General features: G+C 45.7%; 3 protein-coding genes and 1 long non-coding RNA gene across 6 annotated transcripts; 1 reads left to right on the top strand and 3 right to left on the bottom strand.

Annotated features, from left to right (window-relative positions):
• Positions 1-5018: 5018 nt before the first annotated feature.
• On the top strand, positions 5019-12703 carry LOC121003970 (serine/threonine-protein kinase 35-like). The gene is made up of 3 exons (XM_040435964.1): positions 5019-5618; positions 9727-10463; positions 12574-12703. Exons 1-2 carry the CDS (start codon positions 5168-5170, stop codon positions 10449-10451), a joined length of 1176 nt encoding a protein of 391 aa, XP_040291898.1. The 5' UTR covers positions 5019-5167; the 3' UTR covers positions 10452-10463; positions 12574-12703.
• On the bottom strand, positions 12683-14441 carry LOC121003971. The gene is made up of 2 exons (XR_005779634.1): positions 12965-14441; positions 12683-12922 (listed from the first exon to the last, which is right to left on the bottom strand). It is a non-coding gene; the product is annotated as an uncharacterized LOC121003971 (long non-coding RNA).
• A 29645-nt stretch (positions 14442-44086) lies between these two features.
• HELZ2 (helicase with zinc finger 2) lies at positions 44087-71472 on the bottom strand. The gene is made up of 20 exons (XM_040437672.1): positions 71393-71472; positions 68212-69166; positions 66547-66730; positions 66286-66393; positions 63042-63571; positions 60883-61512; positions 59049-59826; positions 58538-58613; positions 54840-58230; positions 53069-53154; positions 52795-52926; positions 51615-51788; positions 50796-50937; positions 50228-50344; positions 49708-49900; positions 49315-49449; positions 48577-48795; positions 47609-47762; positions 47361-47528; positions 44087-45219 (listed from the first exon to the last, which is right to left on the bottom strand). The coding sequence occupies exons 2-20, from the start codon at positions 69156-69158 to the stop codon at positions 45101-45103; spliced, it is 8283 nt and encodes a 2760-aa protein (XP_040293606.1). The 5' UTR covers positions 69159-69166; positions 71393-71472; the 3' UTR covers positions 44087-45100.
• Positions 71473-78019: 6547 nt separating this feature from the next.
• On the bottom strand, positions 78020-134980 carry GMEB2 (glucocorticoid modulatory element binding protein 2). Of its 3 annotated transcripts, none has more exons than XM_040437199.1 (10): positions 134809-134980; positions 125121-125260; positions 115932-116023; positions 108200-108330; positions 107335-107438; positions 94306-94463; positions 84780-84860; positions 83960-84097; positions 80639-80761; positions 78020-79829 (listed from the first exon to the last, which is right to left on the bottom strand). In XM_040437199.1, the coding sequence occupies exons 2-10, from the start codon at positions 125237-125239 to the stop codon at positions 79192-79194; spliced, it is 1584 nt and encodes a 527-aa protein (XP_040293133.1). In that variant the 5' UTR covers positions 125240-125260; positions 134809-134980; the 3' UTR covers positions 78020-79191. The 3 variants fall into 3 exon arrangements, with proteins under 3 accessions (XP_040293133.1, XP_040293134.1, XP_040293135.1); XM_040437200.1 differs by having other exon boundaries at positions 94312-94463; XM_040437201.1 differs by lacking the exon at positions 134809-134980 and having other exon boundaries at positions 108200-108325; positions 125121-125145.
• Positions 134981-144179: the final 9199 nt, after the last annotated feature.

The following is a 144179-nucleotide window of genomic DNA, read 5'->3' as shown; positions in this document are numbered from 1 at the left end:
GTTACTTTATTATTTTACAGTCTGATATGGAGGTCTAATAAGGGGTCTGGAGAAGTCCCACTGGGGGTCTGGAGAGGTCTAATGGGGGCCTGGAGTGGTCTATGGGGGGTCTTGAGGTCTGACTCGGGGGTCTGGAGAGGTCTGACTGGGGGGTCTGGAGGTCTAATGGGGGTCTGATTGGGGGTCTAGAGGTCTAATGGGGTCTGATTGGGGGTCTAGAGGTCTAATGGGGTCTGAAGGTCTAATGGGGTTCAGATATGGGGTTCTGGAGGTATAATGGGGGTCAGATATGGGGGTCTGGAGGTCTAATGGGGGTCAGATATGGGGGTCTGGAGGTCTAATGGGGGTCAGATATGGGGTTCTGGAGGTCTAGTTGGAGTCTCGAGGTCTAATGGGGGTCTAGAGGTTTTATATAGAGGTCTGGAGGTCTGATATGGGGGTCTGGAGGTCTATTATGGGGGTCTGGAGGTCTGATGGGGGTCTGGAGGTCTAATAGGGGCCTTATCTGAGGTCTGATATTGGGTCGGGGTCTTACATGGAGGTCTAATGGCGTCTGATCTGAGGTCTAAAACTGGGGTCTTATATGGGGTCTGACATAGAGGTCTAAAGGGGGTTTGGTCTGAGATGGGGGGGATCTCATTTAGGGTTGTATATGGGAGTCTGATCTAATAGGAAGGGGGGATTTTTTTGTTCTAGCGCATAATATAAAAGGGTGTTTGTGGTACCAGTATTTTCAGGGGCACTGTTTCTGCAGGAAGGTATTGGAGCACAGTGGACACAGTATTGGGGGTGGCAGGATGGGGTGTTGAGAAGGTGGGAGGAGGATGGAAAAGTAGGAAAGTAAGATGTCTGTTTGTTAAACTCTGCCGAGACGAGGCGCAGAGACGGTCTGGTCTGACCTGACAGGAGAAGAAGAGGAAAGAGAATATCTACATCAGAGAAGAGAAGTCACAGGATGTAAGAGGTACATATGTGGCGCTGTATTACCCTGTATGATCTGTTGCGCTTTATGCTATGTTTTCCAAGTATGTCTTTAAAGGGGTTGTTTTTTTGTATGAGCGCTGCCTTCTCTGCTCTGTTTACCTGCTCATCACTGCAAATGCTACGGCGAGCAGGTGAACAAAACAGAGACAACAGCTCTCATACGAGCGCTGCCCTCTCTTCAAATAGCTGATCGTCGGTGGTGCTGGAGGACCCCGGCTGATCTGATATTGATGACCTATCCTGAGGATAGGTCATTAGTAGTAAAAAGAGGACAACCCCTTTAACAGTAGGACGTCATCGGCGCAGGCGCACTGAGGGAGTGCTGAGGATACGAGCCTCCTCATCTCAGAGCGCCTGCGCCGAATGACGCGAGGCGCGCGATTTTTGAATTACTGACAGGGCCGGCCGGAGGAGGAGATCACGGCTGGCCCTGTCAATCAACACGGCGAGGGGGCGGATTTCTGCAGCAGCTACCAGCAAGTAGACGCCCTACTTGCTGGTAGAGCCCTCATTTACATATTATAAAAGTTCGTTTTATAAAGAATCGGCCGCATGAAAGTAAGTAAGAGCATTATATTCTGCTATATCGCACTATGAGCAATCTAACTATCCAAAAAAAAAAAAAAAAGAGTTTTGCAGGGTGACAGAAACCCTTTAAAATATCGCATCGCATATCGTTATCGCAATTTTGAGGGCCCTAATCGCAATCGCACAAAATTCCCATATCGTGCAGCCCTATTTTAAAGGATTGTCCACTTTTATGTAAATAAAATGTAACCCCTTAGTGACATGCACAGGGCTTGAGGGGGTATTCCAGGACATTAAAAATGGCCGGCAAATGGTAAAAAAAAAAAAACTGCTTATACTCACCGCACCAATCTCCCACTACTGCTGTTCTGAGTGCACAGACCCCCCCTGCCTCCGGTGACTGCATACTTATCAACTTTGCAGTTTTACATAAACCCATAAACACATTTTTGTCCGCATCCGTTGCTCCGTTCCGTGGCCCCGCAAAAAAAAATATAACCTGTCCTATTCTTGTCCGTTTTGCGGACAAGAATAGGCAGTTATATCAATGGCTGCCCGTGCCGTTCTGCAAATTGCGGAACGCACACGGACGCCATCCGTGTTTTGCGGATCCGCAATTTGCAAGCAAGTGCGAATGCGGTGCGATTTTCAAGCATTGTTGCTAGGAGACGATCGGGATGGGGACCCGATCATTATTATTTTCCCTTATAACATGGTTATAAGGGAAAATAATAGCAACACTGGAAAATGTCGCGCTCATCCACAGGAAGCCAGGAGCCCGGACCTCGCCCTGAACCTTAGGCGCACAGCAGATTCCAATAAAAAGAAAGACGGTCCAGCTTCACTGAAAAATACTTGAGGCTTTATTTAATCCCGTGACTAAGGATCCACATCTATAGTGATCCGAAACCGGTCGATTTTCTGCATTGCTGTATGTTGGTTTTTATCTGCACGGGATTAAATAAAGCTTCAAGTATTTTTCAGTGAAGCTGGACCGTCTTTCTTTTTATTGGAAAATAATAGCATTCTTAATGCAGAATGCTTAGTAAAATAGGGATGGAGGGGTTAAAAAAATTATAATAATTTAACTCACCTCATCCACTTGTTTGCGCAGCCGGCTTTTCTTCTGTCTTCTTCTTTGATGCCCAGGAGGAAAAGGACCTGTGGTGACGTCACTGCGCTCATCACATGATCCATCACCATGTGATGGACCATGTGATGGATCATGTGATGAGCACAGTGTCATCAAAGGTCCTTTTGCAGGTCTTGAAGAAAGAAGAGGAGATTTGCTACGCGACCAAGTGGATGAGGTGAGTTAAATTTGTTTATTATTTTTAACTCCTCAATGGACACTTTACTTAGCATTCTGTATTAAGAATGCTGTTATTTCCCTTATAACCATGTTATAAGGGAAAATAATAAAATCTACAGAACACCGATCCCAAACCCGAACTTCTGTGAAGAACTCCGGGTTCGGGTCTGGGTACCAAACATGCCGATTTTTCTCAAGCGCGTGCAAAACGCATGAAAACGTTTTGCACTCGCGGGAAAAAAAATTGCGCATTTTCTCGCAACGCACCCGCATCTTTTCCCGCACGTCACCCGCAACGCCCGTGTGAACCCAGCCTAATACAAAGCAACATTTGGGGTTAATGTGACTCATTAAACGCAACGTTTCCAGTATCCATTATTTGAGAAGATGGGGGTCACCTATTATTAATAATTATAATTAATGTGAGGCACATGGAGGTCCAAATTGATAAAACAATGTGCCTCACATTAACATAAATGTAGTTGTTATATAGTGTTCTATATTTTAATATGTATCTTGTGTTTTGTTATGCTCTTGATCCTACATGATAACTGTTCTCTGCTAAAATGAGACAACCCCTTTAAAGGGTTTCTGTCACCCCACAAAACTAATTTTTTTTTTTTTGGATAGTTAGATTCCTTATAGGGCGATATAGGAGAATATAATAGTCTTACTTACTTTCATGCGGCCGATTCTTTATAAAACGAAGTTTTATAATATGTAAATGAGGGCTCTACCAGCAAGTAGGGCGTCTACTTGCTGGTAGCCGCAGCAGCAATCCGCCCCCTCGCCGTGTTGATTGACAGGGCCAGCCGTGATCTCCTCCTCCGGCTGACCCTGTCAGTAATTCAAAAATCGCGCGCCTCTGGTCATTCGGCGCAGGCGCTCTGAGATGAGGAGGCTCGTATCCTCACCACTCCCTCAGTGCGCCTGCGCCGATGACGTCTTCTCTTTCGGTGATGTCATCGGCGCAGGCGCACTGAGGGAGTGCTGAGGAGACGAGCCTCCTCATCTCAGAGCGCCTGCGCAGAATGACCAGAGGCGCGCGATTTTTGAAATACTGACAGGGCCGGCCGGAGGAGGAGATCACGGCTGGCCCTGTCAATCAACACGGCGAGGGGGCGGATTGCTGCTGCGGCTACCAGCAAGTAGACGCCCTACTTGCTGGTAGAGCCCTCATTTACATATTATAAAACTTCGTTTTATAAAGAATCGGCCGCATGAAAGTAAGTAAGACTATTATATTCTCCTATATCGCACTATAAGTAATCTAACTATCCAAAAAAAATATATTAGTTTTGTGGGGTGACAGAAACCCTTTAACAACAAAAAAAACATGACTATTTTCCCCTTTCTGCTTATTATAAGAATTCAAAACAAAAAATACAGAAATAAAAATTACATAAAATTTTTTAAGAAAGGACCCAAAAACCAAATGGGGAAAAAAAGTTATGGTTTTCAAAGAGGCATGTGCTGGACCTGGTCAATTGCCCGGTCAGGAAGCAGTTAATTAAACTGCTGCTGCTGGAGAACCCAGTTCATTATTAAATCATGAAAAATTCTGCAAAAGGTTTTGATATGTTTTATGATTTGAACTCCACTGCTTCCTGTCAATGAATGAAAACATTCTTGTTTACGTCTGAAACCTGAAAAGCACGGCAGCACTTTGAAGCACTTGCTCGAATCTTATTAGCCGCGCATTCTGGCCACGTGACCCGGACCATCTTAAGACCTGAAGATGGGGGGACCTGAATGCCTCCCACAAGGATTTCTACCCGACCGACTAGGCTGGTTCAGTGCGTCGTCTGGATGCCACAATGCTTTTTTTTACCCATACATCACAGATGTTACAAAAACATCGCTTACCGCCACATGTGATTCTCACCCCCTTCTAGAGCTTTTGGATTGTTCCGGCAGTCGCTGTTTACCTTCTGCCAGTTTGGGCATTTACCATTTTTATAGGGGTGTGCGTTTTTTTTAAAAAACGTGATATACCTATAGAATTTGTCCTTCCATAAGCCAGTGATAAAAATGCTTGACATTACGGTATTTTTTTTAATATTGCGAAAAACTGTTTCAAGGAATTTTTTTGGTACGATCCAGAGGCGTCACTATACCCCCCCTGTGCTTCTGCTGCGTTGGTTCAGTCCTTCTCAACAGTAGGTCTACCTCTAGCAGACCAGTCTCAGTGTGTGAAGGAGCCGGCTGGGAGCTGTGACTCTGGGGAGGGAGATGAGGCCTTTCCCCGGTTGTTGCACCTCACAGTGCTCTCCAATCTCGTGCGCCCCACAATCCGTAGCGGAGGAGGGATGAAGTCTTCGGGCCTGCGGAGGAGTCGTCGTCATGGAATCCGCTAAAAGAAAGCGCCGGAGAAGCCCTGGAGTGCGGCCCCTGAGAGAACGGCTCCCCGCCCCCCTCCTCAACGTGCAGCCAGTCAACGGCACACTCAAGCCCGAGGCCTCAGTGGAGGAGGTGGTGGTGAGCAGCAGGCCCCGGCGGCCTCGGTACAGCTTACTGTCCGAGATAGGCCGCGGTAGTTACGGAGTGGTGTACGAGGCCGTGGCCCGGAAGAGTGGGGCCCGGGTGGCCGTCAAGAAGATCCGCTGTGACGCCCCGGAGAACGTCGAGCTGGCCCTGTCCGAGTTCTGGGCCCTGACCAGCCTGCGCCGCCGGCACCCGAACGTCGTGCGCTTCGAGGAGTGCGTCCTGCAGAGGAACGGCCTGGCCCAGAAGATGAGCCACGGCAACAAGAGCAGCCAGCTGTACCTGCGCCTGGTGGAGACCTCCCTCAAAGGTACCGGGGAAGGGCGGCTACTCCAGGCCGGGGTGTGAGGCCTGCTGGCCGGGGGGGTGTGTCACTGGAGCTGCCAGGCCCTGACCGATGGAAGGCCCTGAGCTGACTGCCTAGATGACAATACCCCATGGGTACTAGGAGTGGGAGCACCTGCTTCTCCAGAATGGGTCTTGGTCCCAGGTGTAGGGCCCCTACTGATTAGATGGATCATAACAATCCCATGTCTCCCATGCAGCGGTCAGAGCATGTCTGTGGTGACAGCATCCTACATCTGTACGGTTTGCACTTTTTGGCAGCGCAGCCCTTGTTCTGATTGGTGTCGGTGCCCCCCGTACAGGAGACATACCGGTCCTGGTGATCACTGGAGGCACAGTTCACCCAGCTAGCTGATAGACGGGCATGGATTTTTTTTCTTTTTTTTTTCTTTTGTGAACTTGACTTCTAACTGTTATGGAGCGGGCAGAGGCAAGTCTCTTCTGCCAGGGTCCCAGTAGGGAGGGCTGATATTTGGGCATTCATGCCATTAACACGTTTAGGGCTCATAACCATATGTGTTTTGTGATCCGCGGATCCGCAAAATCTGGATATGACTGTGCATTCTGCCAGTCCCACTGTCGATATTCCTTTTCTTGGCCGCCAGACGGACAAAAGGACATGTTCTGTTTTATTTTTTTTGCAGGACGGACATACGGATGCGGACACAACATGGCGTGCTTTCCTCATTTCTTGCAGCCCAATTGAAATGAATGGGCCCTGCATCCGATCCACAACAGCGGATCCGATGCAGAAAAAATATGGTTGTGTGCTAAGGGACGTCTTCCCCTAAAAAGGCCTCATGCACACGACCGTTGTGTGTTTTGCGGTCCTGGACAGCCATTAATATGGCTATTCTTGTCCACAAAACGGATAAGAATAGGGTAGGGTTTTTTTTTTTGCGGACCACGCAATGGATGCGGACAGCAAACTGAGTGCTGTCCGCATTTTTTGCAGCCCCATTGAAGTGAATAGGTCTGCATCCGAGCTGCAAATACTGCGGCTCGGATGCGGACCAAAACAACGTTCGTGTGCATGAGGCCTTAACCTTACGTTTGCCAGTGCCCACCCCCTGCCCCCACAGTGACCTACAGAGCGACCAAGACACTGTGATCTTCCTTGTGGTGCTTGGTATAATGAAGAGTTCTGCAACTTTTGAATCATTCCTCACTATTTTCAACCTCTGCTTGCTTTCTGGGAATGGAAGCGTTCCTGTGCCCTTCCAGAATCAAAGTCTTTGCCACCCCGATACTTTAAACAGCTGAGATGGTGTTAGTTGTATTCAGCCTAAGTGGCCAGGGCTCCTGACTGACTACAACCCCCATCTCTGCAAAGTATCCGCCCTGTGATGTTGGCAACTGAGGACATCCTGAAAGTCTGTCAGGGCATGCTGAGGGTTGTAGTTTAGCTGCAACTAGAGAGAGCATCAGTGTATAATGACTTGAAAAGACTCATTCACTTGGAAACGTGATGGCCATTGCCAGCCCTGGGCCTGGCGTTCATTGTGCCATCTGTTGGCATTGGGCTTGCTGCAAGTGGCAGGACGTATCTGGCACTGCAGGCGGGGCATTGCTTTGTCTTCAGAGCGGCTGCTGGTGCGGACTGGTTGCAGGCAGGTGTTCCCAGGAGACCGTCAGGTGTGGGAGTTTTGCCAGGAGATGGCGGGGGGGTGAATGTTTGTATTGTAGGTGCAGGGATGAGGCGGTTCTCATGTGTGTCTGCCCACGTGCCGATTTTATATGTGGATAACCTGAGTCCCGTCCAGTGTTAGGGGAGAAGTATTTGTCACTAACCCCCCCCCCCCCCCCCCCCCCTTAAATCCCACAAGTACCCGAGCTTAAGGGGTTCTCTATGGCCTTCATCCCTCACAGGGCGCAGCTCTCACTTGGCAGATGTGACCATCTCTGGGGCCGGGTAAGGCAACGCAGGAAGGAATGGATTATCCTGCTTCTTCAGGAGATACACTGCAGTCTGCTCACGGCTTGGACATGATGTCCAGATTAAGAGCTATGTCTACACTTAATCCTCCTCAGTCTGAACTCTGACCAGTGCTCGGGGTGACCCTTTATATAAGACTGGGGGCAGGGGTCTCTCAGGGGCTGCTACCTGCTGGGGGGGGAGCGCTGTCTACTGGCCGACCCCCATGTGCATTGTGTAGCCTGGCACTTCTGCTCTATGAAACAGCTGAGCCTCCTGTATAATTGGCATCTATTAGCGCTGGGTCACCGGGGATCAGATAATCCCAGCGAGCGATACAAATGGCTACGCCGGCATCCTGAGTCTCCGCACGTGGAGGTGGGGCACAGGTAGACCCCAGGGGGGACGTAGTGTATGTTTATATATGGAATACACAGCGCAGAGAGGAAGTGCTGCAATGTAGAAGACTCTACCTGCGCTGCGGAGAGTTGAATTGGGGGAGGGGGTGGTGGTGGCAGATGTTCTGCATAGAGTTGCTACTAGGACAAAGTAACCTATTGGCTTCATGGTGGTTGTGTTTGTCACCCAGCTTTCCTAGGAGCAGATGTGTGAATGTAGGTGATGACTCAAAGTAGTTTTCACTGGAATTCTTTTTGTTAAAACTTGTCCCCACCAATTCACATAAACCGTTGTATCATGGCGCTCACAACTCTGCAGCCTTCAGAGCTGAAATCTCCCACCATTCCCTGCTTGTTCAGTGTCTTTCCAGAATGAAAATTACCACAGCAACTGGCCTTTCTACACCAGGAGCTAAAATACTCACCTAAGGGCTCTTTCACACTTGCGTTCTTGTCTTCCAGCATAGAGTTCCGTCGTCGGGGCTCTATGCCGGAAGAATCCTGATCAGTTTTATCCTAATGCATTCTGAATGGAGAGAAATCCGTTCAGGATGTCTTCAGTTCCGGACCGGAACATTTTTTGGCTGGAAAAAATACCGCAGCATGCTGCGCTTTTTGCTCCGGCCAAAAATCCTGAACACTTGCCGCAAGGCCGGATCCGGAATTAATGCCCATTGAAAGGCATTAATCCAGATCCGGCCTTAAGCTAAACGTCGTTTCGGCGCATTGCCGGATCCGACGTTTAGCTCTTTCTGAATGGTTACCATGGCTGCCAAGACGCTAAAGTCCTGGCAGCCATGGTAAAGTGTAGTGGGGAGCGGGGGAGCAGTATACTTACCGTCCGTGCGGCTCCCCGGGCGCTCCAGAGTGACGTCAGGGCGCCCCACTCGCATGGATGACGTGATCGCATGGATCACGTCATCCATGCGCATGGGGCGCTCTGACGTCATTCTGGAGCGCCCCGGGAGCCGCACGGACTAAGTATACTGCTCCCCCGCTCCCCACTACTACTATGGCAGCCAGGACTTTAATAGAGTCCTGGCTGCCATAGTAACACTGAACGCATTTTGAAGACGGATCCGTCTTCAAATGCTTTCAGTTCACTTGCGTTTTTCCGGATCCGGCGTGTAATTCCGGCAAATGGAGTACACGACGGATCCGGACAACGCAAGTGTGAAAGAGGCCTTAGACTACTTTCACATCTGCGATTTTCCTTTCCGCTATTGAGATTTGTCATAGGACCTTATTAGCGGGGAAAACTCTTCCGTTCTGTCCCCATTCATTGTTCATTAGGACAAAATTGAATGGAACGGAGTGCACCAGAATGCGTTCCGTCCCCATCACAGACAGAATAACGCTACGTTGCAAGCAGCGTTTTTCTGTCCGCGATGTGGTGCGAAGCAAGACGGATCTGTCCTGACACACAATGTAAGTCAATGGGGACAGATCTGTTTTCTCAGACACAATAGAAAACGGATCTGTCCCCCATTGACTTACAATGGTTTTAGCGCCGGATGCATCTTGGCTATTTTAAAGATAATACAACTGCATGCTTTCATAACGGATGCAGACGTTTGTATTATCATGATGGACGCGTTTTTTCTTATCCATGACGGATCCAGCAAAAAACGCTGGTGTGAAAGTAGCCTAAGCAGAATGAGTACAGCTGAGTGTAATACCGGCTGTACCTCAGGATCTATAAACTGTTGCATACTCTATATATGATCTGATCACTGATACACTTCTCTCTTTCCGTGCAGGGGAGCGTATTTTGGGCTACACAGAAGAAGCTTGTTACTTGTGGTTTGTCATGGAGTTCTGCGAAGGTGGAGACCTCAACCAGTATGTCCTGTCCAGGCGTCCAGACCCAGCCACTAACAAAAGCTTCATGCTGCAACTGACAAGTGCCATTGCTTTCCTGCACAAAAACCAGATAGTTCACCGGGACCTGAAACCAGACAATATTCTGATCACAGAGCGATCCGGTACCCCGGTGCTCAAAGTGGCTGATTTTGGCCTCAGCAAAGTGTGCGCTGGACTTGCCTCCCGAGGGAAGGAGAGCAGCGAGGGAGGCTGCAACGAAAACAAGACGGTCAACGTCAACAAGTACTGGCTGTCGTCGGCCTGCGGCTCGGACTTTTACATGGCTCCGGAGGTGTGGGAAGGACACTACACGGCTAAAGCTGACATATTTGCCCTGGGCATCATCATCTGGGCCATGATCGAGCGGATCACCTTTGTGGATGCAGAGACCAAGAAGGAGCTGTTGGGAACCTACATTAGGCAGGGCAGTGAGATTGTCCCGGTAGGGGAGGCGCTGCTAGAGAACCCAAAGATGGAACTTCACATCCCACAGAAACGCAGGACTTCCATGTCTGAGGGCATTCGACAACTGCTTAAAGACATGCTGGCTGCTAATCCACAAGACCGGCCAGATGCATTTGAGCTGGAGACTCGGATGGACCAAGTCACGTGTGCTGCTTGAAGCACCCTTCTGGTAAGTGTCCCCCTGGTGTGGGGTCACATGGGTGACTTTTCACACATTGCGCTGCTTCCTACGGTTCTGGCATTACAGCCTGAGGCTGACATTAGTCTCTCAATTGTAGGGTTAAAAAGTTGACTAGTCGCCTTTTTAAGAGGCAAATGGGGTTCTAATGGGGGGTATGGTGGTAGCTGCTGCATTTGGGAATTGATACCTCCTGGTGGTGAAATGAGGCACTGCGCAGCTCATAAGCACTTTCATGGAGGCTGGTCGCTTATGAATTCTTCATTTGCAGTCATTCATGCTCTACTAATGCAGCTTATATAACTCGCCCAGAGCCTGGGGGATGAGGGCTGGATCGTGGTTGGTGTACAGCTGCGTCCTGAGAGCTGCCATCTCTGCACATTCCTGCACATCGCCCCCCCCCCCCCTCCCCACTTTGTCCCCAGCACTGCGTCCTAATCCTCACGTGCCTGTGCCAGGCTGTCTGTGCCGCGGTGCCCCCTCTACACGTGCTGAGAAACCTTTTCCTATCAGGTCACATGGACAATCTGAGAAATGGGTCAGTCATTAAGGCAGCGCTGTGCGGCTGCTTGCTCTCGTCATTGCGTGTGCTGCCCAGATGCCATTGTAATGCCTTTCTGTATACCTATTTTATGTAGGGGGCACTGCCCGCTTTCCTTTTTCTACACCTATACTTATCTGTATAATGTGCTCCACGGAAATCTGAGGGGCCATATTGAGCTGTAATGTCCTTTGACACTCTGTGCCCAATAGTTTCCTAGAGAAGTGACCTTGCTCTCTGGTGGGTTTTTATTTTTTAAACCTATATTGGGAGGGGGGTCCTTTTCTATCTCCACATGTTGCTTGTCCCTAGGAACAATCTCTGCCTGGGGCTTATCACATGGTCCTGCAGGAACGAGTCCCGGATATTGTTCCCAGGCCTGTAGTGCAGTCTCGGTCCACATGGTGTTTGGACACAAGCAGGAACGCTGTGTCCCTAGACATTGGAGATTATGATGTTGAATTCATTTCCTGAAGAAAGAATGATTTGAATCCAGCACTTATGTCACAGGATATTTCTAGGATAAAGTATTGGGGGAGGGATAGCTGTGCTGTGGGATCTGATGCAGAGCTCCAAATACACTTCTGGTATTTGGAGACCTGTATTCAGTTAGCTCCCTCTAGTGGCAACTGCAGGTACTCGGCATTTCAAGTGCTTTTCCAAGAGTTTAATATTGCCGGCCTATCCTCAGGATAGATCATCAGACCCAGAGTGAGGGTCCAGCACACCTGCCGATCAGCTGTTTGAAGAGGCTCGGGTGAACGCTGTGGCCTCTTCCTTGGTCTGTGACATGACCTATGTGCAGCTCAGTCCCGTTCAGGTGAATAGTCTGTTCTTGCCATTGCAGCGCAGGCCTATCTACAATATACAGCGCTGTGCTGCAAGGATGCCGCAGCCCTCTACCAGAGTGCCATAGCTTTATAAAACAGCTGGTTGGGGGGGTGCCGTGTGCCGAACCTCCACCGATTAGATACTGATGGACCTATACTGAGGATAGGCCTTCAATGCATCTGTCTCAAGGGGAGCGCTGGATCAGGAAAATGGAGATTCAACCACATCAAAGATAAATGCATCTGAAAGGGAATTGGTGATGGTAGGTGCACTCATACAGGTTACCTAAGCTTCCTTAGATGCCTATGGCTCTAGTGAGATTGCTGCAATGTCAGTTGACTTTAATGTCCGGTGAGAGCAGTTGCAACTTTCTTTTGGCCGTAGCAACCTGTGGAGAGTGTTCCTTGCCACCTGTTGCCTGCCGTGTCCTCTTTTAAGCCTCATGTACGTGACCCGTAGTTTTGATGTGCTAATTATAGAACATCCTATTGTCCTCATTGCAGCTAAGAGTAGGCATTTCTACAGAGTGAGAAAATAGCAGAAGGCACCCAGCCAATATCCGTATTTTGCACATCTGTGGTTTGCAGGATGACAATATGGATACGATCATGTGCATGAGGCCTTATGTCAGGAACATTGCTGGGGGGGGGGGGGGGTTCTACTTGTCACTGGCGTAGATCTTTTCCGTCCACGCTTCTGATCTAACTGCCTCTTCTGTTTTTCCCTCAGGTTTAAAGTGGGATCAAAGCTTTTGTTCTGTTTCCCCATGACCCGGAGACGCTGATGTCCTCGCCTCCCCCTCATCTGCTTGCTTGCACCTGGATTTTTCCTGAGGCTGGACCACCTGTAATATGTTCTAGAATAAATCCATGGCTCCTCAGTGATCACTGGTGCTGGTTAACAATGTGTTACCGACCACAGGACGGCTTCTACGTTATACACCTCCCCCTTCTCCATCGTCATCCCTTCCAGGTGGCTCCATTGAAATAAATGATGAACGCTTTGCTGGGGGAATGCACCAGTGGGGAATGTGGAGTCTGTTAGCTGTAGGGTAACCGTTTATGCAATGAATAGCGGCCTTCTTTGTTAATGGGCATCGGCTGTGGGGGCATGTCACTACCTTCTACATTTGCTGGTGGTTGTGGTTAAGAACCGCTTTAGCATGTGGCAGAAACCTCACTCACATGTGGTGACCTATAGCTGCATGATTTTGCAGTAAAACGGGTCTTTCCTTCAGAATCATGTGACTAATTGCTGCTTGTGGGTGGGGTATCAGCCATGTGCGCCATCCAGACAGTCGGTTCTTACCCTTGGATGTTGTAGTAAGCTGTAATTGACCACCTAAAAGGGCAACACCTCATCTGCCCCCCCTTCCCTTATATGGGGTGAGCTCTTCTGTGACTGTTCATCCACACCTTATTTAAGATTCTTGCGGTCTTCCAAGTCCCAATTTGTGGATCTTGAGACAGCGGTGGTCTTAAATGGCGTTAGCGGGGCCCATCAGTGTCTTTATTTCCCAAGATTTTCCCACCTCACCTTTCTTTCCCTTGAAACATATCACCTTTGGGTGGATGATAAAGGGGCCACCATGTCTTATGCCCAGCACTGTTCTCAATCCTGCACTTACCGTCTCAGGGAATCTGACTAGTGGGTAGACCGAGCCCCATTTTCCCTGTGCCTCCTTCCCCCTCACATCCTGCACCTTCCTGACTTCCGCATGCAGATGTGGGTAGGCTTTTTTTTTTTTTTTTTTTTTTTTTTTTTTTCTTCAGTGCCTATTACTAGATGGAGACCTGATCTATAGTCTTGAGGGGTATCGGGAGGGGGCTTGCACTTTTTGCTATCACTTGTGTTTGGAACGCTGTGCCTTATTTAATTCTTTTGCTTCTGGGACCTATCTGCCTGCTAGCACCAACCTCCTCACACCTCCCCTAGTTATTTTTTCTCCACACTGGATGGGCTGTACTGCAGACTGCTCACCTTTTTCAGAAAAATGATATGGGGAATTAGGGGTTAAACCATCTGGAGCTCATTGAATCTATGCACTGGTTACTATATGGGTTAATTAAGGGTCTCGTGGGATCTGTAAACAAGGTTGAGCTTCTATCACTACAGTAAGGGGAGGCAGAAGTTTTCTGAAGCATCTGGGACCTTGCTTACCTAGCTTTACTTACCCTGCACAAAGCTTTCCCTTTACTGCAAGAGGCTTCTCCACCGACCTGCCCCATTCTTGGCACTTCCTGTAAAAGGGGCATTGTCTGTCCCAGGTCTGCATTTTGTGCCATAAATTTTTACTAGACAACAGATTCCCCTGCTGCACCCCCCATATTTCACTGCTCAGGTAAATTGCAGGGGGTGTTAAAAATCTTCCCCAGTATATTTGCTGTTCAGCTATTTTTGGAACACCCCCTAGCGATGAATGGAGAGCACTCCAAGTATGCGCGTTGTGCTCGCCTTTACTTCGGGGTCTCGTTCTGGAGATAGATGGGACCCACACCTGCCATTGATGGCCTATCCTAGTTATATGCCATCAATGTCCTAAATAGTTCAGCCCTTTTTAAAGGGTTTTCTGAGATTTTATATACTGATGACTTCTCCTCAGGATAGGTCATCAGTATCTGATCGGTGGGTGTCAAACACCCGGGGCCCCCTGCTGATCAGCTGTTTGAGAAGACACCAGTGCTCTAGCTCACTAAGCACCGCTGTGCTTGGTATTCACTTGAATGGGACGGAGCTACTCCTAGGCCCCGTGACACACATGAACGTGTCGTCACTCGGCCGAGGAAAAGCGGAGAGAATGCCTCAACGCTCACTGGAGTGCCTGTGCCTTTTCAAACAGCTGATTGGTAGGGGTACCAGGTGTCAGACCCCACCGATCAGATACTGACGGACCTGCCCAGAGGATAGGTCATCTGTATAAAAATCTCAGAAAACCCCTTTAAGTATCGGGCTTTCCAGCTGGTGTGTGTACATTGGAGGGTTTTTGCACTTTACAATGCTGTGATTTAACACAGAATCTACTCCTGAATGACCTGATCACAGAGGGTTAATGTAACTTGATATCTCGGATTCCATAAAGGAATACTTGGTAAAGTCTCCTTTAAAGAGGACCTTTTTTATGGAATTTCTTTGGTTTAAGTACCTTTTACTTGTGGGGTACCCTCCGCTGATGCTGCCATCCATGTGCTTTTTTTTTTTCCCCCCCCCCCCCCCCTCTCTCCCCAAATACCACTTGTGTGCCCCCCCCCTGCCGTTTTCATGCCCAGTATGTTAATACTGAACATCGGTACAGGGGGAGGACACTGCCGTGTTTCTCAGGGGCGTCTCCTTCTCCCTGACTATGAGCTGTCCAATCACAGTGGACGATGTCACAGCCATTAAGGGGGGGGGGGGGGGGACGCCCACTGTGAAACAAGGCCGTCTCCTCCTCCCTGTACTGATGGTATGGATTAACATACTGAGAGAACTGCAGTGGGGCATTCAAAGGGTATGGGGGGGGGAAAGGGTGGCATCATCATGGTGGTGTCCTACAAAAAGAACATAATGGGAAAAATCTATCAAAACTGCGGCGAAAGAAAACTGGCTGAGTTGCTAGGGGCATCTAAGCCAGTTTTTCTTTGCATCAATCTTGATAAGTCTCCTGCATGTTTTACGAGGAGTGTTTCTTTAACTTCTTGGTCATCTCATAAGTCCGCTTGGTGGACAGCGCCAAGTTGTGAGTAAATCCTTTGTATCATGGGATAATTGGTGCCTAGTTCACACTAGTTTATTTAGTGGGAGACTGGTGTCAAAACTGGACACTAATAGGCCAGGCCAAGTATAAAATTGCCAAAATAGTTCACTTTGGACCCTAGGGTTAGAGTTAATGGCCCCCACTCTTATTCTACGGCATGAGCTGCATGGAAGGATCTGCTACTTGAGCAACTATATCGGAAATGCTTTGCGGCAGTCCAATTGGTCGCAACCTTTGGTAAAGTGCCACGATGGCCCTCTCACTATGACTGAGACATCTGCTTAGTATCCCCAGCTGAACTGCTGGCAGTCCAGCAGGGTGGGCAATCCTGATCTATGTTTACTGAGCTCTAATAACCCAATTATCAGGCACTTGCACAGTATTCCTGCATTATTGACCCCGCAACTTTGTAGACTGTTCACTTCAGATCTCTCCAGGACATCAAGATGCATTGGCTTCTGATTCCTCCCCCCAATGCAAAGCAAACTTGGGTGGGGTATAAATCTTACTGGCCCATGGGCCTCCTGGGATGGATGTGGTTGTTCCTTGCTGCTGTCTTGTGCTGTAATACAAAGCAATCACCCCCTCTTCTCCCACCAGTGCACCCCTGCTCTGCGGACCTTTTGTCCTCTCCCTTGTTTTGCACATACGCTGGTGACAGGACCTTTTTATTCTGTTATTTTTAAGTTGGTTGTGAGTTTACAATGTTGTATTTATGTTCCTTTTACACTGTAACTCTCCCTGATGTGTGAATGGCAGATGTGATGATGTAAGATGAGTGTGTGTGTGTATATATATATATATATATATATATAATTTTCTTTATTTTTTTTTTTCCTTTGTGAACATTAATAAAGGGAGTACAAACTGCGATGTGTGTGTGTGGTTCATTTTCTCCAATGGTTTGGCTCACTTTAATTCGACATTTGTCACAGGATAAATAATGGTAGGTATATTCTGTGGACCTTGTGTTTTATGCTCATGGGGGTACTCTGGGTCCATACTCGGTCTCCACATGGATACATGAAACCTAAAAAGTGAATGTTCAGAATTAAAATGGACTAAATGCTAAAATTCTGATTGCCTGCAGCCACCACTAGAGGGAGCCCTAAAGTGCACGTCTCATAGGTGTGGGTCTGGGACCTGCCATGAATCGAAGAGGATTTCACATGTGCTTTTTCCATTCACAGCTACAGAATTTCCTAAAATAGCCAAGCTCAGATCAGATGGCATGATCCCCTAAGCATACTGTTTGTAATGTATATTACCATGAACAGTGGTATGCAGTAAGCTCCCCTAGTGCGGCTGGAATTGTCATTTACCTCTTGTCTCTATGTGGAGGTGGAGGTGGGGGCTATGTCAAAAAAAAGTGTGCTACTAAGATCTATTAACTCTTGCCATTTTCCATTTTTGCATTTTAGTTTTTGACTCCTCGCCTTCCCAGAGCAAAAAAAAATTCCAAATGGGGTGCAAAATACACAATTCGGACAGTTTTATGTTTTGTGTGTTTTTTTTATATATTACACGCTTTGGCCAAAATGTACACCAATGTCTCATCCAGCATGGAGGCAGGGCAGAGTGCTGGATGTAGTGTGCGATCACATTTGCATTTTCCGTTTGTATATGTATTTCGCCATAGTGATATATGCACCTACATATGGGTTGTGCTGACCCAATCCCCCACATTTTTTCTTTGTAATATATATTGGAGGTGTGGTGATCTCCTTGGAGTCATGCATACCTGACCAGTCAATCTGTCCTGGAGGCTGGTTTTAAAGTCAGTATAAAACTGAGTCTGCTTATATAGAACCTACCAGTAGCCATTTGGCTCCAGGAGAAGTATATGGTGGGTTCAGCATGCATGTTGGTACTTGCATCCCTGGATCCGATGAAAGCTGTAATGGCACCGGACGGGGTTAAAAGCAGAGTGTGCTTGGCTTGCATGCTGACCTGCATTCCCTGGACTTTGTGTGGCTGTCATGGCCCATGAACAGGTAGGAACTAGTGTTAGGGACCACTCAAATGAGACGACCTTGACGCGGTGAGTGGCTTATTACGCTTTGGCCAAAATGTACACCAATGTCTCATCCAGCATGGAGGCAGGGCAGAGTGCTGGATGTAGTGTGCGATCACATTTGCATTTTCCGTATATATGTGTGTTTTTTAAATAAAGTAAAAAAGTAATCAAAGTCTCACACACTTCAAAATGAAAAGAACAGAACGCCCCACAAAAAAAATAAAAAATAAATTTATAATATAAAAATATATATATAAATATAGATAATCAACGAAAAATGGTGGCACAGGCTAATAAGCGAGTCTGGGTGCACGTCCTTAAGGGAATAGGCTTCTTACCCCAATTTAGTCCAGAAAAATGAATGGCACTCCAATAGGTCATAAGAAAATAACTCCTTTTAATCACTGCACGGGTGATTAAAGGAGTTATTTTCTTCTGACCTATTGGAGTGCCATTCATTTTTCTGGACTAAATTGGGGTAAGAAGCCTATTCCCTTAAAGGGCTTCTGTCACCCCACAAAAGTCATTTTTTTTTTTTTGGATAGTTACATTTCTTATAGCGCGATATAGGAGAATATAATCTTATCACTTACTTTCATGCGGCCGTTTCTTTAGAAAACGAAGTTTTATAATATGTAAATCCGGTCTCTACCAGCAAGTAGGGCGTCTACTTGCTGGTAGCCGCAGCAGAAAACCGCCCCCTCGCCGTGTTGATTGACAGGGCCAGCCGTGATCTCCTCCGGCCGGCCCTGTCAGTATTTCAAAAATCGCGCGCCTCTGTTCATTCGGCGCAGGCGCTCTGAGATGAGGAGGCTCGTCTCCTCAGAACTCCCTCAGTGCGCCTGCGCCGATGATGTCTTCTCTTTAGGTGATGTCATCGGCGCAGGCGCACTGAGGGAGTGCTGAGGAGACGAGCCTCCTCATCTCAGAGCGCCTGCGCCGAATGAACAGAGGCGTGCGATTTTTGAAATACTGACAGGGCCGGCCGGAGGAGGAGATCACGGCTGGCCCTGTCAATCAACACGGCGAGGGGGCGGTTTTCTGCTGCGGCTACCAGCAAGTAGACGCCCTACTTGCTGGTAGAGACCGGATTTACATATTATAAAACTTCGTTTTCTAAAGAAACGGCCGCATGAAAGTAAGTGATAAGATTATATTCTCCTATATCGTGCTATAAGGAATGTAACTATCCAAAAAAAAATATATGACTTTTGTGGGGTGACAGAAGCCCTTTAAGGACGTGCACCCAGACTCGCTTATTAGCCTGTGCCGCCATTTTTCGTTGATTATATATTTATTGTGTTTTTTAAATAAATAAAAAAGTAAAGTCTCCCACACTTCAAAAAGAACAGAACGCCCCACAAAAAAAGAGACTGTATACAGCTCTGCAGACATAACTACAAAGGAGTTATAGGGCTCAGAATATGGGGGGGGGGGAAGAGAGAGGAAACAACGAACTTTTTTTCAAATTTTTTATTTATTTTCCCCACATCTGCACTGCTTAGATGCCATGGTCACATTTGCCCATAGCATCTGAGGGGTTAAATGTATGCAATTAACCTTATTGCTGATCGCATACATCTGCCCATGGTCTCTACTGTTTTTGAAACAGCAGAAACCTGGTGGCTACGGTGCCTGCCATCTTTTAAGTCGCCAATGGGTTAAAGGGAACCGGTCATTAAATACAGTGTCTGAACTGCTGGCAGCACGTTATAGAGCAGGAGGAGCGGAGCAGATCGATGTATAGTTTTGTGGGAAAAGATTCAGTAACTTTATCTATTCATTTAAATTCTTTCTCGTTTGTGGGCTTTGACGTCGGTCCTATCAGTGCTTTGCAAGTGCTACCAAATCTATATCACAATCTGCTAAGCTCTTCCTGCTCTATAGCTCCTGCGGTAGCGTTCAGAGATCTGGCAGGGAACAGCTTGCCGGAGCGCTCTGGATCCAGCACTGCGCGAATGCCTGCTAGCCCCAAAACTATAATGGGAACTGGCGGAGATCCGGCTGCACCCTGACAAGAATTGTCCGGAATAAAGCTGCTGCCCTGCAAAAAATGGGACATGTCCTATCTTTCACCATATATTATGGATCTGTTGAAGTTAATTAGTCCACGCCACGATGCGGAGTGCACATCGGCACCACAGTGGTGTGCAGGCGGCCTTAGGTGTAACCCTCTCTCCAGGCTAGGATGTCACAAATTAGCCTGGTGCACATGTTGGGATATCCTAGCAATATGCCCTGGCTGTACAGGATGGGACTAACCCTTGGGTAATGGTGCAGATTGCATGTGAATTGTTGGAATCGTAAAGTGTCAGAAATGTGAGCTGTATTTCGGGGGAGGCCCCAGGGCTTCTGTATGCTGAAAAACCACTTTTCTATATTATATAATGCGGCTCGCATGAATTGTGACTGGGGTTTGTCTGATTGGTTCTGACACTACGGTAAGCCAAATTATTTAAGGACTACTGCTCCTAAATGAGACCTGTCCGCTTCAGCGAGCGCACGCAGTAATTTTCCCATGGTGCAGGAAGACACCTGTGCTAGAGAAGACAGTCTGTACCCATGAACTCACACCTCAGCCATAACATGAAGCACATTATTGGACTCCTGTCCAGACACAGCCCTGATGCCCTGCAATGTACTGTTACAGACCCTGAAAGATGCTGGGGCTGTCGCCCAGTTGGGGTTGTGCAGAGTCAGCAGACTCCAGTTGCTGACAGGGCAGAGGAGTTGTTTAGTGAAAAGCTTTTCATTGCATTAGTAATGGTCCATCAGCAACTGGGAGATTGTGTACATGGGTGAAAGCGCCCCCTACTGTTATTTAGGCGCAGTGGGAGTTTGCCGTTTTGGAACCGCTGGAGACCACTGGCTGCAGAACCTCTTCATGAAGAAAATTGGGGGGGGGGGCTTCTTAGTTGCTGATTGACATGAAATGTACTCTTCTCAAAGATGATTTGCATTCAGTAGTTTCTGAGTCTGTAGAAAGGGGGTGTGTTGTCAATCCCCAAGATCATCCTTATGTTTAATGAGGTTCTTCAGCAGCTGAGGTTTGTATTATAAGGTTCTGTAACTGATGATTTGAGAGTCTGCCAGGTATAATCAAGTGATGACAACTGTTAGGATTCATGATGGTGGAGGAGGAAACACAGCATTAAGCCTCATGCACTTCATAGCCGTTTTTCCGGTCCGCAAATTGTGGATTCACAAAACATGGATGCCGGCCATGTGCGTTCCGCATTTTGCAGATCGGGACAGACAAGAATAGGACATGTTCCATTTTTTTGCAGGGCCGTGGAACAGACGTGTGGATGTCTCTCTGTCTGTATCTTTTGAGGCCCCATTGAAATGAATAGGTCCTCATCTGATCCACAAAAAATGCGGACCAAAACCACGGTCATGTGCATGAGGCCTTAACTACAGGCAGATGAGGATCCGTGGTCATTATTGGTGCTGTCTGCTGGCCAAGAGAAGCCAGTTGCACTCCCCTGCATATAGCTCCCCACTAGGTCTCTGCCCCCAGTTAGGACCAAGTGGGCATATAAGTACAAATTTATCAGCTCCTGTACATCAGAAAACTGGAGTCAAAAGGTTGCAAAGTTTGGTGCATGGCATGATTGCACAAAACTTGACTTTAGAGGTTTAGAGCCCCACTCACTACTTACCTGGCCCAGCACATCTATTATAATTAGGCTTCAGCGATTCGTTCAAATACTTCGATTTTAAAGCGGTTTCTGTACAGCATTAAAATGTATTGGCTCTGTGGAGCCAAAGTTTGTTGCGCCCAAAGTTGTGCGAGACTTTGGTGAATTCCTACTGTATTCCTATCTGCGTCTTTAAAGGGTTTCTGCCATCAGAATTACTGTTATGTAGCTGACCGACATTGGCGATGCGTTAACGTCAGCACTACATAACAGTATGTTTTTTACATTTCTCCCTGCAGCCGTTTTGCAAAAATACACACTTTTACAATATGCTAATGAGCCTCTAGGTGCTATGTGGGCGTAGTTTCAGCACCTAGAGGCTCCGTCTACTCACCCTTTATCCTGCCCAGGTCCTCCGTTCTGCCCGCCCCGCTCCTCTTGATTGATGTCCAAGTTCCATGCATCGTTGAGGAAATCCCGCGCCTGCGCTGTTCACTTCTGTATTCGGCGTAGGCGCAGTGAGTGAAGGCCGCGCTCCTGGTACCGGCTTCTTCACTGTGATGTAGTCGGCGCAGGAGCAGTGAGGAAGCCGGCACCAGGAGAGCGGTCTATAAACTCCCTTTAAAATCGAAGTATTTGAACGAATAGACTTCGGATCTATGATCCGAAGGTCAATTCGCCCAAGCCTAATTATAATCTATGCCAGGAAACTAGCATAGATTATACAGAAAATCTACACCAGCTCCCTTGCTGGCATATATTCCCATTTTGGAGTATTAACCTACACAGATGCATAATAATTATTAAGAGCAGTGTGCCTCTTAATAATTGCGAAGCCTCAGACCCCAACAGGGGAAAAAGACCGGTATATAATATCCTGGTCTCAATAAATGTCTACCTATGTCCTTACCTTTAAATCTGAATCTACACCTTATACCACAAGTCCAGCATTCTGTGCTGATTAATGTCTTAATATCTTTATAGCGGTTTGAGCTCTGTTTCTGATAAAGTGGTCCAAATCCACTCTATGGATAAAAGGTTACATTAAAAAAGGTAGCCATCTGCAGTCACCACTAGGGGCAGCATACTGCATATTAGAACAGTAGACAGTAAGCTCCCTCTAGTGGTGGCTACAGGCAGCTAACATTTTATCATGTAAACCTGTGGGTAAGCAGGGGATTTAGAACTTTGTTTCAGAAAAGTGTAGCTCTCACCATTAGGGTCCATTCACACTTCCGCAAATTGTGAATCCGTAAAACACGGACACCGGTCATGTGCGTTCCGCATTTTGCAGACGGCACATGGCCGGCACTATAATAGAAATGCCTTTTCTTGTCCGTGTCTGTGGACAAGAATAGGACATGTTCTATTTTCTTGCGGGGCCGCGGACGCGGAAGTGCAGATGCGGACATGCCCTCACGTCACCACTGCTCCCAACACCTTCTAACAGCTCAGTCAGAACAGCTTAGATGGTGGGCCGATTGTCAAAATCCTGCTTCTCTCAGCCCAGTTATGCACCACCTCTCAAATTGTATCATTAAAAATGAATGGGTCCGCACCCTTTCCGCAAAATTGCAGAACGGATGCAGACGCGTGAATGGACCCTAAGAAAGCTGTATTATGAAATTCATCAGCAGGAATTAGGAACCTATTTAGAAGGGGGAAAAAAACAAACTAAATGGTGTTGAAACGGGGGCGGAGCCTAGCGGCGCATGGAGTAGGACGCACGCCGCACTAGCTCCGGCAATTATCCTGTCTTTAATACCTCAAACGGTGGCGATATACTCTTAAAACTTCTGAAGGAGCGGGGGACACAGTCAGGAAGCGGTCCGGTACAAGAGACAACAATATGCCTGCGAAAAGAGGCAAAACGCCGAGCCGGCAGGACAGAGAGGCAAGATCCCAAGATGGCGCTGAGGAGGAAGAGTGGCCTGACCTGAGAGCGGCGGTGAGTCAGGGAGCGGCAGCGCGGCTAGAGCGCTTCGCTCATAAATCACACCAGTCCCCCAGCCATGTATGGGGAGAAGAAGAGGGCACCCTGGCACAAGTGGAGGAAGGAGTAAGGGAGCAAGATGGCCCCTGTAATGATGACCAGCATTCCCCAGTCCAGCATGAGGGGGGGGCGAGTTCTAGCCTGTGCAGCACTGAAAAGTGTCTGCAAGTGATTAATGCCCCTGAGCCCACCTTGAAAGATGTGATGGCAGCTATTGCCAGCTGTAACGTCACTCTCCAGAATATGAATATCAACATTGGAAGCCTAAAAGCGGACATATCTATTATCCGGCATGACCTGCATAAGGTGGCTGAGCGCACCTCAGAAGTAGAGAGGAGGGTCTCGGATCTGGAAGATGGGGCTGTTACCCTACAGAGAGAGAGCAGGGCTGCGTCAAAGGATATAGCGGCGCTCTATGCGAAAACTGACGACCTTGAAAACCGCTCTCGCCGCAATAATGTTAGGCTGGTGGGCATTCCTGAGAAGTCTGAGGGCCCAGAGGCTACTGATTTTATTGAGAAATGGCTTGCGGAAAAATTCCGTGATAAAGGACTCTCTGCACTGTATGCTGTTGAACGAGCGCATAGGGTCCCCACCAGGCCTTTGCCGCCAGGACGTCCGCCACGTCCAATACTGGCTAAAATCCTGCATTGTCGAGACAGAGACACTATACTGAGGGCCGCAAGGTCCCATCCTGATTTAAAAATCAATGGGGTTCAGGTGTTCCTGTTCCCTGACTATTCGTCAGATGTACAGAAAAAGAGGGCTCGCTTTGTGGAGATTAAACGGAGGCTGAGAGATTTGCAAGTACAGTACTCCATGATGTTCCCGGCCAGGCTCAGGGTGGTGGCGTTTGGATCCGCTGTGTTCTTTGAAGACTCGGACTCTGCGGTCAAGTGGCTGGATCAAAATGAGCGTCGCCTTAGGATTCCATCAACAGACACCTGAGACTGATGGACATTCCTGCTCCTGATTGAAGTTCTGATGTCCACTGGACCGTCCACCCACCGTTGTGGACATTTTCTTTTGTCTTTAGCCGGATGCTGGAGACATTTTGTGGGTAGAGCATACGCCCGAGGTTGCTCCCCACCTTCTTAATGTGCCTGCGTATAGTATCTTGTTGGGTGCTGTGCTGCTTCAGGCGCTGTTGGGCCAGGTTCGCAATGTTGGCCCCGAGTTCATTACTGAATCTAATTATGCTACATATGTTTATTGTCTGGGGGGGATGGTTGGGTGGGGGAAGGGTTTAGCGGGGGTTAATACTGTCAAAGGTGCTATTGATGGCAATTCTAAAATGCTGAAACGTACAGTCCTTGTATATTTTGTCGGGGGAAATAGAGAAGAGATGGGAGTCTGCAATCTGGTGATTAACATTATTTTTCCTCGCAGCTGTTGGGAGGTGGAGAGGTATAAATCTCAAATGTACTTTTATGTATGTATGCACTCTTATGGGACCTGTTACGAGAATACTTAGCTGGAATGTGAGGGGAATGGCGGATGCTACGAAGAGATACGGTCTGTTCCGTTACCTATCTAGATATCAGCCGGCAATAATATGCTTGCAAGAAACGCATATGACCAAACAATCTATACATGTCATGCAAAAGCCGTGGTTGGGTTATTCGGTGCACTCCATCTTCTCCTCGCATTCCAGGGGGGTTAGTATCCTAGTTCATAAGAATATCATATTTGAATGCCTCAGGGTATGTGTGGATGAAGAGGGAAGGTTTATAGGAATGCATTGTGTGGTCCAAGGGATGAGAATGGTGTTGGCGACAATCTATATACCCCCACCATTTTCCTCGGTGCCTTTAAGGAAGCTCATAGAGTTTATGGCAGAATTTTCTGAACTTCCAATGTTGATAGTGGGAGATTTCAATAATGTACTTGACAGTTCGCTTGATAGATGCCAGATCACACCTAGCGGTAGCAATACGGGTGAAACCTCGTTTGCAAGAATACTGAGGGAAGTAGGTCTGATGGATGTATGGAGAGAGACCCACCCCCTGGACAGGAAGTACTCGTGTTGCTCCTCGACATATGGCTCCCTGTCGCGTATAGATCTGGGTCTGGTAAATGCTCATATGTTCCCGTTTGTACAGACCTCAGAGTATCTTTCTAGGACCCTATCTGACCATTCCTTATTTAGCATCGCCCTTGATATCTCTGTGACAGCCAGGCCGGGGGTTAGATACTGGCGACTAAATGCCTTTGGTTAAAACTGATGGGTGACCCGTCTGATATGCTTCAATCCCTTAGGGAATATTTTTGTATAAATGAAGGGACTGCGTCTCCGTTAGTCGTCTGGGAAGCGATGAAGGCCTTCCTCAGAGGATCCTTTATTAAAACAGTCAGTCGGATTAAATTTAAATCTAGAGAGCTTGATCGGCAGAAACATGATAACATGAAGCTAGCGGAGGAAGCTTTTGTGTTAAATCCTTCTATCATTACAAGCAATACCTTGAAGACTAGGCAGGAGGAGTTGAGGTGTCACCTCTTGGAGGTAGCAGAGAGGAAACGACTGTTTTATAAGCAGCAATTTTTTACTGAAGGTGAGAGTGTAGGCCATATGCTCTCTGTTATCGCAAAAGCGCAGCAAGGATCACAATGTATATCTGGCCTGTTAGATGCTGGCGGCGTCCTCAGGCGCGATACTGATAGCATTTTGAATATACTGAATAATTTTTATTCCTCTCTGTATGCTTCTAAGGTGACATGTTCGGATGAGGATATTGACGCCTTTTTAACCACATTAAATCTCCCTAAGCTCTCCAGGGAAGACAGTATGCGGTTAGAGGAGCCGATTGAGCTAGAAGAATTGAGGGCGGCACTAGCTGCTATGGCTAATGACAAGGCTCCAGGTTTGGATGGGCTTCCGGCGGAAGTATATAAGTCCTTTGCGGAAGTGTTGCTCCCGGAACTTCTGAAGGTATTCAATTATTCCAGGGAAAGGGGGGAGCTTCCTCCGTCCATGCAGGAGGCGGTAATAGTAGTCATTCCTAAGCCGGACAAGGATCACTCTCTCCCTGACTCATATAGACCGATATCGTTACTCTCCACCGATGTTAAGTTGCTTGCAAAGGTCTTGGCCATGCGTCTGTCTAAAGTGATTCTGTCTATCATACACTCTGACCAGACAGGCTTCATGCCTCAGAAATCAAAGTCAATCAATATTAGAAGAGTATTTGCCAGTATTCAACTTCCAGCTGACAATGTTGGAGATAGGGCTATCCTTTCTTTAGACGCGGCCAAGGCCTTTGACAGCATTGAGTGGCGATTCCTGTGGAGAGTTATGACGTATATGGGATTTGGAGATGAGTATATATCCTGGGTTCGGGTGCTATACTCTAAACCCAAAGCATGTGTCAGGGCGAATGGAGGGGTGTCCCCTAAGTTCTGTCTGGGCCGGGGTACTAGACAGGGGTGCCCATTGTCACCTCTGCTATTTGCAGTTGCGATTGAGCCATTAGCTGCAGCGATTCGTAAGTCAACGGACATTAAGGGGTTTCAATATGGGACAGTTAATAATAAAGTGGCGATGTATGTAGATGACACCCTGCTTTTTCTGGGGGATACTGGTCCATCCTTGGAAGCGGCTATGAAAATCATTGATTGCTTCAGGGACCTGTCGGGTCTGACTATTAACTGGAGTAAGTCGGCGATTATGCTGCTTGACGGGCAAGTGCAATCACAGACAGTGCGAGACAGAAGTATTCCATGTGTAGCGACCTTTAAGTATTTGGGTATCCATATATCCCCGAGAATCCGAGACTTTGGGCGCCTTAACTTTGACCCGCTGGTTATTAAATTTCGTAATAAAACTAAGGCATGGTGTAAACTATACCTGTCAGTGGCTGGAAGAGCTAACCTCATTAAAATGGTGTTGATGCCTCAGCTACTTTATGTTCTACATAACTCCCCGGTCTGGCTGTCAAAGTCCAAATTTGTTCCAATCAATGCTATCTTCAGGGAGCTCATATGGCGTAAGGGGCAACCGAGAATTAAGCTTGAAACGTTACAATATCCTAAAACAGAAGGGGGCCTTGCAGTGCCAAACCCCTGGGTGTACTTCCTGGCTGCACAATGCCAACATTTTAAGGGGTGGATGGAACTGGAGTCGAGTGAGATGTCGTGTCAGTTGTTTAAACATTGCTTGTCCGCTAATGACCTACTGCTGATCCTTGAGACTAGGGGGGCTGGAAAGAGTGGTCCGATGGGTGATTTGGGACACTTGATGCAGTCCGTGTGGAATAAGGTCAAGCACCTGAGGGGGGTTATCGGTAATACGGAATATACTCCACTGTGGGACAACCCCGTGCTGCCGGAATTCCTCTCCCTGTCTGAGTTTGGGGCATGGAAAAGAAAGGGTATTCTGAGGTTGGGCCACCTTTTGGAGGAAAGGAAGTTCATGTCATTTATCAGATTTCAGGAGAAGTATGAACTGCCTAGAACTCACTTTTATAAGTACCTTCAGGTGAGACACGCATACAACGCTACATTTAAAGGTATGAATGAGGTGGCAGGGAGAGATGCTGCATTGCACCAGATTTTGTCCAGGGGGGCAAGGAGAAGGATGATTTCCTGTATATACAAGCTATTGCTATTGCTAAACTTAATTACTACACATAGGCTGATATCCTTTTTGTTATTAGCCTTATGGACAGTATATTTCTATGTCATCCTTGTTTACAATGTGTTAAAACGTGTATCTACACTGTAAAATGTTTAATAAAAAAGATCTGATTCAAAAAAAAAAATGGTGTTGAAACAAAGTAGATCAAGCAAGCATAGTAATCCTATTTCCCTTCACTCCCAGAACTTTTAGCTGTACTTTTTTGTAGCTTCCCTGTAACTTTAGATGAAGCCTAATGCTGAGATTTTTCTTTTACCAATTACAGTTTTGCCATCAGGCGCTCATTACACCTGGGCTCAGAAAGGAGACGAGCGTCTTTCTTCTCGCACATAATACTAAGATTGCCTTTATTTGACTCTAAACCAGCAATTTCCCCCAGAGAATAATTGATATAATCAGTTTCTGCCATTGAAAATCTCTAATTTACATAAAATTCAGTCCTCGCTTTGGCTTTTTGCCTATGTAATTATATAATTGAGTGTACTTGTTGTTCTTACACAAGGTCGCTTATAAAATGCACCTACCTATCCAGTAGGAGCTCACAGATGACAGACTGTACGGTGACTACTCACATGGCTATGTGCAGTGATCTTCCTGCTGGTTCAGTGGATAACCCGTTACAAAGTCAGGGTATAGGTGAGAGCTTTGGGGTTCAGGTTGGAGTCCACACCTTTTTGAATGCAAAGTAACAGAGCAAGTTCTTTACATATACTAAGCTTAGAGGGAATACTAGGTGATCAGTACGAGATAAAGAATGTAATGCATGTACACTGACTCCACCAGCAGAATAACAAGTGCAGCTCTGGAGTATAATACAGGATATAACTCGGGATCAGTATAGGATAAGTAATGTAATGTATGTACACAGTGACTCCACCAGCAGAATAGTGAGTGCAGCTCTGGAGTACAATACAGGAGGTATCTCAGCATCAATACAGGATAAGTAATGTATGTACACAGTGACTCAAGCTGAATAGTGAGTGCAGCTCTGGAGTACAATACAGGATAGGTAATGTAATACATATAAACTGTCACTCCACCAGCAGAATAGTGAGTGCAGATCTAGAGCATAATACAGGATATAACTCGGGATCAGTACAGGATAAGCAATGTATGCATAGTGACTCCATCACGAGTATTGTGATTGTAGCTCTGGAGTATAATCCAGGATGTAACTCAGGATCAGTACAGGATGATGTACTTGAAAGGAGATGCACATCGACATAAAAGATTAAAAAAAAGTTCAGAAAGCTTGAAAAAATAAAAGTACACTAATTGACAAAAAAAAATGCACTAAGGAGTTGTTGGAATCGAATCTTTCTATTTGTGAATGTACAGTTGATATATGTACAGTGCTTTTAAAAAGTATTCATACCCCACATCTGTTCACGTTACACCTACAAACTTAAATGTATTTTATTGGGATTTCATGTGATAGAACAACACAAAGTAACAAGTATATGTAAAGTGAAAAGAAAATGATACATGGTTTTCAAAATTTTTGATAAATAAAAATGTTGAAAGTGTGGCGTTCATTTGTATTCAGCCCCCTGTACTCTGATACCCCTAAAAAAATCCAGTGCAACCAACTGCCTTCAGAAGTCACCTAATCAGTAAATAGAGTCCACCTGTGTATAGTTCATTATCAGTATAACTACAGCTGTTCTGTAAAGGCCTCAAAGGTTTGTTAGAGAACATTAGTGATCAAACAGCATCATGAAAACCAAGGAACACACCATACAGGTCAGGGATTAAGTTGTGGAGAAGTGTAAAGCAGAGTTAGGTTATACTTAGGATATTAACATTTTTGAAAACCATGTATTCTTTTCTTTTAACTTCCCTCCTTGCTACTTTGTGTTGGTCTGTCACATAAAATCATATACGTTTTTTGGGGAAAACTGTACAACTGAAAGGAGCCTCTAGTAGCCAGTTGGGCTGCCTGTAGCCTGTATACAAGATGAAACATGGTTGGGCATGGAGGCATACAGGTTCTGTTTCCTGTGGCACATTTGCCCACAGATGTTGCATCTGGTCCCTCTTATCACTTCTAGGGGTGACCGACTGTTGTATGCGATGGCTCCCCAGATCATTACACCAACAGCTGGGGCAGTGTGCCGCTCCGCAGTAAAGGCAGGATTGAAGTGCTCACCACAAGGCCTCCATACTCTAACTCAGGGGTCAGCAACGTCCGGCACTCCAGCTGTTGTGAAACTACAAAACCGAGCATGCTCTATTCTCTTCTTTGAGAGACCAAAGCGAGTATGAATGCTGGGAGTTGTAGTTTCACCACAGCATACCTAAGGTTGCTGATTGCTGCTCTAACTCATCCATTGTGGGATCCCAAACAAACCTGGATTCATTGCTAAAGACGATATGGTTCCAGTTTGTAGCAGCCCTGCCTGTTAATGGAACGACACGTAATGGGCACCAAATTTTCTTCTGCTAAGCACCTGGAAATGATCCAGGCAGAGACCGGAGTGTGTAATAAAGGTGCCATCTATGTATGGATGGTGGACAACGAAATTGTGGGAGCTCCTTGTGGTTGTTGGTGAATCAAACAATCCTCTATACTGGTGGTCTGTCTGGGCCTACTGGAGCCTGTATGTGTTCATGCCCTCACGTAACCACTGCTCTCAGCCCAGTTATGCACCACCTCTCAAATTGTATCAACTAGGCATGTCTTACAGTCAACAATCTCAACAAGAGGTACACTACCCTAGAGTAGCCTCTGGGAACCTTTTTATAGGGCAGTGGGGGAAGCACTTTTACACCCTTTTGCGGCAAGACCCAGTGTCTAGATATAACTGCATACTAAGTTTTGCAGCAATACATTTCTACCTGGTGCACTCTTGTTCCAATGCTTCCTAGGTTCCCACTGGTCTCTGCACTTACTAGTCCATGTCAACACAGAAATGTGACCTCACAGCAAATCACTGGCTGCGGAGGGTCACCGCTGCAGCTAGAGGATGGGCCCACAACTAGCAGATATTTATGACATGTCAATGGAAGGACACGTAATGGACACCTACAGTGGATATAAAAAGTCTACACGCCCCTGTTAAAATGTCAGGTTTCTGTAATGTAAACAAATGAGACAAAGATAAATCATTTCAGAACTTTTTCCACCTTTAATGTGACCTATAAACTGTACCACTCAATTGAAAAACAAACTGAAATCTTTTAGGTGGAGGGAAGAAAAAATATAAAAATAAAATAATATGGTTGCAGAAGTGTGCACACCCTTAAACTAATACTTTGTTGAAGCACCTTTTGATTTTATTACAGCACTCAGTCTTTTTGGGTATGAGTCTATCAGAATGGCACATTTTGACTTGGCAAGATTTGCCCACTCTTTGCAAAAAACACTCCAAATCTGTCAGATTGCGAGGGCATCTCCTGTGCACAGCCCTCTTCAGATCACCCCACAGATTTTTAATCGGATTCAGGTCTGGGCTCTGGCTGGGCCATTCCAAAACTTTCATCTTCTTCTGGTGAAGCCATTCCTTTGTTGATTTGGATGTATGCTTTGGGTCGTTGTCATGCTGAAAGATGAAGTTCCTCTTCATGTTCAAATTTCTAGCAGAAACCTGAAGGTTTTGTGCCAATATTGACTGGTATTTGGAACTGTTCATAATTCCCTCTAGCTTAACTAAGGCCCCAGTTCCAGCTGAAGAAAAACAGCCCCAAAGCATGATTCTGCCACCACCATGCTTCACTGTGGGGATGGTGTTCTTTTGGTGAAGTGCAGTGTTGTTTTTGCGCCAAACATATTGTCACGAGGGTATCAATAGCCACGTCTGACTCCGTTATACCCGGGGTCAGGAGGTCGCAGCGGGTGGCTGCGCGCTCTATATCTAAAGATCACGTTGTTTCTTAGTGATTGTTTTCTGTGTTTGCCTTGCTATCCTTTTTGTCTCAATCAGGGATCCGTAGCTTCTCCTCCTCAGCTGTTTCTTGTCTGCCACTCCCAACCTCCTTATATTCTCCCCTCACACTTCTCTAGTTGCCAGTTATAGAGCTTCCTGCCTGGACATCTATACTGACCCACTGGAGTTGTGAATCCTGGTTGTCGTTCCAGAGTGCTACCCTCCGGATCCCTGTTGGGCTTCTTGTTGTCTCCTGTTGTCGCCCACCTGGGATTATATGTTGAGTTTGTATTGTCTGTCCTTCCCTTGGTGTTTTCCTTTAGAGCTAGTGGTGCGGACTAGTGTTCCCACCGCCCTGTTCACTATCTAGGGCTCAGCTTAGGGAAAGCCAGGGCTTTAGGCACGTGATCGGCGTACGGGTGAGGAACCCGTCTAGGGACGTCAGGGCAGCCAGGTGCCAGCCGCTAGGTGAGTCAGGGGTCACCACCTTCCCTCTCACTTGGGCAGGGCCTTCCTTGTTCCCTCCCTCTGCGTCACGTATGTGATAGTCACGCCGACCGTGATATTATAACTGGCCTTTACTTTTTGAGAAAAAAAATAAATAAAAAAATAATTTTTTTTGTTGTTTTTTTTTCTCTACTTAGAATCCAATATGGATCCTATTGCTGCCTTGGCAAAACAGCTTCAAGGCCTGTCTTTGGAGGTGGCAGGATTGAAGTCGTCTGTCCTCCAACAACAGCAGCAAATGCAGCAGACCGCACCCCCTGCGGTTGCTATGGGTAACCAGGTAGTTACAGAACCCAAGGTTGTTCTTCCTGACAGATTTTCTGGGGGAAGGGACAAATTTGCGACGTTCCGTGAGGCCTGCAAATTATACTTTAAGTTGCGCCCTTACTCCTCAGGTAATGAAGAACAGCGGGTAGGGATTGTCATTTCCCTGCTTCAGGGGGACCCACAATCCTGGGCGTTCTCGTTACCCCCTGGTTCCCAGGCTCTCCGGTCAGTGGAGGGATTTTTTGGGGCTTTGGGTCTCATATATGATGATCCTGACCGAGTCGCCCTGGCTGAGTCGAAGTTACGGAGACTCCTACAGGGAGATCGGTCAGCAGAGGAATATTGCTCAGAGTTCCGTAGGTGGGCTACGGATACTCAGTGGAACGACCCGGCTCTCAGGAGTCAGTTCTGCTCTGGGTTATCTGAAAGGGTTAAGGATGCACTGGCGCTGTATGAGACCCCCCTTTCCCTTGATGCTGTTATGTCCCTCTCTATCAGAATAGATAGGCGTCTTAGGGAGAGATCGAAAATTCCTGAGCAATTGGTTACCTCTCCCAAACAACAATTAGTCTGTACTGACTTAGATGAGCCTATGCAGCTAGGCGGAACTTCTCGTCAGGTCCGTCCTCCTGAGGTTCGCCGCAGGGGGGGAGGGTCATTTCATTAATGTCTGTCCCTCCTTTCTCAAAAACAAAAGACCGTCGGAAAACTACTAACCCCAGGCTGTGCGGAGGATGTCAGTCGGGGGGTATACGTTTCCTCCATACGAACATCTCAATTTGTGTTACCAGCGGTTATTGTTTTTGGTGTTAAGACGGAGTCTATTTCTTTTTTTCTAGACAGTGGAGCAGGGGTAAATTTGATAGATGCCCATTTTGCCCGCACTATGGGTTTGTCTCTCTGCACGCTGCAGAGACCTATTCCCGTATTCGCTATAGATTCGGCTCCTCTGTCTCAGAGAAACCTCACCCACATTGTTCATAATTTACACCTTCGGGTAGGGGACCACCATAATGAGTGTCTTTCATGTTACGTTCTGGAGGGCCTTCTCTCTCCTGTGGTATTGGGTCTTCCCTGGTTGGTAGCGCACAATCCAGTGGTGGATTGGCAGGCCAGGGAGATATTGGAGTGGAGTGAGCATTGCAGAGAGAATTGCTTAAATAACAATTGCTTAATCGCCTCCATAGCTTCCCTACCTACATTTATTTCGGACTTTGAGGACGTTTTTTCTGAAAAGGGTTGTCAGAAGCTACCACCTCATCGTCCTTATGATTGCCCGGTTAACCTGATTCCCGGTGCAAAATTACCCAAGTCCAGGTTGTATAATCTTTCGGGTCCCGAGAGACAAGCCATGAAAGATTATATCTCCGAGAGTCTGGCTAAGGGACACATCAGACCCTCTTCTTCACCCGTGGCTGCAGGGTTTTTCTTTGTTAAAAAGAAAGATGGGGGCCTGCGTCCTTGCCTAGATTTCCGTGAGCTAAACCAGATAACCATCCGAGACCCATACCCTCTTCCTCTCATTCCTGACCTTTTTAATCAGATTGCGGGTGCTAGGTGGTTCTCCAAACTTGATCTTAGGGGGGCCTACAATCTGATTCGTATCAGGGAAGGGGATGAGTGGAAGACAGCTTTTAACACCCCTGAGGGGCATTATGAAAATCTAGTTATGCCTTTCGGTCTGACCAATGCCCACTCATTCCAACATTTCGTTAATGATATTTTTAGTCATCTCATCGGCAGGTTTGTAGTCATATACCTAGATGATATCTTAATTTATTCGGCTGATCTGAAAACACATGAGGTGCATGTCAGGCAAGTACTGCAGGTCCTACGGATGAATAAATTATATGCGAAAATTGAAAAATGTGTCTTCGCCGTTCAGGAAATACAGTTCCTGGGATATCTATTATCTGCTTCAGGTTTCCGTATGGATCCTGGGAAGGTCCAGGCAATTTTAGATTGGGATCTTCCTGAGAACCTTAAAGCCCTACAACGGTTTTTGGGTTTCGCAAATTTCTATAGAAAGTTCATTAAAAATTATTCAGTGATCGTTAAACCCCTTACCGACATGACTAGGAAGGGGACTGATTTTTCCAAATGGTCTGACGCCGCTAAAAATGCATTTTCCTCTCTAAAAGAGAGGTTTACCTCGGCACCTGTTCTAATTCAACCTGATGTCTCCCAGCCTTTTATTGTTGAGGTAGATGCGTCAGAGGTGGGAGTGGGGGCTGTATTGTCTCAGGGTCCGTCTCCTGGCAAATGGCGCCCTTGCGCTTTCTTTTCCAAAAAACTATCTTCTGCAGAGAAGAACTATGATGTTGGAAATAGGGAACTGTTGGCGATTAAACTGGAGCTTGAAGAGTGGCGTCACTTCTTAGAGGGAGCAATCCACCCCGTCACGGTGATTACGGATCACAAAAACCTTCTGTACCTAGAATCGGCTAAGCGTCTCACCCCTAGACAAGCTAGGTGGTCGCTATTCTTTACCAGATTTAACTTTGTAATCACCTATCGTCCTGGGGCAAAAAATACCAAGGCAGACGCGTTATCTCGTAGTTTCCCTGGAGGGGGTAATGTTAGTGATCCGGTACCTATTTTACAAAGAGGAGTGGTTGTCTCTGCTGTACACTCTGTTCTAGAGGGAAAGGTGTTAGAGGCCCAGGGGGACGCCCCGGCCTCTTGCCCCTCAGAGAAATTGTTTGTACCGTTAAACCTGCGTCTTGAATTATTAAAAGAACATCATATTTCGGCACTTGCTGGGCACCCGGGTAGTAAAGCAACCTTGGAGCTATTATCTCGTCGTTTTTGGTGGCCAAGGTTGCGTCAGGATGTAATGGATTTCGTGTCTACTTGCTCTACTTGTGCACGCGCGAAAGTCTCTCATACACGTCCAGCAGGGTCTTTATTGCCACTTTTTATCCCCAATAGGCCATGGACACATCTGTTAATGGATTTCATCACTGACTTACCGTTGTCTGCGGGTAAAACAGTTATTTTGGTAGTAGTAGACAGGTTTAGCAAAATGGTACACTTTATTGCGCTACCCGCACATCCTAATGCTAAAACTCTTGCTCAGGTGTTTATCAGTGAAATCGTGAAGCTTTGGAAAGCTTTTTGTTCCCGTTTGGGGGTACACTTGTCCTTTTCCTCAGCTTTCCATCCTCAGTCGAATGGACAGACTGAGCGTACCAACCAAAACCTAGAAACATATTTAAGGTTTTTTGTGTCTGAAAACCAAGAGTTGTGGTCATCATATTTACCGTTAGCTGAGTTTGCCATAAATAATCATTATCAGGAGTCCACTGGCAAGTCACCATTCCTTGGTGCATACGGTTTTCATCCCCAATTTTGTACTTTCAAAGAGGGGGGGGTCTTCTGGGGTTCCCGAAGAGGAAAGGTTTTCTTCATCTCTTTCATCGGTATGGCAGAAGGTTCAAGTTAACTTGAAAAAGATGAGTGGTAAATATAAATGCATGGCCGATAAGAAACGGTCGCCAGGTCCGGACCTAGGAGTGAATGACTATGTGTGGTTGTCTACTAGGAATATTAAGTTGAAGGTTCCCTCTTGGAAACTGGGCCCTAGGTTCATTGGTCCTTATAAAATAGTAGCCGTTATTAACCCTGTGGCTTTTCGCCTGGAGCTACCTCAGACTTTTAAGATCCATAACGTCTTCCATAAATCGTTACTCAAGAAGTATGTTCCACCTCTAGAACCATCACCACTGCCACCTCCTCCTGTTATTGTGGATGGTAATCTGGAGTTTCAAATAGCCAGAATTGTTGATTCTCGTCGGGTCCGCCGCTCTCTTCAGTATCTGGTGCATTGGAGGGGTTACGGTCCCGAGGAAAGAATGTGGGTTCCAGCGTCAGAGGTAAACGCCAACAGGTTAATTCAGGCTTTCCATACCTCTCATCCGGAGAGACCTGGTCCTGAGTGTCCGGAGGCCCCTCGTGAAAGGGGGGGTACTGTCACGAGGGTATCAAGAGCCACGTCTGACTCCGTTATACCCGGGGTCAGGAGGTCGCAGCGGGTGGCTGCGCGCTCTATATCTAAAGATCACGTTGTTTCTTAGTGATTGTTTTCTGTGTTTGCCTTGCTATCCTTTTTGTCTCAATCAGGGATCCGTAGCTTCTCCTCCTCAGCTGTTTCTTGTCTGCCGCTCCCAACCTCCTTATATTCTCCCCTCACACTTCTCTAGTTGCCAGTTATAGAGCTTCCTGCCTGGACATCTATACTGACCCACTGGAGTTGTGAATCCTGGTTGTCGTTCCAGAGTGCTACCCTCCGGATCCCTGTTGGGCTTCTTGTTGTCTCCTGTTGTCGCCCACCTGGGATTATATGTTGAGTTTGTATTGTCTGTCCTTCCCTTGGTGTTTTCCTTTAGAGCTAGTGGTGCGGACTAGTGTTCCCACCGCCCTGTTCACTATCTAGGGCTCAGCTTAGGGAAAGCCAGGGCTTTAGGCACGTGATCGGCGTACGGGTGAGGAACCCGTCTAGGGACGTCAGGGCAGCCAGGTGCCAGCCGCTAGGTGAGTCAGGGGTCACCACCTTCCCTCTCACTTGGGCAGGGCCTTCCTTTGTTCCCTCCCTCTGCGTCACGTATGTGATAGTCACGCCGACCGTGATACATATCTTTTGGAATTATGGGCAAAAAGTTCAACCTTGGTTTCATCAGACTATAACACCTTTTCCCACATGCTTTTGGGAGACTTCAGATGTGTTTTTGCAAAATGTAGCCTGGCTTGGATGTTTTTCTTTGTAAGGAAAGGCTTTCGTCTTGCCACTCTACCCCATAGCCCAGACATATGAAGAATACGGGAGATTGTTGTCACATGTACCACACAACCAGCACTTGCCAGATATTCCTGCAGCCCCTTTAATGTTGCTGTAGGCCTCTTGGTAGCCTCCCAGACCAGTTTTCTTCTCGTCTTTTCTTGGTAATGTCACTGTTGTGCCCTATTTTCTCCACTTGATGGTGACTGTCTTCACTGTGTTCCATGGTATATCTAATGCCTTGGAAATTCTTTTGTACCCTTCTCCTGACTGATACCTTTTAACAATGAGATCCCTCTGATGCTTTGGCAGCTCTCTGTGGACCATGGCTTTTGCTGTGGGATGCAACTAAGAAAATTTCAGGAAAGACCAACTAGAGCAACTGAACTTTATTTGTGGTTAATCAGAGGCACTGTAAGTGATGGCAGGTGTATGCTGACTCCTATGTAACATGATTTTGAATGTGATTGCTTAATTCTGAACACAGCTACATCCCCAGTTATAAGAGGGTGTGCACACTTCTGCAACCATATTATTTAAGGTTATTTTTGTTTTCTTCCCTCCACCTAAAAGATTTCAGTTTGTTTTTCAATTGAGTGGTCCAGTTTATAGGTCACATTATAGGTGGAAAAAGTTCTGAAATGATTTATCTTTGTCTCATTTTTTTACAGCACAGAAACCTGACATTTTAACAGGGGTGTGCAGACTTTTTTATATCCACTGTATATGCCATATATGTCCAAGATGAGACATATCCCTTTAACTTTTCATGCAAATGTAAGATGGTGTTCATAGGCAAAGACAAGGATTCATCTTGCCATAACTCAACTCTACCCTTGGGGACCTGGTTACTTTGTTGGTATATAACCATGAATTGCTTTAGATTTCTTGCTGTGCTTTGTGTCATTCAATTCTGGCATGAACCTTCAACGAGGACACATTAAACTGATTGGGATTTAGTGTTTAGCAGCGGGGAGGGCAGTTGGAGGGATGTTGTGATCTTTTCCTAATGGAAGCGGGATCATCCCTGGCGCCGAGTAAGGTACTGTCTGTTCTGTGCAGTCTGTGGAAGAGATAAAACCCAAATGTGCAGCCACCATGAAAGAGCTATGTAAACAGCCAAACCTGGCCTCACATGGCACACTGACCCACATACATTCCTAAATTTTCAACCCACACTGCCCTGCTGTCAACACAGCAATTGCCTCTGAGCTGGTGCATTGACCCACTTTTAGAGCTAACACTGCTAGAACTCTGCTGACCTCTGCTGGACAGACAACAGAATGCAACAAGGGCTGCTGTTTACAGAGTTTTTTTTAATTTTTTATTGCCAGTGTGTTATCACTTACTAATTGCTGGGGAATCCAACCCCGGAAACCCCAGTGATCAGTAGAATGGAGAATCTAGCAAGGCACAGCAGTCCCTGTCTTTCTCGTCACAGTACCAATTCCAGTCTGCCATTGTGCAGGTATTGTAGAGCATTTCCATTTACTTGAATGGACTAGTAACAGAAATTTCTGTGCAGCAAAAAACAGGTTTGAGCAATTTATATGGCTCTTTCTCTATGGAAATCAGTCCTTGGTGGTCTCTGACTGCAGACCTCACCTTTGTGATCTGATCATTTTCAGTGGTATTCCATTTTAAATGAGGATTACAAAAATCTAATTTTGTGTATACAGGTTAGGGATGAGCGAATCTGAAGTCGATTCGCATAAAACTTTGTTCTAATACTGTACGGAGCAGGAGCTCTGTACAGTATTAGGGTCCATTCACACGTCCAAAAGTGTTTTGCGTATCCGCAAAACACGGACACCGGCAATGTGCGTTCCGCGGATGCGGACAGCACATTCCGGCCCCATTGAAAATGAATGGGTCCGCACCTGTTCCGTAAAATTGCGGAATGGATGCGGACGTGTGTACGGACCCTTAGAATGTATTGGCTCCGATGAGCCGAAGTTATTGCTTCGCAAAGTCTCGTGAGACTTCAGGTAATAACTTCATAAATTAATTTGTACTGTAAAAAAACATTTCCCGAACTCGGGTTCGGTTTCAAGTGGTACCTTGGAACCAAACCCAAGTTCGGGAAATGTTTTTTTACAGTACAAATTAATTTATTAAGTTATTACCTGAAGTCTCACGAGACTTTGCGAAGCAATAACTTCGGCTCATCGGAGCCAATACATTCTAATACTGTACGGAGCTCCTGCTCCGTACAGTGTTGGAACAAAGTTTTATGCGAATCGACTTCAGATGTTTCATCCGAAGTCGATTCGCTCATCCCTAATACAGGTCAGACCTAGGTGTCTCTATGGTTAGACTACAGACAAACCTTGCGTAGTCTGATCCTACACTGTTACTCCACTTTATATGCTCATCTTCTCAAAGGGGTCATCCCAAGATTAATGTAAAAATTGAAAATCAGACCTGATATAGTACGTGACAACCGCTTTCTAACAAAGCTAGAACTAGCCCTGTACCTCACATGGATCCAGTGATCTTCCCATTAATCGCTCCAATTGATTGGTTAGGATTATATCAAGCTGCCAGCAGGGACGTGTCCTATCTGCTGCAGCTTAGGCGACGTGCCCTGACTACTGCAGCTCTCTCCACATCGCAGCTCTGGAGGCAACTGAAGGATGGAAATGAACATGTGAGTCCACCTCAGAGAGGTGGACAGAGAAACAAAAAATAGAACAACCTTCAGGTGGCGCTATACTGATACATTTTATTGAATAACTCAGCGGCTATACTAACTTTTTAATGACATGCAATTATAAAAGTATTCAAATCCAGGTGGTTTGAAAACTGCAGGATATTTTTGTGGGACAACCCCTTTAATTACTCTACAGACAGTATAAGGGGAGCATAAGGAGTGGGGTAACAGCAGGATCAGACTACCCTGGCTTTGTTTGCAATTTGTAACTATGAAGACATATATATAGTCGTGGCCAAAAGTTTTGAGAATGACACAAATATTAGTTTTCACAAAGTTTGCTGCTAAACTGCTTTTAGATCTTTGTTTCAGTTGTTTCTGTGATGTAGTGAAATATAATTACACGCACTTCATCCGTTTCAAAGGCTTTTATCGACAATTACATGACATTTATGCAAAGAGTATTTGCAGTGTTGGCCCTTCTTTTTCAGGACCTCTGCAATTCGACTGGGCATGCTCTCCATCAACTTCTGGGCCAATTCCTAACTGATAGCAACCCATTCTTTCATAATCACTTCTTGGAGTTTGTCAGAATTAGTGGGTTTTTGTTTGTCCACCCGCCTCTTGAGGATTGACCACAAGTTCTCAATGGGATTAAGATCTGAGGAGTTTCCAGGCCATGGACCCAAAATGTCAACAATTTGGTCCCCGAGCCACTTAGTTATCACTTTTGCCTTATGGCACGGTGCTCCATCGTGCTGGAAAATGCATTGTTCTTCACCAAACGATTGTTGGAAGAAGTTGCTGTTGGAGGGTGTTTTGGTACCATTCTTTATTCATGGCTGTGTTTTGGGGCAAAATTGTGAGTGAGCCCACTCCCTTGGATGAGAAGCAACCCCACACATGAATGGTCTCAGGATGCTTTACTGGTGGCATGACACAGGACTGATGGTAGCGCTCACCTTTTCTTCTCCGAACAAGCCTTTTTCCAGATGCCCCAAACAATCGGAAAGAGGCTTCATCGGAGAATATGACTTTGCCCCAGTCCTCAGCAGTCCATTCACCAAACTTTCTGCAGAAGATCAATCTGTCCCTGATGTTTTTTTTGGAGAGAAATGGCTTCTTTGCTGGCCTTCTTGACACCAGGCCATCTTCCAAAAGTCTTCGCCTCACTGTGCGTGCAGATGCGCTCACACCTGCTGCTGCCATTCCTGAGCAAGCTCTGCACTGGTGGCACTCCGATCCCGCAGCTGAATCCTCTTTAGGAGACGATCCTGGCGCTTGCTGGACTTTCTTGGACGCCCTGAAGCCTTCTTAACAAGAATTGAACCTCTTTCCTTGAAGTTCTTGATGATCCTATAAATTGTTGATTGAGGTGCAATCTTAGTAGCCACAATATCCTTGCCTGTGAAGCAATTTTTATGCAACACAATGATGACTGCACGCGTTTCTTTGCAGGTCACCATGGTTAACAATGGAAGAACAATGATTTCAAGCATCACCCTCCTTTTAACATGTCAAGTCTGCCATTTTAACCCAATCAGCCTGACATAATGATCTCCAGCCTTGTGCTCGTCAACATTCTCACCTGAGTTAACAAGACGATTACTGAAATGATCTCAGCAGGTCCTTTAATGACAGCAATGAAATGCAGTGGAAAGTTTTTTTTGGGATTAAGTTAATTTTCATGGCAAAGAAGGACTTTGCAATTCATCTGATCACTCTTCATAACATTCTGGAGTATATGCAAATTGCTATTATAAAAACTTAAGCAGCAACTTTTCCAATTTCCAATATTTATGTAATTCTCAAAACTTTTGGCCACGACTGTACACATGGACAAAATTGTTGGTACCGTTCCGTTGAAGAATGAAAAACCCACAATTGTCACTGAAATAACTTGAAACTGCCAAAAATAATATAAATTTACTAAAAATCAACTATTGAAAATCAGACATTGCTTTTAAATTGTGGTTCAAAAGAATAATTTATAAAACAAACTAATGAAACTGGCCTAGACAAAAATGATGGTACCCTTAACTTAATATTTTTGTGCACAACGTTTTGAGGGAATCCCTGCAATCAAGCGATTTCTGTAACTCTCAGTGAGACGTCTGCACCTGTCCACGGGTATTCTGGCCCACTGGTTGTAAGCAAACTGCTCCAGGTGTCTCAGGTTTGAAGGATGCCTTCTCCAGACTGCATGTTTCAGCTCCTTTCACAGAGGTTCAACAAGATTTAGAGCTCATAGAAGGTCACTTCATAATAGTCCAATGCTTTGCTCAGCCATTCATGGATGTTTCTAGCTTTGTGTTTTGGGCCATTATCCTGTTGGAGGATCCATAACCTGCGACTCAGACCAAGCTTTCTGACACGGGGCAACACTTGATAGTCTTGAGATTTCATTGTACTCTACACAGATTCAAGGCACCCTTTGCCAAATGCAGCAAAGCATTCCCAAAACATAACCGAGCCTCTTCCTTGTTTCACAGTAGGTACAATGTTCTTTTCTTTGTATGCTTCATTTTCGCATCTGTGAACATAGAGCTGATGTGACTTGCCAAAAGAGCTCCAGTTTTGTCTCATCTATCCAAAGGACATTCTCACTAAAGCTTTGTGGCTTGTCAATATGCATTTTGGCAAATTCCAATCTCACTTTTTTATGATTTTCTTTCAAGTATGGGGACGCCATACTTGTAATTACACCTGCTCAACACTGCAATTGCTGCGGCGAGCAGGTAAAGAGAGCAGAGAAGGCTTCGCTCATACGAGCAAAGCCTTCTCTTTAAACAGCTGATTAGCCCCCATCGATCTGATATTAATGACGTATCCTGAGGATAGGTCATCAATAGTAAAAAGCAGGCAACCCCTTTAGGTCCACTTTAGCTAAGAGAGAGACAGATGGTGCAATCTGACACTGATTTACCTTGACCTAGGAGTTCACCTCTAATATCTTTGAAAGTTGTTCTGGGCTCTATGGTTACCATACGTATTATCAGTCTCTTCAATTTGTCATCAATTTTCCTCCTGCAGCCATGTCCAGAGAGGTTGGCTACAGTCCTGTAGACCTTAAACTTTTGAATAATATGTGCAGCTATAGTAACAGGAACATCAAGCTGTTTGGAGATGGTCTTATAGCCTTTACCTTTAACATGTTTTCTTTCTAATCTCCTGAGACAACTCTCTCTTTAGCTTTCTTTGGTCCATGTTCAGAGTGGTTCACACCATGATACCAAACAGGACAGTGACTACTTTTCACTCTCTAAATAGGCAGACTGACTGATTACAAGTTTGAAGAACCCCGTGATGCTAATTACAGGACACACCTAAGTTGAACATGTCCCTATGGTCAAATAATTTTCAATCCTTTCTAGGGGTACCATTATTTTTGTTCAGGCCAGTTCAATTACCGTAGTTTTTTTTTTTTTATTATTACTCTCTTGAACCACAATTTAAAAGCAATTTCTGAGTTTTATTAGGTGATTTTCAGTAAATTTTTATTTATTATTACTTTTGTCAGTTTCAAGTTATTTCAGTGACCATTGTGGCTTTAAATTTTTTTTTTATAGAAGGGTACGCACAATTTTGTCCAGTGCACGTCTGCATAAGAGCTGTATACACAAAACAGTATTTGTATTTCTGAATTGACATGGAATGCCACTGAAAATAATAAAGAGTAAGAGGGTCATTTATTAAACAGAAATATGCCTAAATTAGCCATATTTCTGGCTCAGATTGTGGCACAAAGGTCTTTTGCGCTGCAATCTGCGACTTCTCCCCCCTCACACCAGGTCTAAAAAATTGGGCGGGGAAGAAGATGGGCTGGCATCATTTTCTATGTCTGGTTTAGGAGTAGAAAATGGTCTAAACGTAAGACAGCTAGGAAGCAGGCTTACATTTGGAAGTGGCAGGTGGATGCGCCGAAGTTAGGCCGGCATCAGTCTTAATAAATGTGCCCCCAAATGTTTACCTTTTCCATGTAGAGTATCTAATCTCTGAGACTGTGCAGCCGCACTTCAAAGTAGAACGTAGAGCTGCGCAGGATTTCAACGATTAGGCCTTTGACCCCTTTTTGCCCATGATCTACATAGTATCCTATTTGATGGCTAGTACAGATCAATACATACATAAGAAAAACAACTACAGATATTACTGAGAATGGACATTTAATGTACAACCTTTTCAAATCAAGGTAAAATACATTTTTTGGTAAAATTGATTAAAATTTATGTTAAAATTTATATTTAAATATATATATATATATTTAAAAAAAAAAGCATTTTAAAACGATATAAAAACACTGATCAATGTATTTATATCATCACAGCAGTTAAGTTGTTTGCATTGAACTGTCTGATATCTACATGGGGGGATGCACCAAAAACCAATGGCTCAGAGAGGCTTAAGAACGTTCCAAGCAGGTCTGGTACACTATTATCTGTAGTGCATGGCCTGAGATGGCGGAGCATGGCACAGGGATTCACAGAACACCAAAGACAGAATTCCTGTGTGACGTCCTGCCCCCTTGGGCCCTGCAGGAAAAATAATACAGTGTATGGGTTTTGCCTACACATATTGTTTAATTCCACTCCCCCTTCAAAATAAGCTAATAATACATTAACACCTCATTGTAGTTATAAAATTTATAAAAATGACAGTATCTGCATAAATTAATGTCCATATAATGAGGAAAGGACAATGTACCCAGGTCAGTGCTAGCAGGTTTTACCTGAGGAGCTAGCAATCTAATGCATATACACATACATATGAACAATATGCTGGTGTCCATTAAGTAACTTAAATATTTTACACATGGACAAAACTGTTTTAAAATGTATAAATAAAAAGATGGAAATAAAATGAATGTAAAACCTCCAGTTCCATGTATGACCACTGGGTGGCAACATGAAGCTTTCCAATTCATATATTGTACTTGCCCCCACTGAGAGGTACGTGTATATATTTGGGCAAGTAGTAACTCCCCCGGCTTGCCCCCATGGAAAGTTATATAGGAATGGTCCATGAATAGAATGTGAAAATGCAGGATTTATTATACCCGGCTGGTTGGCTTCTGTGGAATGCTTCATATTCAACCTGAGCTGTATTAAAATAATTCCTGAAGTCCCGCGTCTTGACTGGCGATGCCATTGTCAGCAATACACTGGAATGTCAGCGACGTGATGGCGATAAGACAGTGATCTCGGTACAGTCTGCAAATGCCCCGTTCTGCGTGTAGTGCTGCAAAAGTCGGCCCCAAAGGTGTGAACACTTTAACAGGCGGGGGTTTCCTGGGATTAAAGAAGTAATGAAGTAGTAATCAATAGACACAGAATGAGCAGATGGATTCTGCCTTGTATACTGGATGGTCAAGACATTAGTTCTGTATTGTACACTGAGATCAGAGAAAGGTCCTGCATTGTATACTGGCTAATCAGAGAAAGGGCTCTGGACTGTATACTGGGTGGTCAAAGAAGATCTCTGCATTGTAAACAGGATGATCACCAGAGAAGGGTTCTGCATTGTATAGTGTGGGTCACAGATAGATTCTGTGCTGTGTACTATGTGATGAGAGGTGGGTTCTCCACTGTATACTCGATCGTTAAAGAAGGGTTCTGCATCATATGGTGAGTGATAAGAGATTGAGTCTGCATTGTGAACCATGCGCTAAGAGGTGGATTCTGCACTGCAGATTGGGTGGGCAGAGAAGAGTCCTGCATTGTAGACTGGATGACCAGAGATGGGTTCTGCATTGGATACTGTATGATCATAGGAGAGCTCTGCATTATGTTCTGGATGATCAGAGAAGGGTTCTGCATTGTATCATGGGTGATCAGAGAGGGGTTCTGCATTATATACTGGGTTATCAGAGAGGGGTTCTGCATTATATACTGGGTGATCAGAGAGGGGTTCTGCATTGTATCATGGGTGATCAGAGAAGGGTTCTGCATTGTATCATGGGTGATCAGAGAAGGGTTCTGCATTGTATCATGGGTGATCAGAGAAGGGTTCTGCATAATATACTGGGTGATCAGAGAGGGGTTGTGCATTATATACTGGGTGATCAGAGAAGGGTTCTGCATTATATACTGGGTGATCAGAGAAGGGTTCTGCATTATATACTGGGTGATCAGAGAAGGGTTCTGCATTGTATCATAGGTGATCAGAGAAGGGTTCTGCATAATATACTGGGTGATCAGAGAAGGGTTCTGCATTATATACTGGGTGATCAGAGAAGAGTTCTGCATTATATACTGGGTGATCAGAGAAGGGTTCTACATAATATACTGGGTGATCAGAGAGGGGTTCTGCATTATATACTGGGTGATCAGAGAGGGGTTCTGCATTGTATCATGGGTGATCAGAGAAGGGTTCTGCATTATATACTGGGTGATCAGAGAGGGGTTCTGCATTATATACTGGGTGATCAGAGAGGGGTTCTGCATTGTATCATGGGTGATCAGAGAAGGGTTCTGCATTGTATCATGGGTGATCAGAGAAGGGTTCTGCATAATATACTGGGTGATCAGAGAAGGGTTCTGCATTGTATCATGGGTGATCAGAGAAGGGTTCTGCATAATATACTGGGTGATCAGAGAGGGGTTCTGCATTATATACTGGGTGATCAGGGAAGGGTTCTGCATTATATACTGGGTGATCAGAGAAGGGTTCTGCATTATATACTGGGTGATCAGAGAAGGGTTCTGCATTGTATCATGGGTGATCAGAGAAGGGTTCTGCATTGTATCATGGGTGATCAGAGAAGGGTTCTGCATAATATACTGGGTGATCAGAGAGGGGTTCTGCATTATATACTGGGTGATCAGAGAGGGGTTCTGCATTGTATCATGGGTGATCAGAGAGGGGTTCTGCATTAAATACTGGGTGATCAGAGAGGGGTTCTGCATTGTATACTGGGTGATCAGAGAGGGGTTCTGCATTATATACTGGGTGATCAGAGAGGGGTTCTGCATTGTATCATGGGTGATCAGAGAAGGGTTCTGCATTATATACTGGGTGATCAGAGAGGGGTTCTGCATTATATACTGGGTGATCAGAGAAGGGTTCTGCATTATATACTGGGTGATCAGAGAAGGGTTCAGCATTGTATACTGAGTAATCAGAGAAGGGTTCAGCATTGTATACTGGGTGATCAGAGAAGGGTTCTGCATTATATACTGGGTGATCAGAGAAGGGTTCAGCATTTTATACTGAGTAATCAGAGAAGGGTTCTGCATTGTATCATGGGTGATCAGAGAAGGGTTCTGCATTATATACTGGGTGATCAGAGAAGGGTTCTGCATTATATACTGGGTGATCAGAGAGGGGTTCTGCATTGTATCATGGGTGATCAGAGAGGGGTTCTGCATTATATATCCCTCTCCTTATTGATCATCTGCGGTAGCCTGCAAAAGCCAAATTTACTCCTTACCTAGAACACACAGTCCCTCCTTGGCCCTTGTAAGTGCAACATTAATCTGGTTTGGATCGGAAAGAAAACCAAGATTGTGCCGTAGCCAACTGTACGTAGGCCGGGAATCAAGCCCTTCATCAGAAATCGAACGTACAGTTGAGAAGATGATATATCGCCATTCACTTCCTGCAGATGGAAAACGATAATGTAAAACATTGCTATAAAAGACCGCTACTAAAATACCTACACCATGAGCTAATAGCAACCTTGGCTTTTCATGATGGTGCAGGCGGTAACCTCATTCAGTCCCTGATCTCGCAGTCTCTTGGTGACCTCTGCCACCTGGGCATTGTAGGGGGTCAGGATAGCGATATCTTTGGCTTCAATCGACCGACTAACAAGAAGTTTTGCCAAACGTACCTGGGAAGGTTTATGACAGCATTAGTGCAGGCAACAGAGTGGCTTAGAGGTTATTGAATTTGAAGTAAATTTGGTACAGAAAACCAAATCCCCTGCAACCCCTGACACAGCCAGAGCTACATGATAACATTCTGCCTGCAGCAGCCAATAGGTGGAGGTCACTGTATAAAGATTGCAGTGGACTCAATAAATGTGTATGTGGAAAGCTTCTTGGCTCCCCCCAGTGGTGGGTGCAAACAGCAGAAATTCTATCATTTAACCTTGTGACTGTGTGAGTGATTTATAATGATACAGTAAGTAATTTGATTGATCAAATGGACAGAACATTCGAAAAAAAATAAAGGAAGGACCCTAATCCTTGGACTGATGAAGCAATCAAAAATGTGTAATTTAAAGCACACAGGGTCGATCTGTCTAAAAAAATTCACTTTATTATGTTATATTAAAAAATTCCAGAACACATTGAACACATAAAACTGCTTATGCGTTTCGGATGTAAAAAGCCTTAATCTTTTTTACATGCGAAACGCGTAAGCAATTCTGTTTGCTGATAGTTTTTAGTATAAGATAGAAGGACTTTTTAGAGGGATCTACCTTGTGTGCTGGAGTTACACACTTGATTGTTAGCAAGCTCTCCAGGCCTTCATTGCACTAAGGCGAGGGTAGCTGGACACTCTTATCTTATAGGTCATACCGATGAAGAAACGGCTTGAGCAAAGTAGTAGACATGCACGAAAATGCATAAGGCAGAGGTGGCTACAGTATGGAAAATTTGGTGGCAGGTTAAAGGATGGGGGGGGTGTTATGTACATACCGCCTGCGCTGCCTCTTTATGGTTTGCTTTTGAGTTAATATTCCCTTCTTCACTGGTCACAATCAGGCTCTGCTCCTGTCCTTCCACTTTTCCAAACAGCAGGGGGCAGCATCTGTGGTGTTTGTAGGAGAAGAGGCTGGGCTGCAGCCTGAGCGAAGCTGATGTGAGCAAGCGACCATCATAGAACTCATCGGATGGAAATTTACAGATAGCAGAATGCTGGAGGGGAAGCAAAAGAGATAGAATCTGTTAATTACACTGCTACGCCATTCTCCACCCCATTATCATTTGAATGGCCATCTTACTATACCATGTTTCCCCTCTTGCTGCAGGGAAATACTTCACCAGAAAATGCTTTCTGCAGTAAAGTCAACTACTTTAAGGCCTCATGCACAACTGTATCCGTTTTCTAGTCCGCAAACTGCAGATTCGCAAAATACAGATTTTATTTGCGGACCCTTTGTCTTCAATGGTTCACATTTTGTGAACATATTCTATCTTTCTGTGGAATGGTCATAAGGATACGGAAAGCAAACAGATGATCTGTGTTCTTTCCATATCTGTATGTCTAGATAGAACATATCCTATACTTGTGCATACAGGACCCCGTTTCTCTGGATTGATAGGTGTCCCAGCAATCGGGCCCCTCACAATCACTTAGTTATACCTTATCCAGTGAATAGAGGATAATTTTATTTACCGGAATACCCCTTTAACTCACGTAAAAGTCCCACTCACCATGCGGTACTGTGTGTCCAGCAACAGTGCCCTCTCCTGGTATCTCTCAAACAGTGACTGATCCACTTTCAGAGCGCGGCATAAATCATTCTTGACCACAGGGCGCAGCTGGCGATGGTCACCAATTAGAACAATCTGTGATAAAGAAGGTCTGTGTCTAATGGCCATAGTATAAGGCAGGGATGGCCAACCTCCGGGCACTCCAGCTGTGGTAAAACTACGACTCCCAGCATGCTCCATTCATTTCTGTGTTCTGAGAACAGCCAGGCAAGTGTGCATCTTGAGAGTTGTAGTTTTACCCCAGCTGGAGTGCTGGAGGTTAGCCATCACAGGTATTAGGCATATGAAAGTAATGGGCAGCAGCTGGCACAGATCTCTGTAAGATTCACTTACCCATTGCGCATTCTTGTGGCTGACAATGGGAACCAGTGTCTCCGGCTCAGTGCACATCGCACTCTCGTCTATAATAACCTGTGACACTGGCAGACCTGTCAGGACTTTGCTGGATGAGGTGATGCAGGTGCACAAAATAATGTCATGGCGGTCAAGCTCCACTTTTCGAGCATCAGCCAGTAGCTTTTTGTAACTGAGGTGGAAAACAACGGTGAATGCAAAGGGGAGGAGTTATGGACAGGTAAGAACGGTGGGAGGAGTCATGGATAGGTGAATAGAGAGGGAGGAGACAAGGAGAAGCAAGATAATGGAGAGAAGAGAAAGGGAAGTACAGGAGGAAGGAGTTACACAGAGGAGTATAGGTGAGCGCAGAGGAGGGCGCTATACAGACTGAGGAGAACTGAGGGGTAGAGGTATAGGTTTCTATAAACGGGAGGAGACAAGGGAAGGTGAGTACAGGAAGGAGGAACTACACTCAGGTGAGAACAGAGGGAAGAGGACCACCCTCTTCCCTACTTACCTAGCCACTTCTTCCAGAGTCATCTCCTCCCTTCTCTGAATCCGTGCATCCATTTCCAGAATTTTCCCAGAATATTGGTTTGTGGGCTGCCGGATCAGGTGATGTAAGGTGATCGGTCTGATGTAAGGAGAGACCACATGAGCTTAGTAATGTATCAGACTATTTCTGCTCACTAAAAAATATAAGGCTGATTTTAGGAGAGATCATCCGCTGAAATCCTCATGTCCACTAGTGTATTTGGACACATTGTCCGCTGTTGGCCGTGCCCCTAACCCACCTTTGTCTCGCTCCTTTTGGAAAAGTGGCAAGGGCGGCATAAAAAGAAGCACTTGCAACTTGCTGCTTTTTAAAGCCACTTTTCTGGCACTTTTGTGCAGCTGAATGGAGCTAAACCATGAATGGACACCCGTCACGGCTTTAAACCACCAGTTGCACGAATGGATTCTGCCAGATTTCTGCCAGCTTTGTGATGTGGAATCCGTTGCAAAAAATCTTTCATGAAGATGCTATGTGAACAGGGGCCTAAGAGTACAATGTGCATGTACAATGAGATCTGCAGGTGGGTTACCTGAGAACTTCCAGCGGTTTACCCTCCCTGAGGTATCCAGATACTCTGAGGTTGCTTCCAGGGTATTGAAATTCAGACAGTTCCATCTGTTCACTATACACACGCAACATGCGGAGCTTGCCACGAAGGGGGAGAAGTTTTTCTAAAAAATATAAATATATATATATATATTGTAAGAAGGTACAAGGAATCATCGTGGAGTCACCGAGGTTCCTGGCCTCGGTGGAGTAAGAGCCGGTTTTTAGTGTCAGCAGCAGTTGCTGTTTGACACCTTAATACTTAGTATGGCTGTATAGCTGATCCGGGACAGCTCTTACTGGGAGTAGTCAAAGTGCTGGGTGGGTGACTACTCCACATGTTCCAGGCCGGGTTCTGCCAGGCCTAAAAAACCAGCCAGCACTGCCAGGTGAGGAGGATTACCTCAGTCTGACAGTGGAGCTCAGGAGGTGTGTGTGCTGGAATCTGAGGATTGGAGGGCTGAGTCCTGTCTGTAAGGAAAACGGGCCCCCTAAAAGTCTGCTATGGACTGCTGGAGGCCGAACTGCCAACAAGGTGATTTTTGCTATGTGGACTTTCCATTGTGTGTGAACTAACACTAAGACTGCAAAGTGACGATTTGTTTTGCTTTATGTGTGACTAAACACGGAAGTTTCATTTAAGAACTGGTAATTTGCCTCTGTACTGTGTCAGCACACCCTGTCTACCAGAGCGAATCCCCACAATATATATATATTTATTGTGAACAAATCAATCATTTCAGTCTGATAAAATATAAATCATGAAGCACTGGCCATAGGAACCAGATCAGATCAGTCTTACCGGCTATGACATCCACAGACTTATTTGAAGGGCCACAATACAGGAGGACCCGCCTGCCATTCAGTTCCTCTTCGGTTTCGTCTTCGGTTTCGTCCGCTGTCATTGACTCTAGATCTTGATTCACTTCATTGAACCAGTAAACCAGATGAGCACCGACTATAGTTTTCCCAGTACCTGAGGGAAGGTAAGAGTCCTCAGGATACCTGTATATTTCCTCAACTGCTTAGATACACAGCTCAGCAAACAGTATAACACAAGATATGCTTAGATATTTGCCTACTTTCATGGAGACGTGCACCAAAATGCACATTTTCATGCGCTTACTGTTTAGACCAGTTAAGTGAATTTGAATCTGTCTTACAAGAAAACGACCACTAGATGTCAGACTTAAATCAAAAAAGACAAACCAAAACCAGATTTAAATAAAAAAAGTAAGGATAATAAATGAGGCGCAAATTAAAGACAGACTTTGCCAATAGGTCTGGGTTTTTTTTACTCCAAAAAAAAAGGCGAGATTAGTAAATGTGCTCCAAATGATCAGATACTTCATATTCACACCCACCAGCAGACAGCATGATACATGGCAAGCTTAGATACACCAGCTCAGCAGATAGTATTAAGCCTTATTCACACGTCAGTGTTTGGTCAGTGTTTTCCATCAGTTATTTTGAGCCAAAACCAGGATTGGAGCCTCCACAGACATAAGGTGTAATGACTTGGTTTTGGCTCAAAATCACTGATGGAAATCACTGATGTGTGGATGAAGCCTTACTCTTAAGGGTCCATCCACAGGTCCGTAAGTGTTTTGCGGATCCGCAAAACACGGACACCTGCAATGTGAGATACGCAATTTGCGGATCCGCACATCACAGACACTATAATAGAAAATGCCTTTTCTGGTCCGCAATTGCGGACAAGAATAGGACATGTTCTATTTTTTCCAGGAACGAAATTGCAGATCCCGAAAAAACGGATCCCGAAAATGTGGATTTGCATCCGTTCCAGCCCCATTGAAAGTGAATGGGTCCGCAAATTGCGTAACGAATGCGGACCCAAATTACGGACGTGTGAATGGACCCTAACATGCTTAGATGGCTCTGCAGACAGTATCATATGTGACAGGCTTAGATTCAAGGACGTGGCTGACAGTATCACATATGATAGGCTTAGATACACTTACCAGGGGGTCCTTGTATCAGAGTGAAGGGCTGCATCAGGGCTTTCCTCAAAGCTCCTGTCTGACTGTCATTCAAACCGAGAGAAAGTTCACGGACGGCGAAGGATCTCTGTGCCTTGAACTTACTGTTCATATCTGCAATGCAGAAAATATCCAAGGTGTGAACACTGGTCCTGTGTGGCCATCCACTGCACACACCACATTCATCGCTGTTCTGATCTCCTGTCCTCCTCCTCCATGTCTCCGTTTTGCCTCCATTTTGCTCATGACTACGCACCTTTATCAGGAATATGCTTTCCCAGGACAATACTTTTAGTCAGTTCTGAGGCACCTTGCAGTTCATTCACGGCGACTTCTTTCCGTCTGAAGGGACAAACAACACAGACAATGCACAATGTTAATCTCAGTGCAAGAATATTCTGCAGCGTACAAATAGACTTTGTGGCTCAGTCGTTTTTCAGGACCTTTGCTTGTTTTCAGTGAATGGGAACAGTCCAGCTTACATCCAGAGACTGAAAACTTGTCCTGCCCTAATACTTCGCACAGCTGAGGGTTTGTTACAGTTGCATCCAGTCTAGATAATCCTCTGTGAGGTAAACACATGGGTTCACACCAGCGTTAGGGATTCCGTTATGGCTTTACGTTATAACATGGTTATAAAGAAAAATAACGGAACGTCCATACAGAATGCAAAACGGAAGCCTTTAAAAGGCTGGGTCCTGTCGACAGGACTCTGTTTTCCGTCTTGCATAACGGGACCCAGACAGATCCGTTTGGATTCCCATAGACTTCTATTAGGACGGAAAGCAAACGGAATGACTTTTAAAGGCTTCCATTTTGTATTCCGTCATAATGCAAGTCTATGGGCAGAAAAACTGATCCGTCCTTCCGTCTTATGGATTCTGTTATTTTCCGTTATAACCATGTTATAATGGAAAGCCATAACGGAATCCCTAATGCTAGTGTGAACCCACCCTTAGTCGCACAAATCTCTCTCCTGTCCTAACAGGTTGTTACAATGTAACAGTGCAGATAAAATTGTCTAGTCTTGAGTCTAGGCTGTTGTGGCCCACGTTGGATTGTCTAGGCTGCATACAATTCTAGCGACCTCTCTCTAGCGATATACAAGCGATATACAAGATATCTAGCGATATACAAGGAAGACACAAACTGCACATTTGCGACTTTTTAAACGGCACTACTAGCGCAAACTTTTTTTTGCGGTTTATTCATCAGCCTCGGCACTTTCCCGATAAGGGGGGCGTGACGAGGACGGGGCCGGAAGATCCCACACATTCATCATCTTCTATGCCAGTTTTGTAGCGTAGAAGAAAACGGAAATCTACATCAGCTAGGGCGACAAATCTGCTCCAAAGGCTATATTCACACAACAGTGAAGAAAAAACGTCCATTAAAAATGGGTAAACTGTCAGTTTTTCATGCCCATTTTCCATCAGTGTGTCACAGATTTCCTATCCTTTTCCCGGCAGGCTAACCGTTTTTAACAGCCACTTGTCATCCGCAAAAAAAGACTGTAAAAAAAATGATGAATTTGATTGGACTTTTTTCCCTCTAATGCTAAGAAAACACCTGCAAGATGGCCACATGATCGCCCGGGCGCCATTTTCTCTGGCAACTATGGCATAGGAAGGGATTTCCCTGTCTCTCCTCTGCGTCTTTCAGCAGCCAACAGCCGTCAGGCGGGTACCATTCCGTAGACCGGCCATTTAAAAGCAGGCCTATGGACTTCTATAGGGTCAGACAGGCAGTCAAAACTATCAAAATTAAGACTACTTTTTAATGGCCAATATTCACGGTCCATTAAAACAACAGACATGTGAATACACACACAGATTTCAACTCTTCTGAAAATGCCTGTGTGACGGCCTTTAAAAAAACAGGCATGACATGTTTTTCACTATCGTGTGGATATAGCCTAAGAAAGTAGAGTGACAGTTTCACGGGAACCCTGTATAGGTAATTATATCAACCAGCTTTACCTAAAATGCCTACAGTAGGATATTGCTAACAATATACATTTTTCTTACATGTCTGGTAGCAGCTTTTGTATGATTTCCACAGTAAATGTGGCTTCAGGTTTGAGGACTGCTTCTGGAACTTCCTTCATGGTAGCCTGGTGTATATAGAAGGCCACTCTGCCACCTTCCTCTTTGGAAACCTTATTTTTGACGTTGGTCAGACCATGTGCTATCCAAGTGTAGCTGTCATATTCAAAGGGGTCTGTGGTTCTGCATCTCTTCAGATCTTCCATTCGAATGCAAATATAGCAGTTCTGAAAGTCCATGTCAAGGTCACAATCTTTAATTATGTGGGAAGACAGTTTGAAGGATCCTTCCAACCCTACAGCTTGCTTGCTACCACGTTTTGCCTTCCATTTCACAGGGACATCTGTTAAGAGTATACTTCCACCTTCAGTCACAGCTGACTCCACTGCCTCCATGTCCAAAAGGGGAAACCACACTGACTGATATTCTTTAATGGTTTTGTATTGTTTAAGAGGCGCTCGTTTGGCTAGACAGGAGAAACAATCAATGGGTCGAGATGTATGTTCCAAGCAAAGCTCTACTCCTGGTGCTGGGGAGCAAAGCTGAGGACTAGGCATAGGGAACCCACGGTCCACAACGCTGCACAGCTGAACAGGAAGGCAATCCCCGGGGTGCAGATTGAGTTCAAATTCCATGTAGTGACCACAGGGACTTTGAGCTACAAAACTCATGGGGTCAAAAGCTTCAATACCTTCTCTTAAGGCATTTACTGCTTTATTTGAAGCACCCTGGCTTATTGCTGTGACTGCTTCATGCCAAGCTCTAGGATTAAAGGAGATTATGTCTTTCCGCATTTTGTTTTTGAGAGGTTTTTCCCGGTAAGTCTTGTAGGAATACACTCTGCGTTTCCAAGACAAACTGGAGCCATTTTCAATTGGTGTTGGTTGCTCCACTGGCTGTAAAACGCTATAATCTAGTGACAATGGATTTGATAAAGAGTCTCCATTGAGTGGGAAGGCTACTTTGACTCCTTTACTTTTAGCATCAGCACTAATGATCACTGCCAACTTTTGCTGCACTTCATTATGGAGGGATAATGCCAGCCTCAGTGCGTGCCCTCTCTTCTCATAAGCTGACTCCCTTTTTACCCTTAGATCAAAGTTGAGACAGGCTAAGTCCATGTCCTCTGGGGAAATGAGTGATGTTGAAACCATTTTTAGATGTCTTTGAAGCAATCTCTGCACCACAATGTCTATGTAACGTCGAAGAGGTGATGAAGCCCAGGTATAGGCACAAAGCTGAAGAGAGTAATGCCCATTGGCATTTGGCGAGCCTGACCGGATGAAGAATGAACGACCCAGTTGCCTTCTAAATTCTCGAACAGCATAGCAGAGCTCAGGGTGCAGGTCTTCTGTTGCTAGAAGGTCAGTGATCCTGGCATGGTCTTGCTTTACAGCTGCATCTAGCAGCTGTTTCCACACTGAGGTCAGCATGGTTACTTTATGGCCAGATGAAGGTCTCGGTAATTCAGGGACATCCAGCAAATGATGTGACAAGTAGGATGAAAAAGGTAAAAGATGCTGAAACTTTGTCCTTAGCTCCTCGATCATAGGAAGGCTTGGCCCATTCTGGCATCGTACTGGCATAACATTCATCAGTTTGTCTTTGCTGGTTAGACAGTCTGCCACCCAGCTATTGTACATAATCATCAATTCCTCAATCATGCGTTGAGCATTACGATGTCCCGGGGGACAATCTTCATCAGGCTGTTTGTAATTGGAAACGTTTTCTAGACGGAACATTCGATGGACTTCTGAAAAGTGCTTGATGATGAATAAACACCCTTCCACTGTGCTGAATGTTGGAGGATCTGCACTCTTAGCTTCCAGAATTGAATTTGCCTCTTCATAGGATAACTGACGTTTAGAGCAGATAATAGTATGACAAAGATTGCCATCCACCATTTCATCAGTGTCTTTCTTCACTTTCACAAAAAGGGACACTGCCCGACGGTCACAATTTGGTTTCAGGCTGCATAGATCTGAACACAATTTAAGAGGCAGCATATGGATCACATCATGTGTGACGGAGTAGAAGGTAACTCCTCGTCTTTTCGCTTCTTTGTCTAAGGCACCTCCTTGGGGAATCACAGCAGCCAGGTCAGTAATATGGACACCAATCTCATAGTATTCCCCTTGGTCTTGTACAGATATGGCATCGTCCAAGTCTTTTGCATGTGCTGGATCCACGGTGAAGACAAGAATGCCTCTGCAGTCTTTTCTGTCTTTGTCTGAGATGTGGTTTGGCATTTGTTGTATTTCTTCCATCACCTCTTTAGGGTAATTACTGTCATTTTCAATACGAAATTCCAGGTTTAAGATGTTAAGTCCCTGTTCTAAACTTAGCACACGAGGTATAATGCGGTTTACAATGCCCAGAGGGTAGTAGTAACGCTCCTGCCAGCAGACCACCTCCACCAGGAACAAACTGTTTCGTCTCATGTCTTCGGTCAGCTTCTCCAAACGTTCTGTAACAATCTGTCTACCTTTAAATTTACGTATTGGGATATAGTTTGGTTTGTCTTTAAAACACATACAAAAAATCTTAGTGACTGATCTGTCAATGGGAATCATGCTATTAGGATCCCTAGGGTCCATGAAACATATGAAGCGTCGATTGTTTTCTCCTGCTTCTAAGATTCCAACCACTTTTCCACTTTCGTGATTTGTTTTTGATAACAACTGGACAACCACTTTGTCGCCAGTAAATCCCAGACCACAATTGCTGCGCCCATTCACAGGTATGCGACGGGGTGGACATTCTTCGAGAGTAACAGCATAACCTCGGTCAAAGTTTTCCTTGATCAGTTGACACTTTTTGTAGGTGCTCGGTTGCAAATAGAGGTACTGCTCCAAGATATGTGTAGGGAAGTGGGTATATTTGTCTTCTTTTAGAGAATTATTGGCTTTTGGCTTAACTTCCAGCATTCCTTCCTCCGTCACAGTCACAAAAGTCCCCTTTTCGCCGTCCAGCAATTCCTGAAGAATGGCATCTTCACAGTTGATGTCTAAGTCAGATGCCCAAGAGTCTCTGTCTTCTTCAGCATCTTCTTCTGCTTGTTGTTGCCTCCAGGCTTGTAGGTCACATACAACCTGTTTTATCTCCTCCACATTAAGGTCTGCTGGCATTGAGCTCCCCGCTTCCACACACTCCCGTAGGTAGTTCCTCCAGATACGACTGCACCCACCAAAAGAACACAAAGCCACCACATCTCCAACTACTATGACCTGGGCACGAGCACGTGTCAGAATCGTGTTCAGAACTCGAGGATCGCAGAAGAAGTCTAAGCTGAAGGTGGAAGTGGATGGAGGATGAACAGGCAGACTGTCTACAGACCGAACAGTGCTGAGAATGATGACAAAGTACTCGCAACCTGCAAAGGAAAATTACAAACATAAATAGTAACTTGAAAGGCAAAAACTGAACATAGTTTATTCTAATATATTGTACATAATATATCATGAATACATCACAATAGCAATAGGGTATTAGGGTGGTTCAGTGGCTACTGCAACTGTCAATTGAAATCTCACTAATGTGTGAGCTGCATGGAGCTTATATGGTCACCACATCGGGTTATATGGTTTACAATTAAATTAGGTTTTAAGTGCCTAAGACAGAGGAACTGTAAGCTTCATGGAGACTTAATAACAAACTTTTTGATTTTAGAAAATACATACCAATGATGTTGTCATAGTTTGTGACTGTGACATCAGACAGTTTTATTTTGCGCAGTTCCTGACGTATCAGCTTTACCTAAAGAATAAATTAAAACAAATCACAGATTGAACATCTACCATAATACTCCCTCCTATGTCTAAGAATATGACTGCTATAATACTGCTCCTTATGTACAAGAATAAAACTGCTATAAAACTACTTTATAAACAAGAATATAACTACTATACAACTACCTCCTATGTACAAGAATATAACTACTATAATACTGCCTTCTACATTCATAAATATAACTACTATAATACTGCCTCCTATGTGCAAGAAAATAACTACTATAATACTACTCCCTATGTACAAGAATATAAGAATATAACTACTATAATACTACTTCCTATGTACAAGAATATAACTACTAGAATACTGTTCCTATGTAAAAGAATATAACTACTAGAATACTGCCCTATAATAAGAGATGAGTTATGGAAAAAGTAGAGATAATGCTTTCCACGGCACCTGACTTCCATGGGACACCACGCAGATTTTACTTCTGTTCACTTTTCCCCACTGCTCAGGCCACGATTTGAGAATTTCCTTGACAACCTCAACAACCTGCAACATTTCCGACTGATTTACCCATGAATTTCCTACAGAAGAAGATGGACCGTGACAATGGAAAAGCCCCAGTGCATGGCTTCCTTGTGGAGGTTGCATTGGTTTTTCTGCACAAGCCTCAATAGCATTGTTGCGGCTGACGTAGAAGCATCGTGACACAAAGGAGATGATGCTGGGGACAGAGCGGTAGTTTTGGTGGAAGATTATACGTCCTCTTTGGGCTACTGGACAGTCTTTACCTTGGTAATGGGAGAAGAGACGGGTGAGTAAGGTGTGCTCCTCTCCAGCTCTTCTGTTAAAGAACCGTGGGGTCTCCTGCATGTGGTCTCCAGCCACCACCAGACGTGTGTGATGGTTTGCCAATGCCAATGGGATCAATGCCTCACTCTCCATCATTTGTGCTGCCTCATCCAGTAGGATATGGGTGAAATAACCCCTTGGCACATCCAGATCCCGGGATGTGACTGCAGTTGTCACAACAATGCGATAATTGTCGAGGAGACTCAGAGGCGGGGAAATAAAGGTAGATTTATCAGGGCTGAGAGGGCAATACTGACGTGTTATGGGGCTGGTCCTATTTATTGGGCTATTTATATATTTCACTCTCAGGGGGGTTGCTTCTGGGTGGCCGGTCTCAACATATGGATGGAAATGATCTTGGATATACAGATCGGCAGCACTATAAAGAGAAAGAAAAAAAACTAGTATATGAATGTGGAAGTCTGATGATCATCAGTGGAAAATGTTCTTCCCAAAAGTGGACATGTCCTTCAAGCACTAGGACCCAGAAGGACAAGTCAATACAATTTAAAGTGTACCTAAACTTATCAAAAAAACTTATTGGAAATTTGCAGAAAATAATATTTCTAATATTCTTTCATGATTTTAATTTTTACTTTTCCTACTGAAATAGGCACCTATAGTTCAGGTGCTTATCGCACTTAGCAATCCGTACTCCCATACACCTCTAGGTATGAGAGTACGGATTCCCCTGTGGCCGCATTGAGCGCTGTACAGGCAGGAGCGTCTCTGCTCTTCCTCAAGTCTGGCATGCTGTACATGTGTCTGGCCGACTCCCTTGTGAAATGGATGGCATTTAGAGGCTTAGCAGAGGGGCGATGTGGTATGCCAGGCTTTAGCGGAGCAGCGCTGGTACAAGCAGAAGGAGCAATGCTCCGGCCTGTACAGCACTCAGTGCGGTCACAGGGGAGTCCGTACTCCCATACACAGCGGTGTACCGGAGTATGGATTGCAAGGAGCATAAGGTGCAACCTATTTCTCTAGGAAAAGTAAAGAAAAAAATAATAAAGGTATATTAGAAATATTATTTTCTGCACATTTCCAATAGGTTTTAATGAAGTTGTTTTACGTTAAGAAACATTACAGTGGAGGAATGCAGATACTCTGGACTATTCCAACAAGTTGGTAAAATACATTCCAGAGAGGTTATCACCGGACTTCTGCTATGCTGTTCCTTTGTGATTTCTCCTGGAAATTTAGGTAATTTACAGAGAGGTGCTACCATTACCTTGAGGTGTCCCGACGCACTGACTGGAAGAGTCAGAATGTGTAGGGACATATCTCATTGACAAGGGAAAATGTAATGGCCATTTATCAATTTACTTATACATTTCCAGGAGGAATAACAGAGGGACGGCATAATGCAGAGATGCTCCAGAATTGTTTCATGGGGAATACAAGTATTTACTAAACGGACACTGATGGGTTTTGGTACCTGTTGTTATGGGTACAGATCAGCACTCTGGCGTGAGGTTGTTTGACCACCTGCAAAGCAGCTTGGGCCAAGGTAGATGTTTTTCCAGTACCAAATGGTCCATATATCAGAATAGGGGCTACTGGCTCTTTCCCTGTCACCGCTCCAGCAATGTAAGAGATTGCCAGCTGCTGTTTCTTGTTGCCCCATGATATAGGCCCCTGGTAGGTGGGCAGTTGGCATTTGGACAGATCTGGGAGTAATAACTTTTCGTCCAACAGGCGGTCAACTGCTTCATGGTAAATGCTGAATGGCAGACGATCGATCTGGAACTGGACCTCTAACTGAGTAGATGCATCTTGCTCAATAGACAGCTCTTTGCAGCATCTCTCCGGTATCTTCAGTACAATACTGCCCTCTAACTCTATGCTGGGTTCCAGGAGGACTTCATAGACTCTGTCATTCTGCAGAGGGCAAGGAGCAATGATGGCCGTCAACACAGACCTCTGCAGCAAATATCCTTCTTCAGCATCTTGCGTCATCCCAGAAGGTAGAGGAACCTCTGCATAGAGCTCACCAGGAGGAGCAATCTTCATTCCATTCTGATCACTCACCATCTTCTTAAAGGTGACCATGGCTTTTAAGTTTAACCTAAGAAGAGGGACATTATTTAGAGCTGATCCAGGAGACCAACATACAGAAATCATTGGCTTATAATGACATCTAGAAGGAACCTATGACACTGACCGTCCCGAGTACCCTGGTCCTTTAACCCCTTCAGGACTCCCTGCCTTCCCAGAGCCAATACTTCGCATAGCAGTATGATTTTGACTTGATCTTTACAGGACAAGATGTACTTTCTAATGGCACTATTTTATATTGCATGCAATGTGCTTGAAAAAATTTTTTGTAAATGGTTGTAAATGAGTGGAATAAAAAAAAAAAAAGCAATTCCGCATTCCGCAATAACTTTATGGGTTTCATTCTCTGGGTCAGTAAGATTACAGCAATACCACATTTGTATAGTTTTTCTTGTGTTTTATAGTTAAAAAAATAAAAACTTTAGAAAAAAAATATATTTTTTCTCTGCATCGCCATATTCTGACCCCCATACATTTTTTGTATTTATGGCTACGGGGCTGTGTGGGGGTCATGTTTTGTGGGGTGATACCATTTTGGGGTATATATGACTCACTTTTTATTAAATTTGTTTGTGGAGGTGAAGCGATGAATTGGCCATCTCAATATTTTTTTCCATTACTTTTAAAGGCTTCCGTTTTGCATTCTGTCATAATACAAGTCTATGGGCAGCATAATGAATATTTTCCGTTATAACCATTTTATAACGGAAAGTCATAACGGAATCCAGAATGCAGATGTGAACCCACCCTAACATGCAATTGTTTCTCCCATAGACTGTAATGAATCACCTTTGCAGTCTATGGTAGATTCAGTGTGTTCTTACGAGCTTCAGTGTGTGGCAGGCTTTGGAGCGTTGTAGAGGCCCGAGTATGCCACAGAAATTAAATGGCTCCCCCAATCTCAGAGCGGGGGAGCCGTTCAGTCCATGGGAAAGAAGCACTGCCATGGAAAGACCGCTGAAATGCTGTAGTCACAACTGACCATGGCATATGAGAGGTAAAATTTTGGTGTTATCGCTGATCACAGACATTGCCTCAGTGTGTCTGCTGTGTAAAACAGCAGGCATCTGGCGGATATGGTGTCCGCTAAGCTTCTGAGTGCGTACCATGTTTAAAAACCCAACTTCATGTACAGCGAAGGTTGGGAAGGGGTTAACACCAAACCTGCTGTGATACTTACATGGGGGGAGTAGAAATGGGTGGAAGATTATATAACAATTCATACATATAGAACATTCCAGAAGACTTCTATGACGCCGGCAATCTTTAATATTTGTGGTTTTACTTTTTACAATCCAATAAGTTGTCAATTTTTCCAACACATAGATCAAAATCCCCTGCATAGCCATAGAGTTGAGTAATAACATTGTGGCTTCCCAAAACCACCACTAGAGGGAGTTATATATCTGTCTTCACTATGCTCCCCCTAGTGGTGACTGCAGAAAGCCAGTATTTTATTCTTTACCGCTATGGCTCTGTAACAAAAGAGTTAATAAAAGGTCCCCATCACTGGTGGAGCCTCATTGTACTGTATCTCACCTAGATATCACCTGCTCTCTCGCTCCTTCCTCTTGGAGAAGACTAAGATGCATCACTTGTCTGTAGTTTGCCACCGTCAGTGGCTGTTTATCAGTGGTTGTTGGAACATAACATGGATTCATGGAGGGAGGTTTGTACATTTCTAAGAGTTTCTTTTCCTCTAGTGTCCTCTCCTTGCATGGAATGAATAAGAGCTTGTCTGGATACCAGCGCTCTGAGGATGGCGGTGCTCCTTCACGTTGATCTGAGGCTCTATTCTGGAGGCTTAGGGTTTCTTCTTGACCACCAACTTGCATGAAGATCTTCTGAAGCAAAACTGGACGAATTCCAAAATCTAGAGTCAACCACTGCTCAAAAACTCCAAAGGCCGAGCACTGGACACGTACAGACAGTTTATATTGTGTCCGAGATCCCTCAACCAGGAAACGATGACCTCCGGCATAATGGCAGGGTTTTTTATGGTCACTAGCATCCAAAGAAAAGATGGCTCCAGGATCGGTCTTCAATAAGGCAACATGCAGGAGTGGTATCTACAAAATGAATTATTATACCTTAGGACTGTCACATATAACAGATCAGTTCACTAGAGCTACTCTCCACTGTAGACCATAGGCACACAATGGAAACCATTCTGTGTTCTAAATTAAAGTAATTAGAATATACCATCATAACCTTTATGTTTTCACTTCCATATCAGTAAAAAAAAAAAATCTACCTGGAAAGTGGAAAACATCAGCAATTTACTGGTTGTGATCTAGGATGGGTATCACTGATGTTCATGTGTGAACAAGATCTTAAAGTGGTTCTCCAGGATTAATTTAAAATGGCTGCCAGCAACCTGTCCTAGAATGTGAGCAGGACTGGTGGCCTCCACTTGCTGAGCTGGATGAGGGGACTTAGGCTCATTACACACTACGCTAGAGCAGTGTAGGGTGTAGGGAGGCACTGGCCCCTCATCCCCCTAGATAGCTCTGCAAGTGGAGGCAACGTTAAAGGTCCATTCAGACGTCCGTAGAATGGGTCCGGATCCGTTCTGCAATTACAGTCAGGTCCATAAATATTGGGACATCAACACAATTTTAACATTTTTGGCTCTATACACCACCACAATGGATTTGAAATGAAACGAACAAGATGTGCTTTAACCGCAGACTGTCAGTTTTAATTTGAGGGTATTTACATCCAAATCAGGTGAACGGTGTAGGAATTACAACAGTTTGCATATGTGCCTCCCACTTGTTAAGGTACCAAAAGTAATGGGACAATTGGCTTCTCAGCTGTTCCATGGCCAGGTGTGTGTTATTCCCTCATTATCTCAATTACAATTAGCAGATAAAAGGTCCAGAGTTCATTTCAAGTGTGCTGTTTGCATTTGGAATCTGTTGCTGTCAACTCTCAAGATGAGATCCAAAGAGCTGTCACTATCAGTGAAGCAAGCCATCATTAGGCTGAGAAAACAAAGCAAACCCATCAGAGAGATAGCAAAAACATTAGGCGTGGCCAAAACAACTGTTTGGAACATTCTTACCCTTCGCAACAGTTGGCCAGATCAAGAACACTCTCCAGGAGGTAGGTGTATGTGTGTAAAAGTCAACAATCAAGAAAATACTTCACCAGAGTGAATACAGAAGGTTCACCACAAGATGTAAACCATTGGTGAGCCTCAAAAACAGGAAGGCCAGATTAGAGTTTGCCAAACGACATCTAAAAAAGCCTTCACAGTTCTGAAACAACATCCTATGGACAGATGAGACCAAGATCAACTTGTACCAGAGTAATGGGAAGAGAAGTTTGGAGAAGGAAAGGAACTGCTCATGATCCTAAGCATACCACCTCATCAGTGAAGCATGGTGGTGGTAGTGTCATGGCGTGGGCATGTATGGCTGCCAATGGAACTGGTTCTTTTGTATTAATTGATGATCCCTTCACAAGTGGGAGGCACATATGCAAACATGTTAATTTCATTTCAAATCCATTGTGGTGGTGTATAGAGGCAAAAATGTTAAAATTGTGTCAATGTCCCAATATTTATGGACCTAACTGTATGTGGAACGGGTGCAGACCCATTTATTTTCAATGGGGCCGGAAAAGGTGCGGACAGCATGTCCGCATCTGCATTTCCGGTCCGCGGCACTGAACTTCCGGTCGCAGCTCCGCAAAAAAATAGAACATGTCCTATTCTTGTCTGCAGCTGCGGACAAGAATAGACATTTCTATTGGGGTGCCGGCCCAGTGTTTTGCGGATCTGCAATTTGCGGACGTGTGAATGGACCCTTAGGTACACTTTAAAGAAACATTACAGTGGAGGAATGCAGATACTCTGGACTATTCCGACAAGTTGGTAAAATACATTCCAGAGAGGTTATCACCAGGCTTCTACTGTGCTGTTCCTTTGTCATTCTTCCTGGAAATGTATGTAATTAACAGCGAGGTGCTACTGTTACCTTGGGGTGTGTCCCGACGCACTGACTGGAAGAGTCAGAGTGTGTAGGGACACACCTCATTGACAAGGGAAAAATGTAACGGCCATTTGTCAATTTACTTATACATCTCCAGGAAGAATAACAGAGGAACGGCATAATGCAGAGATGCTCCAGAATTGTTTCATGGGGAATACAAGTATTCACTAAACGGACACTGATGGGTTTTGGTGCCTGTTGTTATGGGTACAGATCAGCACTCTGGCGTGAGGTTGTCTGATCACCTGCAAAGCAGCTTGGGCCAAGGTAGATGTTTTTTCAGTACCAAATGGTCCATATATCACACGAATGCTGTGACCTCTTTAAACAGCTGATTGGCAGGGGTGCTGGGAGTCGGACCCCCCTCTGAACTGATGACGTATCCTGAGGATAGGTCATCAATAGTATGCCGCTGGACAACCTCTTTAATTATCGTGGGTACAGCATTTCAGTTCATGAAGCAAACCTCAGGATGTGTTCACACTGCGTTTGCAGTCTACATCGGAAGGATACGTTGGGAGGTTACCTCCAAAGTACGTCACTATATGGCTTCATATGTCACACTATAGGCAGGATATGTTTTCCACAGAATGACATAGTTGACTACAATATTACATGCAGAAAAAAGGGTATCCAACAAATAACACCCTGACACAGGCCAAAGGACACTCTTTGGCCTCTGGGGTGAATGAGGTTCTATGGACATGCTTAACCCATAAGCTTTGTTCCATGAACCACCCTCATGTGTCAGCAGATAAAGTAGTGCTCCTGGAGGCAACAGATACCTTGGAATGCAGGGTGAAATCCCATGTTCTTCGTGCAAGTTTTTCCTTGGAATGAATTTTCAGAGGATGGCTACATGTTATTTTAACACCTTCAACCTTTTCCGAAAGCTGTAATGAGCGGAGAAGGATATTTAGATCACCTTTTGCAGATCACATCATTAGGACAAAGTAAAAATAAGCCCTGAACCTATAGGAATGTGTCTACAAAGTTGGCAGGACAAAATATGGCGTACAGCACCGTACAGAGCATGGACAACTCACCACTTCTATTTCACTGCTGTAGAGCTGATACTCCTGAACAAGACGGTCCTGGTAAGACTGGAGCCCCTCTTCCTCCACCAACTGCTTATTTCGCCTGGTGATTTTGACCCGGAGAATCCACTCCTGCAACTCCTCCTGGCTGTGAGCATTCGGACAGGCAATTCCGTAGATGCACTGCAAAGGGCTTCATATAAAACCAAAGAGAAAGCCACAATCCCTTTACAAATCACTGGTTACAATTCCAGGAGAAAACCACAATGGACTCCTTGTTTGCAAAAGTTTAAAGGGGTTTTCCAGGATTTCTATATTGATGACTTATTCTCAGGATATGGTGGAGTATGTAGTCAGCATTTGCGGTCTCAAAGTAGACGCAGTGCACGCTGGCAGTTACAAACCAAAGTAGAATAGAAACCCCGGGACTCGCTGATATGATGCTAATTCAATCTTGTATTTCACAGCATGTATCAGGGACGCATTTCGGCTCTTCCAAAGCCAAGGCAGTTGTAAAAAGCTTTGGACGGGCCAAAATGCGTCCTGATACATGCTATGAAATAAAAGAAGACTGAATTAGCATCATATCAGCGAGTGTCGGGGTTTCTGTTCTATTATCTTCAGTGTAGGTCATCAATATCTGAATGGTGGGGGTCCAACACCAGGCACCCTCACCCTGCTGATCATCTGTTTGAAGAGGCCGTGGCACTTTTGTGAGGAGGCCGCAGTGCTCACAGCTTACCAAACACAGTACTGCTTGGCTTTGCAGCCCAGGCCCATTCACTTGAATGAGACTGAGCTGCACCTTGGCCAGTTAACCGATGAATGTGTTGTGACGCCACTGGTTCAGGAAGAGGCTGTAGCGCTCACCAGATCGTCACAGCTTCTGCAAACAGCTGATCAGCAGGGGTGCCAGGAGCTGAACACCCACTGATCAGATATTGATGACCTATCCTGAGGATAGGTCATCAGTATTCTACTCCTGGAAAACACACAGTAATGGGGTCAGACAATATGCTCTAGGCTCATTTGTATTCAGTGTTTTCTCCTATAAAGCATGAAAGTTATACAAAGCACACTCTCAGGCCAGGTCTTCACCAGAGGATTACAGATGCAGTATTTCGGATGTGTGAATCGTCTGACCAAGGGTTTAAAGGGGTTGTTCGGGTTCAGAGCTGAACCCGGACATACCTCCATTTTCACCCCGGCAAGGTCTCTTTTGTTTTCAATAACACACTGCCGGGCGGAAACTTCCGCCCGGCAGTGTGTTCGGTGACATCACTGGCTCTGATGGGCGGGCTTTAGCGCTGCCCTAGCCGTTTTACTGGCTAGGGCAGCGCTAAATCCCACCCATCAGTGACGGTAACGTCACCGGGCTTCCTGGCAGCCCCATGGAGTGCCCCGGTACATCACCGGATCTCCAAAAAATGACATTTTTCCTGTGCGATTTAGCGCAGTACAAAGGAGAGCATCGGAGCATGAACTGCTCCGATGCTCAAGTCAGGGGGGCTGCCGGGGGGGAAATGGAGGTTTGTCTGGGTCCAGCTCTGAACCCGAACAACCCCTTTAAACCCTTGGTCAGACGACTCACACATCCGAAATACTGCATCTGTAATCCACTGGTGAAGACCTCGCCTGACAGTGTGCTACTGTGTCTATTTAGATAAGACTCACCTTCCGCAAAGAGAAAATTGACTCATGCCAAGTGGAGGAGAGCGATGATTCCATACCAACAGCGAATCAGTCGCTATCATGCGCCCATGTTCAAAAGAGGCACAGTGGACCTCAAAACTTTCTTGCGTGTTGGCAGTAACCAGGCACAGACGACAGTAAAAACCCATATTCAGTTCTTGGTTCTTCTTAATCTTACCACGAGTGAGTCCACAGCTCTGCTCTGCTTTCCAAACCACAAGTTCCACCTCACTGTGGGCATGTGGGCACTGCCCGTTATCTGTACGGCAAAGATATCCACGAGAACTTTGGCTACACAAGCGGATGTCGTGTGAAGAAGGCAGAGGACGAATAATGTTGCACTGCTTCTTAGTGTCGTCAATGACTATGTGAGCTAGGAGTGGCATTGGGCGAGGATGACACTGGCATAAATCAGTAAGGGTGACCTTTGGTGGGCTCTGGTAAAAGCATTGCTCACATATGTTCTGAAATTGGCCCCCAAAACGACTCAAAATCTCTTCCCAGTTTTTGGGTTCCTTATCGGCAGTAGTTGGCGATGGAGTTGGGAGTAGCATGGACCTGAGTTGGTGTCTTTCCAGCCTGTTTGTCCTCTCAAAAGACCAAACAAGGATTTCTTCTTTGGACCAAGCAAACGTGCACTCTGCCTGGTGCCTCACACAGCCCTTTGCTGGATAGTAGTGCCAGCACACTACATATCGGGAGGGCACTGGGTACAACGGGCGCTGCCTCACTTCATACCAATCTTTTGCATTACTCTGTTCTTTGCTTTTTGCAAGGAGCAGCTGAGCAGAACAGTTGTGCTTCGAGGGTTGGTAGATGTACGTGTTTCCTTGCTTCTTTCTGCTGCAGGTGACACAAGCCAAGCACAAGTCAACCTGTTCTAGTAGTTCTGTCAGCCTGGGGGAACCCAAACCCCTAAACCGGTCCATCGTTGCTCCTGGAACAACATCAGAGAGTCCATACAGATATTTCAGCTGACAGTTCGCATATTTACTGATATATGGTGCACACCATCAAAATATCACATCAGTAAACAGTCAGGTCAGAAGACAGGCCATCAGTGTCAGTGTATCATTGTCCTGTACTACAAATGTGTGTCATTGTGCCATTGTCCTGTCCCCCAAGTGTCAGTGTATCATTGTCCTGTCCCCCAAGTGTCAGTGTATCATTGTCCTGTCCCCCAAGTGTCAGTGTGTCATTGTCCTGTCCCCCAAGTGTCATTGTGCCATTGTCCTGTCCCCCAAGTGTCAGTGTATCATTGTCCTGTCCCCCAAGTGTCAGTGTATCATTGTCCTGTCCCCCAAGTGTCAGTGTATCATTGTCCTGTCCCCCAAGTGTCAGTGTATCTTTGTCCTGCCCCCCAAGTGTCAGTGTATCATTGTCCTGTCCCCCAAGTGTCAGTGTATCATTGTCCTGTCCCCCAAGTGTCAGTGTATCATTGTCCTGTCCCCCAAGTGTCAGTGTATCATTGTCCTGTCCCCCAAGTGTCAGTGTATCTTTGTCCTGCCCCCCAAGTGTCAGTGTATCATTGTCCTGTCCCCCAAGTGTCAGTGTATCATTGTCCGGTCCCCCAAGTGTCAGTGTGTCATTGTCCTGTCCCCCAAGTGTCAGTGTGTCATTGTCCTGTCCCCCAAGTGTCAGTGTATCATAGTCCTGTACCCCAAGTGTCAGTGTATCATTGTCCGGTTCCCCAAGTGTGTTATTGTCCTGTCCCCCAAGTGTCAGTGTGGCATTGTCCTGTACCCTAAATGTCAGTCTGTCATTGTCCTGTCCCCCAAGTGTCAGTGTGTCATTGTCCTGTCCCCCAAGTGTCAGTGTGTTATTTTTCTGTCCCCCAAGTGTCAGTGTATCATTGTCCTGTCCCCCAAGTGTCAGTGTGTCATTGTCCTGTCCCCCAAGTGTGTTATTGTCCTGTCCACCAAGTGTCAGTCTGTCATTGTCCTGTACCCTAAATGTCAGTCTGTCATTGTCCTGTCCCCCAAGTGTCAGTGTGTCATTGTCCTGCCCCCAAGTGTCAGTGTGTCATTGTCCTGTCCCCCAAGTGTGTTATTGCCCTGTCCCCCAAGTGTCAGTGTATCATTGTCCGGTCCCCCAAGTGTCAGTGTATCATTGTCCTGTCCCCCAAGTGTCAGTGTGTCATTGTCCTGTCCCCCAAGTGTGTTATTGCCCTGTCCCCCAAGTGTCAGTGTATCATTGTCCTGTCCCCCCAAGTGTCAATGTGTCATTGTCCTGTACCCTAAATGTCAGTCTGTCATTGTCCTGTCCCCCAAGTGTCAGTGTGTCATTGTCCTGCCCCCAAGTGTGTTATTGCCCTGTCCCCCAAGTGTCAGTGTATCATTGTCCTGTCCCCCCAAGTGTCAGTGTTTCATTGTCCTGTCCCCCAAGTGTCAGTGTATCATTGTCCTGTACCCCAAGTGTCAGTGTATCATTGTCCTGTACCCCAAGTGTCAGTGTATCATTGTCCTGTACCCCAAGTGTCAGTGTATCATTGTCCTGCCCCCAAGTGTGCTATTGCCCTGTCCCCCAAGTGTCAGTGTGTCATTGTCCTGTCCCCCAAGTGTCAGTGTGTCATTGTCCTGTCCCCCAAGTGTCAGTGTGTCATTGTCCTGTCCCCCAAGTGTCAGTGTGTCATTGTCCTGTCCCCCAAGTGTCAGTGTGTCATTGTCCTGTCCCCCAAGTGTCAGTGTGTCATTGTCCTGTCCCCCAAGTGTCAGTGTATCATTGTCCTGTCCCCCAAGTGTCAGTGTATCTTTGTCCTGTCCCCCAAGTGTCAGTGTGTCATTGTCCTGTCCCCCAAGTGTCAGTGTGTCATTGTCCTGTCCCCCAAGTGTCTGTGTGTTATTTTTCTGTCCCCCCAAGTGTCAGTGTATCATTGTTCTATCCCTCAAGTATCAGTTTGTCATTGTCCTAGACCCCAAAATGTCAATGTATCATTGTCCTGTTCACAAAGTGTCATTTTCTTATCACCCCAAGAGTCAGTGTCAATGTCCTATAGCCCCACGTCAGTGCCATTGTTCAGTACTGTGCCCCTCATGCCAATATCCTGTGCCCCAGCTGTTAGCCTCTCACAGTCCTGGCTGCACCCCATATGTATCACTGCTCTGTTGTTGTTGTTGTTGTACCAGGCTTGTCACTTGTTCCTCAACACTATATTGACTCCTACCAGCAGGATGTTGGCGGTCTCTCCCTCTGATGTGCAGTCTCTGGCTGGTTCGTCTCCTCGGTCCCCCGGTTCCGGCGCCTCTTCCTTTGTATGCTCAGCCTCCAGGTGGCCGTCTCTTCCTGCTCTCTGCTCAGGCTGTGGAGTTGCCGTTTCCCACCAGCATTTAGTTTCGTTTCTTCAGCCTCTTCAGCAGATACATGGCTGTCGTCACTGCAGCCCCGCCCGGGAGTCGTTGTTTGTAACGGCAGGGAGAACCTGATCACAGGCGGAGCGGGGGGAGGACCGGGGACCGGCTGTCTTCGGGGAGTGGAAGAAGGACAGAGGTCGGAGGAAGGAAGGACAGGAAAACATTGATACAATGTAATATGGGCATAGCGGCTAATGTAATAAGGGGGGATATAGATGTAATGGGCGAGAGCTAAGGTGTGGGAGGAAGAGGGGTACATATGTAATGGGAGGTAGTGTGGGGGGATACAGATGTAATAAGGGGGGGAGGGGGTACAGATGTAATGAGGGGTGAGAGCTCAGGTGTAGGGGGGAGAGGGGGTACAGATGTAATGAGGGGTGAGAGCTCAGGTGTAGGGGGGAGAGGGGGTACAGATGTAATGAGGGGTGAGAGCTCAGGTGTAGGGGGGAGAGGGGGTACAGATGTAATGAGGGGTGAGAGCTCAGGTGTAGGGTGGAGAGGGGGTACAGATGTAATGAGGGGTGAGAGCTCAGGTGTAGGGGGGAGAGGGGGTACAGATGTAATGAGGGGTGAGAGCTCAGGTGTAGGGGGGAGAGGGGGTACAGATGTAATGAGGGGTGAGAGCTCAGGTGTAGGGGGGAGAGGGGGGTACAGATGTAATGAGGGGTGAGAGCTCAGGTGTAGGGGGGAGAGGGGGGTACAGATGTAATGAGGGGTGAGAGCTCAGGTGTAGGGGGGAGAGGGGGTACAGATGTAATGAGGGGTGAGAGCTCAGGTGTAGGGGGGAGAGGGGGTACAGATGTAATGAGGGGTGAGAGCTCAGGTGTAGGGGGGAGAGGGGATACAGATGTAATGAGGGGTGAGAGCTCAGGTGTAGGGGGGAGACGGGGTACAGATATGATAGCTGAGAACAGGTGTGGGAGGAGGGAGCATGGATGCAATAATGGGTGAGAACTCCATTATAGAATGGAAGGAAGGGCCACACATGTAATGAGGGGTGAGAGCCACAGGAAGAGAAGGCACGGATGTAATTTGAGAGCTCCGGGGCAGTTGGGCACATATATGATGGGCAACAGCTCAGGTACAGTGTGCGAAGAGGAGGCACAGAAGATAATGAGATGTGTGGGCAAGGATGTAATAAGAGGTACTGTAAGAGCTCATCAAGTAAGGAAGGTGTTGCGGTGCCCCTGCAGTCACCAGGGTAGCCCTTCCAGTGATGAGAATAGTAAATAAACTCAAACGTGAAGTCAAAGGGTTTTAGTGTTTTATTCTTCATGTTTTCGGGACATATTACATCCTCCTGTGAGAAGTTGGGTGATGCCAGTTAAATTGCACTGGCACACAGGAGGCTGCTTAGATCTAGGCACTAAAAGAATATGGAAAATTAGTTTCCTGTAGCTGTGGAACATATCTATCAGTACCTCCTCATGTCCGCCTCTGAACATATCATAGTTTACACTTACAAGTAATCTGCATACTTAAAGTTACAGGCTATATTGCAGTCCAGAGCTGCATTCACAATTTTGAAGGCTTCAGCGCTAAAATCTCCAAGCATTTCCTGCCTGTTCAGTGTCTGCACAGGTGTCACCTCAGGAACTGTACAGTAAGTGAAGTAGTGACAAGTAACTGCTCCCCTGCACTACAGAAGCTCAGCAGTGCGCTGGAGGTTTATCTGTCAAGGAGCTTGTAGACTATTTCTATGAGCAGAAGAGTGAGTGCAGCTCTGGAGTACAACACAGGATGTATGATCAGCACAGGATAAGTAATGTATGAGCAGCAGCATAACAGCAAGTGCAGCTCAGGAGTATAATACAGGAAGTAACGCAGGATCAGTACAGGATAAATAATGTATTAAAAAAGTTATTGAAGCATATATACACTGCCAAATAGCATGTTCAAAAGGTGGACATTAGCATTTAAAGGGGTTGTCCCATTATAAACACGTATCCCTTATGCACAGGGTAAGGAATATTGGGGTCATTTATCAAACTGGTGTAAAGTAGAACTGGCTCAGTTGCCCATAGCAACCAATCAGATTCCACCTTTCATTTTCCAAAGGAGCTGTAAAAAATGAAAGGTTTGAATCGGACTAATTTACATAAGTTTAATAAATGACTCCATAAGTGTCTGAGCAGCGGGGGCCCCAGCGGTTGGACTCCCACCAATCAGACACTTATGGCAGATAGGCGCATAAGTCTGTGTAATGGGACAAGCCCTTTAAATGGGTTGTTCACTCCTTTACAAGTGATGGCCTGTCCTCAGGATGGGCATATAACTAGTTGATCGGCAGTGGTCCGACGCCCCCGACGATCAGCAGTGGATGGTTTGTTACTGCAGAGATCCTCTCACTGAAGTGTCGGACTCCCACCGATCAGATAGTGGTGAGGATGAGGGCTCATTCACACGACCGTATGATCGCTGTGCCCATGTTGCTAACTGCAAATAGCGGTCCACATAACACACGAGCACCGGCCATGTGAACTCCGTGCTGCGGAGCTGACCCACTAACTTGAATGGGTCCGCAATCTACAAGATACGTCAAAAGACAGGACATGTCCTATCTTTTGCGGTGCGGAGAGACAGACCCAAAAGCCCGCGGAAGCGCTTCCCAGTGTTTCTGTGGGCTTCCGCTCTGCAAAAGATAGGACATGTCCTATCTGTTGCAGCATCTTGCGAATCGCGGACTTACTCAAGTCAATGGGTCCGCATCCGCAGCACGGAGTTCCCCGTGTATTGCAGATCTGCTGTTTGCAGTCCGCAACACAGGCATGGCGACCATACGCTCGTGTGAATGAGCCCTAAGCCATCACTCAGCAGCGCTGCAACACAGTGGTGCCAAGTGATTCTCATTCCCTTCTTCTAGATCAGACAGACACTCTATACAGTGAGTGAGACGGATGAAGACCGTGCTGGTGCTGATAGTGACCCATCAGATTCCCAATGTCATTTCCCTGGAGCAGGTGAGAAACTGAATGGTAGACAAGATCAACTCACCTGTCCATGTAGAGCAGGGGTCAGCAACCTTCGGAAATCCAGCTGCTCTGAAACTACAACTCCCAGCATGCACACTGTCTTAGCTTTTCTAGTAACTCTAATAAAAGTGAAAGGAGGATTCTGGGAGTTGTAGTTTCAGAACAGCTGGAGTGCCCGCGGTTGCTGATCCATGATTTGTTGCGGTGCACAGAGGTCAATTGAAAGTTGCGTCCTGATTGATACTGTACGTCTGTGCTAGGAGGTTAAAAGGGTTTTCCAAGATTTTAATACTGATGCTCTATTCTCAGGATAGGTCATCAGTATCTGATTGGGGAAGGAGGGGGGGTCCTGGCTGTTTGAGAGGACATCGACGCTGTGAGCACCACAGCCTTCGCGCAGCTTACTAAGCACAGCTCCCTATATAGTATAGCATCTGCAATTGGTATCATTTGTGGCGCTGAGCTGTGCCTAGGCCACGTGACCGATGAACGTGTCATCACTGGCATAGGAGAAGCTGTGAGAAGTCCGTGACGCTACTGCGAGCGCAGCTTCCTTCTCAGCTGAGTGGCAGGTGTCCCGGCTGTCCTCTGGATAGGACACCTACTCCTAGAGGCTCCATTTGCCCACCTCTTAACGCCCTTCTTCTCTTGATTGACAGGGCCAGGCAGCGCTGCTCTCCTCCCGCCAGCCGTGTCTGCAGTGTGCAGGCGCAGTGAGGGAAGGACGCTCGGCGGCTGCTGGCTTCCTCACTGCGCCTGCGCCGAATACTGAACGGCGTGAGATTTACACTGCAGACACGGCCGGCGGGAGGAGAGCAGCGCTGCCTGGCCCTGTCAGTCAAGAGAACAAGGGTGTGAAAAGAGGTGGGCAAAGGGAGCCTCTAGGAGCAGGTGCAACGCCCCCCCCCCTGCTCCTAGAGACTAATTAGCATATTATAAAAGTTAGTTTTTCTCAATAACGGCGGCAGGCAGTGAGATGACACTAATATAGTTATGTTCGGCTGACATTAGCACATCTCTAATGTCAGCCAGCTTAATACCCATTTCTCAGGTGACAGAAACCCTTTAAGTTAAGTTTGCGTCTAGAATGTCGCCATGACACGGAATTAAGCTGGATCTCAACCATTAAAAGGGGGTGACCGACAGCAGAAAAAGCAGTTTACGGTTTTCCAAATGTAAGATACAGTAAATGAGCTTACCAATATACTTTACTTTTCAGAATTGCACAGATTAAACTATTTCAGTGTCTATCAGACAGTCCCAGAAGTTCTGAGCTTCTGCTGAGGTGTCACGTTCTGACACAGGCTTCCTCCTGGTGACTCTAAGGCCATTAGCTAAGCGATCCCTTTCCTCTGTCTCAGGCGTGATGGAGAAAAAGGACAATCCACGCAGTTTTAAAAAATAAAGTATCATTCAGATTTTAGCCGTTTCTGCTGTCGGAGAACCTCTTAATTAAAGATGAGCGAATGTCATACTTTGAAATTCGTTGACGCTTCGTTTACTGGTAAAAGGTGAATTGCGTTATGGATTCCGTTACTACGGACCATAACGCACTTCTATGACGGAAGGCATTAAGAAATGTCTTTAGAGGCATTCTGTTATTCATTCCGTCATAATAGAAGTCTATGGCCTGCATAACGGATCTGTCCCGTTTCAGTTATGCAGGAGAGGACTCCCCTGCATAACAGAAACGGGACGGATCCGTTTTGCAGCCCATAGACTTCTATTATGACGGAATGAATAACAGAATGCCTCTAAAGACATTCCTTAATGCCTTCCGTCATAGAAGTGCGTTATGGTCCGTAGTAACGGAATCCATAACGCAATTCACCTTTTACCAGTAAACGAAGCGTCAACGAATTTCATAACCTGAAATTCGCTCATCTCTACTCTTATTATAGAAGGCATTAGAGCACATTCTTTGGCATTGCTTACAGAGTGTCATGGGTATTCCACCTTTAGCTGTCCTAGTATAGCCTGACAACCACATGATAGCAGTTAGTGTCACAAGATCCAGACTTCCGGCGTAAACTTTTTTTTACCTGTATACTGCTCCTGCACTATAAGGCTAAATCCACACGTGACTGAAATGCTGCAGAATTCCCATCGCAGATTTTCGTGCAGCAAATCTGCAGTGTTGTACAGTACCAGTAAAGTGGATGAAAATGTAAGAAATGTCATCTAAGTGCTGCGTACGACAGACGCAGTGTAAATTGCCCTGTGGAGCAGATTTGCAGCACGTGAATTCCTGCTGTGGATTTCAACCTTTCCAATGGAGAGGGTGCAATCCACGGTCAATTCCACGGCAAAACCCGCATATCATAAGCAGTTTTGCCACAGAACCACAGCAAAAACGCAGCGGACGTTTCTACAGAATTTTCAGGCACATGTGGACATACAGGTGGTTCTGGAGGAGCGCAGATTTGGAGATTTTGATTTATGCATATTTCAGTCCAAAGCTAAAAGGGGTTCTGCAGTTTTTTTTAACTGATGATCTATCCACCTGATAGATTATCAGCATCTGATCGGCGTGGGGGGGGGGGGGGGAGCGGTCTGACACCTGGGACCCCTGCCGATCAGCTGTTTGCGAAGGCAGTGGTGCCGTGGCCTTCTTGCCGTTTACCGCAGGACCAGTGACGTCACAACTAGAATCACTGGCCTGGGCGCAGCTAAGCTCCATTCAATTGAACAGAGCTTAGCACAGGCCATTGATACTAGTCGTGACGTCACTGGGCCTGGGGTAAACAGCGAGAAGGCCACGGAGCTGCTGCCTTCTCAAACAGCTGATCGGCAGGGGTCCCGGGTGTCGGACCCCCGCCGATCAGATGAGGATGATCTATCCAGAGGATAAATCATCCGTTTAAAAAAACTGCAGAAACCCTTTAAATGGGCTGTGCAGAAGCATAATATCGATGACCTATCCCTTTAAAATGCCTGAAATGCTTGTTAACAATAATCTGCCAGTGTAAAGGTGGAGGAGATCACTGCATGTAATAGCAGCGGTCTCATCCACTGATGAGCAGGCAATTGCCCGGAAGGAAAGTTTCCGCTCGTGCCTCTGCTCAATTGAGCAGTGTAAAGGGGCCTTTAGGATAGGTCACTAATATAAGATCAGTGGGGGTCCGACTCCCAGCACCCCCACAATCAGCTGTTTGAAGGTTTTGTGGCGAGCGCAGTGTCCTCTTCCCGACCCCTGCCGCTAAAATCAGCAGCAGGTGGGCGGGGAGATCCAGGAACTCTCATTCAGATTTTAGCAAAACAACTGGGTCGATTAGGCCTCATGCACACGAGCGTATTTTATTTCCGTGTCCGTTCCGTTTTTGGTTTTTTTGTGGACCGTATGTGGAAAAAAAACGGAAGGTACTCCGTGTGCATTCCGTATTTCCATTCCACAAAAAAAAAAAAGAACATGTCCTATTATTGTCCTTATTACGGACACGGATAGTACTGTTCTATTAGGGGCCAGCTGTTCCGTTGCGCAAAATACGGAATGCCCACGGACGTCATCTGTAATTTTTGCGGATCCGTTTTTGCGGACTGCAAAATACATACGGTCGTGTGCATGAGGTCTTAAAGAGAGTAACCCAGAATTTGGACATCATAAAACTGGAGACAGATTCCCTATTAGAGGTTTGGCCACTATGCCACCTGGCTCATAGAACGTATTTAAGTCCACACATTGCTTGCTTGGCTTGTTGAGGAGAGCTGATCACATATAAAGAGGGGGGGGGGGGGGGGGGGGCAGTGCTCAGCAGAGCGCTAAGGCACCGATCAAAAATTCTGACGTCACTATCAGATCAGTTTTTGTTTTTTTTAAATGAAAGGACAGTAACACTATAAGCGAGCACCATGGCCCTTGACACCAATGTCTAATATTGCCCGTCTCATATCGGAAGACAGCAGTGCTTGTTTACATGGTCACTGGCATTGCGGTAAACTCTAAGTAAGGAAAACTGACGTGGGACAAAACCTTCACATATCTGCTGAATACTGAAGGCGTTTCAGGGTCAATCCTGCCGAAAGATCTACATCAAGGAGGCATCAGCATATTGAGGAACTACAAGCACCAGCAGGTAGAGAAACTTGTTCCTGATTTACAGAGCCATCAACTTTTAGCATTTATCAAGGTCCAAAATGTCATCACAGCTAAGTGCAGTGACGACGGCCATAGTGTATGTTAAAGCATACTCTGACCATTTATCAGCCGGCATGTCCTGCCTACATTCCCTGCCTCTGTAACATAAAGGGGATATAGGTCCCCCTATATTAACTGCCTCCATTATGTACACATTACTTCATACTCAAAAGCAACTTTAGTTTTAGGTACCACCGTGTCACAGATGTTCCCACATCTGCTGCCTAAGCAATTCTTGGAGTACAGAGGAGATGCTCGATACCAATCTACATTGTTGGTGTCTGACTTTAATAACACTGAGGTTTCGGGCGTATACAAGTACTTTCCGATTGCCCATAGGAAGAGCTCAACACCAAAACATTGTCACTTCTCCAGTGTCAGAATGATCTGCAGAGCAGTTCTGTGCAACACAAAGCCTCCCCTAAATCCTCTTTGGTTCATCCAGCTCTCATCCGTTCTCAGAAACATGGCACCTCTGAGCTGAACACAAACAGGGCTCCCAAGTCTATTTCTGGTCTTCAGAAAGCGATGTCAATTCTATGGTGGCGTGCTCTTCTTCTCCGTCCCCTGACTCACAGGGCAAGGCTACTATAGTGCTCCCAGCCGGTGCTATTTGGGCCAGGTTCTGTATTGTCGCTCCCAGGCCCTGCAGTGTCAGCAACTGGATGGGACTTACTACTTTGAGAATGGTGCTACTGTCTTGCATAGCTGCCGTACTCAGCACAGTGAGGTTGGAGGAGTTGGGGTGAATCTCCAGTGTGCTGGGAAAATTGCTCCCTGAAGGGGTAAGTATAGTATAACCCCCCAAAATGGAGGAGGGAGAACTGGCCTGAGAGCTAGAGTTCCTGTTTATGATAGTGGAGCTGGAGGAGGAGGGGATGGAGGCGGAAAGTAGTTTACTAAAGGGCAAACCGGTCAGCTGAGAGATGGACATCCCTTGCGGCAGGGTGATCTGTGTTTGCTGAGAAGAGATCTGGGAGCTGATGGAGGCCGGACCTGAAGTGGCTCTGGTCAATCGTGGTCGTTTGGCAGGTGGGGGTGCATTGACTGGCGTCAGGGTCATCAGGACGTTGTTTAGGTGCTGGGATTTGTGTTTCAGTTCCTTGGCTCTTCGTCGATGCTCATCACACTGCTGCTCCAGCGCTGTGAAAGAATATTTAACATAAACTGAAATTTGCCACTTCTGTATGATATAACATATGGAGACTGAAAATTACACCCACCAAAAGAATATATTGTCCAGAAGAACATTGTTACTCCAAAACACATGAGGAATGGGCTACTACCTCACTAGTACTGTCCAAGCGCTTCGGTTTCTAGATTAAGACATGTGCTAAGCTCCATCAAAACTGTACTTGAGGAAGCAAATGTCCACTATTAAGGCTACCAAGATTGTGAGCCAAAACCAGTAGTGAAGGTATAAATTGAAAGACCTGTACCTGTTCTTTGCTTTTGACTCGCACCTGGTTTTGGCTCACAATAACTGATGGAAATAACTAAAGTGTGAACCTGGCCCAACTCCCAAGGAAAAAGTGTTTTGCACATGGCCACCCAAGTCTCTGAATCCCTTAGGTCAGGGTTCAATGACCTCTGGCATTTCAGCTGCTGTTAAACTACAGAACCTAGCATGCTCCATTCACTTCTATGGGCAACATGCCCATAGAAGTGAATGGAGCATGCTAGGTGCTGTAGTTTAACAGCAGCTGAAATGCCGGAGGTCATTGAACCCTGAGAACAGCTGAGCAAATATGCATCCTGGGAGTTGTTGTTTCACAACAGGTAACTCCTGCTCTAGGCCATCCCACATCAAAGAGCAGTGACCGTCCAAGAATCCAACATCATGGCTGATAAGTATAAAACGGTTTACTAGAGCTCCAACATCACCCTTTTAATTTATTAAAAGTCTTGACCCAAATAAAAATCACAATAATACCCCCGGGATCGGTCCGTACCTGCCAAGTCCCTTGTGTATTGCTCCCTGGAGCGGTCCACTTGGCTCTTGTGACCGGCTAACACTTTCTTAATGAGGTCCAACATCCCAAAGTTTTGGACAATGTTGTTGAGCAACATGGCATCTATTGGAGAGAAGAGACACACCATTGAGAACATACACTACATCTACTCTATAAGCATGGACACTAGGATCTGCAGAATGTGCATGTTATTACTGCCACAGGGAGAGACTAAAATGTCGCTTCCATACATCTCTTACTGTGGAACAAAAGAACCAGACAGAACTATATGCCGTATTTTGGTGGCGTGTTCCTGCAAATGAATGTACAGTTACATCCATGAGCTGGCACGGGCACAGAAGCTATAAACCCAAAATCCGCAACGAGAGCCAAATTAAATACACAACCAGACTCCCGCTTCAATGGCTGTTTTTGGAGCTATCTTGAATCCTGGCAACCACAGCATCTAAAGGGTTTGACAAAGTAAGTGACTACCCCGCCACCCCCCATCCCCCGAGAAGTGAATGCGATGGTTGCTGTGGCAGCCTGGGGCCCACAAATGGCTCCCATCTTTTTGGTCTTATTAGCAGGGCCGTCTTTAATATTGATTGGACCCTGGGCAAGAATTTACTTGGGCCCCCTGGATCCCGCCTTCACACATCCTAGCATGCAATTTTTTTTGCCATATAACCAAAAATATGTTGAAAGAAATCAAACCTATGTTGAAAGAATTCAAACTTTGCTCAGGGGGGCCCTCATGGTGTGGTGTAGACTGGTCATTTTTACTAAGGAATATAGTTTAACCGTTTATGTGCAAAAGAGAAAAAAAGAAGTCACTAAGTCAGCTCCAATCAGATATCTGCACATAGACCAAGACTCTTGGTCTATGTGCAGATATCTGATTGGAGCTGACTTCTGATTTTCTCTTTTGCACATAAATGGTTAAACTATATTCCTTAGTAAAAAATGACCAGTCCACACCACACCATGTGGGTCTTTATTTATGAGGGCCCTCCTGAGCAAAGATTCGTAAATGTAGCCGGGTGGCCCCAGGCCACAGTTCAGCAGATAGAGAGAACCCAACCCCTTATGTCTCCCGTCTCTATAATAATCCCCCACTAATGGGGTTAATTAAATTACTGGTGGATTATTAGAGAGACAAGAGACATAAGGGGTTCTCTCTGTCTGCTTAACTGTGGGCTGGGGCCACATTTACTAATCTTTGCTCAGGGGGACCCTCATGGTGTGGTGTGGACTGGTCATTTTTACTAAGGAATATAGTTTAACCGTTTATGTGCAAAAGAGGGAAAAAAAGAAGTCACTAAGTCAGCTCCAATCAGATATCTGCACATAGACCAAGACAGAGAGAACCCCACTCCTTATGTCTCCTGGGGCCGTCTCTATAGTAATCCCCCACTAATTTATGAATGGGGTTAATTAATTATTCTGTGACCGGTCTAAATTTCTAATATAAAATAAAGTCAATATGCGTGATTGCGCTCTACCTACCTCCTCCTCCTCCCGCCGCGGCGGTGGCAGGTCTGGCTGTGTAAGGTGAGTGAGTCACTGGTCACGCGAGTCCGTGACTCACCACCCAATCCCACTAGCTCCGGAGGCGGAGACTTAGTCCCTGCTGGCTGCTCCGCCGCAGCGCCACTCACCAGGCTGCGGTGAGTCACACCCCCTTTACCACGTGACGGCGCCGACGTGCTTGCTTGTTCTGAAGACTTGTGACTGGTGTCAACTGGTGCGGCCCGCACCCCCCTCGCAACGCCACTGGACAGACAGGTCCTTTACTAATGAGCGAGCCACACACCGCTCGCTCACATAGCATAGACTAGTGAATGGGAGTCGGGAAACGGAGCTCCCTTGGGCCCCCAGGAGCAACTGGGCCTGGGGCAGCTGCCCCTTTTGCCCTGCGGCAAAGGCGGCCCTGCTTATTAGGCTCGTCGGTGTTTCAGGCATAATACACTGCAACATGTGTATTGCAGTGTATTATACTAGTGGTCAAGCCCCCAGTGGGGGAATGGGTTTAAAGATACAAAGAAAACAAAAACCAAAAAAAAATCCTCATTAAAAATGGGATAAAAAAAAATAATATACACTTAGTTGGTAATGACAAATCTGTAACAATCTCAACTATTAAATTATACATTTATTTATCCCAAAAAGTGAATGCTATATAGTAGCCAGAACTGCTGTTTTTGCTTATCCTGTCCGCCCCCCCAAAAAAAAAACGGAATAAAAAGCGGTCAATAACAAGTACCACTAAAAACTAGTGCTTTACCTGCAAAAAAATCAATAAAAATCAATGGAAAAACTGAAAATTATAGTTTTCAGAAAATGGTGACACAAAAAAAAAAAATTTTTTTTGCACAAAAATACTAAAATTTAAGAACCTGTATAAATTTGGTATTGCTGTAGTTTTACTGGCCAACAGAATAAAAGCAAAATGTTATTTATGCCACACAGTGAACTGTGCAAAATGTAAAACAAACCCAGAAAAGATGAAAAAAAAGTTACCGGTAATAGGTTATATGTCCCCCAAATGGGGATCATTGAAAAACACCCATCATCCTGCAAAAAAAAGTTATGGCTTGGAAAGCGATGGAGAAAAAAAATAAAAAGACCGGTTCTTAAGGGGTTAAAGGGAATCTATCACCAGCGACCTCCCTATCAAACGGTTTGCATAGGCACATAGATGCGGTTCAGGTTAATAAAAATTATCATCATTCGGGAATGGAGCTTCAGATCAACAAAAGAAAAACAGCGTTTTAATCGGGTGAACCACACCAGGTAACAGATTCCCTTTATTTTTTTTAAATCAGTGTATTTTTTTATCGTCGAGCAAATTGCAGCAAAATGACATTCATCAAGTAACATTTGTTAATAAAGTGCATCAATATTACAATATCTATTTGTTTTTGTCCTCATTACACCACGTGCTTGACATTATTTTCCCCCCATTTTCAATACCCCCCAACCCACAACAAAAAGTGCATTGTATTGTCTAGAGTTGTACAGCACTGCATTATATTGCATTGTGCGGCGACACGGCCAACCCAACATCACGCGACATCCTATCTTAGCTAACAGATCATATCCTATATTTCTCTACAAGTATGGGGCAATCCACGGATTCAAGTTCCATCTCTCAGCGATCCAACACAGCATAATGTAATCTATAGCGTTGACAGATTCCCTTTAAAGTAGTCAATTCTTTGTGCTCCACCGATAAAGCTAACCACTTCCTTGTCACTGGGGTATGTTTTTCCTATAATATATGGTATAATCAGAGAAAAGTAATGCTGGATAATAGACCTTGTAGCTGGATGGGTGGCATCTGCAGTCGCTGCTTTAGCCCTTTCATAGTCTCCAGCAGCTCCTGATGAAATTCTTGAATGACTTCCCCCAGGAGCCCTGCATCCCGCAAACCTTGCCAGAAACAAAGGGTATCATCTGCAAAAAATGTAAGAAAAAATATCGATGCAAAATTAGTCAGATCTGCTGCACTGGAACTGGGAAAAATAACAGAAGCCATACTGGTGGTTTTCACCCAACTTAAAGAGGACCTTTCATGAGATTGTGTTACAAACTGGTATGCTTAACAGATCGGGCGGCCCTACAAATGCAAGCACTTTTTTTTTTCTAAAATACCCCTCCGTTCCGCCGCTGTGTCCCCCGCTCTTTTTGGTGTCCAATAATTTAATTTTGACCATCGGTACAGGGAGGAGGAGACATTTCGTTTTCTCAATCAGCGTCTCCTTCTCCATGGAGAAGATGAGCTGTTTTTCTCCCTGGCTGACGCTCTCCGCTGCTATTGGACCGTGCTACAGCCAGGGATGAGACGTCCATTGAGAAAACCAAACGTCTCCTCCTCTCTGTAACGATGGTCTAAATGAACATATCAGGCACCAAAAACAGTGGGGGACACAGCAGTGGAAAGGAGGGGTATTTTAGAGGAAAAAAGAAAAGTGCTTGCATCTGTAGGGGCCGCCCTATCTGGTAAGCATATCAGTTTGTAACACATAATCCCATGAAAGGGACAGATATAATGAAAACGCATCTGAACAGACATCTGTGATCCTCCAACCAGTGGATCCTACCTTAGACCTTCTAACTCATGAATGGTTGCTCTTACCAGCGACGGTGCTACACCACTCTCCTGAATTTTCACAGGTTTCAATTGTGATTGTTGTTGGGTTTCCATTCACTGTAAAATCTAAATAATGGAAAGACAAAATGACTGTTAATTCAACAAGTGGCATACGAGAGGACCCCAGCAATATATATGGATCCTCAGTCTACCTGCAGTACTCACATACAGTAAATTTCCTGGTCCAAGCTCAGACATCCACCTTAAAGGAACACTTTCTTGCATCATGTGAGCTGCACCCTGACCACTGGAATTCTACAGCATCTGCCATGTCAACTTCTCTATGCAAGTCTACAACTGGCTCATTGCGAGTCTCATAGACTTGCATTGAGAAGCCGACAGAGCAGACCCTGTCAGACTCCAGTTGGTTATATTGCAGGTCACATGATGCAATAGCGGCCAGGAACAGAGTTCATTATCCTGCAATAGATAGCGGCCTGTAATGTGATTTGCTGCAGTAAACTACTCATGTAATTTACAAACGGGAGGTCATAAAAAAAAAGTGCTTCTTTAAATGGCATGTCCACATCTAAACATTAGATTACATGGTCGTATGAATCTAGAAAAACAAAGCTTTTTTTCTTAAAGAAACAGCGCAGTCTTTGTCACGGGCTGCCCTGGTATAGCATTCACTTGAATGGAACTGACCTGCATGACCGACACTGCTTAGAGTGGCAGTATTTTTTTGGCTGAAAGCAGCTATGTTTTACTAAATTCAATAACCCCTTTAACATGACACTACTTACTAGTTTCCCTAAGGGCTCATGCACATGAACGTATTTTGCTTCAGTTTCCGTTCTTTCACAGGTCTGTATGCAAAACCATTCATTTCAATGGGGCTTGAAAAAAAAAAAAACGGAAACGACTTGCGGACAAGGACAGGCATTGTTACAATGGATCCGCAAAAAAGCTGATGCAACAGGGACGTCAGACGGATGTCACCCGTTTGTATTGTTTTTTTTGTGCGGATCTGTTATTTGCGGACCCCAAAATACATATGGTCATGTTCTCTCAGCGGCTCCTGCACAACAGCTAATTGTGAAGGGGTGCCAGCAATCAAACCCCTGAAGACCGACCCTAAGGCCTCTTTCACACGGATGTTGCGGGAAAAGGTGGGGGTGCATTGCGGGAACATGCACGATTTTTCCGCGCGAGTGCAAAACATTGTAATGCGTTTTGCACTCGCGTGAGAAAAATCACGCATGTTTGGTACCCAAACCCGAACTTCTTCACAGAAGTTCGGGCTTGGGATCGGGGTTGTGTAGATTGTATTATTTTCCCTTATAACATGGTTATAAGGGAAAATAATAGCATTCTGAATACAGAATGCATAGTAAAATAGGGCTGGAGGGGTTAAAAAAAAAATTAAAATTAAACTCACCTTAATCCACTTGCTCGCGCAGCCCAGCATCTCCTTCTTTGCTGATTGCAGGAAAAGGACCTGTGGTGACGTCACTCCGGTCATCACATGGTCCGTCACATGATCTTTTACCATTGTGATGGATCATTTGATGACCGGAGGAGTGATGGAGGAGATAGAAGAGAAGCCGGGCTGCGCGAGCAAGTGGATTAAGGCGAGTTTAATTTTAATTTTTTAACCCCTCCAGCCCTATTTTACTATGCATTCTGTATTCAGAATGCTATTATTTTGAGCATGTTGCGATTTTCACGCAACGCACAAGTGATGCGTGAAAATCACCGCTCGTGTGCACAGCCCCATAGAAATGAATGGGTCGGGATTCAGTGCGGGTGCAATGCGTTCAACTCACGCATCGCATCCGCGCGGAATACTCGCCCGTGTGAAAGGGGCCTAAGGGTTATCAGTTTGAAACTCTGGTAAGGGCCCTTTAACCAGATGGTGTGGGGGTTCAGTAATGAGATGACACTGCTTGAAACACTTATTCTCTTTGCAGAAACTGAAACTGTGTGGTGCCATTAAACCAGGAGGAAGTTAAATGCCCCTGGGGTCTCTTTTGTGTGTGCCAACAGCAAAAACCTGCTTCTCCATGTTTGATGGCACAGAGATATTTTTCCTTGTGAGTAAGGGCAAACAGTATGATTAAACAATCTGCATCAAATAGTTTTTTATTGACCAACTTAATACATTAAGGACGCATGAGCACCATTCTCTTCAGGAGCTCCAGGCATGCTGAGCATGCTACTTATGCTAATCACAGGGGCCCACTTGGAGCGGGGCCCCACGAATTTCCGTGCATTTCTAATACCTGCTTTTGGAGCAGATTTGATGCTGTTTTGCCACAGATCTCACCCATCACTGGAAAAGGGTGAAATCTGCAGCTAAAAACACGCACATAATTGAGATGCTCCGGATTTGGAAATCCACACGGCAGTTCAATTTCTGCACAGACACAATCCGCGTAGTGTACATGAGATTTGTCTAATCTCATACTCTTTGCTGGTACTGTACTATGCTGTGGTTTCTCTGCACGTATTCCTCAACGTGTGCAGATGGCCTAACATTACAGATCACAGGAACCTCTGATTCACTCTGTTTAATGCTGCAGTAAACGCTGATCCATGCTTAGGTACCTGCAGTGTATTTTTATTAAACCCCTATCACTGTTCAGTTGCTCCGAGTTTTAGAAAAGGCTTTTTTTTTCCGATCTTCAAACATCCGCAGCATACCTGAAAAATCTTCATAGGAACTTCCCCGTCTGAAATGCAAAATATCAGGAGTACGTCCAGGGTGTCTCTCTTCACACTGTAACTCTCGATCTGCCTAATCTCATCTGAAATCCTGTGCCAGTGCACTGAACGCATTACCATGTGCAGGCACAATCAGCTATTGTTTCCAATTAGGCCCCACAGTTGTTCTGTGCAGGCGCCAGTGATGTCATGTGCACACAGCATCACACGAGGGGAACAGCCATGAAGCCAGACTGGAGTAAAGGGTTGCACTCTGTACTTACACAGGACAATTTCATCCGTACATAGGAGATGGGGTTGCTGTCAATCAATCCCTAGCAAGAGTGTAGTACTATAAGGTCTCATGCACACGACCGTTGTTTTGGTCCGCATCCGATCCTCAGTTTTTGCGGCTTGGATGCGGACCCATTCACTTCAATGGGGCCGCAAAAGATGCGAACAGCACTCCGTGTGCTGTCCGCATCCGTTGGTCCGTTCCTTGGCCATGCAAAAAAAATATAACCTGTCCTATTCTTGTCCGTTTTGCAGACAAGAATAGGCAGTTATATTAATGGCTGTCCGTGCTGTTCCGCAAATTGCAGAACGCACACGGACGCCATGCGTGTTTTTCGGATCCGCAATTTGCGGACCGCAAAACACACAACGGTCGTGTGCATGTAGCCTAAAGCTCATGAACACACTGGACTCTTCAACTGTAGAACCCAGTGGACTCTTCTCATGTGATTAACATACAGTGCAAGAAAAAAATGGAATAAAGACTGTTCAGGTAGAGGGGGTTACTTGGAAACTAATAGGGATCAAAGGAAGAGGACTTTAATCCACTACTAAAACATATCATTTCTTTTGTTTTTTCCTCCTTAAATCCCAAAAGCCATAAGTTTTTTTTACATTTCCCTTCACATATTTAATTTATCATATCTTGTATCGGAAAATGAGAAAAAAAATCTTTGTGGGACTAAATGGAAAAAAATCCAGCCATGGTTTTTTGAGTTTTAGTTTCACAGTGTTTACTGTGCGTTCAAAATGACACGAGGACTTTATCCCGTGGGTCAGTACAATTATGGAGATACCAAATTTATATTGTTTTAGGTTTAATTAGCTTTAAAAAAAAAGGTTTTTTTTGGGGGGGGGGGTGAGAAAAAAAAACCAACAGCAAATAGTCTCTTTCTTTTACATTACGGCAGTCACACAATATTTTTATGTTTTAATAGTCCAGACATTTTCAGACGCGGTGATAACAATGTATGTATGTTTATTGATGTAAAGTTGGGAATGATGGGAATCTGGATGGTTAATATTTCTGTTATTTTATATTTTTTTAAATTCTTCATTTTTTTTTAAGCATACGATCTTCTGCTCGCTTTGTGCCATAGACTGCAATAGAATCCTACTGCACACCAACCTACACCAAGCACTTTATCACTATATGAATTATCTACGTAATTTAAAAAATCTTTGTTTTTTAATTTTAACATAATCAAGAGTGAATTTATGGGTTTATAATTTTTTAGACACGATTGGTTCGATACGGCTGATATTTACACTATTTACATTAGAAGAATCATGCACTAAGGAATTGCACTATTTAATTATGATTGTTGAATTAAATCATATTATATTGCACTGAGCTAATCAGGTCCCCTCAAAGATCTAACATTCTTGAACAAATGGGTATAGGTTAAAAACATCCATATGGAAACTCGGATATCGATTGTATGGTCTGGCTGTATATTGTGCTGTATTCAATGGTGAGGCTGTTGTGCGATCCAGCGTGGAGTGCATACCGGAAGTTCGTCCAACGCCGAAAAGCGCATCACTTACCACTGCTATAGTAAGTATGGACGGAAGGAGAATTAATCTTTCTGATCTACCTCATGATAATACGCAACATTTATTCTATATACAGGCCATCAATAGATATACTTTTGATAAAACAAACAGGCCATAGGGTGGGAAGTCTTGAGGCAATAGAAGGAAGGGATGTCATGTGTTCCAGCGTGGAACGCACACCATGAACGTACATGGAGCACATGTGGATTCAGCGAGTTTATCCCCTGTTTTTTTTTACATGCCGATAATTGATAGGGTATATACACTGCTCAAAAAAATAAAGGGAACACTTAAACAACACAATGTAACTGCAAGTCAATCACACTTCTGTGAAATCAAACTGTCCACTTAGGAAGCAACACTGAGTGACAATCAATTTCACATGCTGTTGTGCAAATGGGATAGACAACAGGTGGAAATTATAGGCAATTAGCAAGACACCCCCAATAAAGGAGTGGTTCTGCAAGTGGTGACCACAGATTACTTCTCAGTTCCTATGCTTCCTGGCTGATGTTCTGGTCACTTTTGAATGCTGGCGGTGCTTTCACTCTAGTGGTAGCATGAGACGGAGTCTACAACCCACACAAGTGGCTCAGGTAGTGCAGCTTATCCAGGATGGCACATCAATGCGAGCTGTGGCAAGAAGGTTTGCTGTGTCTGTCAGCGTAGTGTCCAGTGCATGGAGGCGCTACCAGGAGACAGGCCAGTACATCAGGAGACGTGGAGGAGGCCGTAGGAGGGCAACAACCCAGCAGCAGGACCGCTACCTCCGCCTTTGTGCAAAGGAGGAACAGGAGGAGCACTGCCAGAGCCCTGCAAAATGACCTCCAGCAGGCCACAAATGTGCATGTGTCTGCTCAAACGGTCAGAAACAGACTCCATGAGGGTGATATGAGGGCCCGACGTCCACAGGTGGGGGTGTGCTTACAGCCCAACACCGTGCAGGACGTTTGGCATTTGCCAGAGAACACCAAGATTGGCAAATTCGCCACTGGCACCCTGTGCTCTTCACAGATGAAAGTAGGTTCACACTGAGCACATGTGACAGACGTGACAGAGTCTGGAGACGCCGTGGAGAACGTTCTGCTGCCTGCAACATCCTCCAGCATGACCGGTTTGGCATTGGGTCAGTAATGGTGTGGGGTGGCATTTCTTTGGAGTGCCGCACAGCCCTCCATGTGCTCGCCAGAGGTAGCCTGACTGCCATTAGGTACCGAGATGAGATCCTCAGACCCCTTGTGAGACCATATGCTGGTGCGGTTAGCCCTGGGTTCCTCATAATGCAAGACAATGGTAGACCTCATGTGGCTGGAGTGTGTCAGCAGTTCCTGCAAGACGAAGGCATTGATGCTATGGACTGGCCCGCCCGTTCCCCAGACCTGAATCCAATTGAGCACATCTGGGACATCATGTCTCGCTCTATCCACCAACGTCACGTTGCACCACAGACTGTCCAGGAGTTGGCAGATGTTTTAGTCCAGGTCTGGGAGGAGATCCCTCAGGAGACCGTCTGCCATCTCATCAGGAGCATGCACAGGCGTTGTAGGGAGGTCATACAGGCACGTGGAGGCCACACACACTACTGAGCCTCATTTTGACTTGTTTTAAGGACATTACATCAAAGTTGGATCAGCCTGTAGTGTGTTTTTCCACTTAAATTTTGAGTGTGACTCCAAATCCAGACCTCCATGGGTTAAAAAATTTGATTTCCATTTTTTAATTTTTGTGTGATTTTGTTGTCAGCACATTCAACTATGTAAAGAACAAAGTATTTCAGAAGAATATTTAATTAACTCAGATCTAGGATGTTATTTTTGTGTTCCCTTTATTTTTTTGAGCAGTGTATATAGACATTGAACACATTGTCCAGTCATCCCCTGAGGAAGCAACTTGCAAAACGTGCATGAACATTATTGTTGTTTAATCCCTTTCAAGGGAGGGTACCATAATATAAGGCTCATTATTGGGATTTCCACTTTTTACTGATATATGACATATATTGTGGCTTTTTTTTCTTTGTATATGCCGCTGCTGCTGACTTTTTTTAAATTGTACATTAATAAAGAATAATTTGATTATTTATATGCTGTGCATTTAGTTTCGAATACTACTGCAGTCTAAAGTATTTTGACAGGCTTCCCTTTAAGTCAATCTGCAGGCATGGCCCAACAGGCAACTTACTATGGCAAGCCTGAGACATTTCACGAGGCACCAGGCTGCCACAGAAACTGATCGGAACCCTGCAATTTAGTTACAAGTGCTCCGATCGAAGGACAGAGGGAGCCCCCTCCCCGTTTAATTGCCCAGACGCTGCAGTCGCTTTGCTATTGACTGCGAAATCTGAGGGATCAAATGAGCAGGATCAGAGGTGTCAGCTGTATTACACAGCCAGCAAAAAAAAAAAACTCCCCCCCGTGTATAGAGCAGGCACAGCTTGTGAGCCTGCTCTATACATCTGCCTTTAAGTAGTTAAAAACAAAAGGTAACCCCCCAAAAAAGGCAACATTTTTTTAATAACTAAAGCTTATTAAATTTATTATGATTGGTCATTTTCCATAAAAACTAATTAATAACTGCAGAACTGCTTTTTTCAGCATTTTTGCAAAAAAAATAAAATAAAAATTTAGATCTAAAATTAAAGACTTACATATAGCTACCAAAAAAAACGTCAGCTCCATAAAGTACAACTTGTCCTGCAAGAAACAAGTTCTCATACAAGGACACAATTATGACTAGGGATCGACAGATATTGATTTTTTAGGGCCGATACCGATAATTTGTGAACTTTCAGGCCGATAGCCGATAATTTATACCGATATTCTGGGAATTTTCATTTTTGAAAAAAAAAAAAATTCCTACACAAATCTGGTGAAAATTAATATGTTTATTGTGACTGTGTATTTTGTATTTTTTTTTGTAAATCTTTCTTTTTCATTTATACTTAATATTTTTGTGGTTTTTTTTTTACTAACTTTTAGCCCCCTTAGGGACTAGAACCCTTGTCCTATTCACCCTGATAGATCTCTATCAGGGTGAATAGGATCTCACACATCTCCCTGCTGCCCTGTGCTTTCTGCACACAGCAGCATGGAGCTGAACATGGCAGCCAGGGCTTCAGTAGCGTCCTGGCTGCCATGGTAACCGATCGGAGCCCCAGGATTACACAGCTGGGGCTCCGATCGGAGGAGCAGGGGAGAGGGGATCCTGTGGCCACTGCCACCAATGATTAATACTGGGAAGGGGGCTTGGGTGGGGGGGCGCACTGCGCCAACAACGTTTTTAATACTGGGATGGGGGTGGGGGGCGCACTGCGCCACCAATGATTAATACTGGGGGGCTTGGGGGGGCGCACTGCGCCACCAATGAAGAGAAATCTCTCATTAATTAATATACAGGAGGCGGGAGCTGGCTGCAGAATCATATATCCGGCTCCCGACCTCTATGAGCGGTAGCTGCGATCCGCGGCACCTAAGGGGTTAACTACCGCAGATCGCAGCTACCGCTCATAGAGGTCGGGAGCTGGCAATGTGATTCTGCAGCCAGCTCCCGCATCCTGTATATGAATTAATGAAAGACTTAACTTCATTGGTGGAGCGGTCGCCACAGCCCCTCCCCTTCTTTTGTCCTCTCTCCTCTAATCGGCGGCAGCGGCAGCAGCATCACAGGGGGAGGGAGACACTGCTTCCTTCTCCCCTGTGCTGCTGAGGGAACACAGAGAGCGCTGAGAGCAGCGCGTTCTGTGTTCCCAATATGTTATCGGTATATCGGCAAAATAGATGCCGATACCGATAACGTTCAAAATCCTGAATATCGGTAAAACCGATAATCGGTCGATCCCTAACTATGACCACGGTAAAGCAAAGAGGTAGATCAGACAGTTGATCTGGTCAAGGACAAAATTGGCCCTGTGCTCTAGGTTAAAGCACATGAAATACATTTCTTATAGTTGGGGGAACTATTTTATTATTTTCTTTTAAATCCAGGAGTCTTCTCACCTGTGGCCGTAAGATAGTTTCCTCAGTACTTACCCATCCATCGAGCTCCCGAAGCCATTGTCTCCACTGCTCTTAATCTTGCTGCAGGCTCTTCTGCTCAGACCCCGACCGGATGGGTTACCAAGTCTTCCTATTCAGCAGCATACCCTGTACATACAGTAGACTCGGGAGGACTCAAGAACACATCTGGATAGGAGCTAAATGGAAGAGCCCGCAGCCAGTCTCAGGAAACCAAAAAACGGATCTGCAAAAAATACGGATGACGCCCATGTGCATTCCATATTTTGCGGAACAGAACAGCTGGCCCCTAATAGTAATGCGGACAATAATAGTACATGTTCTGTTTTTTGCGGAACGATACGTAAACGGAATGCACATGGAGTACCTTTTTTTTTTTTGTGTGGACCCATTGAAATGAATGGTTCTGCATATGGTCTGCAAAAAAACGGAACGGACACTGAAAGAAAATACGTTCCTGTGCATGAGCCCTAAACAACCTGGAGAATTCTTGCAATGTCTATGGAAGTCTATGTAATGTCTATGGAGCAGCTAAGAAAATTTTAACTACCACAGACACGAACAACAGTGAAAACATCTCCATTCAGTCGCCAGTTGAATGGCGGCAGCAGAACGCAGCCAGGGGTCCTCCACCTATTACACCCTGATGGTACATCATCAGCTAAGCCATAAATGACCAAGATGAAAACGTTCAATGAAAATTGTAGCTGAAACTTCCTCTTAATGGATTTGATGCATAATGATACGGTGCATAATGACCTGCGGTTCTGCATTAGTGATGGAGCCAGAGGCTTTAACAAACACATCATGAAAGGCTGAACTTGAAAATTACACAAGAATTAATAAAAATCTTCTGCGCTCACAAGGCTGCACATCAGCTTTGACCCACTGCAATCTGAGCACTTGCTTAGGGAAAAATGCAAGATTTTTTTTTTTATTATTTTTTTTTTTTTTAACAAAGAACCCGCCAATATCTAGAAGTTGGCAAGCACATTACTTACTCTCACCGGAAGCAGTTGTGATGGGAATGTACTCTGTAGACACCTGGCTGCAGAGCGACACGCGGCTCCCCGTCACATCGATCTTGGTGCTTCGGCAGGTATTCGAGCAGACCTTTGAGTGCTGATAAAAATCTAGCTCTCCAGAGTCCATTATCTTTCTGGTATAGAATGAAGAGGTAACATCATTTTAACATTAAACATTTCAAGAACAGAACTCTACCCATACACAGAGGCCCTGGGCTCTAGGTTCAGGCAAGCCATTTGTGTGTTGTAACATTCACCATGTTACATACACAATAATGCGCAAGATGTTACATGGAAAACAATAAGGAGTGCAGCACACGCTTTATCTCTGGTATATCTGAAGTTATGTCCCTGGACAAAAATGCAAAACAGGTTCTGCAGGTCTTAGGTTTCTCAATGGTTCTAGTGACAACAAAATACATGAAAAAGAAACTGCACTATTAGACTCACACACAAAACAAACATAAAACACAACTACATATGCAGTACATTATAATGCAATAATTTAGCCAAATAGTAATTGTGCGTCTGTAAGCATTATTTATTTTTTATAGAGCCACTAGGTGGCACTGTCCTATTTAGACTATAAGACACTTTTTAGCAAGAAAAACTCTTACAGTTTGCAGTTGAGGTGGTCCAGCAGGACCCTTCATACTGATCATAGCTGAAGCTGCTGTCCTGCCATTATACGCATTATAAACCTGCTATGATACTTGCTGCAGAGTCACATACTCTCTGAGGAGCTGGTTGAAATATCATCAAAACGCATCAGAATAGGGGCAGCTAATGAATAGGAAGTGCACGTTTGAGGTTAGCTCAGCGTCTAGGTTCCTGTGCTGATCTGGGGTCGCTCTTTGCAGGGCTCCAACTAGGGTCAGTGTTGTGGACTAGTGTTCTCTGTTATCAGGCATTAGCTTGATAGAGTGGCTGCCCAGCAGTGCAGTAGTATACAACATCCACTATAGACCAACCTCACACGTTTCACTGACATTAGTCCTAGGTGCTTGTTTTATAAAACGATAAAGGTTACGTTTTAACTTAAATAGCCACTGTCTGTTAGCTTTGTGGCATAATCCCGCACCTACTGTGTCCTTCTCCCATACCATGTAGATTGTAAGCCCTCACGGGCAGGGCCCTCTCTCCTTCTGTACCAGTTTGTAACTTGTCTTGTTTATGATTAGTGCAATTGTCTGTATTATGTATGTATACCCCTTTTCATATGTACAGCGCTATGGAATGAATGACGCTTTAATAATAAATAATAATAATAATGTGCATATGTATAATGTGTGTGCTGCAGAGCTGTGTGTATATTCTTAGAGGTGTGCATGTGTACATTGCATGTGTATAATGTGCGTGCTGCAGAGCTGTGCGTGTGTATAATGTGCGTGCTGCAGAGCTGTGCAGTGTGTATAATGTGTGTGCTGCAGAGCTGTGTGTATATTCTTAGAGGTGTGCATGTGTACATCGCGTGTGTATAATGTGCGTGCTGCAGAGCTATGCGTGTGTATAATGTGTGTCCTGCCGATATGTGTATATTCTTAGAGGTGTGCGTGTGTACATTGTGGATGCTGCAGAGCTGTCCGTGTCTATAATGTGTGTGCTGCAGATCTGTGTGTATATTCTTAGAGGTGTGCATGTGTACATTGCATGTGTATAATGTGCATGCTGCAGAGCTGTGCGTGCTGCAGAGCTGTGCGTGCTGCAGAGCTGTGCGTGTGTATAATGTGCGTGCTGCAGAGCTGTGCGTGTGTATAATGTGCGTGCTGCAGATCTGTGTGTATATTCTTAGAGGTGTGCATGTGTACATTGTGCGTGCTGCAGAGCTGTGCGTGTGTATAATGTGCGTGCTGCAGAGCTGTGTGTATATTCTTAGAGCTGTGCGTGTGTATAATGTGCGTGCTGCAGAGCTGTGCGTGTGTATAATGTGCGTGCTGTGCGTGTGTATAATGTGCGTGCTGCAGAGCTGTGCGTGTGTATAATGTGCGTGCTGCAGAGCTGTGCGTGTGTATAATGTGCGTGCTGCAGAGCTGTGCGTGTGTATAATGTGCGTGCTGCAGAGCTGTGCGTGTGTATAATGTGCGTGCTGCAGAGCTGTGCGTGTGTATAATGTGCGTGCTGCAGAGCTGTGCGTGTGTATAATGTGCGTGCTGCAGAGCTGTGCGTGTGTATAATGTGCGTGCTGCAGAGCTGTGCGTGTGTATAATGTGCGTGCTGCAGAGCTGTGCGTGTGTATAATGTGCGTGCTGCAGAGCTGTGCAGTGTGTATAATGTGCGTGCTGCAGAGCTGTGCGTGTGTATAATGTGCGTGCTGCAGAGCTGTGCAGTGTGTATAATGTGTGTGCTGCAGAGCTGTGCGTGTGTATAATGTGCGTGCTGCAGAGCTGTGCGTGTGTATAATGTGCGTGCTGCAGAGCTGTGCAGTGTGTATAATGTGTGTGCTGCAGAGCTGTGTGTATATTCTTAGAGGTGTGCATGTGTACATCGCGTGTGTATAATGTGCGTGCTGCAGAGCTATGCGTGTGTATAATGTGTGTCCTGCCGATATGTGTATATTCTTAGAGGTGTGCGTGTGTACATTGTGGATGCTGCAGAGCTGTCCGTGTGTATAATGTGTGTGCTGCAGATCTGTGTGTATATTCTTAGAGGTGTGCATGTGTACATTGCATGTGTATAATGTGCATGCTGCAGAGCTGTGCGTGTGTATAATGTGCGTGCTGCAGATCTGTGTGTATATTCTTAGAGGTGTGCATGTGTACATTGTGGATGCTGCAGAGCTGTGTGTATATTCTTAGAGCTGCGCGTGTGTATAATGTGCGTGCTGCAGAGCTGTGCGTGTGTATAATGTGCGTGCTGTGCGTGTGTATAATGTGCGTGCTGCAGAGCTGTGCGTGTGTATAATGTGCGTGCTGCAGAGCTGTGCGTGTGTATAATGTGCGTGCTGCAGAGCTGTGCGTGTGTATAATGTGCGTGCTGCAGAGCTGTGCGTGTGTATAATGTGCGTGCTGCAGAGCTGTGCGTGTGTATAATGTGCGTGCTGCAGAGCTGTGCGTGTGTATAATGTGCGTGCTGCAGAGCTGTGCGTGTGTATAATGTGCGTGCTGCAGAGCTGTGCGTGTGTATAATGTGTGTGCTGCAGAGCTGTGTGTATATTCTTAGAGGTGTGCATGTGTACATCGCGTGTGTATAATGTGCGTGCTGCAGAGCTATGCGTGTGTATAATGTGTGTCCTGCCGATATGTGTATATTCTTAGAGGTGTGCGTGTGTACATTGTGGATGCTGCAGAGCTGTCCGTGTGTATAATGTGTGTGCTGCAGATCTGTGTGTATATTCTTAGAGGTGTGCATGTGTACATTGCATGTGTATAATGTGCATGCTGCAGAGCTGTGCGTGCTGCAGAGCTGTGGATGTGTATAATGTGCGTGCTGCAGAGCTGTGCGTGTGTATAATGTGCGTGCTGCAGAGCTGTGTGTATATTCTTAGAGGTGTGCATGTGTACATTGTGGATGCTGCAGAGCTGTGTGTAAATTCTTAGAGCTGTGCGTGTGTATAATGTGCGTGCTGCAGAGCTGTGCGTGTGTATAATGTGCGTGCTGCAGAGCTGTGCGTGTGTATAATGTGCGTGCTGCAGAGCTGTGCGTGTGTATAATGTGCGTGCTGCAGAGCTGTGCGTGTGTATAATGTGCGTGCTGCAGAGCTGTGCGTGTGTATAATGTGCGTGCTGCAGAGCTGTGCGTGTGTTTAATGTGCGTGCTGCAGAGCTGTGCAGTGTGTATAATGTGCGTGCTGCAGAGCTGTGCGTGTGTATAATGTGCGTGCTGCAGAGCTGTGCGTGTGTATAATGTGCGTGCTGCAGAGCTGTGCGTGTGTATAATGTGCGTGCTGCAGAGCTGTGCGTGTGTATAATGTGCGTGCTGCAGAGCTGTGCGTGTGTATAATGTGCGTGCTGCAGAGCTGTGCGTGTGTATAATGTGTGTGCTGCAGAGCTATGCGTGTGTATAATGTGCGTGCTGCAGAGCTGGGTGTATATTCTTAGAGGTGTGCGTGTGTATAATGTGCGTGCTGCAGAGCTGTGTGTATATTCTTAGAGCTGTGCGTGTGTATAATGTGCGTGCTGCAGAGCTGTGCGTGTGTATAATCGCGTGCAGCAGAGCTGTGCGTGTGTATAATGTGCGTGCTGCAGAGCTGTGCGTGTGTATAATGTGCGTGCTGCAGAGCTGTGCGTGTGTATAATGTGCATGCTGCAGAGCTGTGCATGTGTATAATGTGCGTGCTGCAGAGCTGTGCGTGTGTATAATGTGCGTGCTGCAGAGCTGTGCATGTGTATAATGTGCGTGCTGCAGAGCTGTGCATGTGTATAATGTGCGTGCTGCAGAGCTGTGCGTGTGTATAATGTGCGTGCTGCAGAGCTGTGCGTGTGTATAATGTGCGTGCTGCAGAGCTGTGCGTGTGTATAATGTGCGTGCTGCAGAGCTGTGCGTGTGTATAATGTGCGTGCTGCAGAGCTGTGCGTGTGTATAATGTGCGTGCTGCAGAGCTGTGCGTGTGTATAATGTGCGTGCTGCAGAGCTGTGCGTGTGTATAATGTGCGTGCTGCAGAGCTGTGCGTGTGTATAATGTGCGTGCTGCAGAGCTGTGCGTGTGTATAATGTGCGTGCTGCAGAGCTGTGCAGTGTGTATAATGTGCGTGCTGCAGAGCTGTGCGTGTGTATAATGTGCGTGCTGCAGAGCTGTGCGTGTGTATAATGTGCGTGCTGCAGAGCTGTGCGTGTGTATAATGTGCGTGCTGCAGAGCTGTGCAGTGTGTATAATGTGCGTGCTGCAGAGCTGTGCGTGTGTATAATGTGCGTGCTGCAGAGCTGTGCGTGTGTATAATGTGCGTGCTGCAGAGCTGTGCAGTGTGTATAATGTGCGTGCTGCAGAGCTGTGCAGTGTGTATAATGTGCGTGCTGCAGAGCTGTGCGTGTGTATAATGTGCGTGCTGCAGAGCTGTGCAGTGTGTATAATGTGTGTGCTGCAGAGCTGTGCGTGTGTATAATGTGCGTGCTGCAGAGCTGTGCGTGTGTATAATGTGCGTGCTGCAGAGCTGTGCAGTGTGTATAATGTGTGTGCTGCAGAGCTGTGTGTATATTCTTAGAGGTGTGCATGTGTACATCGCGTGTGTATAATGTGCGTGCTGCAGAGCTATGCGTGTGTATAATGTGTGTCCTGCCGATATGTGTATATTCTTAGAGGTGTGCGTGTGTACATTGTGGATGCTGCAGAGCTGTCCGTGTGTATAATGTGTGTGCTGCAGATCTGTGTGTATATTCTTAGAGGTGTGCATGTGTACATTGCATGTGTATAATGTGCATGCTGCAGAGCTGTGCGTGTGTATAATGTGCGTGCTGCAGATCTGTGTGTATATTCTTAGAGGTGTGCATGTGTACATTGTGGATGCTGCAGAGCTGTGTGTATATTCTTAGAGCTGCGCGTGTGTATAATGTGCGTGCTGCAGAGCTGTGCGTGTGTATAATGTGCGTGCTGTGCGTGTGTATAATGTGCGTGCTGCAGAGCTGTGCGTGTGTATAATGTGCGTGCTGCAGAGCTGTGCGTGTGTATAATGTGCGTGCTGCAGAGCTGTGCGTGTGTATAATGTGCGTGCTGCAGAGCTGTGCGTGTGTATAATGTGCGTGCTGCAGAGCTGTGCGTGTGTATAATGTGCGTGCTGCAGAGCTGTGCGTGTGTATAATGTGCGTGCTGCAGAGCTGTGCGTGTGTATAATGTGCGTGCTGCAGAGCTGTGCAGTGTGTATAATGTGTGTGCTGCAGAGCTGTGTGTATATTCTTAGAGGTGTGCATGTGTACATCGCGTGTGTATAATGTGCGTGCTGCAGAGCTATGCGTGTGTATAATGTGTGTCCTGCCGATATGTGTATATTCTTAGAGGTGTGCGTGTGTACATTGTGGATGCTGCAGAGCTGTCCGTGTGTATAATGTGTGTGCTGCAGATCTGTGTGTATATTCTTAGAGGTGTGCATGTGTACATTGCATGTGTATAATGTGCATGCTGCAGAGCTGTGCGTGCTGCAGAGCTGTGGATGTGTATAATGTGCGTGCTGCAGAGCTGTGCGTGTGTATAATGTGCGTGCTGCAGAGCTGTGTGTATATTCTTAGAGGTGTGCATGTGTACATTGTGGATGCTGCAGAGCTGTGTGTAAATTCTTAGAGCTGTGCGTGTGTATAATGTGCGTGCTGCAGAGCTGTGCGTGTGTATAATGTGCGTGCTGCAGAGCTGTGCGTGTGTATAATGTGCGTGCTGCAGAGCTGTGCGTGTGTATAATGTGCGTGCTGCAGAGCTGTGCGTGTGTATAATGTGCGTGCTGCAGAGCTGTGCGTGTGTATAATGTGCGTGCTGCAGAGCTGTGCGTGTGTATAATGTGCGTGCTGCAGAGCTGTGCAGTGTGTATAATGTGCGTGCTGCAGAGCTGTGCGTGTGTATAATGTGCGTGCTGCAGAGCTGTGCGTGTGTATAATGTGCGTGCTGCAGAGCTGTGCGTGTGTATAATGTGCGTGCTGCAGAGCTGTGCGTGTGTATAATGTGCGTGCTGCAGAGCTGTGCGTGTGTATAATGTGCGTGCTGCAGAGCTGTGCGTGTGTATAATGTGTGTGCTGCAGAGCTATGCGTGTGTATAATGTGTGTCCTGCCGATATGTGTATATTCTTAGAGGTGTGCGTGTGTACATTGTGGATGCTGCAGAGCTGTCCGTGTGTATAATGTGTGTGCTGCAGATCTGTGTGTATATTCTTAGAGGTGTGCATGTGTACATTGTGGATGCTGCAGAGCTGTCCGTGTGTATAATGTGTGTGCTGCAGATCTGTGTGTATATTCTTAGAGGTGTGCATGTGTACATTGCATGTGTATAATGTGCATGCTGCAGAGCTGTGCGTGCTGCAGAGCTGTGGATGTGTATAATGTGCGTGCTGCAGAGCTGTGCGTGTGTATAATGTGCGTGCTGCAGAGCTGTGTGTATATTCTTAGAGGTGTGCATGTGTACATTGTGGATGCTGCAGAGCTGTGTGTAAATTCTTAGAGCTGTGCGTGTGTATAATGTGCGTGCTGCAGAGCTGTGCGTGTGTATAATGTGCGTGCTGCAGAGCTGTGCGTGTGTATAATGTGCGTGCTGCAGAGCTGTGCGTGTGTATAATGTGCGTGCTGCAGAGCTGTGCGTGTGTATAATGTGCGTGCTGCAGAGCTGTGCGTGTGTATAATGTGCGTGCTGCAGAGCTGTGCGTGTGTATAATGTGCGTGCTGCAGAGCTGTGCAGTGTGTATAATGTGCGTGCTGCAGAGCTGTGCGTGTGTATAATGTGCGTGCTGCAGAGCTGTGCGTGTGTATAATGTGCGTGCTGCAGAGCTGTGCGTGTGTATAATGTGCGTGCTGCAGAGCTGTGCGTGTGTATAATGTGCGTGCTGCAGAGCTGTGCGTGTGTATAATGTGCGTGCTGCAGAGCTGTGCGTGTGTATAATGTGTGTGCTGCAGAGCTATGCGTGTGTATAATGTGCGTGCTGCAGAGCTGGGTGTATATTCTTAGAGGTGTGCGTGTGTATAATGTGCGTGCTGCAGAGCTGTGTGTATATTCTTAGAGCTGTGCGTGTGTATAATGTGCGTGCTGCAGAGCTGTGCGTGTGTATAATCGCGTGCAGCAGAGCTGTGCGTGTGTATAATGTGCGTGCTGCAGAGCTGTGCGTGTGTATAATGTGCGTGCTGCAGAGCTGTGCGTGTGTATAATGTGCATGCTGCAGAGCTGTGCATGTGTATAATGTGCGTGCTGCAGAGCTGTGCGTGTGTATAATGTGCGTGCTGCAGAGCTGTGCATGTGTATAATGTGCGTGCTGCAGAGCTGTGCATGTGTATAATGTGCGTGCTGCAGAGCTGTGCGTGTGTATAATGTGCGTGCTGCAGAGCTGTGCGTGTGTATAATGTGCGTGCTGCAGAGCTGTGCGTGTGTATAATGTGCGTGCTGCAGAGCTGTGCGTGTGTATAATGTGCGTGCTGCAGAGCTGTGCGTGTGTATAATGTGCGTGCTGCAGAGCTGTGCGTGTGTATAATGTGCGTGCTGCAGAGCTGTGCGTGTGTATAATGTGCGTGCTGCAGAGCTGTGCGTGTGTATAATGTGCGTGCTGCAGAGCTGTGCGTGTGTATAATGTGCGTGCTGCAGAGCTGTGCAGTGTGTATAATGTGCGTGCTGCAGAGCTGTGCGTGTGTATAATGTGCGTGCTGCAGAGCTGTGCGTGTGTATAATGTGCGTGCTGCAGAGCTGTGCGTGTGTATAATGTGCGTGCTGCAGAGCTGTGCGTGTGTATAATGTGCGTGCTGCAGAGCTGTGCGTGTGTATAATGTGCGTGCTGCAGAGCTGTGCGTGTGTATAATGTGTGTGCTGCAGAGCTATGCGTGTGTATAATGTGCGTGCTGCAGAGCTGGGTGTATATTCTTAGAGGTGTGCGTGTGTATAATGTGCGTGCTGCAGAGCTGTGTGTATATTCTTAGAGCTGTGCGTGTGTATAATGTGCGTGCTGCAGAGCTGTGCGTGTGTATAATCGCGTGCAGCAGAGCTGTGCGTGTGTATAATGTGCGTGCTGCAGAGCTGTGCGTGTGTATAATGTGCATGCTGCAGAGCTGTGCATGTGTATAATGTGCGTGCTGCAGAGCTGTGCGTGTGTATAATGTGCGTGCTGCAGAGCTGTGCATGTGTATAATGTGCGTGCTGCAGAGCTGTGCATGTGTATAATGTGTGTGCTGCAGAGGTATGCGTGTGTATAATGTGCGTGCTGCAGATCTGTGCATGTGTATAATGTGCGTGCTGCAGAGCTGTGCGTGTGTATAATGTGCGTGCTGCGGAGCTGTGTGTATATTCTTAGAGCTGTGCGTGTGTATAATGTGCGTGCTGCAGAGCTGTGTGTATATTCTTAGAGGTGTGCGTGTGTATAATGTGCGTGCTGCAGAGCTGTGCGTACTGCAGAGCTGTGTGTATATTCTTAGAGGTGTGCGTGTGTACATTGTGGATGCTGCAGAGCTGTGCGTGTGTACATTGTGGATGCTGCAGAGCTGTGCGTGTGTATAATGTGTGTGCTGCAGAGCTGTGCGTGTGTATAATGTGTGTGCTGCAGAGCTGTGTGTATATTCTTAGAGCTGTGCGTGTGTATAATGTGCGTGCTGCAGAGCTGTGCATGTGTATAATGTGCGTGCTGCAGAGCTGTGCGTGTGTATAATGTGCGTGCTGCAGAGCTGTGCGTGTGTATAATGTGCGTGCTGCAGAGCTGTGCGTGTGTATAATGTGCGTGCTGCAGAGCTGTGCGTGTGTATAATGTGCGTGCTGCAGAGCTGTGCGTGTGTATAATGTGCGTGCTGCAGAGCTGTGCGTGTGTATAATGTGCATGCTGCAGAGCTGTGCTTGTGTATAATGTGCGTGCTGCAGAGCTGTGCGTGTGTATAATGTGCGTGCTGCAGAGCTGTGCGTGTGTATAATGTGCGTGCTGCAGAGCTGTGCGTGTGTATAATGTGCATGCTGCAGAGCTGTGCGTGTGTATAATGTGCGTGCTGCAGAGCTGTGCGTGTGTATAATGTGCGTGCTGCAGAGCTGTGCGTGTGTATAATGTGCGTGCTGCAGAGCTGTGCGTGTGTATAATGTGCATGCTGCAGAGCTGTGCGTGTGTATAATGTGCGTGCTGCAGAGCTGTGCGTGTGTATAATGTGTGTGCTGCAGAGGTATGCATGTGTATAATGTGCGTGCTGCAGAGCTGTGTGTATATTCTTAGAGGTGTGCGTGTGTATAATGTGTGTGCTGCGGAGCTGTGCGTGTGTATAATGTGTGTGCTGCAGAGCTGTGTGTATATTCTTAGAGCTGTGCGTGTGTATAATGTGCGTGCTGCAGAGCTGTGCGTGTGTATAATGTGTGTGCTGCGGAGCTGTGCGTGTGTATAATGTGTGTGCTGCAGAGCTGTGTGTATATTCTTAGAGGTGTGCGTGTGTATAATGTGCGTGCTGCAGAGCTGTGCGTACTGCAGAGCTGTGTGTATATTCTTAGAGGTGTGCGTGTGTACATTGTGGATGCTGCAGAGCTGTGCGTGTGTATAATGTGCGTGCTGCAGAGCTGTGCATGTGTATAATGTGTGTGCTGCAGAGCTGTGCGTGTGTACAATGTGTGCGCTGCAGAGCTGTGCGTGTGTACAATGTGTGCGCTGCACAGCTGTGCGTGTGTACAATGTGTGCGCTGCAGAGCTGTGCGTGTGTATAATGTGTGTGCTGCAGAGCTGTGCGTGTGTATAATGTGCGTGCTGCAGAGCTGTGCGTGTGTATAATGTGCGTGCTGCGGAGCTGTGTGTATATTCTTAGAGCTGTGCGTGTGTATAATGTGTGTGCTGCAGAGCTGTGCATGTGTATAATGTGCGTGCTGCGGAGCTGTGTGTATATTCTTAGAGCTGTGCGTGTGTACATTGTTCATGCTGCAGAGCTGTGCGTGAGTTCTTGTACAATGTCAGTCATAGAAACAGTTTAAATAAATACTTAAAGAATAATAATAATTATTATTATTATTATTATTAATAATGAAAAGCATAATATTACACAGAGGTCAGCTACTTTTGACACTTCAGCTGTTCTGAAACTATCACACCCAGAACCCTCATTTCACTTCTATGGGAGTTACTAGAACAGCCAAGTAAGTTTGAATGCTGGGAGCTGTAGTTTCCCAGCAGCTGAAGTGTAGAACGTAGACTAAGGCTACATTCACACGTCAGTATTTTTCTACATCCCGATTTTCGGTCTGTTTTTTGCGGATCCGTTGTTCCTGAAAATGTTTCCGTATGTCATCCGTTTTTTGCGGATCCGCAAAAAACGGAAACATGTGAAAACTCAAATCCGACAGTATATTCTAACACAGAGGCGTTCCCATGGTGATGGGGACGCTTCTAGTTAGAATATACTGAGAACTGTGTACATGACTGCCCCCTGCTGCCTGGCAGCACCCGATCTCTTACAGGGGGCTGTGATCCGCACAATTATTGTGCGAGTCATAGCCCCCTGTAAGAGATCAGGTGCTGCCAGGCAGGAGGGGGCAGACCCCCTCCCTCCCCTGTATTAAATGTGACCAGTGCGGCCCCCCCCCCCCCCCTCTATATTCATTGGTGACCAGTGCGGATTCCCAGTATTAAATGTGACCAGTGCGGCCTCACCTCTTCCCCCCCCCCCCCCCATCCCCCATCATTGGTGGCCAGTGCGGATTCCCAGTATTAATAAATGTGACCAGTGCGGCCTCACCTCTTTCCCCCCCCCCATCATTGGTGGCAGCGGAGAGTTCCGATCGGAGTCCCAGTTTAATCGCTTGGGCTCCGATCGGTTACCATGGCAGCCAAGACGCTATTGCAGTCTTGGCTGCCATGGTTACTTAGCAATAAATAGAAGCATTATACTTACCTGCGACTGCGAGCTGCGATGTCTGTGACCGGCCGGGAGCTCCTCCTACTGGTAAGTGAAAGGTCTGTGCGGCGCATTGCTTTTAGCACAGACCTGTCACTTACCAGTGGGAGGAGCGCCCGGCCGGTCACAGACATCGCAGCTCTTCAGGTAAGTATAATGCTTCTATTTATTGCTAAGTAACCATGGCAGCCAAGACTGCAATAGCGTCTTGGCTGCCATGGTAACCGATCGGAGCCCAAGCGATTAAACTGGGACTCCGATCGGAACTCTCCGCTGCCACCAATGATGGGGGGGGGGAAAGAGGTGAGGCCGCACTGGTCACATTTATTAATACTGGGAATCCGCACTGGCCACCAATGATGGGGGATGGGGGGGGGGAAGAGGTGAGGCCGCACTGGTCACATTTATTAATACTGGGAATCCGCAATGGCCACCAATGATGGGGGGGGGGGGGGAGAGGTGAGGCCGCACTGGTCACATTTAATACTGGGAATCCGCACTGGCCACCAATGAATATAGAGGGGGGGGGGGGGGGGCCGCACTGGTCACATTTAATACAGGGGAGGGAGGGGGTCTGCCCCCTGCTGCCTGGCAGCCCCTGATCTCTTATAGGGGGCTATGATATGCACAATTAACCCCTCAGGTGCAGCACACAGCAGGGGGCAGTCATGTACACAGTTCTCAGTATATTCTAACTAGAAGCGTCCCCATCACCATGGGAACGCCTCTGTGTTAGAATATACTGTCGGATCTGAGTTTTTCACGAAGTGAAAAATCAGATCTGTAGAAAACTTACTGGGAATCCGCACTGGCCACCAATGAATATAGAGGGAGGGGGGCCGCACTGGTCACATTTAATACTGGGGAGGAAGCCTAATTTCCAGGAACGGAATCCGCATAAAACGGATGACATACGTAATGACATACGAATGTCTTCCGTTTTTTGCAGATCCATTGACTTTGTATTGGTCCAGGATCCGATTTTTGCGGAAAAGAATAGGACAGGTTTTATATTTTTTCGGACATGCGGAACGGAACAATGGAAACAGACAGCACACATTGTGCTGTCCGATTTTTTCCAGGACCAATTGAAAATGAATGGGTCCAGATCTGGTCCAGATCTGTTCCGCCAAAAAACGGAACAGATCAGGAAAGAAAAAACGGACGTGTGAATGGACCCTAATGGCTAATGACAGGAGACACATATACTTGGATGAATCAATCTAAGGGGCCAATGATGTTTCTTTCAATGGGGGAGAAGATGACACATTAGGGTTAACAGGAGCTGACTGTAAACGGTTAGCCCCCCACCTTTTAGTGACCTTGACCCCTCCACTCCATTAGACCACCAGTTTTAATAAGCAGAAAATGTTTTCTAATTTTCTGTTGTGTAAACCTGGGTTGAGTCTTTTAGACCCAAAAAAAGGTACATCAATCCCGATTATCTGTGCAGTTAGCCCCATAAACTCCATACACAAACAAAATTTATGAATTTACTGGTACTTTTCCCCATGACTTTGTGGGCTTCCGCTCTACCCCATACGAACCTGAGCATAACACCATTCATACGAATTGCCCTCTTCCAGTCCTTCAGCGTGGATTTTCCAGCCAGATGAACAAATTCCTTCGGACTTATTAAGTGATCATTATACTGATAAACAGAGAGAGAGAATACAGCAGAGAGTCATAAAAGGGGGGAATATTAAAAGGAACACTCCAGGCAACACTGATACAGTCTTATGTGTACTGAGGGGTGGAAATGACACAGGGATTCAAAGAGAGAAGGGGTTGTCTCATCATAGACAATAGGGGCATAACATTGTCTTATAGGTGTGGGTCCCACCACTAGGACCCACAGCTATATAGAGAACAAAGCCCCGCAAGCCGGCTCCCCATAGAAGTTAATGGGAGAGTACCGCACATGCGCGGCCCCTGTTCCCATTAATTTCTATGGGGCCGACGGAAATAGCCGAGCCACTGCTTAGCTATTTTCGCCGGCCCCTTCACTTGCGGGGCTCTGTTCTCGACATAGGTACAGGTCCCAGCGATGGGACCCGCACCTATAAGACAATGGGGGCATATCCTAACGATATGCCCCCATTCTCCATGATGAGACAACCCCTTTAAAGAGAGAATGCCCGTGTGATGTACCATCCTCTTAGGCCCCGCAGTGGTGGGTACGTCAGTTTGCCTGGAGAGGTTCTTTGCAAAAGGGGAAGAACCCTTTGGGGCCACAAGACAATGTCAAAGAGAACTATGTGAAGTCAGATGCAGTATCAGTGATTTCTCTCAGCTGGTACGTACAGTGTGACAATATGCTCCGTCACATGAGGGTCCAAGGGAAAACACTAGGATAATATTATACAATACACTTTCCATTATTAGTCTGCCTAACAGGACAGGCCACCTCACCTGTACACATTTGACGTTAATCCCCGGACACACAAACTTCCTCCATAGGAGATCGGCCTTGCTGTCTCCGCAGGTAATAGGATAAGCGATTTCTGCCTCCAGAGCCTCCTCTTCCTCATCCCCCATCTTCACTTCTCATCAGAAAAAGGGGAAAAGAAACATTTTCTTATGAATTTCTGAATGTTAAACATGAAACTATGTGGTCATCTAGTTTTATCCATTTATTTATTCTATCTATCTCATATCTATCTATTTTTTTAATGAAATCCTATAGGGAAATTGTTAATTTTTTGTTTAACCCCTTAAGGACTCAGCCCTATTTCACCTTAAGAACTTGGCCATTTTTTGCAAATCTGACCAGTGTCACTTTAAGTGCTGATAACTTTAAAACGCTTTGACTTATCCAGGCCATTCTGAGATTGTTTTTTCGTCACATATTGTACTTCATGACACTGGTAAAATGAAGTAAAAAATAATCATTTTTATTTATAAAAAAAATACCAAATTTACCAAAAATGTGTAAAAAATTGCACATTTCCAAGTTTCAATTTCTCTACTTCTATAATACATAGTAATACCTCCAAAAATAGTTATTACTTTACATTCCCTATATGTCTACTTCATGGTTGGATCATTTTGGGAATGATATTTTATTTTTTTGGGGATGTTACAAGGCTTAAAAGTTTAGAAGCAAATCTTGAAATTTTTCAGAAATTTTCAAAAACCCAATTTTTAGGGACCAGTTCAGGTCTGAAGTCACTTTGCGAGGCTTACATAATAGAAACCACCTAAAAATGACCCCATTCTATAAACTACACCCCTCAAAGTATTCAAAACAGATTTTACAAACTTTGTTAACCCTTTAGGTGTTCCACAAGAATTAATGGAAAATAGAGATACAATTTCAAAATTTCACTTTTTTGGCAGATTTTCCATTTTAAAGGGCTTCTGTCACCCCACTAAAGTCATTTTTTTTTGGGCTAGTTAAATTACTTATACTGCGATATATGAAAATATAATAGTGTTACTTTGATTCAGCAGTTTCTTCTAAAAACGAACTTTTATAATATGTAAATTAGGTCTCTACCAGCAAGTAGGGCGGCTACTTGCTGGTAGCAGCTGCAGAAAACCGCCCCCTCGTCGTGTTGATTGACAGGGCCAGCCGGGATCTCCTCCTCTGGCCAGCCCTGTCGGCATTTTAAAAATCGCGCGCCTGTGTTCATTCTGCGCAGGCGCTCTGAGATGAGGAGGCTCGCCTCCTCAGAACTCCCTCAGTGCGCCTGCGCCGATGACATCACCGAAATAGAAGACGTCATCGGCGCAGGCGCACTGAGGGAGTTCTGAGGAGGCGAGCCTCCTCATCTCAGAGCGCCTGCGCAGAATGAACACAGGCGCGCGATTTTTAAAATGCCGACAGGGCTGGCTGGAGGAGGAGATCCCGGCTGGCCCTGTCAATCAACACGACGAGGGGGCGGTTTTCTGCAGCTGCTACCAGCAAGTAGCCGCCCTACTTGCTGGTAGAGACCTAATTTACATATTATAAAAGTTCGTTTTTAGAAGAAACTGCTGAATCAAAGTAAGTAACACCATTATATTTTCATATATCGCAGTAATTTAACTAGCCCAAAAAAAAAAAAGACTTTAGTGGGGTGACAGAAGCCCTTTAATATTTTTTTTCTTTTCCAGTTACAAAGCAAGGGTTACCAGCCAAACAAAACTCATTAATTATGGCCCTGATTCTGTAGTTTACAGAAACACCCCATATGTGGTCGTAAACCGCTGTACGGGCACACGGCAGGGCTCAGAAGAAAAGGAATGCCATACGGTTTTTGGAAGGCAGGTTTTGCTGGACTGTTTTTTTTGACACCATGTCCCATTTGAAGCCCCCCTGATGCACCCCTAGAGTAGAAACTCCAAAAAAGTGGCCATATTTTAGAAACTACGGGATAGGGTGGCAGTATTGTTGGTACTAGTTTAGGGTACATATGATTTTTGGTTGCTCTATATTACACTTTTTGTGAAGCAAGATAACAAGAAATAGCTGTTTTGGCACTGTTTATTTTTTGTTATTTACAACATTCATCTGACAGGTTAGATCATGTGATATTTTTATAGACCAGGTTGTCACAGATGCGGCGATACCTAATATGTATACTTTTTTCTTATTTATGTAAGTTTTACACAATGATTTAATTTTTTTTAAGTGCAAATTGTACTTTATTTAAAATGTTATGTTTTATTGCTGTGCTTTTCGTACTTAAGAACATCTAAGTCAGCAGGATCACCCCTTTACACCAAGCACACTGCCTGGCAAAATTGATCCCGCTGAGTGAAAATACCTCTTTCTTGTTTAAATGCATGGCCCTGTTTTTGAGAAATTTGTTTGATTGCAAATCCTAGCCTAGCCTCATGGACCACAGTTTCACCTCCGGCTTCCCTTCTTGGCCCTCCCTACTTCCATTGGGTCTCAGGGCTAGGCATCCCGCATGTGTGCTGAGAGGACGTTTCACTCAGCAGAATCAACCATACCAAGCAGCATGTCCGGTCCAACAGGGTTGATCCCGGGGACAGCTGCTCTTTTTTTATTTTTTATTTAACATCTTTATTACTATGAAAAGCAAATACACAACGTACAGTTAAAGTAGGGGTGGGCGATATGGCCTAAAATCTATATTGCGATATAATTTTAAGCATGTGCTATATATCGCAATATATTGTTTTCTATATTGGGGGGGGGGGGGTTAAACTTATTAGGGTGAATAGGACTTTACACTCTCCCTGCTGCCCTGTGCTTTGTGCACACAACAGCAGGGAGCTGACCATGGCAGCCAGGCTCTCATGTGCCCCCCAGCCTCTGATCCGCCCCCCAGCCCCTGATCCGCCCCCCAGCCTCTCCCTCTTATCAGCCCCCTCTGGTAAACTCAAACCCACCACCCCTCCCTCTCCAGTATTAATCATTGGTGGCAGTGGCCACAGGGTCCCCCTCCCCCCCCCCATCATTGGTGGCAGTGGGCAGTTCCAATCGGAGTCCCAGCAGTGTAATGCTGGGGCTCCGATCGGTTACCATGGGAGCCAGGATGCTACTGAAGTCCTGGCTGCGATGGTATGTTAGTGAGCAGCATTATACTCACGTGCGCCGTGGCTGCCGGGCGCTCCATCTTCTCATAGGTCTGTGCGGCGCATTGCTAATGCTATAAGCATTAGCAATGCGCCGCACAGACAGAAGAAGGAGCGACCGGCGGCCACGGCGCACGTGAGTATAATGCTGCTCACTAACATACCATGGCAGCCAGGACTTCAGTAGCATGACTCCTGGCTGCCATGGTAACCGATCGGAGCCCCAGCATTACACTGCTGGGACTCCGATCGTAACTGCCCACTGCCACCAATGCAGAGACTGATGAACATTCCCAGCACCCGACCTCTGACAGAACGCTGTGATCCACGCGATTAACCCCTCAACTGAGGGGTTAATTGCGGCGGATCGCAGCGTGCAGTCATAGGGGCCGGGATATGGCCGGCACATTGGTATTCAGGCATTCATTGGTGGCGCAGTGGCCACAGTCCCTCCCCTCCTCCTCCTACTCTGTTCTTATTAGTGGCCAGCGGCAGCCGCGCAGAGTGGGGAGGGAGGGACTCCCTCCTTCTCCACTGTGCCGGCTCAGGAGAACATGGTGCGCGCCGAGAGCGCGATCATTCACTACCGCTCCGTGGTCATATCGCTGTCCGGCGATATGCACAAAATCCATATCGTGGCACAAATTTATATCGCCTATATCGCCCACCCCTAAGTTAAAGTTTGTTAAAAATGTTCTCAACATTTTTCCCACTTAACCCCATTATCCCCCCCCTGCGATGCATTATCCAATTGTTTACCTCTGGGGCATGACGTGCAAACCAGTTCCGACTAATCAGGAGCCTGGCCAATAGTAATGTTCTGCCTAGTAGAATCTTTTGGGGTTTATGGCTACTTAATGTGGAAAGATCGTTCAGTAAAAACAATTGTGGCTCAAGAGGGATCCGTATTTTTAATTTGTGGGTGAGAAGATTGTTAATACCACTCCAGTATGCCCAGAGTTCTGGGCATGCCCAGATCATATGTAGATAATCTGCACCATCAGTGTCACATCGAGGACACTTTTTTTTTTGTGTACTTATAATCCCTATCCTGCGATATCTATACATTATGTTATTAATCATTTTCGTTCAGTAGATATGTCAAAAAACGTACTTTTATAATATGCTAATTACCTGTCTAGCAGCAAGTCGGGCGTCTACTTGCTGGTAGCAGCCGCAAAAAACCGCCCCCTCCTCCTGTTGATTGACAGGGCCAGCCGCGATCTCCTCCTCCAACTGGCCCTGTCAGCATTTCAAAAATCGCGCACCTGTGTTGATTCGGCGCAGGCGCTCTGAGATAAGGAGGCTCGCCTCCTCAGCACTCCCTCAGTGCGCCTGCGCCGATGACGTCACCGAAAGAGAAGACGTCATCGGCGCAGGTGCACTGAGGGAGTGCTGAGGAGGTGAGCCTCCTTCTCTCAGAGCGCCTGCGCCGAATCAACACAGGCGCGCGATTTTTGAAATGCTGACAGGGCCAGCCGGAGGAGGAGATCGCGGCTGGTCCTGTCAATCAACAGGAGGAGGGGGCGGTTTTTTTGCGGCTGCTACTAGCAAGTAGACGCCCTACTTGCTGGTAGACAGGTAATTAGCATATTATAAAAGTATGTTTTTTTACATATCTACTGAACGAAAATGATTAATAACATAATGTATAGATATATCGCAGGATAGGGATCATAAGTACACAAAAAAAAAAAAATTTGTTTAGTGGGGTGACAGAAGCCCTTTAAGGAAGTACTATTTGGCCATTCATTGCACATCCATAGCTGAGCAGCGATGAAATAGCCTTTAAGGCATGGGAGATTTAAACCCCCCTGCTCCAGCGGCTTATATAAATATTCTAATTTGAGTCTCGCTCGTTTTCTTCCCCAAATCAACTCATTGATTATTCTTTCCATTAGTTTGAAGTATTTATCCTCTACCCAAATAGGTATATTCCTAAGGACCAGTGAAACTCGGTCAGCTCTGGATAAGGGAAGCCTCAACCAAATCCCTATTTTTGCCCTAGTTTTTGTTATCAATGGGGTCAGATTAAGATGTACAGAATTTTCAACCTTGGGGGATATCGTCATACCTAAGTATTGAAAAGTATCAGCAACATCTAACTGGGTTATCAAGGACTCCTCTTGAGACACCGGGTCTATTGGCATCAGGATAGTCTTTGACCAGTTTATATCCAGGCCTGATACCTCACCAAATAGTTTAACCATCCGAATAATTCTTGGGACAGTTATCTCTGTATTATCTGCAAAAAAAAGGACATCATCCGCGTATAGAGAAATACGATCTTCCTCTCCCAGTGTTCCAAATCCTTTAATTTGGACATCCTGCCTTTTTGAAGCAAAAAAAATCATGTTTTAGTGTTGCCATAGTCTGAGAGCCATAATTTTTTCAGTTTTTGGGTGATTACCTTAGGTAGGGTATGATTTTTGCGGGATGAGATGACGGTTTTATTGGCACTATTTTGGGGTGCGTGTGACTTTTTGATCACTTGCTATTACACTTTTTGTGATGTAAGGTGACAAAAAATGGTTTATTTAGCACAGTTTTTATTTTAAATTTTTTACGGTGTTCATCTGAGGGGTTAGGTCATGTGATATTTTTATAGAGCCGGTCGATACGGACGCGGCGATACCTAATATGTATACTTTTTTTTACTTCTGTAAGTTTTACACAATAATATAATTTTTAAAACAAAAAAAAAAAAATCATGTTTTAGTGTCTCCATATTCTGAGAGCCATAGTTTTTTCAGTTTTTTTGGGCGATTATCTTAGGTAGGGTCTCATTTTTTGCGGGATGAGATGACGGCTTGATTGGCACTATTTTAGGGTGCATATGACTTTTTGATCGCTTGCTATTACACTTTTTGTGATGTAAGGTGACAAAAAATGGTTTATTTAGCACAGTTTTTATTTTTTATTTTTTACGGTGTTCATCTCAGGGGTTAGGTCATGTGATATTTTTATAGAGCCGGTCGATACGAACGCGGTGATACATAAATAAAAAAAAAGTATACATATTTGGTAAGTTTTACACAATAACAGCTTTTTTCAAACAAAAAAAATTATGTTTTAGTGTCTCCATATTCTGAGCCATAGTTTTTTTATTTTTTGGGCGATTGTCTCAGGTAGGGACTCATTTTTTGCGGGATGAGGTGACGGTTAGATTGGTACTATTTTGGTGGGCAAACGCCTTTTTGATCGCTTGCTGCTGTACTTTTTGTGATGTAAGGTGACAAAAAAAATTGTTTATCTGAGGGGTTAGGTCATGTGATGTTTATAGAGCCGGTCGATACGGACGCGGCGATACCTAATATGTATACTCCCCCCTATTTATTACCAATTTTTTTTTACTTTATTTGGGGAAAATGACGTTTTTGTTTATTTTTACTTGAAACTTTTAATTTTTGGGGGGGGAAACTTTATTTTTCAACTTTTTTTTTCACTTTATTTTTTGTCCCACTTTGGGACTTGAACTTTTGGGGGGTATATTCCTTTACAATGCATTCCAATGCATTCCCCCGCGCATTTAGCCGTGGCGCCTGCTCAATGATTTGAGCAGGCACCGTGTTCCGATCACCGCCCGCCGGTGATCGGAACAACATATGACGTACGTCATGGGTCCTTAAGGGAGGGGTTAAAGGGTTTTTACGAGATTTTGAGTATCTGATTGGTGGGGGTCTGACACCTGAAACCCCTGCTGATCAGCTATTTGAGAAGACACCAGAGCTCCGGTGAGCGCCATGGCCTTCTCTCAGCTAACCATGCACAGTGCTGTACATTGTATAGCGGCTGTTCTTGGTATCACACTCAGCCCCATTCACTTCTATGTGCTGCTCCTAGGCCAAGTGACCGATGAATGTGTTGTCACTGGCCTAGGAAAATCTGTGAGAAGGCCGCAGAGGTCACAGGAGCGCCACAGCCTTCTTAAACAGCTGATCAGTGGGGCTCCCAGGTGTCGGACCCCCACTGATCAGATGGCGATGATCTATGAGGATAGGTCATCAGTATAAAAATCTCAGAAAACCCCTTTAAACCTAACAGTTTTGTCTAGAAAAGCTAGTCCAGTCTTCCTACTCCTCCCTCCTATTGAAATGAGATTGCGACTTTTTAAAATAGTCTCAGTGATAAATCGGGAGTGAAATTCATTAACATAGCTAGCCACTACTTCCTCACCCACATTTTACAACTGGAGTGAGTGGTGTAAGGCTGTAGTCACAAGACCAAAGGGCTTTTATGTGTTTATGGGTCCGTACCTCAGCGCTGCAAAAGATAGGACATGTCCTATCTTTCGCCCCGTCTTGCGGATTTCAGACGCATGTTGAGGTTTGCGGTCTGCACCACGGGCACAGCTGTGTGAATGCAGCCTAAAAATGCAAAAAGTCACAAAGCTTTTTGGGAAATTAGGTCCGAAAAGTTGCAAAAGCCCCATTTTGCGACTTTTTGAAGCCAGAATTCTGGAGCGAGGGCATGATACAGCAAGGCCAAAAAGTGAGAGAGAAACAAAACAAACAAAAAAAAATAAAAAAAGTACTAAGAGAGAGACACGCAGATACAGAGCCACAGAGAGAGAGAGACCCACACAAAGGTCTTGTTGAGAAGACTCTTCACATACCTAATACAGCTTCATTTAGGTCAGAAGCACCAAACGCCGCTGCAGCTGCGGCAGCTACGTTCTCAGACTCCAAGGCTTCTTCTGACAGGGTCCTGCACATAGATAAAGAGATAAATAATTACACTAAACATACATAAAGGCACCCCCAGTGTATATACACATCATTGTGAGGATAACACTCATATAGAGGATTGTGGATCCCAAAGGTTCTGAGAAAAGTTTCAGGACCTGCAGGATGTTGATGCTTCTTCATAAGCAGGTCATCAATGTGGCCAACTGTCTGGAGATCACACAGAAGTCCAATGGGCTGTCTTTTATGGAGGTCCTTGGGGCCTTTTATGCCACAAGATGCCCCCGTGGTGGATCCCTACCTGAAGCTCCAGGTAGAGATATCACTACTCCCAACCCAGGACAGTCTCCAGATTGGACTGCAATACAAACACACGTGTGTGGATTTATCTTTCTTGAACACTTTCATATAGACATGTCAGAAGGCAATGATGGGACTCTGTGGGCTTAGATCCCACCCTCCCAAATACCTAAAAAGTAAATGTCCTCACCATCAGCCAACAGAAATCAATGGCTGAAGCTCAGAGATGGCCATCAAAGTCATTCTGTGCTACCCTGATATGTCAGAAGAGGTGCACTGCCACAAAGCGACCACTACACTAGCACCACTGAGCTCCAAGTATGAAATATACAGCACATTACACAAAAATACTATAACCCATACTTTAAAAGGGTTCTGCAGTTATTAGATCATCATCAGCATCTGATCGGCGGGGGTCTGACACCCGGGACCCCTGCCGATCAGCTGTTTGAGAAGGCAGCGGCGCTGGCAGTAGTGCCGCGGCCTTCTCGCTGTTTACCGCAGGCCCAGTGAAGTCACGACTAGTATCACTGGCCTGGGCGGGGCTAGGGGGTCCCGGGTGTCGGACTCCCGCCGATTAGATGCTGATGATCTATCTAGAGGATACATCATCAGTTTAAAATAACTGTAGAACCCCTTTAAGTAAAATGTTTTAATTTTTTTTGTTAGTCCCTTTACATTCTGTCTATAACCTCGAGCTATAACCTATATAGAGAGGCAAATAGCACAGATAGAATGAGCGATCGGCTGGCAGCCCCCCGTTGGAGGTGTTTGAAGATGCTCCCATGAGTTCCTTGGAAAAGCAGGGCAGCCTGTTGCCATGACAAAGCTGGGGGAGGCAGATGGACGCCACTGGTTACAGCTTCATAGCTGCTTCCCTCTCCGGAGAGATGGCATTTCGGCACAATGTCGGACCCCACGGATTACAATATATATATAAGGCTCAGGAAGAAATGCTAAAGTGTTGAATGAACCTAAAAAGAGGAATCTCTGTGCTAGGGTGCCTTCCCAAGCGGCGTAAAACCTACAAGAAAATATGCAGCATAAAGACTTCTCTCACGTTACCCTAGGGGGTTGACAAGTGTCAGTCCCCGCCCCGCGTTCGTAATAACAGCAGCAGCAGCAGCGTAAATAATAATGTGCTGCAGCTTTTCTGAAGCAGAAGGTCTCTATTTATTTCAATGGGGGATGCAGTCCACAAAAAAAATCCGGACCAAAGTATTTTCTGCCAGATTTTACCGCCATGTGCGAAGGCAGTGTAACTCTTCAAAAAAACACTCGTTCTCCTTGTGAATACACACAGGGAGGTGACAATCACCAAATAGGCTGCCATCCAAGAAAGGAGCGAGGCTGAGGCCCCAACAGAAACCAGGGAAGATGACAAGAAGGTGCACGTCTGTCTGTCAGACTTAGCAGCCAAAAGGACACCGAGAAAGGATGGAGAGGGCCAAGACTTAAAGGGTTTCTACCACCACATTTTGACCTAATTAGCTGTCAGACACTAGCGATCTGCTAGTGTCTGCTGTACCCAACCATGCTATTGTAATTCCTTTCTCTGCAGCGGTTACCCTAAAAAACGAAGTTTTATTGGTATGCAAATGAGCCTCTAGGTGCTATGGGGGGCATCTTTTCAGCACCTAGAGGCTCCGTCCACTCACCATTTCTGCCGCCCAGCGCGCTCCAGCCCGCCCCTCTGCTCTAGATTGACAGCCTACTCGCGCCTGCGCCGTGTGCTTCTGTATTCGGCGCAGGCGCAGTGACTGTTGGACTGCTCCCTGCGCGGTAATCGGTGCAGGCACAGTGAAGATGTCGGCGCAGGGAGAAAGTCACTGCGCCTGCGCCGAATACAGAAGCACACGGCGCAGGCGCGAGAATTCGGCCGAGATGGAGAGAAGTAGGCTGTCAATCTAGAGTAGAGGGGCGGGCTGGAGCGCGCTGGGCGGCAGAAATGGCGAGTAGACGGAGCCTCTAGGTGCTGAAAAGACGCCCCCATAGCACCTAGAGGCTCATTTGCATACCAATAAAACTACGTTTTTTAGGGTAACCGCTGCAGAGAAAGGAATTACAATAGCATGGTTAGGTACAGCAGACACTAGCAGATCGCTAGTGTCTGACAGCTAATTAGGTCAAAATGTGGTGGTAGAAACCCTTTAAAGGGGTTGTGTTACAAAGCATATTCTACATTTTTCAAACCAGCACCTGGATCTAAATACTTTTGTAATTGCATGCAATAAAAATTTTAGTATAACCTGTGAGCTATTCAATACAATGTATCAGTATAGTGCCACCTGCTGGTTCTTTTTATTATTTTTGTCCATCTCACTGAGCTGATCTAACGTACTTAGTTTAAATCTGCAACTGCCACCCGCCATATGTTCTGTTAGAAGCTGTGGCAGTTGACAGATTACTGGGAGGGGCTGGAGAACATCCAGCGGTCATGGTCCATATCGGAACCAATGACAAACTTAGAGGTAGGTGGAGTCCACAGAAAATCTACTACTAAACGAGATAGACGAGGCGGCAAATCATAATGAGGTGGTTATTATGGGGGACTTCAACTACCCAGATATAGACTGGGAAACTGAAACTTGTATATCTCATAAAGGAAACAGGTTCTTGGCAATAACCAGACAATTACCTTTCCCAACTGGTTCAGGATCCGACTAGAGGGACGGCCATACTGGACTTAATATTAACCAATAGATCTGACAGAACAACAGATGTGCAGGTTGGGGGACACCTGGGAAATAGTGACCATAAAGTAATAACCTTCCAATTATCATTAAAAAAGAGTGTTTAGGTGAGCCTGCTTCATACATCAGTTAGATACAAATGACATACAGTGACGTCATTTTGCATTAAGAGGTTAATCTCCCTATCCTTATATTTCAAATGATGACAGCTCATGGACGGCTTAATGCCAGGCACAGTATACAGTGGTCAAACTCGCTTGTTGGAAGTTGTACAGAAGGAACTCATTACTCACTAGTTCAACCCTTTATGTGGTGTCTATGAATGTAACATCAATGTATAAGCTTCCATATCTTAGTGACATCATCATCCCTGCACATAGCAGCCATTTTCTTTATTCACAGTCATCACTGCCTGAGGATAGGACATGGCTTGGAAGTCTATTGAGTCACCCTCTACATCTAAGCTTACGATAGCTTTGCTGTTTTACCGCGCATTTACATCCTTGCAATAAAGATAAATTTGAACATAAAAAAAAAAAAAAAGAGTGTTTCTTCACTACCAAACTTCAAAAAAGCTAAATTTAGCCAACTGAGAGAGGCTATAGGCCTAACTAACTGGGACAAAGTCCTCAAAAATAAAAAATACAGCCACAAAATGGGATATTTTTAAAAGCATTTCTAAAATCTAATTGTGAGAGGTACATACCTTATGGGAATAAAATGTTAAGGAACAAAGAAAAAAACTATGTGGATAAATAGAACTGTACAGAAAGCAATAAAAAACAAATAAAAGCGGCCAAACTAGAGACCGTGAGATTAATTGCCGAAGAGGGCAAAACTAACCCTAAAATGTTCTTTAATTTTATAAATGGTAAAATTATAAATAAATCTGAAGGTGTCTGCCCTTTACAGAGTGATGAGGGGGGAGTTGCAGAGAGCGACGAGGAGAAAGCAAAGCTATAAAATATTTTTTTCTCCACTGTATTCACTGAAGAAAATAAACTGTCAGATGAAATGCAGAATGTAAAAGTTAATTCCCCATTAAAAGTGCCCTGTCTGACCCAGGAAGAAGTATTAAAATAGACGAATCGCCAGGACCAGATGGCATGTACCCCCGTATCCTAAGAGAATTAAGTAATGTCATAGCCAGACCCTTATTTCTGATATTAAAGGGCTTCTGTCACACCACTAAACAAATTTTTTTTTTTTTGTGTACTTATAATCCCTATCCTGCGATATATCTATACATTATGTTATTAATCATTTTCGTTCAGTAGATATGTCAAAAAACGAACTTTTATAATATGCTAATTACCTGTCTACCAGCAAGTAGGGCGCCTACTTGCTGGTAGCAGCCGCAAAAAACCACCCCCTCCTCCTGTTGATTGACAGGGCCAGCCGCGATCTCCTCCTCCGACTGGCCCTGTCAGCATTTCAAAAATCACGCGCCTGTGTTGATTCGGCGCATTCGCTTTGAGATAAGGAGGCTCGCCTCCTCAGCACTCCCTCAATGCGCCTGCGCCGATGACGTCTTCTCTTTCGGTGACATCATCGGCACAGGCGCACTGATGGAGTGCTGAGGAGGCGAGCCTCCTCATCTCAGAGCGCCTGCGCCGAATCAACACAGGCGCGCGATTTTTGAAATGCTGACAGGGCCAGTCGGAGGAGGAGATCGCGGATGGCCCCGTCAATCAACAGGAGGAGGAGGCGGTTTTTTGCGGCTGCTACCAGCAAGTAGGCGCCCTACTTGCTGGTAGACAGGTAATTAGCATATTATAAAAGTACGTTTTTTGACATATCTACTGAACGAAAATGATTAATAACATAATGTATAGATATATCGCAGGATAGGGATTATAAGTACACAAAAAAAAAAATGAGTTTAGTGGGGTGACAGAAGCCCTTTAAAGGACTCTATACTGACAGGGAGTGTTCCACAGGATTGGCGCATAGCAAATGTGGTGCCAATATTCAAAAAGGGTCCAAAAACAGAGCCTGGAAACTATAGGCCGGTAAGTTTAACATCTGTCGTGGGTAAACTGTTTGAAGGTTTTCTAAGAGATGCTATCTTGGAGTACGTCAATGAAAATAAGCAAATAACGCCATATCAGCATGGCTTCATGAGGGATCAGTCATGTCAAACTAATTTAATCAGTTTTTATGAGGAGGTAAGTTCTGGACTTGACAGCGGTGAATCAATGGATGTCATATATCTGGACTTCTCCAAAGCATTTGACACTGTACCACATAAAAGGTTAGTATATAAAATGAGAATGCTCGGACTGGGAGAAAACATCTGTATGTGGGTAAGTAACTGGATCAATGATAGAAAACAGAGGGTGGTTATTAACAGTACACACTCAGATTGGGTCACTGTCACTAGTGGGGTACCTCAGGGGTCAGTATTGGTGCGGTACCTCCGTGGGCAGTACTGGGCCCTATTCTCTTCAATATATTTATTAATGATCTCGTAGAAGGCTTGCACAGTAAAGTATAAATTTTTGCAGATGACACTAAAGTATGTAAAGTAATTAACACTGAAGAGGACAGTATACTACTACAGAGGGATCTGGATAGATTGGAGGCTTGGGCAGATAAGTGGCAGATGAGGTTTAACACTGACAAATGTAAGGTTATGCACATGGGAAGGAATAATGCAAGTTACCCGTACATAATAAATGGTAAAACACTCAGTAACACTGACATGGAAAAGGATCTAGGAATTTTAATAAACAGAAAACTAAGCTGTAGAAACCAGTGTCAGGCAGCTGCTGCCAAGGCCAATAAGATAATGGGTTGCATCAAAAGTGGCATAGATGCCCGTGATGAGAACATAGTCCTACCACTCTACAAATCACTAGTCAGACCACACATGGAGTACTGTGTACAGTTCTGGGCTCCTGTGAACAAGGCAGACATAGCAGAGCTGGAGAAGGTCCAGAGGAGGGCAACTAAAGTAATAACTGGAATGGGGCAACTACAGTACCCTGAAAGATTATCAACATTAGGGTTATTCACTTTAGAAAAAAGACGACTGAGGGGAGATCTAATTACTACGTATAAATATATCAGGGGTCAGTACAGAGATCTATCCCATCATCTATTTATCCCCAGGACTGTGACTGTGACGAGGGGACATCCTCCGCGTCTGGAGGAAAGAAGGTTTGTACACAAACATAGAAAAGGATTCTTTACGGTAAGAGCAGTGAGACTATGGAACTCTCTGCCTGAGGAGGTGGTGATAGTGAGTACAATAAAGGAATTCAAGAGGGGCCTGGATGTATTTCTGGAATGTAATAATATTACAGGCTATAGCTACTAGAGAGGGGTCGTTGATCCAGGGAGTTATTCTGATTACCTGATTGGAGTCGGGAAGGAATTTTTTCCCCTCAAGTGGAAAAAATTGGCTTCTACCGCACAGGTTTTTTTTTTTGCCTTCCTCTGGATCAACTTGCAGGATAACAGGCCGAACTGGATGGACAAATGTCTTTTTGTGGCCTTATATACAGGATGAGAACTGCAGCAGAAAGGACACGTCCCACTGAACTGTCAACTTGTAGATAATCTAGCACAGCAATTGGAACAGTGAATGAGGAGATCTCTGGATCCATGAGAGGTACAGGGCTGGTTCTAGCTTTGTTAGAAAGGTATTGTCATGTACTATATGATGTATTATTTTAATTTTTATACCAAACATGGCATAACCCTTTTATGGTGCATTTAGACTATTATTGGACCGATTAGTGGGAACAAAAGTTTGTGTGAACATGTTTCCAATAATCAGCATGTCTAAGGGTCCATTCACACGTCCGCAATTTCGTTCCGCATTTTGCGGAACGGAATTGCGGACCTATTCATTTCTATGGGCTGCCTGGATCTGGAATCTGATCCCGAAAAAAAAATAGTCCATGTCCGATTCTTGTCCGCAATTGCGGACAAGAATAGGCATTTTCTATTAAGTGCCGGCGATGTGCGGTCCGAAAAATGCGGAACGCATATCGCCGATGTCCGTGTTTTGCGGATCCACGGATCCGTAGATCCGCAAAACACACACGGACGTGTGAATGGACCCTAAAGGTGTCGCTCGTTCATCAGGTGTATTCATTTTTATGAAGCACATTAAGGCCTCATGCAGACGAACGTATTTTGTTTCCGTATCCGTTCCGTTTTTTTGTGCAGATAGGATGTGGACCTATTCAATTCAACGGGTTCGCAAAAAATGCGGAGAGCACAGCATGTGCTATCTGCAACCGTATGCCCGTTCCGTAGCCCAGCAAAAAATATAGAGTATGTCCTATTCTTGTCTGTTTGGTGGACAACCATAGGCATTGTTACAATGGAAAAAAAAAAACTGATGCAACACGGATGTCACACAAAGGTTATCCATATTTTTTGTGGACCACAAAATACATACAGTCGTGTTCATGTAGCCTAAATCACTGTTTACGGGCAGCAGATCATGATGTGTAAGATTGGTCTGCTAGAAGGGCTAAGATGCTCATCATGCACTAGGACACCCACAGACAGAGACACAGAGGATGCACCTATCCAGGCATGTGGGGACCTGCCCGCAAGATGGCAGAAGCCCGGCACGCAGGAAAGAAGAGTTAGTGGCAGCAGCATATACCCACAGCCGTCTGTGGTCCCCAATGACCCAGGCAATAAAAGTGAGAATTCTAATAGTCAGGGACAGTTAGGACAATGACAATCAGAAATATACATATATTACAATATTCAGCATGGCGATATATCTATTTATACACACACTGAATATAAAATTTTTATCAGACTAACTTACAGACTAATTCTGGAGTTCAGGCTAAGGGTCCATTCACACGTCCGTAAGTGTTTTGCGGATCCGCAAAACACGGACACCTGCAATGTGCGATCCGCAATTTGCGGATCCACACATCACAGACACTATAAGGCTCCATTCACACGTCCGCAATGTGTTTTGCGGATCCACGGAGCCGCGGATCCGCAAAACACGGAAAGCGGCATTGTGCGTTCCGCATTTTGCGGACCGCACATTGCCGGCACTAATAGAATATGCCTGTTCTTGTCCGCAATTGCGGACAAGAATAGGACATGTTCTATTTTTTTGCGGAAAGGAAGTGCGGACCCGGAAGTGCGGATCCGCAATTCCGTGTCCGGGCAGCACATCGTGCTGCCCCATAGGAATGAATGGGTCCGCAATTCCGTTCCGCAAAATGCGAAACGAAATTGCGGATGTGTGAATGGAGCCTAATAGAAAATGCCTTTTCTGGTCCGCAATTGCGGACAAGAATAGGACATGTTCTATTTTTTCCAGGAACTAAATTGCGGATCCCGAAAAAACTGATTCCGAAAAAACGGATGCGGATCCCGAAAATGCGGATGCGGATCCAGGAAATGTGGATTTGCATCCGTTCCAGCACCATTGCAAGTGAATGGGTCCGCAAATTGCGGAACGAATGCGGACCCAAATTACGGACGTGTAAATGGACCCTAAGGCTAAGGGTCCATTCACACATCCGCAGTATTTTGCGGGTCCGCAAAACACCGGGCCGGCACCCCAATAGAAATGCCTGTTCTTGTCCGCAGCTGTTATATTTTATTGCAGAGCCGCGGTACGGAAGTTCGGAGCAATGGACCGGAAATGCAGATGCGGACAGCACACTGTGTGCTGTCCGCATCTTTTCCATCCCCAATGAAAATGAATGGGTTCGGATCCGGATCCATTTTGCAGACGTCTGAATGGACCCTAACAAAGAGAGAGCGCAAAGTAACACATAACTGTAGGATCAGACTACACAAAGGGTTTGTTTGTAGTCTGTAACCACAGAGACACAAAAACTGTTGATCCGTCAACAAGTCCCTTTACTATCTCTCAGTATAGACATGGAGGGCAGCACGTTGGCTCAGTGGTTATTCAGTGGTGACCAAGGACAACATCTCCCCATGTTTGCGTGGGTTTCTTCCAGATCCCTCCCACGCTCCAAAGAAATACTGAGAGCTTAGATTGCGAGCCCCATTGAGGACAGCGTGATGTTAATGTCTGTAAAGCGCTGCGGAATATGTCAGCGCTATATAAGTGAGTATAATAACAAAAAAATGCAGCTGTAGATATGGAATTGAGATTCCTACCTGTTGGTGGTAACAAGAACAGCTTTCACCTTCTCCATGCCACTCCCGTCCATAATGTGATCAGGTGTGGTTACCACCACCACTTCTTCCACGTGCACACTGACGTCTGGGGTGGCCATGTCTGAAAGACCCTCACGGAGCTGATGATAAAAGAGAAAAACATAATCAGAATACAGATATTGCTGGGTCACTGTCCACCAAATCTCTTAAAGAGAACCTGTCACCTGCAGCATGTTATGGGACAGGAGGAGCGGAAAATATTCAGCAAAACTTGTTAATTTATACCTAATTTTTTTCATCACTGGCCTAGGAAAAGCAGAGAGAAGGCCACAGCGCTCACAGGAGTGCAACTGCCTTCTCAAACAGCTGATCTGTAGGGGACCTGGGCGTCGGACCCCCACCGATCACATACTGATGACCTATGTGATTTTTTTTTAGCACCCTTTAAAAGGGGTTTTCCGAGATGTTTTTTACTGCTATCCACAGGATAGGTCATCAGTATGTGATTGAGGGGGGGGGGGGGGTTTCGACACCCAGGACCCCCTGCCAATCAGCTGTTCAAGAAGGAAGCAGCATTCCTGTGAGTGCCAGGACCGTCTTTCTGCTTTTCCAAGGCCAAGTGATGACACATTCATGACACATGGCCTAGGAGCAGCTCAGCCCCATTCAAGTGAATGGGGCTGAGCTGCGATCCCAAGCACAGCCGCTATACAATGTAAGGTGCTGTGCTTGGTAAGCTGCGAGAATGCCGCGGCACTCACAGGAGTGCCAGTGTCTTCTCAAAACCCCCACCAATCACATACTGATGACCTATTCTGAGGATAGGTCATCACTAAAAAAATAAAAATAAAATTTTACCAGGTTGGTATGGTAAAAAATTCCGCCAAGGTTTTTTGGGTTTTGATATTACGGCATTCATTGTGCCCTAAAAATTACATGATGTCTTTATTATGCGGGTCAATCTGATTACGGCGATAACAAATTTGTATAGTTTGTATTTTGTTTTAATACTTGAAAAAAAAAAAAAACTTTGAAAAAACTAACATTTTCTTTGCATTGCCATTTTCTGCCAGTCATAACTATTTTATAGCTGTATGAGGGCTTGTATAGTGTGGAACAAACTATAGTTTTTATTGGTACCATTTTTGGGGTACATATAACTTTTTGATCAGTTATTAAATTTTTGGGGGGAACAAGGTGACGAATCGCGTGTTTTAATTGTTTTTTCTTCACGTTATGGCGTTCACCGCGCAGGAAAAATATTTAAATAGTTCAGACATTTTCAGATGCAGTGATACCCGTTTTTTTTTTTAAATTATTTATAGATTTCTATATGTAAAAATGGGAAGAGGGGGCGATTTGAACTTTTAGGCCCCTTTCACACGGGCGAGTATTCCGCGCGGATGCGATGCGTGAGTTGAACGCATTGCACCCACACTGAATACCGACCCATTCATTTCTATGGGGCTGTTCACATGAGCGGTGATTTTCACGCATCACTTGTGCGTTGCGTGAAAATCGCAGCATGCTCTATATTCTGCGTTTTTCACGCAACTCAGGCCCCATAGAAGTGAATGGGGCTGTGTGAAAATCGCATGCATCCGCAAGCAAGTGCGGATGCGGTGCGATTTTCACGCACAGTTGCTAGGAGACGATCGGGGTGGAGACCCGATCATTATTATTTTCCCTTATAACATGGTTATAAGGGACAATAATAGCATTCTGAATATAGAATGCATAGTAAAACAGCGCTGGAGGGGTTAAAAATAAATAAAAAAATTATTTAACTCACTTTAGTCCACTTGATCGCGATGCCGGCATCTCCTTCTGTCTCCATTACTGAATAGGACCTGTGGTGAGCATTCATTATAGGTCAAGGACCTTTGGTGACGTCACTCCTGTAATCACATGGTACGTCACATGATCTTTTACCATGGTGATGGATCATGTGATGACGGAGTGACGTCATCAAAAGGTCCTTTACCCAGGTCCTGAAGAAAGAATACAGAAGGAGATGCCGGGCTGCGCTATCAAGTGGACTAAGGTGAGTTAAATTTTTTATTTTATTTTTTTTAACCCCTCCAGCGCTAGTTTACTATGCATTCTGTATTCAGAATGCTATTATTTTCCCTTATAACTATGTTATAAGGGGAAATAATACAATCTACAGAACACCCATCCCAAGCCCGAACTTCTGTGAAGAAGTTCGGGTACCAAACATGCGCGATTTTTCTCACGCGAGTGCAAAATGCATTACAATGTTTTGCACTCACGCGGAAAAATCGCGGGTGTTCCCGCAACGCACCCGCACATTTTCCCGCAACGCCCGTGTGAAAGAGGCCTTAATGTTTTTTTGACATAACTTTTACTCCCCCTAGGTTGTGGCCCCTTAGGAGGCTAGAACCTGGGATCTTTTGATCCCCTGGCCCATACAACATAATAGAGAACTATTATGGTGAATGGGATTCTAATACTCTGCCTGTTGAGCCGTGCCTCGTGCAGAGCTTTGCAGGCAGTTTACCATGACAGGCCTAGGAAACTTCAGCAGGCCCCACGCTGTCATGGTAACCAATAAGAGTCCTGTGATCTCACTGCAGGGCTCAGATTGAAAGCCAGAGGCAGCTGCCGCCTTCTTCCTAATGCCACAGATGCTGCGATTGCTATTGAGAGTGGCATCTGAGGGGGCTAAAGGGGTTGTCCGGGTTCAGAGCTCAACCCAGTCAGTCCCCCTAATATAAGCATTTCATGCTCTGATGCTCTCCTTTGCCCTGTGCTGAATCACGCAAGGCAAAAGCTTTTTTAGATCCGGTGACGTAACGGGCTCTCCATAGGAACTGCTTGTCGGAGGCTTCCACCCAGCAGTGAGCCCAGTGACATCACTGGCACTAATAAGAGGGCTTTAGCACTGCCCTAGCCTGTATACAGCGCTGTCATACCAGGGGGGCCCTAGGGGTGAAAATTGGGGGATGTCCGGGTTCAGCTCTGAACTTGGACAACCCCTTTAAATCTCAGGCCCACAACTATTCTAATTTTCCGAACACATAGCCATATGCAGGGCTTATTTTATGAGGGACAGGTTGTATTTTTTAATGGCACCATTTAATATATTGTAGATTGTATTGAAAAACAGGAAAACAATTCTTTGACGGGTGAAACGGAAAAACAAAAAATTCTGCTAAGGTTTTTTCTGGGTTTTATTATTATGGCCTTCACAATGCACTAAAAATGACAAAGTTCTTTTTCTGTGGATCAATACGATTATGGCGTTACCAAATTTATATAGTTATTTTTTGCTACTTTTCAAAAAAAATTTGCATCACTATATTCTTACACCCAAAATCTTTTTTTATATTTCCATCCACGGAGCTGTGTGAGGGCCTAATTTTTGGGGGACACAAAAATAAAAAAAAATAAAAGAAGGTGAATCCCATTCCCCCCCATTACAGGCTACTTTCACACTAGCGTTTTTACTGGATCCGGCAGGGTTCAGCGAAAACGCTTCCGTTACTGATAATACAACCATCTGCATCTGTTATGAACGGATCCGGTTGTATTATCTTTAACATAGCCAAGACGGATCCGTCATGAACTCCATTGAAAGTCAATGGGGGACGGATCAGTTTTCTATTTTGTCAGAGAAAACTGATTCGTCCTCATTGACTTGCATTGGGGTCATGCCGGATCCGTCTTGCTCCGCATCCCAGGACGGAAAGCAAACTACAACATGCTGCGGTTTGCTCTCCGGTATGGGAACGCAACTAAACGGAACGGAATGCATTTTGGAGCATTCCGTTCTGATCAGTTCAGTTTTGTCCCCATTGACAATGCATGGGGACAAAACTGAAGCGTTTTTTTCTGGTATTGAGCCTCTACGACAGATCTCAATACCGGAAAACTAAAACGCTAGTGTGAAAGTAGGCTTAGGGATTCACTGCGCAGGTTTTTAGATTTAAATAGTCGAAACATTTTTAGATGCTGAAATACCAATTATGTTTTTTTATTGTTATATGTCAAATTGGGAAAGGTGAAGAATTTTTTTTTCGTTTATTTTTTATTTTTTAATCTTTATATTTTTTTACTGCAATTTGTAGTCCTCTTGCAGGACTTGAACATGTGATCTTCTGATCGGTTGTACCGTAGATTGCAATAGAACACTGTGGCCTCTTTCACACGGGCGTTGCGGGAAAAGGTGCGTTGCGGGATCATGCGCGATTTTTCCGCGCGAGTGCAAAACATTGTAATGCGTTTTGCACTCGCGTGAGAAAAATCGCACATGTTTGGTACCCAAACCCGAACTTCTTCACAGAAGTTCGGGCTTGGGATCGGTGTTCTGTAGATTGTATTATTTTCCCTTATAACATGGTTATAAGGGAAAATAATAGCATTCTTAATACAGAATGCATAGTACAATAGCGCTGGAGGGGTTAAAAATTTTTAAAAAAAAAAAAAAACTCACCTTAATCCACTTGCTCGCGCAGCCCGGCATCTCTTCTGTCTTCTTTTTTGCTGTGTGCAGGAAAAGGACCTGTGGTGACGTCACTCCGGTCATCACATGGTCCATCACCATGGTAAAAGATCATGTGACGGACCATGTGATGCCTGGAGTGACGTCACCACAGGTCCTTTTCCTGCACACAGCAAAAAAGAAGACAGGGGCTGCGCGAGCAAGTGGATTAAGGCGAGTTAAAAATTATTATTTTTTTAACCCCTCCAGCCCTATTTTACTATGCATTCTGTATTCAGAATGCTATTATTTTCCCTTATAACCATGTTATAAGGGAAAATAATAATGATCGGGTCCCCATCCCAATCGTCTCCTAGCAACCATGAGTGAAAATCGCACCTTATCCGCACTTGCTTGCGATTTTCACGCAACCCCATTCATTTCTATGGGGCCTGCGTTACGTGAAAAACACACAAAGAGAAGCATGCTGCGATTTTCACGCAACGCACAAGTGATGCGTGAAAATCACTGCTAGTGTGCACAGCCCCATAGAAATGAATGGGTCCGGATTCAGTGCGGGTGCAATGCGTTCAACTCACGCATCGCATCCGCGCGGAATACTCGCCTGTGTGAAAGGGGCCTATGGGTTTTTTACAGGTTGTCCTTCAGGCATGGCTGAGGGTGCCGTTGCACATGACGCAAAAATCTGCTGGAAAACAACACAGCACAAAGACTTGTGATACCATGTTATCCTATGGGGATGAAACGTGTCAGTCGGTGCACTATAGAATGTTATTCTGCAGCAGAAATGACATTCGTGGCTTTTCTGAACCAGAATGGGGGTCATTTATTAGGAGCCCCTAAACCAGCTTTTGGCGTAAAGAAGTTGTGCAGCCCTATTTTGCGACTCTTTAAATGCCTGTGCACCTAAATTTAGGTGCACGTGGCATTTTTATACCGTCCTCACCACTGGGGAATAGCTGAGGCGTGGCTATTGGCCCCGGCAAATTCACTCATATTTAGGCCTTCTTTCTGACGTAAATGACTACTGAAATCTATTCCACCTAGTGGCTGGAGATGTCACTCTAGCCGCACGGACTGCCAGAGGACACGCCTAAATTATGGATAGGCCTGCATATTTTCTGGTAGATTTTTCAGCCACACGTGACGCAGGCAGCTTACTATGATGGGACCGCAAGCCTTCATAAGACTAGGGCTACACGGCGATGTGTTGCAGAAAAATCATCTTAGATGGATTTATGCGATTGTTGCGTCGCAATCACAGCATGTTACAACTCAACACCATCGGCTACATTACAAAAGATGTCCCGTGACTTTTCTGCAACGCATGTCCCTTGTGTACCCTAGCCTAAGACCCCAAGCGGTCATGGGCACTCCAATCGGAAAAGAGGGAGCCCCACTCAGAATCTGCTGTCACTACTGTAGATGGCATCTGAGGGGTTAAACAATCAGAATCCGGGGATTGCATCAGGGTGTTCAGTGAACGATACTGCCAGGACCTGCCGCGGATGGAGCGGACGCAGCAATGAACCCAACTGCCGTACTGGGTTAATCTTTCCTTTCATCGGGATCGTTCGGGCGCCCGCTGGACGTGGATTCCATGCATGTTACTGTAGTTTTATTCACTTGTGGATTGCGGCCATAATACAGTCACCTCCGCTCACTATCAGGAACGCACAGTCTGTCCCCCGCCAGTTGTCTGGAAAGAAGCCTGCACCCCAACAAGTCCCAGAAAACCCCATGATGAATGCAGGACATAAAATATGGGGACACATCTGAGGCCTCATGCACACGACCGTAGGTATTTTGCAGTACGCAAAATAAAATGCACAAAAAATACGGACGATGTCCGTGTGCATTCCGTATTTTGCGTAACGGAACAGCTGGCCCCTGATAGAACAGTATTATCCTTGTCCGTAATGCGGACAATAAAGCTCCATTCATACAACCGTATAATGGGTCCACATCCGTTCCGCAAGGTGCGGACCCATCCGTGAAATTATGGTACCTGTTAAAATCTGGGAGGAGGTTTGATCTTAGAGCCCGGAACCTGATTGGCTGAAAAGAAGGCGTGTTGGCGCCTGCGCACAACCAACCTGGGTACTGTCATTTTACATGCTGCGCCTGTGAACGCGCACATGGAGGGAACCTATCATTTACGGGCTGAAAAGGAGGAGTGGTCCTGCGAGCGACAAACTACCCACCTGAACCCGAGCAAAGACCTATCCATTATTGGTCAATATAGGATCTTTATGCTGATCTGGATGCCAGTGAAAGAGAAGCTGGTTTAACTTATCGCGAGATTACGCAAATCCTGCAGAGTGCTTCCTGGACGGTGACACGCAAGGAGACCACGTGGAACGCCGAGACCTGAGAGCAACAAGCTGGAAACTAAAAGTATCGGATCTCGCATCGGGAGATACAAAGGACCCAGCGATCATTGGAGCATCAATTATACAAGCGACAGGCATTCTAAAGGGCAAGGTAAGAGGGTTTACAAATAGGGGAACGCCCCATTTTCAAAACCCGATCACCTCTTATACTCCAATATATGCCTTACTGAACCCTGAGTGCGGACTCTGTATGCTGTTGAAATCTACAATATTAACAGAATAAATCTGTTTATCTATATTGCTACATTAGCGCTACACTGTATTGTATACAGCTTCTATATAAGAAAAGTAAATCTGTTGGTCTATATTGCTACATCAGCGTTATATTGTATGGACACAGCTTTCACTTAAGAAGACACTACTAAGGGCTCTTTCACACTTGCGTTCTTTTCTTCCGGCATAGAGTTCCGTCGTCGGGGCTCTATGCCGGAAGAATCCTGACCAGGATTATCCTAATGCATTCTGAATGGAGTGAAATCCGTTCAGGATGCATCATGATGTCTTCAGTTCCGGAAGGGAACGTTTTTTGGCCGGAGAAAATACCGCAGCATGCTGCGCTTTTTGCTCCGACCAAAAATCCGGAACACTTGCCGCAAGGCCAGATCCGGAATTAATACCCATTGAAAGGCATTGATCCGGATCCGGCTTTAAGCTAAACGTCGTTTCGGCGCATTGCCGGAGCCGACATTTAGCTTTTTCAGAGTGGTTACCATGGCTGCCGGGACGCTAAAGTCCTGGCAACCATGGTAAAGTGTACCGGGGAGCGGCATACTTACCGTCCGTGCGGCTCCTGGGGCGCTCCAGAGTGACGTCAGGGCGCCCCAAGCGCATGGATCATGTGATCACGTCATCCATGCGCATGGGGCGCTCTGACGTCATTCTGGAGCGCCCCGGGAGCCGCACGGACTGTAAGTATACCGCTCCCCCGCTCCTACTATGGCAACCAGGATTTTAATAGCGTCCTGGGTGCCATAGTAACACTGAAAGCATTTTGAAGACGGTTCCGTCTTCAAATGCTTTCAGTACACTTGCGTTTTTCCGGATCCGGAGTGTAATTCCGGCAAGTGGAGTGCATGCCGGATCCGGACAACGCAAGTGTGAAAGAGGCCTAAGTATCTACAAGTTTTTCTTCACAGGATATTTTTCACAGAATATTGATCCTATTTTTCATAGGACAATTTTTTCCTATATATATATTTTTTCACAGGATATTATTCCTCTTACAGGACATTTATTGTTTATTTACAGGATATTGATTTCACTTATAACGCACAGCTTTAGTTTATTTTAATTTAACTGATTGAAGCAATTATTCTTTGAAGCATATTGTTACATAGCAATATATCCTTCCTGCTAGCTATATATAGAGCGAATAAGATCGAATACATGTGCCAAGACCATTGATCCCAGTGCATATTGATTTTATGATATATTGTATTTTATATTTATTTTATTACATAAATATTCTACTATAGACATACCAGCTGGTGAGTGCCTGTTTTTATTTCTTTTCAATTGGATTACATTTGTTACATCGGATGAATAGGTGAATCATCCAAAAAACAGAGCACCTTAACCACATTAACAGATACGGGTGAGCCACGATATAAATATATTCTACTATTGAAAAGGAGGAGTGTTGGCGCCTGCGCACAACCAACTTGGGTACCGTCATTTTACATGCAGCGCCTGTGAACGAGCACAAGGAGGGAGGGTACCTATGATTTACGGGCTGAAAAGAAGGGGTGTTGGCCCATAAATGTACCCTTCCTCCCTCCCTGTGCGCGTTCACAGGCGCAGCATGTAAAATGACGGTACCCAAGTTGGTTGTGCGCAGGCGCCAACACGCCTTCTTTTCAGCCCGTAAAACATAGGTACCCTCCTTCCCTGTGCGCGTTCACTGGCGCAGCATGTAAAATGACGGTACCCAAGTTGGTTGTGCGCAGGCGCCAACACGCCTTCTTTTCAACCCGTAAATCATAGGTACCCTCCTTCCCTGTGCGCGTTCACTGGCGCAGCATGTAAAATGACGGTACCCAGGTTGGTTGTGCACAGGCGCCAACGCGCCTTCTTTTCAGCCAATCAGGTGCCGGGCTCTAAGATCACACCTCCTTTTGAAGCTTCCGGTGCGCCTACGTCACTACCGGAAGTGACAAGAAGTACCAGATTTTAACAGGTACCATAATTTCACGGAACACCGGCCGGGTGTATTGAAGATCCGCAATGCACTACGGACGTCTGAATGGAGCCTAATAGGACATGTTCTATTTTTTGCAAAACGGAATGCACACCGAGTACCTTCCGGGTTTTTTTGCGGACCCATTTAAATGAATGGTTCCATATATACGGAGCGGACACGGAATGAAAATACTTCTGTGTGCAAGAGGCCTGATAAAGATACCACCAATAGTCAGAAACCAACACAGCCTATAACTAAACAGGATGAATGAGCATAGTCTACATGGGAGAACCACAAGTCCCAGCAGTGAGGAACTACAATGCCCAGGGAGCGCGGGCTGCCATTATAACACAGGTACGGGGCGTTCCTTCAGTCAGGGGGCACACCGCCCAGTCACCCTACAATGTTTTTTTTTAGGGCGCCCCTTAAAAAGCGCAGCCAGGGTGTTGGTTGCTATAGCCACGGCCTCGGCCCAGCTCCCCGGGCTGCTGCGCGGAAGCTGACGCTTATAACGCGGCCTCGCACGCAGCCTCCTCCTCCCCCCGGCGCCGCCGTGAGCACGGCCCGCCGTCACGTCCTGACGCTCCGCAGAGACCCGGTGCGTGATGAGGGGGAGGGGTGAAGACTCCCTAGGCCGTGGGCGGCACTCACCTGCTCTCCAACGCTGCAGGGCCTCGGTGCCGCCCGCTGCCCCGGGGTTTCCGCCGGTTTTTGGGCGGTTTCCGAGACACTGGTGGGGGTGAAGCGAGAAGGCCGCGCTCGTTCACGTCTCCGGGGAGAAAAGGAGGGGGATATGCGCGCTCATGTGATTGCTTCAAATATGGCCGGCCGTAGAAGCTATTGCGCATGCGTGGTTTATTAGCCTGTGGACGTTAGATGGCGCTGATTTGCACCTGGCTCTGCTTCTCTATAATCTGCGGTATACGTACCTAGACACTAGATGGCGCTGTGAATGTGTTTGCGTCATAGCAGAGTTGTGTGCTGTGCGCAGTCCGTCATGAAGTGACCGTTGTATGCCTGCCTGTCACTGTGCCAATATGTCCGTCCCTCATGCTCTTCACTGTTCTTGCCTTACAGAGTGGACCATGAAACCAGACCCGTTTCCCTTGTGTGGTTATCGCCACTAATAAAATTTGTGCCCATTTTTATGCCCGTCTTTTTTTCTTTTTTTTCAATAACTTTATTGTATAAAAGTTTCTCTTTTTTTTTTAATGCTGCTTTCAACTGATTTGCCTTTAGGACGCTCAGTTATTATTGGCAATAAGGTCTCAAAATTAAGTAAAAAAACATAAAAAAAATACTAATTATGCAATTAAAAAAAGTCAATGGGTCTGCGCCGCAATATGGGATACATTGCGGACTGCTACTTGCAGTCAGGGTTGCCAATCAGAATTTTTCTTCTTTCTGGACAACCTCATAATCACGGACAGCCAACGTTTTTACGGACAAATTGGAAAACCATAATGGATGATAAATATTATAAGTAATACGTATATATAGCTCAATATACCGATAAGAACTAATTTCCAACATTTACTGTGAGCTCTAAAATGATGATAATTACCACCAAAATAATCTAGTCAATTGACACGTCTATTTTTTTTACGGACACGGAAAAAGTCACCTATTTTTACAGACTGTCCAGAAATTTCTTGACGGTTGGCAACCCTGCTTGCAGTCCGCAGCACGGACGGATTACATTTGTGTGAATAAGACAAACTGTAACTGTGTCCTGAAGGCATTAGAGGGGGCATAACAACTGTAAAGGGGGCACTAAGGAGGAATAACTACTGTGAAGGGGGCACTAAGGAGGAATAACTACTGTGAAGGGGGCACTAAGGAGGAATAACTACTGTGAAGGGGGCACTAAGGAGGAATAACTACTGTGAAGGGGGCACTAAGGAGGAATAACTACTGTGAAGGGGGCACTAAGGAGGAATAACTACTGTGAAGGGGGCACTAAGGAGGAATAACTACTGTGAAGGGGGCACTAAGGAGGAATAACTACTGTGAAGGGGGCACTAAGGAGGAATAACTACTGTAAAGGGAGCACTAAGGAGGGATAACTACTGTGAAGGGGGCACAAAGGAGGAATAACTACTGTGAAGGGGGCACAAAGGAGGGATAACTACTGTTAAGGGGGCACTAAGGAGGGATAACTACTGTTAAGGGGGCAATAAGGAGGAATACCTACTGTGAAGGGGGCACTAAGGAGGGATAACTACTGTGAAGGGGGCACTAAGGAGGAATAACTACTGTGAAGGGGGCACTAAGGAGGAATAACTACTGTGAAGGGGGCCCTAAGGAGGGATAACTACTGTGAAGTGGGCCCTAAGGAGGGATAACTACTGTGAAGGGGGCACAAAGGAGGAATAACTACTGTGAAGGGGACAATAAGGAGGAATACCTACTGTGAAGGGGGCACTAAGGAGGGATAACTACTGTGAAGGGGGCACTAAGGAGGAATAACTACTGTGAAGGGGGCCCTAAGGAGGGATAACTACTGTGAAGGGGGCACTAAGGAGGGATAACTACTGTGAAGGGGGCACTAAGGAGGGATAACTACTGTGAAGGGGGCCCTAAGGAGGGATAACTACTGTGAAGGGGGCACTAAGGAGGGCTAACTACTGTGAAGGGGGCACTAAGGAGGGATAACTACTGTGAAGGGGGCACTAAGGAGGGATAACTACTGTGAAGGGGGCACTAAGGAGGAATAAATACTGTGAAGGGGGCACTAAGGGTACTTTCACACTAGCGGTTTTCTTTTCCGGCATAGAGTTCGTCACAGGGGCGCAATACCGGAAAATAACTGAAAAGTACTTTCACACTTGCGGCAGGACGGATCCGACAGGCTGTTCACCCTGTCGGATCCGTCCTTCCGCTATTTCGCCGTGCTGCCGGACCGCCGCTCCGTCCTCATTGACTATAATGGGGACAGGGCGGAGCTCCGGCGCAGCACGGCAGTTCGCGGTGAGAGGCCGCCGGACTAAAAAGTCAGACATGCAGGACTTTTAGTCTGACGGCCTTTCGCCGTGTTGCGCCAGAGCTCCGCCCCCATCCCCATTATAGTCAATGGGGACAGAGCGACGGCACAGCGGAATAGCGGAAGGACGGATCCGACAGAGTGAACAGCCTGTCGGATCTGTCCTGCCGCAAGTGTGAAAGTAGCCTTACTAATGCCATCAGTTGACATACGTTTTGCCGGATCCGGCAGGCGATTCCTCTGCCGCAAGTGTAAAAGTAGCCTACTGGGAAGGGAGCACTAAGTGGGTATAACTACTGTGAAGGGGGCACTAAGTAGGTATAACTACCGTGTGGGAGGCAGAAAGGGGACTGGTCAGGATTGAGTGTGTATAGATAGGCATTGGGAGGACTTAGGCCCCTTGCAGACGAGCGTGTCTGGATTATGTCCGGATGTGTTCAGTGAAAACTGCGCGATTTCACAAACAAAGCGATTAAGTTTTTATTGTGCGGGTGCAATGCGATTTACTGCATTTTGCACGCGTGTGATAAAAAACTGAATGTTTACAAACAAGATCTCTTAGCAACCATCCGTGAAAATCGCATCCGCACTTGCTTGCGCATGCGATGCGATTTTCACGCAGCACCATTCATTTCTATGGGGCCAGAGTTGCGTGAAAATCGCAGAATATAGAACATGCTGCGATTTTCATGCAACGCAAAAGTGATGCGTGAAAACCACCACTCATGTATACAGACCCATTTAAGTGAATGGGTCCGGATTCCGTTCGCATCACGCATTGCACCCGCACGGAATTCTCGCTCGTGTGAAAGGGGCCTCACACGAGTGAGTTTTCTGCGTGGGTGCAATGCGTGATGTGAACGCATAGCACCCGCACTGAATCCTGACCCATTCATTTCAATGGGTCTGTGTACATGAGCATCAGTTCTGCGTTGTGTGAAAAATACAGCATGTTCTATATTCTGCGTTTTTCACGCAGCCCTGGCCAAATAGAAGTAAATGCGGCTTCAGTGAAAAACGCATTGGAACCCGGAAGCAAGTGCGGATGCGATGCGATTTTCACGGATGGTTGCTAAAGCCCCTTTCACACGAGCGAGTTTTCCGCGCGGGTGCAATGCGTGACGTGAACGCATAGCACCCGCACTAAATCCTGACTGTAACGGGGTGCCGAAGGCGCACTCGGTCTCCCATCAGCCGAAGACCTGCTGCTTAGCGTCGGGAGCGAGGATCTGTGTTTGACCTCGTTCCCAGGGCGGCTTTGCTAGCTGGGAGGCTCCCTGCTCCTAGGTCTGCCTTGAGCGCCGAGCTGATCACTCGGTGCTCGACTGGTCGGTCTGTCGGTCATGTGACGCTGGCCACGTCACATGACCCTCACTCCCCACTATAAATACAGGCAGCCTGCTGGCCACAGGTTGCCTGTTAATTTAGGTTCCTGGCAGTTGTTGGATACCTGTGTACTTACCTGATCCTGTTCCCTGACGATCCTTTGCCTGCTCCTCCTGTACTGCGCATCCTTCCTGGTATATTGACCTCGGCTTCCACCTGACTATTCTTTGCGGACTCCTTTGGTACTTCTCGACTCTCCTGGTATTTATGACCCCGTCTTCTCCTGACCTTTCTTTGCTTATCCCTCTGTACTGCGTTGTCCTCTTGGTTTTGACCCGGTCCGTTCACTATCTGTTATTTGTCTTGTCTGTCCTTCCCGCACGTATACTAAGTTAGGGACTGCCGTCCAGTTGTCCCCTGTCATCAGGACTCGTGAGGCAATTAGGCAGGGCCAGGGGTGAGGGTGGAGCGCAGTGGTCACTATCCTCCCCCCTGTGTGTGTACGTGACCGTTACACTGACCCATTCATTTCAATGGGGCTGTGTACATGAGCGTTGTTTTTCACGCATCAGTTCTGCGTTGCGTGAAAATTGCAGCATGTTCTATATTCTGCGTTTTTCACGCAGTCCTGGCTCCATAGAAGTGAATGGGGGTGTGTGAAAAACGCATTGCATCCGCAAGCAACTGCAGGTGCGATGCGTTTTTCACTGATGGTTGCTAAGGCCTCTTTCAGACGGGCGTTGCGGGAAAATGTGAGGGTGCGTTGCGAGAACACGCTCGATTTTTCCGCGCGAGTGCAAAACATTGTAATGCGTTTTGCACTCGCGTGAGAAAAATCGCGCATGTTTGGTACCCAAACCCGAACTTCTTCACAGAAGTTCGGGCTTGGGATCAGGGTTGTGTAGATTGTATTATTTTCCCTTATAACATGGTTATAAGGGGAAATAATAGCATTCTGAATACAGAATGCATAGTAAAATAGCGCTGGAGGGGTTAAAAAAAATAAAAAAATAATTTAACTCACCTTAGTCCACTTGATCGCGCAGCCGGCTTCTCGTCTGTCTCCTTCTTTGGTGAACAGGACCTGTGGTGAGCATTCATTGCAGGAACAGGACCTGTGGTGACGTCACTCCGGTCAACACATGATCCATCACATGATCCATCACCATGGTAAAAGATCATGTGATGGATCATGTGATGACCGGAGTGACGTCACCACAGGTCCTGTTCCTGCAATGAATGCTCACCACAGGTCCTGTTCAGCAAAGAAGGAGACAGACGAGATGCCGGCAGCGCGAGCAAGTGGATTAAGGTGAGTTAAATAAATTTTTATTTTTATTTAACCCCTCCAGCACTATTGTACTATGCATTCTGTATTCAGAATGCTATTATTTTCCCTTATAACGCACACAAAACGGACTGAACATGCTTGCAAAATTGTGCGAGTTTCACTGAACGCATTCGGAGCCAATCCGTCACTTAGGCCCCTTTCACACGGGCGAGTATTCCGCGCGGATGCGATGCGTGAGTTGAACGCATTGCACCCGCACTGAACACTCGCACTGAATCCCGACCCATTCATTTCTATGGGGCTGTTCACATGAGCGGTGATTTTCACGCATCACATGTGCGTTGCGTGAAAATTGCAGCATGCTCTATTTTGTGCGTTTTTCACGCAACGCAGGCCCCATAGAAGTGAATGGGGCTGCGTGAAAATCGCAAGCAAGTGCGGATGCGGTGCGATTTTCACGCATGGTTGCTAGGAGACGATCGGGATGGGGACCTGATCTTTATTATTTTCCCTTATAACATGGTTATAAGGGAAAATAATAGCATTCTGAATACAGAATGCATAGTAAAATAGCGCTGGAGGGGTTAAAAAAATAAAATAAATAATTTAACTCACCTTAATCCACTTGATCGCGCAGCCGGCATCTCTTCTGACTTCTTTCTTTGCTCCGTGCAGGAACAGGACCTGTGGTGACGTCACTCCGGTCATCACATGGTCCATCACCATGGTAAAAGATCATGTGATGACCGGAGTGACGTCACCACAGGTCCTGTTCCTGCACAGAGCAAAGAAAGAAGTCAGAAGAGATGCCGGCTGCGCGATAAAGTGGATTAAGGTGAGTTAATTTTTTATTTTATTTTTTTTAACCCCTCCAGCGCTATTGTACTATGCATTCTGTATTCAGAATGCTATTATTTTCCCTTATAACCATGTTATAAGGGAAAATAATAATGATCGGGTCTCCATCTGGATCGTCTCCTAGCAACCGTGCGTGAAAATCGCACCGCATCCGCACTTGCTTGCGGATGCTTGCGATTTTCACGCAACCCCATTCTTTTCTATGGGGCCTGCGTTACGTGAAAAACGTACAAAATAGAGCATGCTGCGATTTTCACGCAACGCATAAGTGATGCGTGAAAATCACCGCTCATGTGAACAGCCCCATAGAAATGAATGGGTCCTGATTCAGTGCGGGTGCAACTCACGCATCGCATCCGCGCGGAATACTCGCCCGTGTGAAAGGGGCCTTAGTCACAGAAACACAGGACTGTTTTATTGGTCAATTTCTGGATTTTCCAATTCCATCAAAAAGTATACATGGTTTGGTGCAGAAGTGGTGAAACACCGGGTCCATGGCTGACAGCTTGTGGGGTATTGCAGTTGGCTTCTGGATATGATTATAGACAGACATTTGGGCCTGTTGCAGGATATCATGTCCGGTGAACTGTGGTCCCATCCAACCAGGTGTGGGAATTCAATGAATATTAGGTATTTGCATAAAAGAAAATTCACACAAGCTTCACCAACAGCCACTTTTTGATCCAAAAATCAGCTTTTGGTCCATGGCTATGGGTACACAGATTGTGGGTCTAATATTCTTTGTGTAATATGTGAACACAGGCGTACACAGTATATGGATGTCGTCCAGCAATTCTGTGCATAGTTGACTGATCATGAGCTTCAGTATTGTTTCTTGCAGCCGTGTCCCTGTGCCAAGCTCATGCAGCATTCATAGAAGAACGTACAATGAGCAAAGGGTTGTGGCCACCACAGTCACCAGACCTACCGGTGTTTGACTCTTATTTGTGGAGTTACCTGAAGGGTTGGGTTCACGAAACTAATCACCATACAGTGCCAGAACTGAGGCAGCAAATTGAAATTCTGGACAGGAGTGCGCGGCATTATACTGATTTATAATGCTATGGGCCAGATTTATCATTACTCTGACAGCTCACTCCACTTTCACATATGGCTAAAGTCAGTTTTAGCCAAGTCAGATTTATGATCGGCCCTTTAAGACTGTAATAAATGTGGTTTGACGGTAGCAGTTTATCCGTCAGTAAGCAGCTTTACAAAAGTCGCACATCTTTACGAAAAAGTCACACGTTTTTATGAAAAAGTCGCATGTTCTATTAAAAAGTCTCATAAGATAAGCATGGTCCTCACTGGAGTGAAATTGCGACTTTTTTGCGACTTTTTAAATAGTCCCAATAGTAAATCTGTCTAGAGATTCATTTACATAAGAAAACACGCCCACTTTCAGAAAACTGGCAAGCATAGTGCAGAGCAGAAAAAAGTTGCAAATTTGTGCGCAGTTTTAGCGTTTGGGACTTTTTTTGGGACTTTTTCACTCCATTATTCTGACCTGAGCCAATGATAAATCTGGCCCAATGTGTCTCTGCTTGACCTCACTTCTACAGCATCATAGTGACATAAAGCTGTCAGTATGATTCTGTAGCAATAAGGTCCAGCAGAGACACATAGCATTATAAATCATGATAATGCCGTGCGCTCCTGCAAGTCCAGAGCGGAGGGTCACACTCACACACGGAGCGTGATTCCCGCAATGGACTTGCTCGTCTGAAATGCACTCGAAAGCTTCTTTTGTCCACAACCGAGACGCGTTTTTTGCGGGTCGATGGCAGACCCATTCACTTCAATGAGGCCGCAAAATATGTGGACAGCACACCCGTGTGTCAGCATTCGTATGTCCAATCCGCAGTTCTGCAAAAATATAGAACATACAAAACGGACAAGGACAAGACACTTCTTTAGAGGGCATGCGTCTGGTTTCCGTCTTTTGTGGATCTGCAACAACCGTGTGCAGTAGCCCTTATTCACACAGTCAGTGTTCCGTCAGTGATTTCTATCAGTAATTGTGAGCCAAAACCAGGTGCGGATCTAAACACAGAACAGGTACAGATCTTTCCCTTATACCTTATCTCTGTGGAGGCTCCAATCCTGTTTTTTGCTCACAGTCACTGATGGAAATCACTGACCAATACACTGATGTGTGAATGAGGCTTTAGGCTGCTTTGACACAGTCAGGCCTCATGCACACAGTCAGGCCTCATTTTGCGGACCGCAAAAAAACGGCACGGCCGTGTGCATGAGGCCTCAGTGTTTTGGTCAGTGATTTCCATCAGTGATTGTGAGCAAAAACCATGTGCAGGGCAAAAACACAGAACAGGTGCAGATCTTTCTCTTAGGACTCTTGCACACGGCCATTGTGCTCCTATGGCCGTATTGCAGGCCGCATACGGCAGTTCCGCAATACACAGGGCACCGGCCGTGTACATTTCGCATCACGGATGTGGAACCATTCACTTGGATGGGTCCGCAAATCCGGAGATGTGGTGCAGTGCAGAACGGAAGCACGGAACGGAACCCCACGGAAGCACTTTTCCGTTCCGCAAAAAAATAGAACTTGTTCTATCTTTTTGCGGAACGGACGGATCATGGACCCATTCAAATCTTTCTCATTAGGATAAAGCACAACATCAGCTCCGCCGAGCCCCCGGCCAAAGTGTTGAAGTGGTGTCCGAGATCCCCAAGGGCCAAGCCAAGTAACTGTAAGTTTTCATGTGGAGTATGTTTATGTTATACACATATAGCATACACTGTGCCACACAATATACAGTATACCTCTACACTGTGTAGGGGTTATACTGTTTATTGTACAGCATGGCACAGAGGTTATATTGTCCGGCATGGTGTAACCTCCATACATTTCATGTACAGTATACAGTAATCCGCCTTGCCATCTATGCTTTGAATCAGATTTTATGTTACTTGGTTTTTGTACATTTACTTGCGTGTGCTAGTTGAGACCTGCTGTGATTGGGTTTTAGTTAGTTATTAAATGCTAACATGACAGTTTTTTGCACATTATTGACGATTGTATTTCAGGACTACTCTTCTAAGGGTATTGCCTTCCTTTATACTGCAGTTCTCCTCTACCACTCTGCCTGCGACTTTTAGTAGTTTAAGCAGTAATTTATGATTTTCTTTTGCTCTCAATAAATCTTGTGTTAGCATAAAAAAAAAAAAATATATATATATATATATATATATATGGTGAGACAGTTGCAAGTACTCTTCTGATATGATTTCATCAAGCAGTTTTGATGTGGGGGGGGGGGGGGGAGTTTTTTTGACACTCGCCCTGAGAGAAATCTTACCTAGAAACTGCACTGAGACCAGTTTCTAGAGCAGTCTAGCTTACTAGGGGAAGGAAGCAAGTGCTTGGCACGTCTCTGCTGGACATGCCCAGGCCAAGCCAAGCCAGCTAGAGCACCTTAGGCTCTGCTGGCCACGGAGGGCAAAGCTTAAAGCCTCAGGAGCCAGGAGGAAAGTTCCCTGGCCTAATTAAGAGACAGACTACAAAGAGAAAAGTTGCAGCATACAGCAAAAGCAAAGTTA

The sequence above is a fragment of the Bufo bufo genome, chromosome 6, assembly GCF_905171765.1.
Source record: "Bufo bufo chromosome 6, aBufBuf1.1, whole genome shotgun sequence".
In the NCBI taxonomy this organism is placed as follows: Eukaryota; Metazoa; Chordata; class Amphibia; order Anura; family Bufonidae; genus Bufo; species Bufo bufo.
The sequence above is the reverse complement of the archived record's forward strand: the minus strand, read 5'-3'. Positions and strand labels throughout refer to the sequence as shown.

What these genes read in the sequence shown, in the direction of transcription:
- LOC121003970 (XM_040435964.1), top strand. Translation starts at nt 5,168, where the DNA reads ATGGAATCCGCTAAAAGAAAGCGCCGGAGAAGCCCTGGAGTGCGGCCC. An exon ending in GGTGGAGACCTCCCTCAAAG is followed by an intron (nt 5,619 to 9,726) that starts GTACCGGGGAAG and finishes CTTTCCGTGCAG; the next exon opens with GGGAGCGTATTTTGGGCTAC.
- HELZ2 (XM_040437672.1), bottom strand. Translation starts at nt 69,158, where the DNA reads ATGGACCGGTTTAGGGGTTTGGGTTCCCCCAGGCTGACAGAACTACTA. An exon ending in CAATTTTCTCTTTGCGGAAG is followed by an intron (nt 66,731 to 68,211) that starts GTGAGTCTTATC and finishes TTTTATATGAAG; the next exon opens with CCCTTTGCAGTGCATCTACG. An exon ending in ATTTCACCCTGCATTCCAAG is followed by an intron (nt 63,572 to 66,285) that starts GTATCTGTTGCC and finishes TTCATTTTGTAG; the next exon opens with ATACCACTCCTGCATGTTGC.
- GMEB2 (XM_040437199.1), bottom strand. Translation starts at nt 125,239, where the DNA reads ATGGCCACCCCAGACGTCAGTGTGCACGTGGAAGAAGTGGTGGTGGTA. An exon ending in CCTAAATGAAGCTGTATTAG is followed by an intron (nt 108,331 to 115,931) that starts GTATGTGAAGAG and finishes TCTGATGAGAAG; the next exon opens with TGAAGATGGGGGATGAGGAA. An exon ending in CACAACTGCTTCCGGTGAGA is followed by an intron (nt 84,861 to 94,305) that starts GTAAGTAATGTG and finishes TCCATTATTTAG; the next exon opens with ATTTTACAGTGAATGGAAAC.